General features: G+C 33.3%; 2 protein-coding genes and 1 long non-coding RNA gene across 6 annotated transcripts; 1 reads left to right on the top strand and 2 right to left on the bottom strand.

Moving 5' to 3' along the window:
- Positions 1–28182: 28182 nt before the first annotated feature.
- LOC127723373 (uncharacterized) lies at positions 28183–37837 on the bottom strand. The gene is made up of 2 exons (XM_052229952.1): positions 37545–37837; positions 28183–29786 (listed from the first exon to the last, which is right to left on the bottom strand). The coding sequence occupies exon 2, from the start codon at positions 29738–29740 to the stop codon at positions 28754–28756; it is 987 nt and encodes a 328-aa protein (XP_052085912.1). The 5' UTR covers positions 29741–29786; positions 37545–37837; the 3' UTR covers positions 28183–28753.
- A 21230-nt stretch (positions 37838–59067) lies between these two features.
- LOC127723364 (uncharacterized) lies at positions 59068–62771 on the bottom strand. 2 transcript variants are annotated; one of them, XM_052229946.1, is made up of 3 exons: positions 62716–62771; positions 61570–61994; positions 59068–59402 (listed from the first exon to the last, which is right to left on the bottom strand). In XM_052229946.1, the coding sequence occupies exons 2-3, from the start codon at positions 61988–61990 to the stop codon at positions 59161–59163; spliced, it is 663 nt and encodes a 220-aa protein (XP_052085906.1). In that variant the 5' UTR covers positions 61991–61994; positions 62716–62771; the 3' UTR covers positions 59068–59160. The 2 variants fall into 2 exon arrangements, with proteins under 2 accessions (XP_052085906.1, XP_052085905.1); XM_052229945.1 differs by lacking the exon at positions 62716–62771 and having other exon boundaries at positions 61570–62177.
- Positions 62772–70761: 7990 nt separating this feature from the next.
- Positions 70762–140868, top strand: LOC127723331 (uncharacterized). 3 transcript variants are annotated; one of them, XR_007992006.1, is made up of 3 exons: positions 70762–70889; positions 97834–97930; positions 137202–140868. It is a non-coding gene; the product is annotated as an uncharacterized LOC127723331 (long non-coding RNA). The 3 variants fall into 3 exon arrangements; XR_007992003.1 differs by lacking the exon at positions 70762–70889 and adding an exon at positions 90572–90732; XR_007992005.1 differs by lacking the exons at positions 70762–70889; positions 97834–97930 and adding exons at positions 125825–125912; positions 127648–127825.
- Positions 140869–144179: the final 3311 nt, after the last annotated feature.

Genomic DNA, 144179 nt, shown 5'->3' with positions numbered 1-144179 from the left:
GGTCCCAACTTTCATTTGCACCTAGTGTGGAAAAAAGTTTTGCCGTAGATATTTTTTTTATCAAGTTTTGAAGTTAGGGTGGGGTAGGGTGTCGGACCCTAACTTTGGACCAATTTTTAAAAAATCCGTGCTATACCCCACCTGGATTTTTCAGTCAAGCATGTCTAAGGGTCCCAACTTTCATTTGCACCTAGTTTGGAAAAAAGTATTGACGTAGGAAATTTTTTTATCAGGTTTTGAAATTAGGGTGGGGTAGGGTGTCGGACCCCAACTTTGGACCAATTTTTTAAAAATCCGTGATATACCCCACCTGGATTTTTTAGGCAAGCATGTTTAAGGTTCCCAACTTTCATTTGCACCTAGTGTGGATAAAAGTATTGCCGTAGGAAATTTTTTATTAACTTTTAAAGTTAGGGTGGGGTAGGGGGTCGGACCCCAACTTTGGACCAATTTTGAAAAAAATCCGTGCTATACCCCACCTGGATTTTTTTAGTCAAGCATGCCTTAGGGTCCCAACTTTTATTTGCACCTAGTGTGGAAAAAAAGTATTGCCGTAGGAAATTTTTTATTAACTTTTAAAGTTAGGATGGGGTAGGGGGTCGGACCCCAACTTTGGACCAATTTAAAAAAAATCCGTGCTATACCCCGCCTGGAATTTTTTAGTCAAGCATGCCTAAGGGTCCCAACTTTCATTTGCACCTAGTGTGAAAAAAGTATTGCCGTAGAAAACTTTTAATTAACTTTTAAAGTTAGGGTGGAGTAGGGGGTCGGACCCCAACTTTGGACCAATTTTTAAAAAATATCGTGCTATACCCCACCTGGATTTTTTAGTCAAGCATGCCTAAGGGTCCCAACTTTCATTTGCACCTAGTGTGGAAAAAAGTATTGCCGTAGGAAATTTTTTATTAACTTTTAAAGTTAGGGTGGGGTAGGGGGTCGGATTCCAACTTTGGACTAATTTTCCAAAAAATCCGTGCTATACCCCACCTGGAATTTTTAGTCAAGCATGCCTAAGGGTCCAAACTTTCATTCGCACCTAGTGTGGAAAAAAGTATTGCCGTAGGAAATTTTTTATTAACTTTTAAAGTTAGGGTGGGGTAGGGGTCGGACCCCAACTTTGAACCAATTTTAAAAAAATACGTGCTATACCCCACCTGGATTTTTTAGTCAAGCATGCCTAAGGGTCCCAACTTTCATTTGCACCTAGTGTGGAAAAACGTATTGCCGTAGGAAATTTTTTATTAACTTTTAAAGTTAGAGTTGGGTAGGGGGTCGGACCCCAACTTTGGACCAATTTTAAAAAATCCGTGCTATACCCCACCTGGATTTTTTAGTCAAGCATGCCTAAGGGTCCCAACTTTCATTTGCACCTAGTGTGGAAAAAAGTTTTGCCGTAAGAAATTTTTTTATCAAGTTTTGAAGTTAGGGTGGGGTAGGGTGTCGGACCCCAACTTTGGACCAATTTTTAAAAAAAAAATCCGTGCTATACCCCACCTGGATTTTTTAGTCAAGCATGCCTAAGGGTTCCAACTTTCTTTTGCACCTAGTGTGGAAAAAAGTATTGCCGTAGGAAATTTTTTTTATTAACTTTTAAAGTTAGGGTGGGGTAGGGGGTCGGACCCCAACTTTGGACCAATTTTTAAAAAAATCCGTGCTATACCCCACCTGTTTTTTTTTAGTCAAGCATGCCTAAGGGTCCCAACTTTCATTTGCACCTAGTGTGGAAAAAAGTATTGCCGTAGGAAATTTTTTATTAACTCTTAAAGTTAGGGTGAGGTAGGGGGTCGGACCCCAACTTTGGACCAATTTTTAAGAAAATCCGTGCTATACCCCACCTGGATATTTTAGTGAAACATGCCTAAAGGTCCCAACTTTCATTTGCACCTAGTGTGGAAAAAAGTATTGCCGTAGGAAATTTTTTATAAACTTTTAAAGTTAGGGTGGGATAGGAGATCGGACCCCAACTTTTGACTTATTTGCAAAAAAATCCGTGCTATACCCCACCTGGATTTTTTAGTCAAGCATGCCTAAGGGTCCCAACATTCTTTTGCACCTGGTGTGGAAAAAATTATTGCCGTAGGAAACTTTTTTTTTAACTTTTAAAGTTAGGGTGGGGTAGGGGGTCGGACCCCAACTTTGGACCAATTTAAAAAAAAAAATCCGTGATATACCCCACCTGGATTTTTTAGTCAAGCATGCCTAAGGGTCCCAACTTTCATTTGCACCTAGTGTGGAAAAAAGTATTGCCGTAGGAAATTTTTAATTAACTTTTGAAGGTTAGGGTGGGGTAGGGGGTCGGACCCCAACTTTGGACTAATTTTCAAAAAAATCCGTGCTATACCCCACCTGGATTTTTTAGTCAAGCATGCCTAAGGGTCCCAACTTTCATTTGCATCTAGTGTGGATAAAAGTATTGCCGTAGGAAATTTTTTTATTAACTTTTAAAGTTAGGGTGGGGTAGGGGGTCGGACCCCAACTTTGGACCAATTTTTAAAAAAAATCGTGCTATACCCCACCTGGATTTTTTAGTCAAGCATGCCTAAGGGTCCCAACTTTCATTTGCACCTAGTGTGGAAAAAAGAATTGCCGTAGGAAACTTTTTATTAACTTTTAAAGTAAGGGTGGGGTAGGGGGTCGGACCGCAACTTTGGAATAATTTGCAAAAAAATCCGTGCTATACCCCACCTGGATTTTTTAGTCAAGCATGCCTAAGGGTCCCAACTTTCATTTGCACCTAGTGTGGAAAAAAGAATTGCCGTAGGAAACTTTTTATTAACTTTTAAAGTAAGGGTGGGGTAGGGGGTCGGACCGCAACTTTGGAATAATTTGCAAAAAAAAAAATCCGTGCTATACCCCACCTGGATTTTTTAGTCAAGCATGCCTAAGGGTCCCAACTTTCATTTGCACCTAGTGTGGAAAAAAGTATTGCCGTAGGAAACTTTTTATTAACTTTTAAAGTAAGGGTGGGGTAGGGGGTCGGACCCCAACTTTTGACTTATTTGCAAAAAAATCCGTGCTATACCCCACCTGGATTTTTTAGTCAAGCATGCCTAAGGGTCCCAACATTCTTTTGCACCTGGTGTGGAAAAAATTATTGCCGTAGGAAACTTTTTTTTTAACTTTTAAAGTTAGGGTGGGGTAGGGGGTCGGACCCCAACTTTGGACCAATTTTAAAAAAAAAATCCGTGATATACCCCACCTGGATTTTTTAGTCAAGCATGCCTAAGGGTCCCAACTTTCATTTGCACCTAGTGTGGAAAAAAGTATTGCCGTAGGAAATTTTTTTATTAACTTTTAAAGTTAGGGTGGGGTAGGGGGTCGGACCCCAACTTTGGACCAATTTTAAAAAAAAATCGTGCTATACCCCACCTGGATTTTTTAGTCAAGCATGCCTAAGGGTCCCAACTTTCATTTGCACCTAGTGTGGAAAAAAGAATTGCCGTAGGAAACTTTTTATTAACTTTTAAAGTAAGGGTGGGGTAGGGGGTCGGACCTCAACTTTGGAATAATTTGCAAAAAAATCCGTGCTATACCCCACCTGGATTTTTTAGTCAAGCATGCTTAAGGGTCCCAACTTTCATTTGCACCTAGTGTGGAAAAAAGTAATGCCGTAGGAAACTTTTTATTAACTTTTAAAGTAAGGGTGGGGTAGGGGGTCGGACCGCAACTTTGGAATAATTTGCAAAAAAATCCGTGCTATACCCCACCTGAATTTTTTAGTCAAGCATGCCTAAGGGTCCCAACTTTCATTTGCACCTAGTGTGGAAAAAAGAATTGCCGTAGGAAACTTTTTATTAACTTTTAAAGTTAGGGTGGGGTAGGGGGTCGGACCCCAGCTTTGGACCAATTTTTTAAAAAATCCGTGCTATACCCCACCTGGATTTTTAGTCAAGCATGCCTAAGGGTCCCAACTTTCATTTGCACCTAATGTGGAAAAAAGTATTGCCGTAGGAAATTTTTTATTAACTTTTAAAGTTAGGGTGGGGTAGGGGGTCGGACCCTAACTTTGGACCAATTTTAAAAAAAAAATCCGTGATATACCCCACCTGGATTTTTTATTCAAGCATGCCTAAGGGTCCCAACTTTCATTTGCACCTAGTGTGGAAAAAAGTATTGCCGTAGGAAATTTTTAATTCACTTTTAAAGGTTAGGGTGGGGTAGGGGGTCGGACCCCAACTTTGGACTAATTTTCAAAAAAATCCGTGCTATACCCCACCTGGATTTTTTAGTCAAGCATGCCTAAGGGTCCCAACTTTCATTTGCATCTAGTGTGGATAAAAGTTTTGCCGTAGGAAATTTTTTATTAACTTTTAAAGTTAGGGTGGGGTAGGGGGTCGGACCCCAACTTTGGACCAATTTAAAAAAAAAAATCGTGCTATACCCCACCTGGATTTTTTAGTCAAGCATGCTTAAGGGTCCCAACTTTCATTTGCACCTAGTGTGGAAAAAAGTAATGCCGTAGGAAATTTTTTATTAACTTTTAAAGTAAGGGTGGGGTAGGGGGTCGGACCGCAACTTTGGAATAATTTGCAAAAAAATCCGTGCTATACCCCACCTGGATTTTTTAGTCAAGCATGCCTAAGGGTCCCAACTTTCATTTGCACCTAGTGTGGAAAAAAGAATTGCCGTAGGAAACTTTTTATTAACTTTTAAAGTAAGGGTGGGGTAGGGGGTCGGACCGCAACTTTGGAATAATTTGCAAAAAAATCCGTGCTATACCCCACCTGGATTTTTTAGTCAAGCATGCCTAAGGGTCCCAACTTTCATTTGCACCTAGTGTGGAAAAAAGAATTGCCGTAGGAAACTTTTTATTAACTTTTAAAGTAAGGGTGGGGTAGGGGGTCGGACCGCAACTTTGGAATAATTTGCAAAAAAATCGTGCTATACCCCACCTGGATTTCTTAGTCAAGCATGCCTAAGGGTCCCAACTTTCATTTGCACCTAGTGTGGAAAAACGTATTGCCGTAGGAAATTTTTAATTAACTTTTAAAGGTTAGGGTGGGGTAGGGGGTCGGACCCCAACTTTGGACTAATTTTCAAAAAAAAATCGTGCTATACCCCACCTGGATTTTTTAGTCAAGCATGCCTAAGGGTCCCAACTTTCATTTGCACCTAGTGTGGAAAAAAGAATTGCCGTAGGAAACTTGTTATTAACTTTTAAAGTAAGGGTGGGGTAGGGGGTCGGACCGCAACTTTGGAATAATTTGCAAAAAAATCCGTGCTATACCCCACCTGGATTTTTTAGTCAAGCATGCCTAAGGGTCCCAACTTTCATTTGCACCTAGTGTGGAAAAAAGAATTGCCGTAGGAAACTTTTTATTAACTTTTAAAGTAAGGGTGGGGTAGGGGGTCGGACCGCAACTTTGAAATAATTTGCAAAAAAATCGTGCTATACCCCACCTGGATTTTTTAGTCAAGCATGCTTAAGGGTCCCAACTTTCATTTGCACCTAGTGTGGAAAAAAGTAATGCCGTAGGAAATTTTTTATTAACTTTTAAAGTAAGGGTGGGGTAGGGGGTCGGACCGCAACTTTGGAATAATTTGCAAAAAAATCCGTGCTATACCCCACCTGGATTTTTTAGTCAAGCATGCCTAAGGGTCCCAACTTTCATTTGCACCTAGTGTGGAAAAAAGAATTGCCGTAGGAAACTTTTTATTAACTTTTAAAGTAAGGGTGGGGTAGGGGGTCGGACCGCAACTTTGGAATAATTTGCAAAAAAATCCGTGCTATACCCCACCTGGATTTTTTAGTCAAGCATGCCTAAGGGTCCCAACTTTCATTTGCACCTAGTGTGGAAAAAAGAATTGCCGTAGGAAACTTTTTATTAACTTTTAAAGTAAGGGTGGGGTAGGGGGTCGGACCGCAACTTTGGAATAATTTGCAAAAAAATCGTGCTATACCCCACCTGGATTTTTTAGTCAAGCATGCTTAAGGGTCCCAACTTTCATTTGCTCCTAGTGTGGAAAAAAGTAATGCCGTAGGAAATTTTTTATTAACTTTTAAAGTTAGGATGGGGTAGGGGGTCGGACCCCAACTTTGGACCAATTTTAAAACAATCCGTGCTTTACCCCACCTGGATTTTTTAATCAAGCATGCCTAAGGGTCCCAACTTTCATTTGCACCTAGTGTGGAAAAAAGTATTGCCGTAGGAAATTTTTATTAACTTTTAAAGTTAGGGTGGGGTAGGGGGTCGGACCCCAACTTTGGACCAATTTTTAAAAAAATCCGTGCTATACATAACCTGGATTTTTTAGTCAAGCATGTCTAAGGGTCCCAACTTTCATTTGCACCTGGGGTGGAAAAAAGTATTGCCGTAGGAAATTTTTTATTAACTTTTAAAGTTAGGGTGGGGTAGGGGGTCGGACCCCAGCTTTGGACCAATTTTTTAAAAAATCCGTGCTATACCCCACCTGGATTTTTAGTCAAGCATGCCTAAGGGTCCCAACTTTCATTTGCACCTAATGTGGAAAAAAGTATTGCCGTAGGAAATTTTTTATTAACTTTTAAAGTTAGGGTGGGGTAGGGGGTCGGACCCTAACTTTGGACCAATTTTAAAAAAAAAATCCGTGATATACCCCACCTGGATTTTTTATTCAAGCATGCCTAAGGGTCCCAACTTTCATTTGCACCTAGTGTGGAAAAAAGTATTGCCGTAGGAAATTTTTAATTCACTTTTAAAGGTTAGGGTGGGGTAGGGGGTCGGACCCCAACTTTGGACTAATTTTCAAAAAAATCCGTGCTATACCCCACCTGGATTTTTTAGTCAAGCATGCCTAAGGATCCCAACTTTCATTTGCATCTAGTGTGGATAAAAGTATTGCCGTAGGAAATTTTTTATTAACTTTTAAAGTTAGGGTGGGGTAGGGGGTCGGACCCCAACTTTGGACCAATTTAAAAAAAAAAATCGTGCTATACCCCACCTGGATTTTTTAGTCAAGCATGCCTAAGGGTCATAACTTTCATTTGCACCTAGTGTGGAAAAAAGAATTGCCGTAGGAAACTTGTTATTAACTTTTAAAGTAAGGGTGGGGTAGGGGGTCGGACCGCAACTTTGGAATAATTTGCAAAAAAATCCGTGCTATACCCCACCTGGATTTTTCATACAAGCATGCTTAAGGGTCCCAACTTTCATTTGCACCTAGTGTGGAAAAAAGTATTGCCGTAGGAAATTTTTTATTAACTTTTAAAGTTAGGATGGGGTAGGGGGTCGGACCCCAACTTTGGACCAATTTTAAAACAATCCGTGCTTTACCCCACCTGGATTTTTTAGTCAAGCATGCCTAAGGGTCCCAACTTTCATTTGCACCTAGTGTGGAAAAAAGTATTGCCGTAGGAAATTTTTATTAACTTTTAAAGTTAGGGTGGGGAAGGGGGTCGGACCCCAACTTTGGACCAATTTTTAAAAAAATCCGTGCTATACATAACCTGGATTTTTTAGTCAAGCATGTCTAAGGGTCCCAACTTTCAATTGCACCTGGGTAGGAAAAAAGTATTGCCGTAGGAAACTTTTTATTAACTTTTAAAGTTAGGGTGGGGTAGGGGGTCGGACCCCAACTTTGGACCAATTTTTAAAAAAATCCGTGCTATACCCCACCTGGTTTTTTTAGTCAAGCATGCCTAAGGGTCCCAACTTTCATTTGCACCTAATGTGGAAAAAAGTATTGCCGTAGGAAATTTTTTATTAACTTTTAAAGTTAGGGTGGGGTAGGGGGTCGGACCCCAACTTTGGACCAATTTTAAAAAAAAATCCGTGCTATACCCCACCTGGATTTTTTAGTCAAGCATGCCTAAGGGTCCCAACTTTCATTTGCACCTAGTGTGGAAAAAAGTATTGCCGTTGGAAACTTTTTATTAACTTTTAAAGTTAGGGTGGGGTAGGGGGTCGGACCCCAACTTTGGACCAATTTTTAAAAAAAATCGTGCTATACCCCACCTGGATTTTTTAGTCAAGCATGCCTGAGGGTCCCAACTTTCATTTGCACTAAGTGTTGAAAAAAGTATTGCCGTAGGAAACTTTTTATTAACTTTTAAAGTTAGGGTGGGGTAGGGGGTCGGACCCCAATTTTGGACTAATTTTCAAAAAAATCCGTGCTATACCCCACCTGGATTTTTTAGTCAAGCATGCCTAAGGGTCCCAACTTTTATTTGCACCTAGTGTGGAAAAAAGTATTGCCGTAGGAAACTTTTTATTAACTTTTAAAATTAAGGTGGGGTAGGGGGTCGGACCACAACTTTGGACCAATTTTTAAAAAAATCCGTGCTATACCCCACCTGGATTTTTTAGTCAAGCATGCCTAAGGGTCCTAACTTTCATTTGCACCTAGTGTGGAAAAAAGTATTGCCGTAGGAAATTTTTTATTAACTTTTAAAGTTAGGGTGGGGTAGGGGGTCGGACCCCAACTTTGGACCAATTTTTAAAATAATCCGTGCTATACCCCACCTGGATTTTTTAGTCAAGCATGCCTAATGGTCCCAACTTTCATTTGTACCTAGTGTGGAAAAAAGTATTGCCGTAGGAAATTTTTTATTATTTTTAAAGTTAGGGTGGGGAAGGGGGTCGGACCCCAACTTTGGACCAATTTTAAAAAAAAATCCGTGCTATACCCCACCTGGATCTTTTAGTCAAGCATGCCTAAGGGTCCCAACTTTCATTTGCTCCTAGTGTGGAAAAAAGAATTGCCGTAGGAAACTTTTTATTAACTTTTAAAGTAAGGGTGGGGTAGGGGGTCGGACCCCAACTTTTGACTTATTTGCAAAAAAATCCGTGCTATACCCCACCTGGATTTTTTAGTCAAGCATGTCTAAGGGTCCCAACTTTCATTTGCACCTAATGTGGAAAAAAGTATTGCCGTAGGAAATTTTTTATTAACTTTTAAAGTTAGGGTGGGGTAGGGGGTCGGACCCCAACTTTGGACCAATTTTAAAAAAAAATCCGTGCTATACCCCACCTGGATTTTTTAGTCAAGCATGCCTAAGGGTCCCAACTTTCATTTGCACCTAGTGTGGAAAAAAGTATTGCCGTTGGAAACTTTTTATTAACTTTTAAAGTTAGGGTGGGGTAGGGGGTCGGACCCCAACTTTGGACCAATTTTTAAAAAAAATCGTGCTATACCCCACCTGGATTTTTTAGTCAAGCATGCCTGAGGGTCCCAACTTTCATTTGCACTAAGTGTTGAAAAAAGTATTGCCGTAGGAAACTTTTTATTAACTTTTAAAGTTAGGGTGGGGTAGGGGGTCGGACCCCAATTTTGGACTAATTTTCAAAAAAATCCGTGCTATACCCCACCTGGATTTTTTAGTCAAGCATGCCTAAGGGTCCCAACTTTTATTTGCACCTAGTGTGGAAAAAAGTATTGCCGTAGGAAACTTTTTATTAACTTTTAAAATTAAGGTGGGGTAGGGGGTCGGACCACAACTTTGGACCAATTTTTAAAAAAATCCGTGCTATACCCCACCTGGATTTTTTAGTCAAGCATGCCTAAGGGTCCTAACTTTCATTTGCACCTAGTGTGGAAAAAAGTATTGCCGTAGGAAATTTTTTATTAACTTTTAAAGTTAGGGTGGGGTAGGGGGTCGGACCCCAACTTTGGACCAATTTTTAAAATAATCCGTGCTATACCCCACCTGGATTTTTTAGTCAAGCATGCCTAATGGTCCCAACTTTCATTTGTACCTAGTGTGGAAAAAAGTATTGCCGTAGGAAATTTTTTATTATTTTTAAAGTTAGGGTGGGGAAGGGGGTCGGACCCCAACTTTGGACCAATTTTAAAAAAAAATCCGTGCTATACCCCACCTGGATCTTTTAGTCAAGCATGCCTAAGGGTCCCAACTTTCATTTGCACCTAGTGTGGAAAAAAGTATTGCCGTAGGAAATTTTTTATTACCTTTTAAAGTTAGGGTGGGGTAGGGGGTCGGACCCCAACTTTGGACCAATTTGTAAATAAAATCCGTGCTATATCCTTACTGGATTTTTTAGTCAAGCATGCCTAAGGGTTCTAACTTTCATTTGCACCTAGTGTGGAAAAAAGTTTTGCCGTAGGACATTTTTTATTAACTTTTAAAGTTAGGGTGGGGTAGGGGGTCGGACCCCAGCTTTGGACCAATTTTTAAAAAAATCCGTGCTATACCCCACCTGGATTTTTAGTCAAGCATGCCTAAGGGTCCCAACTTTCATTTGCACCTAGTGTGGAAAAAAGTATTGCCGTAGGAAATTTTTTATTAACTTTTAAAGTTAGGGTGGGGTAGGGGTTCGGACCCCAACTTTGGACCAATTTTTTTTTAAAAATCCGTGCTATACCCCACCTGGATTTTTTAGTCAAGCATTGCTAAGGGTTCTAACTTTCATTTGCACCTAGTGTGGAAAAAAGTTTTGCCGTAGGAAATTTTTTATTAACTTTTAAAGTTAGGGTGGGGTAGGGGGTCGGACCCCAACTTTGGACCAATTTTTTTTTAAAAATCCGTGCTATACCCCACCTGGATGTTTTAGTCAAGCATGCCTAAGGGTTCTAACTTTCATTTGCACCTAGTGTGGAAAAAATTTTTGCCGTAGGAAATTTTTTATTAACTTTTAAAGTTAGGGTGGGGTAGGGGGTCGGACCCCAGCTTTGGACCAATTTTTAAAAAAATCCGTGCTATACCCCACCTGGATTTTTAGTCAAGCATGCCGAAGGGTCCCAACTTTCATTTGCACCTAGTGTGGAAAAAAGTATTGCCGTAGGAAATTTTTTATTAACTTTTAAAGTTAGGGTGGGGTAGGGGGTCGGACCCCAACTTTGGACCATTTTTTTTTAAAAATCCGTGCTATACCCCACCTGGATTTTTTAGTAAAGCATGCTTAAGGGTCCCAACTTTCATTTGCACCTAGTGTGGAAAAAAGTATTGCCGTAGGAAATTTTTTACTAACTTTTAAAGTTAGGGTGGGGTAGGGGGTCGGACCCCAACTTTGAACCTATTAAAAAAAATCAAAAAAAAAAAAGAGATACTACACCCTGGATGTTTTTTCTCAAGCAGACCTTAGTTCCCCAACTTTCGTTTGTACCTAGTATGGGAAAAAGGACTTTGATGAGGTTAACCACTTTTTTGTCATCGTCGGTTTTACGTGATCGCTCAGATTTAGTCGTATGTTTCAATTGAACAATCACCCTGTCGAGAACATGCTTTCAACAAGCTCATAAATCATCTTTTCATTTTGATATAGTTTATGAACATATTTTAAAGGTGTAACACGACGGGTGTCACATGTGGAGCAGGATTTGCTTACCCTTTAAAAATATCCTTTTGGCATCTTTCGCCGCTCTTTTAATCACAAAGTGAGCAGACCCTAACCTATCAAAGAGAATACTGTAATAAAAAAAGATGACTGCGAATGTAACGGGGCCGGATCAAGGAACCTACCAAGATTTTAAAAACCATATGAGATAAATGAAAGTTCCAATCATAGTGTACGGAAAGTGTTTAGAGAAACTTTCCCTTGATCTGGATGAATTCCAACTTAGGACTTGCTATATCAAACGAATTACAGTAAACACGACTACCCAGTAAACATGAATACGCGACTACCTAGCCAGCCTCAATGATAAATGTGTATTGCGTTACTTGCAGTAGAAGGGTTTTTCATATAATACTGTACTGCGGTAAAACTCGGATTGCATAATATAAGCTGGAAAAATTAGACACACACTTTAATTTGCTAAGACCACATGTATGAGATTTACACGAAGAATGGTCACCAAATTTTAATGGCCTTTACTTTGTCGAAAACTACATACCTTGGCTGAGGTTTGGATAAATGTACCATCTTTTGTGTTCGATGGATTAATTTTTTCGCAAAGAATATATATCACGCAACAGACTGCCTTGATTAATCAATGGTGTTCCCAGAAAGTAAAAAGTAATTGCTTGTGACATCATGTTTCCTGTTAAGGAAATCGATGTAGATATGATAGCAAAAGAAGGGTTACCTAATGATTATCCACTGGCTCCACAATCTTTGTAGATGAACGGAGTCAAATCAAGAACCAGTAGCTAATCTTCTTAACAAAACAACATATGTGGTGCATCATGTGCACTTAAAGAGATATCTGGCCACGGGGTTGAAACTTAGGAATCTACATAAAGTTATCATGTTCAACCAAAGCCCACGGTTGAAACCTTACATTGACAAGAAAACGAAACTCCGAGCCGAACATATGGCAACATTTAAAAAAGAATTCAATAGGATGATGAAAGTGTTTGCAAAAGCATTGAAAATATCCGGAACCGTGTTGGTATCCGTAACAACACGAAAGCTTTAAAACTAGCAATCATCCCCTAAATTCAAGAAACGGACTATATTTAATGATTTATTGGCTGTAATCCACAGGACACGAACCAAGCTGGTATTTGACAAACCAATCTACCTACGTTTGGAGATTTTGGACCTGCTAAAAACACTGATGACTGATTATGAATAAGACTACCTAAAAACCAAATACGGAACGCGAGCCACGATCTGCTTCACACACACTACTAAGTCTCGTTTGCAATATTCAGACCACAGACATTTACAAATACATATATAAACATGTGCTCAGTGGTACGAGATCTCCAATTACCCGACTGACCATAAATCCAAAGTTTAGACTAAGGTCAACAAGAAAGTTCTTGGAATCTTTAACGAGCCGGCTGGCCAATCTAAGATATTCTCCAAGTTGCCCATTGTACCAGAGATAAAAGTAGGTATTGCCTCTAAAATGGCCAATAGCACTTATGCACTTGACCCGTACGAACTTGTCACATTAGTGTGAGGGGTACATGTACCTGGTGTGTCACATACTAGTAGTCCAATAACTATTGCCAATTGTCCAAACTTAGATATTCTCCTTGTTGGCCATAGTACCAAAGGTAGAGGGAGACATTACCTCTAAATGAACTTTAGTACTTATACTACTAGACCCGTTGCTTATTCTCCTTTGATATATCATTGGATTTTTGATATTTATCTTTCTGGTACAGCGCTCAAAAATCTTATTCAAGTTTATTCACAAAGATCTTGGCCACTGCATTGTACAATGTGTATAACAAAGTAGTTCTCTAGTTAACACCCTGTCGTCATAGCACTTAATGATATAGCAAATTCCGGGCGGTGTGTGCTTCTGGTAGGGTTTGATGTCTGGTTTGCAGTCATTTATTCGGCACCAGTGACTCATGATTTCTGCGGCTGAGATCTCTTTCTGTTCATTGATTTATTTTACAAAGTCTTTGGCTTGATTTCTCTTCGATCCCTCACATTTTTTTTGACTTGACGTCTTCAGTGTAGTGGCGATGAAGACATATAAAATATTCAGCCGTTCAAGTCAACCATTTAATAACATCTTATTTTGACTTCCGCCCAAGACGACGTACCGGTGTCGACGTCGACAAACGTAAGTACAATTAAATAGGAACGTAGTTCGCGCTATTTTCGCGACATTATCCGAGCACGCAAATAATAAAGACAATTATATAAAAAAAAAAAAAAAATCCAGTTACCAATTTATGACTTTAAATCAAATAATTCTCAAAACATGTCCATGGTTACGGCAGAAAATGAAATTAACTTTAAACTGTCAATATTAGATTTCACTGAAATTAACTTTTAACTTTCACAAATTATTGTCCGTGTATCCACTTGTGAATTCTTTCATTCGCTCGTATTGATGCTTCTGTCAATCTGATGTTCGGCAATGGTGATGGGTCAGTTTCTCTGTGTTGTTTCCCGCTGACTTTTCGGGAAGTTAAACGTTTGTGTAGAACCTTCTTCGCGTACTGGCGAATGCATGGATCCCAATATGTTTGCCTTATCTGAGTTACTGTAGCTAGTACTCCAGAATGTTTCAATGTTACATGTACATCCAGTACAACCAATGGAGTAAATGGGGGATCTATAGGTAATAAATAAGGGAATCTAGCAGTCTCTGTCAGTGGTTCGTTGTGAATCCTCCCACCGCAACGAAGAGTTCCATTTAAATCAAAAAATGATCTTAAATGTTTCACGAGTGACAATCTTTTGCTGGTCTATGACTTCACGTTGTTGAAGTTCACTAGTATCAAGCAGCTGGTCGATTTTTCTCTGTGATTTTGGAATTTTACAGTTGTCTACAAATCTCAGAATAAAGGCGGTCAATCGGATCGTTTTGTATAAGGTGTTGTACCGAGTAATGTTCATAATAATATCAATTCCTGTTTCCTTTAGACTGTTCCTTTCTTCTGTTGCTGTGTTGTCCTTGTTGTCGTGTTCTACGAAGGATGATTATACGGTACTACTTGTGAGTTCCATGTCGGCCATTTTTTCTCATCTGTTAGCCATTCGGGTCCGTTAAACAAGAGTGTGTTCTATAAAAACTGTTCCGCAGTCAGTCCTCGAGTCAGTACGCCTCTGGATTCTCGTTAGTTGGACAATATCTCAATTCATCCTGTGCAGTCAATTTTTTTATCTCATCAATTCTTTTCTGAACGAATCGTTTTAACTGTCTCAGCGTATTCAACCAGTGTAGAACAATTTGGCTGTCTGACCAAAATATCACTTTGTTGCTAGGTAGGGTAGTCCTGATGTGGTTAGCGAGGCGATAAGTGCTTCCATTAGTTCTAGTTGTGGAAGAGTCAACTTCTTTAGTGGTGCTACACGATTATTCGCCATTACTACTGCTAAGCTTATTTCATTACCAATATATGCTACTGCTCCATATGCGCCCATACTTGCATCGACGAAAACATGTAGTTCATTGTTGTCCATGTTGACTGACGAGCTTCTGAAATAGTGTCTCAGTTCTTCAGTTGTTGTGATCTTTAAATATTTAGCAAGTTTTATCCATAGTTCCGACGGTAGAGGTATGTCCCAGTCCATTTTCTGTCTCCATAAATCTTGCATTAGTAGTTTGGCTCACACAGTAATAGGACTTAACGGATTGTAAATCCCTAAAGACTGCCTAAGAATCTCCCGCTTTGTGATATTCCCGATTTCCTGGTTCAATTTTACTTCCGGACTAGTTTGTCTGTTGTATCCCAACGTAGTCCAAGTATTTTCGTTTTGGTGTCTTTGTCCAGTATATTTTCAGCTTGTGCAAGTTTCCGGGAGATGGTTACTACTTGATGTCCATGAGCGAAGATTAAACCCAGCTTCTGACATTAACGATCTTGCTTCACGGAAGTATGTAAGAGCTTTCACCTCATTTTCAAGGCTTGACAAAATGTTATCAACATACAAATCCATCTTCATGGTGAACGCAGTTTCCGTTTTGTATTCATCTAAGTGCTTCAGTAATGCTGCATCTAAGATAAATGGAGAGCATTTGGTGCCAAACAATACAGATTTAAACCTGTAAGTAGTCAGCTGGCTAGTTTGATTATTCAGATCCATATAAAGCGTGTTATATCTCTGTCACTGTTGTCTAGGCCAACATATAGAAAGGCGTTCTCAATATCTGTGCTCACACCAATTTTGTTGAGTCGAAATCTCATCAGAATTTTTGTTAGATCATTAAGTACTGTAGGTATACGCATTAAACAGTCGTTCAAGCCGGCATGGTTTTGCGATTGTTTGCAGCTTCAATCGTATACTATTCTAATGGGTGTGGTAGCTGATTCCTTTCTTACAGCATGGTGTGGAATGTAATGAGTTTTGACTGGAATTGTGTCTTAATTTACCTTTGCAATGAATCCTCTTTTCTCCTGCTCTCTTATAATATCCTCATATCTGTGTAGTAACTCTAGTTCCCGACAAAGTCTTCTGATTGGGCTCTCTGTTCCCGATTTAGCGATATAAAAGTTTGATGGCAAGCAAAAGGTGTTCATGTTTCCATGGCAATTTGGCCTGGTACTGTTCGTTTTCAAATCATTTAAGTCTGTTTTCAATTCTTTTTTCCTCCATATGATGACTTGATGATGTTCAAAAGGACGGGATAAATTGATGAAGTCCTGTTATCGCTAACTGGTCCTTACAATAAAAAGCCAATTTTGGAGCTAACTGCTGTAAGTCAATCACCTCGTATCACCTTATCCTATACTATCTTACAGTAAAAGTCTGCTCCTATCAGCAACGAAATTTCAAACTGTTCATGTGAAGTCAGTGGATACGCAAATTTAAGACTTCTCAAATACGGCAGATTTCTCACGTTACGTGTCATGTTGGTCTACACAGGAATGTATATGGTTGGAACAAGCAGTGCGTGAATTGGTATATTCTCTCCACAATCGGTCTATATATCAGTGGTTGCAGATTCAAGTTGACGTACATTGTTACTCACATCTCCAAATGCAGCAAGTTGAACTGTTTCCTTTCCTGTGGCGTTAACATTCACTTTTCTGGCTAAACTCTCAGTTATGAAGTAACGATGAGCACCCTCGTGAAATAAAGTGTTTGTTTCTGCGTAATTGTGTTCAAAATGTACTGGTGCTATTGCGGTTTTCAACAATACATTCGCGTGTAGTTTAACTTTAGATGACGTGTGCATTACAACTGGTCCGGCTTTCCCTCAGTTTTGACCTTCCGTCTTTACTGACTGTGACTTTTGTCCAGCTACAAATCGACCTTCACACAGGATTGTATGCTTCTTGTTGCATTTTCGGCATTTATTCTGTGAATTACATTCTTTGGCGAGAAGCGATCCAAGACAATTAAAACATAGCTTTTTACGTTTTACTACGGCAACTCTGGCGCTGGGGTCTTTTACCTTTATACAATCATTAGAATCATTAGAATGGTGTGTTCCGTCACAAAATATACAAACATGTGTCTCCTTTGGTATTTTGTCTGTTTATGGGCATAATGAGATTGTTGTCTCGACTTCGCTCCAGCAAAACAAGTACTTAGTAACTGTCATGCTATTAACTCTGTAATCTGTAGTCTGGCCTACTTCTAGAATGCTGATTTCTTTCACAATCGATTTGCGTAATTCAATCAAAGAAATATTGTTGCTGCCATGTTCTCGTGCGATATTTTTGCGAATTTCAGGTGTATAGTTTTCCATGTACAGGGCTCTTTTCATCTCTTGTGCCTGGCCTTTTGATTCTAGCACCCGAACATACGCTTCAAGATTGTCCCCATATTTTGTCAGGCTTTGTGAACTGTTGCTAGAAATCGGTATTTCCATTAACGCTATCATGTAGGTTTGCATTATCTTATGGGCTGTCCAAAACTCTCTTTGAGTAAATTGATGGCTGTGGTGTAATTTGCATTTTTCAGTGCGAAACCTTCAATTGTTTGGGCGACGTGACCATGGAGTTGGGCCTTCTGGTAACTAAATGTCTGTATCTCGGTCAAATTACTGTTGTAATGGATAGTTGATTCATACGAATCCTAAAAGGTTTGCCATTGTAAAATGTCCCCATCAAAGTGCGGTAAATCTAGTTTTGATAATCTGTGGTTTTGACTGCTATTTGATACCGAAGAAAAGCCTTGGTTGTAAAAATTACTTGTAGACTGCAAGTCACGATGGGTATTTAGAATGGAGCGGAAATCATCAAAATGTGTTTGTTGTTCATTTATTTCATTTTCATTGCTGTGTATGACATTGTCATTTGTAAGCGATGAATTCGTCTGGTAAGTTGTCATAAAACTGTTTGCATAAGATCTAAAGACGTTGATGCGACTCTTACATTTTGAGACAGGGAATCAGTGTGTGACAGTTTTTTTTCGAATTTTCCGAAGCTTGGACTCTTGAGTAAACATATACTCATCAGACTCTTGTATTTCTTCCGCTACATCCTCCTCCGACGTTGAATCCAGTATCTTTTCATTTTATTCCACGATAGTCCTCTGTTTCTGTTTAATGGCATCCGCTATCAGTTTCACTTCGTCTTTGTCTAAGTCCGATTTCTTTTCAATGTCCTCGAATTTCTTTAGTTACCGTGTCACTTGTCCTCTGTGTCCTGCCCGTACTGCTTTTAACTTTGAATCCATTATTTCCAACAGTCACGGCACCAAAATGCATTGCGATAGGAGACATGTAAAATATACAGTCGTTCAAGTTTACCATTTGATAACATCTTATTTCGACTTCTGCCCAAGCCGACGTCATTGACGTACCGACACCGACAAACGAAAGTACAATAAAAGAGAAACGTAGTTTGCGTTGTTTTCATGACACTCAGGAAAGCAGTCAAATTCTGCGTACACTACGAAATAATAGAACCTTCACTGATCTCATGTGGTTTTTAAAATCTTGATTCGGCATCTTTACATTCACAGTTATCTTGTTATTATCTTACTCGTTTTGCTGGGATATGGCCACTTTGGAGGTGATTAAAAGAGAGGCGAAATATACCAAAGAGACATTTAAACTCACAAGTCGAAAACAAACTGTCTATGCCATGACAAAAAACAAAGCACGACGAAAAAATAAACAAGTACACAAAGCAATGTGTCAATCCGTCTTTCTCAATCGTCAACAAGTCCACATTCAGTTCTCTTTTCGCAGTGTCCGATATCACCAGTGGGTAGATCCTTTTCTTTTCTAAACCATTCAAGTTGATGAATATATTTGGATTGTTTTTCTCAAACTTGGTAATGTTCTAGAGATTCACTGGGAAATCAATCCTTTCAGCGTTAACTCATCTCCCATCGCTGGTACTTGTTCACCCGGCCGTGACTTTTAAGGTCTACCATTCGTGGTGTATTGATGCCAAAACATTGCTCGTCCTGGTTCTTCACATCCATGATCGCTTTATTGTCTGCCAGCCAATTATGTAAGACCTAGTATTGAGATCCGGCAATGGATCTATATCAATTTTTATACTAATCACCTTTTTCAGTGCCTCATCACTTTTATCCTATGTCCAAATTTCTCTCCAAATCTATTATACATCGTTTTCAACATATCTTCAAAGTTGGTCGCCTTTGTGAATACTTTTCCAGCGATGCATAATTACTAAGCTTCTTCTTCTTCCTTCTTATCACCAACCATCTTTTCAATCATACAATGTAAAATCACATAATCCATCTAGACTGTGAGTTTAATTGTTCTTGAGGCAAATAACCCATCCAAGGTTTTTTCCTAGGGTTTCCTACTTCTCTTACGATTGTTCCTTGCTTCTACTGGTTTCTCCAAAAAACTTTTTAACAAAGCCATCTTTTTCATTCCACTAACACCCTTCATTCACTGTTTCCGGGTCCACCTTTAAAGTTCCCTGTATGTCTTTTCCTTGCCTTTCCTTTTGTCCGTTTTGTTTGAATCAGTTCAATTATATGAGCTTTTTCTAATCTTTTAATTTTTTCAAGCAGTTGATTCCTTGCAATAACTGTTTTACTATTTTAGCATCCAACATCCTTCTTTTTGTTAATGCCATTTCGTTATTGTATATCTTTTTATCATCCTTCTAAACAACTGTTTTCATCATTTCTTTTTTTATTTAATATTTTTTTTATACCTACCCCGATACTAGTTACTTATCTACAAGGAGGAAAAATAAGCCTATTATGATTTAGGGTTTATTTGCAAACCGTTACTTTTAACATAGGTTCCCACCAATTCATTTTCTTTTTTTCTAGTCTAGTGGAAGCCCAGACTGTATTAATTTTCAGTTCTTCTATTCCTAAGAATTAAAAATTTTACTCTGTCAGAATTTTATATCCAATATGTAACTTCTGTGATTTTAAATATCACATTTTCTGGGTTTTGTTTCTCCATTTTATAGCTTAATGATTCGTTTTCATTCAGATCATCTTTGTGAATACAATCTCCCTCACTTTCCATTTTATTTTTTAATGCCATGTCTTTATTGTATTTCTCATTTTTATCATTCTCATGCCAGGTCAATTGTTCTTTCGAACTAGACTATTATTTGTAATGGTTAAGGGTTAATGTTTCGGGTTTATATTTTAAAACCCAGTGCTATGATTTTGTGCAGCCACACTGTCAATTATATAGTACTGGTCTAATGTTTTCTGGAACAAAATACCCAGGGGGAAAAACCCTCGATAGATCTCACCACAGATCCAATATCGAGGTCTGATAATACTTACCTGCTTCCTATGGTCTAAATCTAATTCGAAAAAGATCCAAACTGCAGTACTTTTATCCTGACTATAGCATATGACAGATAGACTATAAGGTTTTACCGACCAAAAGGCCAAGATGTGTTTACTAACAGAAGATCCACATCATAGGCTACAAATCGGGGTCTGAGATTACTGACCCCTTACCATCACTTAATTAAAAAGATTCTTACGACAATATTTTGATCCGCACATGATGCAAATTAAAGATGTCAGACCACCAATTCAAAATTCCGATCTATTCAACCAATTTTCCATTTTCACAGCTTTCGAAATATTCTACCTTAAGATTATCTTCATGGAAACCAGTTATATCTTGAATTTTACACGTATCACATTTCTACATGCTAATTTTCAACCCATGTTCAGCTCATCCAGCAGCGCCTGCATACGGAGTATATATCTCCAAGTTGATACAATATTCAAGGGCTTGTATTCCCTGTCATGATTTCCTTGATAGAGGGTTGCTGCTCACAAGGAAACTTCTAAACCAAGAGTTCCAAGTGGTGAAGTTGAAGTCATCCCTTCGTAAATTTTACGGACGACATCACGTGTTGGTTGACCGTTATGGGATATCCGACTCACAGATGATAACCGATAATGGATATGTTCCGATTGTCGTAACTACAACCCCGTCCTCCCTTTCCCCGAATATGACCTACCGAATTAGACTTATTACTGGGTACCCACATGAGCAACACGACGGATGCCACATATGGAGCAGTATCTGCTTACCCTTCCGGAGCTCCTGAGATCACCCCCAGTTTTTGGTGGGGTTCGTGTTGGTTAGTCTTTAGTTTTCTATGTTGTGTTTTGTGTACTGTTGTTTTCTGTTTGTCTTTTTCTTTTTTAGCCATGGCGTTGTCAGTTTATTTTGACTTATGAGTTTGAATGTCCCTTTCGCCTCTCTTTAGTCTTGTAGTAAAATACCAACGTTCCGAAGGTAACTACTACTGTCAATAACCCTTGGTTTTCTGGAAATCTTGAATAAGTATACTAGTACTATGGAGCGCATTAATCCTCATTTTTTAATGCAAACTTAAGGACATGTAAATTTTGGCTCAACATATATTTTTCTTCTATCAACAGTTTCATTTCTGCAGATTTTTTGGTCAGTTTAAGTAAACAATGACATCAAAAGCACTATTTTTAGGCAAGAAATAGGCTACTTTTACGTTCTAGATTGGAGTGAGTGAATTTTAGGTCTGACACCTAAAGGCAATGACTTCAAGTTTCCTAGACAAAAATGTCCCGATATGAGGACTCATGCAAGGACTACCTTATATGTTGAATATGGGGGTCTGATATAACAGACCCCTAAGCTTCTCTAAATCTAACTCCATACGTCAATGCTTTTATCCACACTAGTAACAAAATCAAACCAGTGACCTACGGTTTCTTGAGTCAAATTGCACATTTTGACACAACTCTTGGAAGGTCTACAACACATTTCTATTATCGAGTTCTGACGTTACTGACCTCTGTCGGTTGATATGAATGATCACTGATAACTATGGTCATAATCATAAATTAACAAAACTTTAAACTTTTATGAAAAAGGATTTTCTACCTCAGGAATAGGCTACTTTATAAATTAGCTGTATTTGCAAAACCTTTCGGAATTGTTTGGTCCTAAATGCTCTTCAACTTTGTACTTTAATTTACCATTTTAAACTTTTTGATTTTGAGCGTCACTAACGAGTCTTTTGTAGACGAAACACGGGTCTGGCGTACAAAAGAACATGCGCTAAAAAGATGATTGTAAATAAAAGCAAAAGAACAACAAAAAAGAATATTAATTTGAAAATTTCAACTTTTTGTATTTTAGTCATCTTAATTCTATTTAATGTTTATCTATTTATCTATAAATACTAGTTTACTCCACATTAAAAATGTTTATATACAGCGCATAATGGAGATAATACTTTTAATTTGAAAATAAATTTTAAAGTACAATTTTTATAAATTATAATAATGTAGGGGTTATTGCAACTTATTGAAAATTATGCGGTAACTTGCCGACCTCTTCTCATTTTCATATGGGTCGGAGTTCCTTCCTACACTTGTCAAAAACAAGAAGACCAAAGAAGCCAGACCATGTAATTTTACATTCAGATATATTGATTATGTTATTTCCATTAAAAATCCAAACTTTTCTGATTGGGTTTCATTTATATATCCTCCAGAACTAGAAATTAAAGAAACAGCAGACACGGATTCCTCCGCCTCATTTGTACGCTTATACATGTACCTCGCATTTAACATACGCGGTCATCTCAGTACCAGAATCTATGACACACGAGACGATTTTAATTTTGAAATAATCAATTTCCCCAACCTTATTAGCAATTTACCAACTACACCTGCATATGGAACTTTTCCCTAACTCATTTGGTATTCAATAGCTTGCAGCTGCAAGTCGGCCTTTATACAATGTCACCAGTGTCTGAGCAGAAAGATGATGAACTAGGGTTATGTCAAAGAACGTCTCGTCTTTTTTCTATAAAAAGTTCATCGGAAGATACCAAGACCTTGTTGATAAATATTCAGTAACAACATCACGAATAATACATGATATAAAATGAGAAGATGTGGTATATGTCAATGAGACAACTCTCCACAAGAGACCAAATGACACAGAAATTAACAACTATAGGTCACCGTACGGCCATCAACAATGAGCAAAGCCCATACCGCATAGTCGGCTATATAAGGCCCCGAAATGACAAATGTAAAACAGTTCAAACGAGAAAACTAACGGCCTAATTCATGTACAAAATAATTAACGAAAAACAAATATGTTACACAGCAACATGGTCTTGAAGTATAGATTTTAGGTACTGACGTTGTTTATCATCTTAATAACGTGTTAAAGTGTTGGTTTTTTTATTTTTCTTTGTAAATTATTACCTTTACTGTTTAGTCCAGTTTTGGTAGTACCCATTCGGCGCGGCTTGGTACTTAAACATCCAATCATTGTGTTATTGTGCTATGGTGAATATACTCAAAAATACAATGTTTGTATTCTTGTCTCTCCCATTTGCTTATGTGCTTTGTCTGTATGCTATGTTGTATTTCTTTGTTGACATATTTGTTTGGTTTTTTTATAGTGATTAAGATTATAACACAATGTTGACTGCTGTACCCTTATTTTTGACATTTTTACCTATTATGTCTGTTTGTTTAGTTCACACATTGCTGAAAATATAATGGAATTTTATGCGACTGTCATACAAGTGAGAGGGTTAGCTAACTTTAAAACCAGGTTTAATCCACCATTTTCTACATAAGGAAATGACTGTACCAAGTCAGGAATATGACAGTTGTTTGCCATTCGTTTGATGTGTTTGAGCTTTTGATTTTGCCATTTGATAAGGGACTTTTCGTTTTGAATTTTCCTTGGAGTTCGGTAGTTTTGTTATTTTACTTTTTAGTTGTTTTAATCATTGTCGTTTGCTTGACACATGTCTCATTGACATTATATCAAATCAATATATGTGTAATGTATGGAACGCCACAGCTGTCTTATGTGGAACTCTGATATTACTTTATGTTGTTTTATTATTACTTGATGATATTTAGTCTTTACTTACTATGGTTTTGACATTACGTAATGATGTATTGATATAACTCAATATGGAATAGTCATTACTTAATGATATTTCGATATTACAAGATATGGTTTCGTATTGACTTGATATAGTTTTGTCATTACTCAATATGGTTTTGTCATTACTCGATGTGGTTTCACCATTATTTAATTGGTTGTGTCATTAGTCAATGTGGTTTTAACATTACTTGATGTGAATGTGACTTAACGTTATGTAGTTGTTTAATTACATGATGTGGTTTTGTTATTTTGTAATGATGATTTGCCTATTCTTTATATGGTTTAAAAATTACGTAATGATGTTTCAAAATTTGACGATTTTACAATACATGATGTGTTTGTTTCATTATTTGATGTGGCCATGTCATTCTTTGATGTGGTTATCCCATTACTTAATGAGGTAAAATCACGTAACCAATTCGGAAAAAAAATATGTTCTATTTTTAAACAGATTTCAATATATCATTTGTTTAATGTGCTTTGGATGGGTATCGCTATCCATTGAGTTTAAGTTTAAATTAAAGTTCGAGTGGTTGTTCAGAGTTATTTGGTATGAAAAGGGTATGGCAGACAATAATAAGAAAAACAGTATTAAAAGGTTTACAGTATTTCGGACATAATTGGGATATCCCCAAACCACTTGGTCTTGTTGTTTTTATCCTAAGTTCTCAAACGGAAGCAGTATTTTTGTAATAAATTTGTAAAATATTCCACGGAACCCTGTGTCTTGCCTTATATTGCTGCTGTAAGTGTAAAAGCGTCATGTCGATCGGCTGTACATTTATCTATACATTTATCGGTAAAAAAAAAATAAAAAAAAAATGTTTTTCTGTAGATGCTTTTTTTCTTGAAATTGAGGAATAACTCCTATACAAGTTTTAAAACACTTCATGGAGGTTTACAAATTTATCATGTCAAAACAGTTTAATTCGGTTTTATTTAACTAAAACAAAACTGTATGGTTTTCAACAATAAGCAAAACATATACCCTATAGTAAGCTATAAAAGGTCCCGAAATGAAAAATGTAAAAAACTAGAAACCTAACGATCTATAGATAGATAGATAGATAGATAGATAGATACTTTATTCTCTAAAAACTAATTACAAGTTTACAGAGAAACATACAATATAAATAAAGATACAATAGTTGAGGTAAACAGATACAGTATGATATTTTAAAAGTACAAAATTATGATGGCATACATGTTTAGTAACATGTATAATGAAAGGTTAAACTCAAAAGAAATTAAAAAATAATGGATATAGAGACACCGACGCCACTATGGACGACGAAATATAGGTTTGTTGTGTCTCACTGCCGCTACATTGATGCCGCAGGCACGACACAAATCAAAAGACTTGAACTTCATTGTTAAATGAAACACTTCAAATCAACTCACATTAAAGTTACAGGAAAACGGGGGGAAGGGGGCTCGGACTTAGCGACAAAGCATAAATTAGGGCCGTAACTACATTGAGGCAAATGAGGCAATGCCTCATGTTGGAACTTTAAAAAAAATAAGTTGAAACAAAAGCTTGTCTTCATATCAAATTGTTTTAATGCATGAAGCAAGTTCTGTTCACCCTCTGAAGTCGCCCCCTGTTTTTTCGGGATCCATGTCACATGATGTTTTTCATTTATTTAAGCTGTTTATTCCCGTAACATTTGTATGTTGTGGACGTTCATTCTCTGCTTTGCGTAGATTTAAGACTAGGGAAAGATCTATGATGACGGGTGGACGGTTCTGTGGTATGGCAATGTTGCATGTCCACCGATGTCCAAATATTGTTCGAGAGATTGTTTTTGGAGAAGACACGATGCTACCGGACATAGAAAAATTGGTCGTTTTTTTCATGAAAAATTAAAACGTTATATCAAAGAATACCAAACTAACTCTTTTTCTGTAAATAAAACAAAAAAGCTGAAATGGGTTAAATTAAGTGAGACATGAATCTCCCGGAATCAAATCATTTAAAAAGAAAAATAATGTATTGCCAAATGACCTTTTACATTGAAGGGCTAAACTTGCATTAAATCGTGTTCAGGCCCTGAAATAGAAAATAAAGGGATATGGAGTAAATGTGCATGGGACAAAATCGCACACAATTCATAGAATAAATACAAATTATCAATGAACAGGGTTTGTGTTCCTGTTCTTCATCTTGACAATCGCTGGGGGGTCTTCAACAATGAACGAATCATTCATACCCTACACCAAGGTCAAGACGGCCCCTAGCGTCTTCTTTTAAAGCGGTACTTAAAGTATTGTACTGTGAATAAATGTCAAAGTCACAAAAACATTACACCAAAGTCTAAACACAATACAAGACCAGAACATAGATCCGACATTAATCAGCCGGTATAAAATGTAGCAATGGGATCTTAATACAGTTTTCCTGAGTGTACCCTTTTATCCGAGTTAGGAACTACATCAAGTTGTAATTGAAATGAATTCACATAGTTAAATCAATGATAATCAGCCCCCTCTAAACTTGATTAAAAAAAAACATAATGGACAGATATATGTGAATTACGATTTTATCCTACATATCGGTCTTTTGATGTTGTCCCTAAAAACTAAGTCTTACAATGAATCTATATACTTTACTTTGAGACTAGAATATTGTCGAAAAAATGATTAAAACAAAACTTGCGTTTCAGATTAAGGAAGGGTCCGGGAAACGCTCAGAATACACGATTTTGCGTCATTTTTTTCCAGAGCCATGAGCGGCTCCCAGACCCCTCGCCGAAATTTTTTTCGCCTCGCTCTGCGAATATATTTTGCCTCATTTTAAAAAGGGGCTAGTTACGGCCCTGATAAATACTATAAAATAAGAATTCTCCGAATTTTTTTTAGCGAACTTATATGAATATCAATCTTTTATTTGTAATCAATTGAATTCCCTGATCTACCTCGCACTAATTGAAAAATAAACTTTTTGGAATATCTGTTTCACATGTGACGACGGACATGTTCCAGTGGTGGTAACCGTAATACCGTCATCTTTTCCTTGAATGTGAACTACCAAATAAAACCAAATTACTGGGTTTATACTTTCTCGAATAACACGACGGGTGCCTTTCTGGAGCATCCGAGATCACCCCGATGGATTTATATTACCCAGTCATACCGATCTATTGAGTCAGCCAAATGAAACTGTTTTGTATGCCACCACAACTGAAAGTTGGGAGGCATATTGTTTTACCCCTGTCCGTCCGTCCGTCCGTCTGACCGTCCCATTATGGATATATAGTTATTCCGCATAACTCCTCTTACAGTTTGAATCCTAGGAAGTTTTCTCTTTACTGTCTGTTTGTACATATATTGAAGGTGTGCATGTGGTCAGGGTTTAATGTTTATAAATATTTGCTCTTTTGGGAGATAGTTGAACTTTTTTTGTAATTTTTTGGGAAATTTACTTGCATAAGAAGAGCGTTTCCAGATAACTCCTCCTACAGTTTGAATGCTAGGAAGTTTTCACTCTGCTGGCTTTTTGTACAATTATTGAAGGTGTGCATGTGGTCAGGGTTTTTATTTTTATTATCTTTTGCTCTTTTGGGAGATAATTGAACTTTTTTTGTCATTTTTGGGGTATAAGCGGTTAATTTAAATGAGTTGAGTGCGGGGCATCACTTTGTCTAGTTTACATTTTTTTCTCGTTGTGTGCTGTTACACAACTGTAACAGTCCGATTTAAGGTTATGATTTAGCGTTCACATACATGTTAAACTCCGCCACGTGCACTTTCTTTATGTACCTGCCCCAAGTCAGGAGCATGAAGTTCAATTGTTCTCGTTGTATAAATGTGTGTCATTTTTTTTGTAGATTGTTTAAATATAAAGAAGACCGTTTGTTTTGTCGTTTGAATTTTTTCACATGGTTCATGGTGGCCTTTTGTAGCTGACTATACGGTGTGTTGAAGACTGTACGGTTGCCTATAAATGATTTCTTACACCCACTGCATTTAAACTCTGATGGATAGTTGTCTCATTGTCAATCACACTACATCTAACTTTATTTCAACTTCTATGTAGCATTGTTTATCTTTTGTACGCATACTCAGGAGCCAGCCCTCTTTTCGGAAGCCCGAGCAAACGTCCTTGTTCCGCGATATAAAATTTAATTACGAACTCATATAAGAAAGCTCGAATTTCAACTCAAAATCTTAATTAATCTGAATGATACTTAAATTCGAATCTTACTCAAACTCAAAAAGTGACTCAAATTTAATGTTGTAACTATATAACTCTACCTTTAAATGTGACTCAAACTCGAAGTCCAACTCGAAACTCAATGCTAACTAAAACTTATAATGATTCTAATAATGATTTGAATTCGAAATCGAAGACTAACTTAAAGTATAACTCAAACAGTAACCCGAACTTTAATTTGAACTCAAATTCGATTGATGGCCACACTAATCCAAGGCTCATACAACATGGAAATCTTTCTAAAAATAGAACAGGTTTTTCCGAATTGGTCACGTGATTTTACCTCATCAAGTAATGGGATAACCACATCAAAGAATGGCAGGACCACATCAAATGACAAAACTATATCAAATCAATACGAAACCATATCGTTTAATATCGAAATATCATTAAGTAATGACTCTTCCATATTGAGTTATATCAAAACATCATTACGTAATGTCAAAACCATATTAAGTAAAGACTAAATATCATCAAGTAATAATAAAACAACATAAAGTAATATCAGAATTCCACATAAGACAGCTGTGGCGTTCCATAGTAATGTGCTCTCTCTTTTTGCCAGTTGATTCGGGTTTCTTTGTATATACCCCTTTTTCTTTGCCCTGTTGCAATGTTTCTCTGAAATTTATTTGCTTATTTTGCGATCAAGACATGCTCTGCAGTACATACCTTTATTGCAAAATAAAACACGAAACATATTGATCATAGCTGATCCCAAACACTCATACATCATACACGTGAATAAAGCGGTTATGGGTAAGCATTCTCCGTTTGAGTTAATTAACAGAGTGTTCATATGCCTGATATATAATCATTAAGAAAAATGTCATCGCCTGTCAAAATAATGAATGTTATTTTCCAGTAAGAAAAGAAATTGTGAACTAATTTTATTAATTAAAACTCCTATCAGTTGCTTTAACGATCACATTTGCTCCCATCAGGTTTTGTTTCATGGGCTCGGCACCATGTATTCAAGTTGATGAACACAACATCCAACGCCAATCCGTCAGCGACATCATTTGTGTTAGAAAGTTGTGAATGTTCAATATATCCACCAACTTCTTGGAAAAAATAACGTAACTTTGCCAAATTGTACATCGATTTTTCTAAAATTATTTTTTTTCCATCCCAAACTCTGTATTCTATGGTCCATACATCAACAATTAAGGTCTTTAGTTGAATATCTTTTTTCATATTTTCCAAGACTTCCATCTCTGCACCCTCCACGTCTAATGAAAAATAATTTATCCGAAATTGTTTAATCGATTTTAAAATTTCGCTTATATGGAAACATGGTACAAATATTACCTGAGACATATCAACTGTGTTGACCCTCTCCTTTGGAATGAATGTATAACTTGATCCTTCGGCACCTTTTTTAAGAAAGAACTTACTTTCTAATGATGATAAGCACGAACATAAACGCCATATGTTACGTCCTAATTTGTCAATTGCATCACAGTTATCTGGGTCTGCTTCAATAAGCAATCCTGTCCAGTTGTGTCGTCTTTCTAGCCACAATGTATTTGACCATGTTTTTCCATCGAATCCACCAATTTCTATAAAATATCCATTTTGTATTTTAAGGAGCTTATAAACAGTTACATCTTGTTTTGCCTGGGAATATCGGATATCTGTATCTGATATGATATTAGCAGGGCACGGTTTTTTCAAAAACATGGAAATGGTTTTCGTCTTTTTTAAGTCTTGTTTTCCAATGTTTCCTCCAATATGTATCGTTGCATTTTTTCTGTGTTCGCCAGATATATCATGACTATTTGATATGGTATGAACTGTTTTAAAAACTATTTCTGTTATCGCAGGTACAATAGCAAGTCCAACTACGATAATAAGAATCAATGTTAATAAAATTGTTTTGTTTTTACGGTATAATCCCATCATGATATAAATTCTCAAACTTTTGCTGGAATTGAACGAATTTCAGTGTCTGCAAAATACAAAGAAAATGTGTTTATGACATTGATAGTGTTAACAATTTTTAATACAGAAATTACATGGAATAGATTGAGCAAAACAAGATATACTATAAAAAAATCATACCCATAGCTGACGATATAAAGGCAATTACATCTAAAACCAAACTAACAAAATGATGATTAATTGAGTGTTTATTGCTTTAAGCCGCATCAGCACAAAAAAGGTTATTTTGAGACGGAGCTATTTCACATGTCTTAACAACAAAGTGTAAAAAATCAGACACAAAGTCTTTCGATTTACTAAAACTTCAGTTTAAACTAAATTTACTTTTTGACAAATGACACGGCTTGTTCAAAATACAATCTGCTTTTTCGTACATATCTCAATTGATACGTCAAGATTGTAGATGTTCACACTAAACGGACTTCATAAGCAGGGACATTTTCCTTTCACAAAAGCTGCCCAAACAGACTTATCGGGCATGAAATCGACACTATATAAGTTTAACAGTAACCACCACGAATTGGTTGACCTATACATGTACTATACGTATGTGTCTCAACTTACTACCGACATTTTTTTTTATCGCAGTCTTAGATCTAAAGATACCAGAATATACTTCCAATCCGAACTTTTGTCAAGTATCATTTGAATTAATGTGGTTTTGTATTGTGGTTGATGCATTCATAACAGGAGATGCTTACAATGTCGACCCAACTGATATCGCTCCTTTAAAATTCCATTCGTTTCCATTTATTACTTTGAATTGTTTTCTTAATCGATTTATAAGATTGGCCAAACGGTTAACATATGATTCTTAATAATATAATTGTTTCTCTAGGTTAACTTTTATTTTCGCAAAAACTAAATACAATTAAGTGTTTTGCAGTTTTTCGTCTTATTTATATAAGATCCTATGAAAATTATGTAACAGCTGTATGTATTTGCAAATGTTCAGGTTGAGATTGAAAGTTTGTATTTCCTTTTAAACTCTCACATCTTCGGAGGCTTTGATATTGTATATGCACAATGGAAGAGTGCAGGCATACATATATGGTACTTATTTAGTATTACTTAGTTTGATTAACGTCTTGCCTGACGTGTTTGCAAGATACATTAAAGCAGTCATGATCATTCCTCACTGTATTTTATTAATCATGTTAACATTTGTTGAATTAGTTGGAGGTCTTTAAAGTAACAAATTATTGCTGATATTTCTGTTCAAGCACCATTTGATGCGGCCCATGATTTGAAATGGGAACTTTTTTTTAAACGGTGTGGCTTGTATGGTGCATATTTACACCCCTTTCATATTCCTACAGATAGTTTTTTTGGGTCAATCAACATAGTGATAACCGACAAACGATTGAAAAGTATAAACGTAAATTGTTTAAGACTTATTTCTTTACGCTCTTTCTTGTACAAACATCAATATTGTTTTTTCTATATTCTTCAATGAATGCTACGTTATTGATTTGTTTCAGTGTTTAAAACTGAACAAACACAAGCACCCTTGTCCTCCGACAGTTGTCTCGTCAGTTTGTTTTTTATTTTACTTATCTATTTTATTGTTCTAATGCTTTCTTTGCTGATTAAAATAAAGCTATTCTGATATTATTGCACACAAATGCATTGCACTGGACAATAGTTTTACCGACTTATTCGAAACTTGATTTAGCAGAAGGCGTTTATTTCTTTTTTACCAGAAAATAAATGAACGATAAAGAGATTAAATGCACGTAAGTGTTGAGTTCAAAATTGCGCTTTCAATATAAAAAAAAAAATGTTACCACAGAGTTTGCATCTGAATAGAAATAAGCAGATTGTTTTCTTTTCAACTAAATACCATGAGTAAAATTGAAGCTTCGCCACACTTCAAAGCTTGTCTGTCTGATAGTACAGTGGATTGCATACCAGTAAAGTTTTATCATGTCTTTATAGTGATACATCATCGCAACAGCGAAACAAAATCAATAATTTATACAGTGTATGCGTCCGAAGCGCTTTTCTTAATTTTTCTTTCCTTCAGCCGGAACGCTCAAAGCCAAATATTTGTTAAGCAAGGGGTGTATAAGTACTGGACAACGTGAAGAACTTGTTGATCAAGAGGTATCTTAAAAGCATAGCCAAATCCATCTGAGGTCAACTTTGAATGAGGAAGGTAAAACATAAATAAAAAGTACGTCCCGATCTACATACTTTTCAATTAGACGAACTCTAAATAGAAATCATAATTTCTTTGAAAAGTAAATATTGTTTTATCTTTGAAAAATTGATATTGGTAATTTTATGAACAAAAATAAATATGTTGAAAGTTTCTTTCAAAAAAAAACAAATTTCCAATGATTTAAGAAAACATATTTTATGGATTTTCTTTGTAGATTAATTTTTCCTGCAAATACGGAAATTGAAAGTAATAGTCAGAACAACACACATAAATATCGGTGGATCTATCGAACATTTTTTTTCAAAATTGTCTAATAATGTCAGACTTGGATAATCTTGATAGTTCTTTAATGTAGTTAAAAATACGATATCAGCAATGAGTCGTATTTTTTCATCACTGTATCTTCCAGCCACATCTCATTTTGGTCCGAATCTGTAAAAAATTGTTTCATTCTTTTTTGCAATAACATTGGCAAATAATTTGTAATCAAAATTGTAGAGGAAACAAGGACGCCAGTTTGGCAAAAGCCTTCTGTTTTTTTTTCTTTCTTTGGAATAAGAGTTAGTAAACCGCGTCTTTTGTCTGTTGCAAGGGTTCCGGTTTCGATTGAGTATTCATAATTTCTATAGCATATTTGTTTATGTCAATCCATAACAGCATATAGAATTCAGCAGTTAGCATGTCTGTACCAGGGCTTTTGTTATTGTTTATTGTTTTCAAAAAATTAACGCACTCAGATTATGTTATATCTGCATCGCACACATTTGTTGTCAGGTTCTGTTAGCTTAGGAATAAAAACCAAATTAAAAAAGTTAGAATCCGCGAATGTATATCATTATCTTCTTTTGACGAATATAGTTTTCATAGAAACTTCTCTCTTCGTCAAGTTTTTTTTTCTTGTGACGTAATTTCCATGTGGCTTTCAACTAATTTGTTTACATATTTATTTTAATACTTGAGCTTTCCTAATGACAAGACATATATCACATTCCAAATGTGTATTGATATCGTTATCTTAATATGTACGCGAGAAAATTTTTTGAATTATTTGTCTTTTTTGTTCGATTTTTTAAACTTGACACTCTTTCCCGTAATTTCATGTTTTTGGGTTTGGAATATTAGTATTTGAAGGTTGCACCTCTTAGTTAACTTTTCATAATATCCCATTTCAATTATTTATTTCTTATCTTTGTATTATTGTATAGATTTGGCATTATCTATCTTGCAACAATAAAACAACGTTGCCGTAGTTTGGGTTGGTCATTGAAAAGCCTGTTAGTATGCAACTCTTTGCTCTACAGAAACGACATAAAATAAATACATGCACGTAGCTGATAGTTTGAGTTTGAGTGGATAGCTCATTCATACTATCCTAAAGGGATTGAAATCTATAATAACCCCTTCAAAACTTGGACAGTTTAACTTTGGTATTTTGTGGTACTAACTAGTTGAGATAATCGACCAAGGTAAACTTGGAAAAGAAAGGAAACAGACTAAACTGTTATGTTATAAACGACAGGCGAAAGATACCAAAGGGTCATTCGAACACATAAGTCGAAAATAAACGGACAACGCAATGAAAAAAAAAAATAAAGAACAAACAACAGTATAGACACACACTTCATAGAAAGACTGAACATGCATAAACGGGTTCGTGAATGAACAGATTCTGATATATCAGGATTGGTGATATAGAATGATGCTGCAGTTAGATTTTACTCCGTCATCGGAATTTCTACCTTTTTACTTTGGTCATACCTGGTGCCGATGGCTCCTGAGATGCGATTCGAACTCAAATTGTTTTTACAGTGTTGTTTTTCTTATCCCTTGTATTTATATTTACTTAATTTTCACTTTATGGGGGAAGTGTGTTTACTATATACAGTATGTACTTTCAACGACAAAACACTTTTTTTGTTGACGTCATTGTTACAGATGGGTGCAGTCCTAACCTGTACTGCAAATTAACTTGCTTAACAGTCATTTTGACTGGTCAAAAGTAACCTGCGACAGTATTTAGGACTGCTCTGACCAGTCCAAGGACCACAACCAAGTTAACTTGAGAAGAGGACTTGGTCCTACAATTTTTCATTGATGTAACCCTTCTAGATATCATTTATAATCGGTATGATGAATCTGCCGAAATTGACGTGATATTTCATAACTATACAACACCTTATATATCCGGACACTATACAATTTTCGTTTGAACATTTCGTCAAAAACAGAATCGTATATTCTAGGCAAACAAGGTGAATTACGATGAAAATACCATGTTATGCATACAATTATTTTTAGGAAGAGACTGCAAAAAATGGGAAACGAAGAAACGTGAACAATGATGTTTATATCCCATCATATAAAAATATTTGTTCAATGCGTTGGATAACCTTTCTATCCACCATCCAATTAAAAATCTTTCGTTTCTTTTATGATAGCTGCATGTATAAATGTCGATCAAAAAGCGTGAAATTTCAAAGCCATTATGTTTATAATATGTATAAAGAATCACTAACGAGTATATTAATTTGCTGTACTGGGAAAAAAGAACAATACGATTATTGTTTACATAACAAAAGTTCAGGTCTAATATGAAAAGTCTTAAACACGTCAATCTGTCATAAGCCACTTGTGTCATTAGCAGACCAGTCCTTAGGTATGGTCAGTAACAGACTTGTCCACAGGTCTGGTCTGGGGTGGACCTGTCCACAGGTCTGGTGTGGGCATACCTGTCCTCAGGACTGGTCAAAAGCAGACCTGTCCGCAGGTTTGGTCTGAAGCAGATTTGTCAATAGGTCTGCAGCAGTCCCAAAAAACAGACCTAGGTCTGGTCTACCACCGATGAAGATAACTAACTTGTCTGCTTAAAATTTCTTAAGACAACTTGGAAAGCATTCACAACGTCTGCTTCAAGTTAAATTTTGTACAGGTTAGGACTGCACCCATCTGTAGATTAATTAGTATGTTTATTTAAATTTTTTAGTCAGTTGTTTCGTATGTATGTGATGTATGTCTACCCAGTTTTGGCGGATTGATCCCGATTATTGTCACATTGACCTATTATGTCTGTTTGGGTTGCTCATTCAATTTTGTCAATATAACTGAACTGTACACACATGTCATACATGAGAGGTTTAACTAGCTATAAAACCAGGTTTAATCCACCTTTTCTTCGGAAAATGCCTGTACCAAGTCAGGAATATGGCAGTTATCTTTCACTTGTTCCGTTGATTGATATCGTTTGATTTTGTTAGTTTTTATTGGCTCTCCCTTAATGAATTTGCCCTTGAGATCGGTATTTTTTTAAAATGAGATGGCAATATTAAACTGTTGGCCCACAAGTAAAATTGAAAGTAATCGCATTTTTGCAAACTATTACATGCATGGTCTGTTTGTGTGTATTGAATGTATTTATTTAACAAGTTTGTCGGTTCAGCGAAAACGTTAGTAATTAAAGTAGATTATGACTGTGGATTGTGAGTATTGAATAGGTTTAATACTATATCATACATGTATATTGTTGTCTAAATCAAACATGTCCTCGTCTGTTTGCTAAATTTCATTCACCAGCTCATCATTCAGGTTTTTCAAAATGTCCCTTTTCTGCAACACAATACTTTTAATTCCTGTGATTTCCTGAATGTATCGATCGCAACTACACAATGTATGTCTTGTTCCGTCGACATTACGCCATAAGTCTTGTAATTTTATTTTGTGTTTGGAACGATTTTTTTTTCAATTTTCAGGTTGGTCAAGGGATCACAGATACAATAAAATACATTTATTTTCGATTTGTGCAAAATAACTTTCACTGGTAATGATAAATGCAAAGTAAAACTAAGCATTTCGTATTTAGCTTAGTAATGAATTCGAATAAATTTCTTAGGCTACATAAGATCACGCAAAACGATAAGAATAGCTCCTAATGTTGCAGCATATTTAAAGTGTTAAGGTTTGAGCATTTCCGATGATGATCATTCCAGAAACGCGCTCCAGACCTATGGAATGTATGAAGTGTTCATGTCATTTACTAGCACAGAGTCGATACAGTTGCTGATGGATTGTTAGTCCCCGAGGGTATTATCAGCTCAGTAGTTAGTGCTTCGGTAACTTTTACTAATTTCAAATATCCCTTTCATAAAGAAAGACACTATTAATAAATTAAGGTTTCATCTCCCATAGGCAAAGTTAACCTGAGTAGAATTTGGCTTTTATGTGTAGATGCTTGTCGGTCATATAGCTCATAATCCTGCAACATATTGACGAATACATGGAATTCAACTGTATAGGTCTGAGCAATCCTATTGGAGGTTAATCCTGATAAACGCTCCAACTTTCAAACATTCATGAACTGTTTATTTCATCTATGAACGCAAATATAAACGACACAGTTTATTAAAGCTCATAGTCGAATTTATAAACGTCTCAATTGGCCACTGGCCGCGATATAGCTTTTTACGATAATGCAGCGTAACACTATCATCAACAATCTATATAGATAGATTGGCCAAAAACGCATCTACATACACAATAATGTGGTTTAGGTAAACAGTTCCTATCACTGGACAAACATGTATAACATTCACCGTTTTCATTCTCAATTTTATAAAGTAAAACAACAAAAATACCGAACTCCAAAAAAAAAAAAAAAAAATAAAACGGAGAGTCCCTTATCAAAAGGCAAAATCAAAAACTTAAACAAAAATATTCTATCAATCCTACGTTATTAGAAAAAAAAAAAAATGCAATATCCTTAGCAGCAATCCATTGAAAGAACCAATTGATTTAAATTTCAGATTTTATTTTATATCAATATTGAATTAATATGTCGCCGATGTATGATGGCGTCACACCGATTTCGGGAGTATCACTTGTAAAGTTCACAAAGTGTGACGCTAGGTGTTGCTTTAACAACGAGAATGTCAATGTCACGGTAACAATTTTTTTTCATATGTTCGTGAATCTTGCATCCTGATTCAAAATACTACTAATTTCGTCATAGTGTTTGTGACCACTGATACAAAATTGTGGGTAAAAGAATTAACAACAATTGTTTCTTTAAGTGTCTTATATCAGAAATAAAATATAAATGAAGTATTGACACTTCGCTATCAATGCTGACACTATATTACGTTCCTAGAAGAATGTATGCCATACAATATCAAATGACAACTCGGACGCACTTGATTTATAAAGTGTGAAATGCCATTGCGTTAGTAAATGTTCAAACAGTTACCAAAAAAAACCCAAAAAGACTGGACTTGGTTAAAAATGATAAAACTATGTTAATCAAATAACTCATTTTGTATGATACGCAACAAATATGTGTTAAACAGTGACGGCCAATACATGGTATTATTTTATATTCAAAGATTATTCAGGATATTTATCTGTGTATGCATTACACAATATGGAAATGTAAAAATTCCTTAATAAATGATTGTATGTGCTTGTTGAAATAATCATCTTTACTACTACAATTCTAGCCGTTTATTTGCTCGTAAATTTAGAAAGGAACAAAGAAACAAGCTCTAAATACTCATTAAAAACATTTGTGATAAAAATAAAAAGTAAGGAATAATGAGACATCTGAATACTTACAAGGATGTTACAAATATAATAATTGCTGCTTGTGTCAAAGTCACAAATAATTGTCGTCTACTTCTTCGTCTTGATAATAATGTTCTGATGATAAGCTCGAATTTCTAACTCGCTTCCATGTTATTATGTTATTCTATCAAATATAGATATTTAAATAACTGAGCAAATAAATTACTGCAAATATACTAGACATGTAACATTCGTTTGTAACGATGTTCAATTATTTCGGTGTTGCAAATCTTAATCGCAAATCGTGTCAAATGGTTGATCAAGGTTGATCATGTAACAATACAATAAATATGTCATTTTTATTTCTAAACAGTGTTGTATTTGTTTCAATAGTTTTAAGACAGATGTTTCACGACTGAGTAATTTTCTATGATAATTTTTAAAGTCTTTTAAGGTGGTACATACCATTACAGGAAGATAACTCTGTAAAAATCAGCTGAACGTTTTAATCACGTTTTCATGTTAAGAAAATATTAAGCTTCTCAAGGATCAACATTAGTGTTTGTCAAACTACTACATATCCAAAGACAATTTTCCAATAAAGTGTGTGGTTCAAGCTTTTGGAAATTTTTATATTTTTGTCAAAGGGTCAAAGTAAAATTTTGTCAAAATTTTATGAAAATTAAACGAGCCAAATTAGTTTTAGTCAAGGTGTTTGGTACCACCTTAAACTAACTGAAATTCTATCATCATTGCCGATTTCAGTAAACACATGTATTTGATACAGACTGTACCATGTCTCTGGAATTCTTAATCAAGTGTATGCATGCGATAACATTACTTTCTTATGAATATCGAATGAGAGATCATCATCTGTATACACAGCATGACATTGAAGGATAATGCTAGCTTCTTTGGCCGCCACTCCTGATCCAGATATTTTTTTGTGTCTAGGGATTCAATATCATTATTGGCAACTTTTACCTACAGAACATTGTTGATCCTGTGTTGCGGCCAAGGGTTTCCTCAAGCTTTTAAAAGGTTCGAAAAATGCTCAAAATTATTGTTTTTTTTTGGCAATATACCCTAAATGTGCCGACTTTGAAACTATCATGTACTTTAATGAAGAGATTTGTTTAACCTAGAAGTACGGCTTTTGGAATAGATCAATTTCAGAACCAAATTCTGGCCATTTTGAAATTTTATGAAAAAGTTGAAATTCAAGGCCATATTTTCAAGAGGTAGCATGGCACATTAGTCAAATGCAGCATTTAAATGTTGTTTGCTACACAATTATTAAATTTTAGCATCCAGTAACAATATCCTTGAATATGCATTACATATTGATAGACGTGTCTTATTGTTAACACTTGAGACGAGAAACGTTCCTAAAAGACAGAGAAAACAAATACATATTGTCTATATGCCTTTCTCGGCAATCAATATTATGTCTGTGTGCCCAGTGTGTGACTGTATCTCGTTGAATATTCCTAATAAAATCAAAGTTCTTGATATCTAGTTTTATATTCACTTAACCCACACTAGGTCTACATTGCGTATCGACTGCATGTGGTCAAAACCTGATTTAAACTACATGATAACATTGATTTTTATCAATTGTAACGTAATATAGTTTAGTTTAAGTGTTGAATACACTAATACTACACCGAGTTAAGCTCAATGTGAACACAGCCTTAGTCTTGTCTTATTTACACTACATTCTAGTTTTTGTAAGTATTTTATACAGGTACCTTAAGGTAGCTGGTATGTCTTAATGTTTAACTATTGATTTTTCTTCAACTTCTGTCAAATGTGAATGTGCTTTCAAATGTCAATATAACAATTGGGGTCACGGAGCTTTTTTTCGTTAAAATACATAGAGATGTACGAATCCACAGTTATTGTATATGGGTTATATATAAACACTTTTTTGTTCTTATTGGATGATCATCAAACGATATATTTGTTTTAAAATGCCACAACAGAGTTGCTTTTCATAAATACGTCCAAAATATCAAATAAGAATAAGGGGTCACGTGCCTTAATTTTTGAAAATTCATGAAACATGAAATTGCCCTATCAAATTCAACGACCCTTAATTTTTTGGTAGTTTAATCTTTAAGTTTTAAGATTCAGATGCTTCTATTGTATATTGATTATACTTGTTAAAATTTTCTTCAACCAAAAAGTATTTTTGAACATGTCCAGAAAGGATGCTCTGACAAAGACAACCGATCTACCTTAAATAGACCATATCCCATTTACAGATAAACATGTCTTTGGATATAAGTTATAAAAAACTATATTGGAACAATTTGAAAGGTGATTCAAATAGCAATTGATAGCATCTAACGTAATGGTTACATCTACAATTTATGATGTAGGTATTTCTAACTTAAATGCTGATTATTGGTTTTATTTGATACCGTCTTTATAACGGAGATACGTAAGTGGTATTTTGAGCTTGACCTGCATACAGATTTGTTTTATCGTCGCTAGGTAAGCTCAATTTGCAACAAAGCCTAAGTTTTACGTAGGCAAAGCTTTAAATCTATAATGGATTTCTTCAGTTGCAACGGCAAATCATTACAAATCTAATTATAAGAGCAACAGTTCTATTATTTATCAACATGATCATGATAAAAACTTTTTTTCAAATATAATTTAAGGGGAAATTGATATCTCCAAAAATAATTATATATACCTTATTTTTTTTAACGAAACATTATTGCATTATCAAAGCCCTTGATATACAACACTGAATACACAGAATGAAGTTTGTTGTCAGTTGTGGTGTATGTCTGTGATGTATGTTTTGGCTGTTGGACCCCATCAATTAATCTATTGTGTATGTTTGGATTGCTCACCCAATTTTGTCAATATAACGGAACTATAAGCAACTGTCATATATGTAGGAGGTTTAGCTAGCTATAAAACCACACCCCGTTTCTTCGGACAATGCCTGTACCACGTCAAAATATGGCAGTTACTTTTTCTCTCACTTGTTCTGTTGAAAGACAGCGTTTGATTTTGTCAGTTTTTATGGACTTCCCATTTTTGAATTTGCATTGGAATTTAGTATGTTGATATACATTTTCTAATAATTCAGCTAGAAGAACACACACATGAATAAAGATTCCGTATACATGTACAAATGTTTAAATTGAATTGTTTTGTGAAAATCATAACTTCTTCAAATTTAATTGTATTTGGATTAACAATAAACTTGTTATCAATATACTTGTTTCTCTCTATAGTCATATATTTTCACTTCATTACATAATAAAATTCATCTCATGGATCTTTTTAGCCGTTGTTCGCATATTCTTCAATCAATCTGAATTTTTTTCTTTTACCACTTTCAATTTGTAATTTATGGTTAATTAGTCTATATTGCCAGAGAACGTAAATATCCCGGGGTTCCAAAACATCTTTTAAAATACTCGTTGAAGCCAAAATCCTCCTTTAACAGGCGGTAATTTAATGTTCGAGTTCGTTGGAATATCTGAATACTATGTTTGTTTAAACTGATCTTGTAGATATTTTCTAACTGTAGTTTTAACTAAATGTCATTAACACAATTTTGCGTACATAAGATAAACCAACTTTATTAAGACTAGATTCTATACATTTCATCCAATCAAAATTAACATTAGTTTCATGAGATTTACTAAACATTAATTTATATGTGATTGCTGATAATTTACTGGGTTTGCGCAAGTTTAACTTTTGGCATGGACGAAATCTAAGCTACCATGATAAAGTCCTAGTTCTCCTTATATTACACTATTTGGGGTTGATGATTTGAGATGGAGAAGAAATTCTAAGTGAACTCTTTCTAGTATTTCATTATTTCCACATCCCAAAATTTCACAGCCGTACAATAAAATAGGTTTAACCAATTTATCAAATAAACCTACCTCATGAAGTCTCCCTTTTTTATAACTTCGTACATGGCTATCGTAAATATTTCTGCTATATGTTTCTTGTTTGCTTTAAATAGGCAATTTGTAGAAGAAAAACAAAACAAACGCCAAGGTAATTAAACTCATTAACAATCTCTATGTCAGAGTTGCCGAAATTATTTTAAGATTTACAGGTTGTCTAACACTACAAACAAATCATGATTTTTGGCTTGTCTACATTGATTCTCAGTTTCTAAGCATTACAATATAAAAAAATATTCTAGAAGTAATTGAAGTTCTGGGGCTGATTCAGCCACTAGCACAATATCGTCTGCGTAGAGAATTGCAAACATTTTAACATAGGTATATAGATCGTCTTGTAGGGCATCTGATTTAGTGTTCAAACCTATGAAATTCCCTTTATTAAAGAAATCTTCAAATCGTTCTAAAAAGTGAGAAAAAAAGAAAGAAAGAAAAGGGGATAAATTCTCCCATTGACGTTATCCAATGTTGCTTGGAAAATGATCTGTTTTCTCACCATTTTCTGAAGAGCATGATGTTATATCACCATACATGTTATGAAACATCTTCTGCATATAACCATTGATATTTTTTACTAGCATTATATGCCATTGATTTCATACAGTTCATTGTCGATATAGAGTTGGTCGCGTACAAGTGTCATATTTCTTCTATTGTACTAAGCTTCTTGCATAATTGGATACAGCTTTTTCTTTCGGAAACTGCTGTTTGATACCATATCTATTATTCCGTAATGTGAAGGCGTTGTCTTACACATACTATAAATCGTATTGATATAGGAATCGTACGCCGATGGGTCTAAAACCACGTTCAAACCAGTAGACGTATTAAATTTAATTTTGTATTCAATACCTAGTTCATTATATAGAAAATCGTTGAGAAATTCTTCGTTGTTTTCGTCTCTAACCTCATAAAGTCCAGTAAAGATAAGATTGTTTTTCATAGAGCGACACTGTAAGTCAATACTCGTTCATTAAGATTTCCAAGTTCACTTTGACAGTTACATTCAGTCAAAGTTCTGCCTTGGGAATTTATTTCAGAAATACCTTTTGAAACCTTATTTATACTATTTCTTACTTAATCCATTTCATTGGTATTATTGTCATTGAGACTTTTCTTTATATTAGTTTGAGAGTTAAGGGTATCAAATAAATTCCCTACTCCTTGAATGTTGTTTTCAAGTTCGGATATTATGCTTTGATAGTGTTGTATACCTTTCTCAGTAGTAATACTTCGACTTGTCAGAGATGTAATGAAATTCGTTATTCTACCAAATTTTCCAATGCCTTTTTCTCCTGACTGTAGTCTTTTGGCAAAGCTTGACACTAAGTTTAGAAAGGTGTTGAAAAGTGGGGTATTGTTTGAACAATAGAAGAACAATCAAATCATTGTCATATAACTGTTTTCTTCTTATCATCATAAAGTATATTTAATACTGATCCTTATAGTATATCGGTTGTCTTCATTCCTTTAATATATTCTACATTTTGGATGATTTTAGGCAATACCAATTAAAAGTATTTGATTGAATGACGGTTGATAATACCCAGAGGTAAACAGTTCACACACACAATGTTAGGACTAATAGACTGTTGCAGTTTTGAAATAAACCATAATGTATAATTAAATTTATTATAAAAACATATTTGGACATAAGGAAAACACGTTATGTTACAGAAACGTCACTGTCGTCTTTAAATGAAAAACTGATTTGTATTTATTTCAAAATGACGCCATAATAATTCTTAATTATCCGAGATAAGCACACTGTGTGAATGCCTGAGGATATTTTTATTTTCTAGTGGCATATCATTCACTAAGTTCTACTATATTTTTAATCAATTACAATACAAATCATATGCCAACTGCAGTTTAGTATTAGAGACAATACAAAGGTAACAAAGAAACAGGCCGGTAACAACCGTTGCCGGTTAGTTTTTCTGCACGAGTAATCAGCTCAAGGTCCGAAGAGATAGCCGAGGACCTTGACCTGACTACAAGTGCAGACAAATTATACGGCAGGTTGTTTCCGGCCTGTTTCTTTGTTACCTTTGTCTTGTATCTGACTTGTACGACTCAAGAAAGAAGTAGTAAATTTTGAATTAAGAAGAGGTATCAAAACTAAATATTTTAGAAACTTTTTCTATAGCTCTGCTGGGGGCAAAGTCATACAACACAAAACACACGCAGCATGTACAAGTTATAGGATATAAAATGAGTGTGTGTAATAAGATGATTCAGCATATTGTACCGCCAAAATTTTGTGCTTTGAAAAAAGCTGCATATCGTGGACAGAAATACGTCACCATCGTGGTATGGTGGTATGTGACATATGGCGGGTAGTTGAGTTTTTCTAGGAGAAACAAAATGTGAAAAATATTGTAAAAATATGCCTCCAACATGTATAAAACTGACTAATACTAGTGATATAAGTATACAAAATGAATCTGGAAACAAATAAACAAAAAAGCCGTCAAAAAAGAATAGTTAACAGAAGAATAATAACGGCTCTCAGTGACAACAAAGGTGAAATTACAGGTGACAATATAAGTGTAAACACACCATTCAAAACACCTTCTGAACAATCACGTTATGATGGCGAAAAAGCAAATGTAAATATGAGCCAGTCAAATCTAACACAAGATGCAAGCTTTTTTTTATATACACATTCCAGGTCTGAATCGTATGTTCCTGATACAAAACCAACAGTTATGCTCAATCTTGAACCCCGGAATGAACCCACAACCCATACAGAATATATCACCCTTTACCCAAAATACAACTTTACAAAAGCGCCCAGTTTGGATCAATAAACTATTTCAGAGAATAGACAAAATGGATACAAAACTAAATAAACTTGACCAAATTGACTCGTTTATTTCTTCTTTGAAAGCAAAACTTGTAAGATTAGAAGAAGGTGCAAAATCGTTAGATGGTCGCTTGGATCAAGTAGAGAGAAGAACCCAGTTGATAAGCAACGCTCACGCTACGCAAAATAAAAAAAAAATCTCATTTAAAAACAGAGCTAGATCAAATATCAAAACCGTTAAAAAGTAATTACTCTAATGTACCAAAAGTTGATCAAAATATTATATCAGCTCTCAATGATATGAAAAAGGATCGACAAACTACAGAACAAGTTGATTGAAGTTCAAATGAAATCAATGTGCAACAATCTTATAATATATTACATTCCGAATTTTACAGATAAAAACTGGTCTGAAACAATCAACGCGTTTTGTCATGAAAATTTTTAAATCGGAAATCAGTTAGACTATATATTACAGATGCATACTGTTTGGGCAAAAAGGGTGAACAGATTAAATCTATTCTCGTTAAATTTGCGTCGTTTGATAGTCGAGATCTGGTGAAAAAGAGTGCTCAAAATTCGAATTTCGGAATTTCGGAACTGTTGCCAGTAGAGATCCATTAACGCAAAAAAAAAACGAAAAAAAAAAAATAAAACTACCGACACTAAAGCGACTACGTGATGAAATTGTTCAAGCATATTTTCTGAGGGATAACATTTACGTCGGAGGGATCGTCCAGCGAACAATTTGAAAACTTGAAATGTTTGTGCTGGAATGTTCATGGACTCAACTCGATCTATAATGACAATGACTTTTTGAATTTGTAAACAGCTATGATTATATATAGGAAGATGTGGTATGAGTGCCAATGAGACAACTCTCCATCCATGTAACAATTTATAAAAGTAAACCATTATAGGTCAAGGTACGGCCTTCAACACGGAACCTTGGCTCACACCGAACAGCAAGCTATAAAGGGCCCCAAAAATTAATAATGTAAAACCATTCAAACGGGAAAACCAACGGTCTAATCTATAAAAAAACGAGAAACGAGAAACACCTATGAACTACATAAACAGACGACAACTACTGTACATCATATTCCTGACTTAGGACAGGTGCAAACATTTGCAGCGGGATTAAACGTTTTAATAGTACCAAACCTTCTCCCTTTTCTGAAACAATAGTATAACATCACAACATAGAAAGACACACTATAAAATATCATTTGGAAGGCTTAACTCAATCAAAAAACGCAAATTAACACACAATGAACGAATAAATTTGATCTGTGATACCTGAATGCAAATACATAGTTAATAAAAATTATAAGGGATAAATAATTAAGGTCAAACGTAAATAAACAGTTTTAAACAAAGTTAAAGTATGATACCACTGTGAAATTTATACAATTTTTAGAAAATCATCACTTTTGAAAAAACCTGCGTCATATCATACACAGGTAAATGAAAATAATTTTGGTGTTAAGTATACTTCTTCTTCTGTCTGTATAAAATATTCCGTTTAGGAATACCAAGAAATTTCTTTATATCAATAAAACTAATCTAACACTTGGTACATATGGGGTGAATATCAACAATAAAACTAGTGCTAGATAAAACTTCCTGTACAGGTGCAAGATTGGTATTTAAGGAGAAATGAATTAATTATGATGTTCATAGTACGAAGAAGTGAAAATTTGTAGTAATTCCAAATAATCAAAGCTGGTATATAGACAAGATCCATGTTAACATCAAATAACAAAAAAGCATTACAAATAGTATCAACAGGTCAAATTAACAAGAAAGTACGATTTGAGAGTACTCGCAGTTACTGACAGCTAGTTAAAAGCCAAAACAATTAATAATAAAAAATCATACATCAGAGACTAAAATCAACTAAAACACATCCCAGGGATTTAGTATTTTAACGTCATGTACAGTCAAAGAAGACATGACTTGTGCAATGCCAAAAATAAATGTATCAACAGGTAGTAGGATAGTTAGGAGTGACTTCTTTATAGATAAAAATGAACGTGTGTGTGTCTCTATACATCCCGTTTGAAAAGAAAATACAAATTTAGTTATGTTTCAATTTACTAATGACAAAATCAATATTAGTGCCAATGTAAACTATATTCACATATCTAATTACAACATTGGTACGATAACCCTTACTAATAAGTTTGTTTAAAGGTTCGATGAGTTTATACGGATCACATAGTGATTTCCGCGCTTTATGTACAATATTACCGAAAAATTTAGGATGTGAAATACCATTTTAATACGTTTTCTACAGGTACAGCCAAATTTACTAATCAAATCTTTGTATCTATGAAAGAATTTAGTAAAAGTTTTAAGTAATTTATGGTAACGAAATCCCTGACTTAATAATTTACCAGTGATGCATTGATTACGTTCGTTAAAATCTATGACATCACTACACACACGGGCATACCGAACGAGTTGCGATATATAAACACCGTATGATGGAGCCAAAGGCATATCGCCGTCTAAAAAAAGGAAAATTAACAATAGGGAATGAAAAATCGTCTCTTTTGTCATAAATTTTAGTATGGAGTTTCCCATTAGAAATTGAAATGTCTAAATCTAGAAAAGGACAACTGCTGCTGTTTATGTTAGATTTAGTTAAAGTAAGTTCTTTTAGGTAAATTTCGGTACTATATTTAGAGAACTCTGGATTAATTAACGAAAAAATATCATCCAGATGAAGGTAAGTATTGTTGAATGTATCAACCAAATGTAACAATGATGTGTCTTTACTGAGTTTGGTCATAAACTGAGATTCATAGCAATACAGGAATAAATCTGCTATTAAAGGGGCGCAGTTAGTGCCCATAGATATGATGTTCTTTTTATTTGTGAAACTTGGTTAAATGAAAATAACATAGAAGAAATAGATGGTTAAGTACATACATCTTGCATTAATCGTAGCACTTATATAGGTACAAGAAATGAAGGTGGTATTGCCCTTTATTGTAGAAATTTTTTAAGTAGTGGTCTCTCGGTAGAAAATAAAAACACTATGGTATTGTCCTTATCAAATTGAATACACAATTTTTCAGCATTCCCGATGATATATATATATATGTATTTAGACTCCTCTAACAAGAAATTTGTTTTGCATGTACACGTATAAAAATTGCGGTTTTTATCCAACGCAATCAAAGGTTTGAACGTTGTTTTCAATTTAGACTTGTTTATATTTTTTCGTTTGGGCTTGTATTATATTTGCCTTCGGGTTTATATGATCCGTTCATCCTATTTTGACTCCTCAAAATTCAAGAGTCTATCCTAAATTGAGGTAAATTGTATGGCTTTCCATATACTGTTTCGATTCCTAAAATCACTGAAGAGACATTAATTGTCGAAATCCGGATATGGTGTACAAAAGCCTTTGCACCTTTTGTTTGCGGTATACCATCTTTTCCGCAAGTTCATTGTTTTCTGTTTAGTTTTAAATTTATAATTAAGATCCATTTATTACATCGGTGATCCTTTTTTTTTGACAATCGCCAATGGCAGTCAGCAGGCTTTAAGAACATCCGTTGTTCGACCTGTTAGTCAAATGCGTCATTATATGGCCTTCCAAATACCGTTTCGATCCCTAACATCACAGAAGAGACATTAGTTGTCGAAATCCAGATATGGTGTATAAAATTTTTGCACCTTATGTTAATGGTAAATCATCTTTTCCACAAGTTTATTGTTTTCTGTTTGGTATCAAATTAATATTAAGATCCATTTTGTACTGGTGATCAATTTATTTGGCAATCGCCAATGGCAGTTAGCAGGGTTTAAGAACATCCGATGTTTTTCCTTAATTCCACACGAAAAATCTAAGTGTTATCAGATTTGTGACAACGATGCTCATAAATTATTGAATACGTTGTTCTTGAATATAATGAGAGGGGATCAGTATTTGTAAATTGGGATCTGAGTAGTCGAATAGGTGAACTTGGTGATGTTTTGTTTGATGATAATTTAGATAAATATTTCGAGAGCGTTGAGCACGTCGAAAACCCCAATATTCCTGATAAACTTTCCATGAACAAATCTGTGAATTCATTTGTCCGTAAGCTTATACAACTTTGCTCTAATAATGGACTGACTGTCTCTAATCGTAGACTTGGAGACGATTTAGATGGAAAGTGTACTTTTTGTACAAGTATAGGGGGAAGCGTGAACGATTACGTACTAATACTATAAACGTATTTTTAACTTGAATCTGCTACAACTACATGAATATCAGGCCTACGAATAGAATACGATGCACAGTATAAAATGATGTTATTTTAAAATATTTCGAAAGAATGTGTGGCAAAAATCCACCCAATCTTTGTAATGACTTGAAAAATAATGACCATTTTGAAAATATAGGTATAACTGTTTTAGACTCTGAAATTACTGAAGATGAACTTGTGAAATCGATAACAAAATTAAAATAGGGCAAAAGTGCAAGAAAAGACAAAATTATCAGCGAAATGTTTTCTGCAAATCCAATATTGTTTGCTCCAATTGTAAAGAAACTATTCAAATATACTTTTGAAATTGAAATTTTTCCAGATACCTGGGCAAATGGTATTGTTGTTGCTGTCTCTAAGAGTGGAGATTTGACAGACCCAAATAACTATCGACCTATCGTTTAACTTTATTTTCCGCTATATAGATGATGTTCTCTCACTAAATAATTCAAAATTTGGTGACTATGTTAAATGCATCTATCCAATCGAACTTGACATAAAGGATACAACAAATACAGTTAAGTCTGCCTCATATAATGACTTACATCTAGAAATTGACAATGAGGGTCGGTTAAAAACAATACTTTACGACATAAGAGATGATTATAATGACTTACATCTAGAAATTGACAATGAGGGTCGGTTAAAAAACAATACTTTACGACATAAGAGATGATTTCAGCTTCCCAATTGTGAACTTTCCATTTCTATGTAGCAACAGTTCAGCAGCGCCTGCATACGTAGTATATATCTCCCAGTTGATACAATAATCCAGGGCTTGTATTTCCTATCATGATTTCCTTGATAGAGGGATGCTGTCACAAGGAAGCTATTAAACAAAGAGTTCCATGTGGTGAAGTTGAAATCATCCCTTCGTAAGTTTTACAGACGCCATCACGAGGTTGACCGTTATTGCACATAGAAGTTAACACTGATAGAAGTAAAGTAGTAATGTTCAGAAATGGATGGCAACCTGTAAAAAATTGTTTCGTATATAATAACTAAGCACTTCAAATCGTAAATTTGTACGTTTACCTTGGATTGTTGCTACACTTTACTGGGAAATTCTAACACACACAAACGACTGTCACAACAAGGACCAAGAGCTATCTCATCACTATTAAACTGTCTGAATAATATCTACATATCAAAAGTGTCTTCTTTACGACAGTATGGTTGGATCGGTGCGGAACAATTCTTCAGAAATATTGGGTTTTCACCGCGCCAACGACGTAGAGATCATTTAGAACCCTTTTTGTAGGTTTGTTTTAAAATTAGGTAAAAGAGCTCCTATTAGTTTTCTTTGTGGCGTGTTTTGTCATTTACCTATATAAAACTAATGAGATGAAATATGATTGCAAATGAGACAACTATCCACCAAAGTTCAAATAAAGGTGATGTAACCAACTATAGGAAACCGTAGGGCCTTCAACAATGAAACAAACCCATACCATATAGTCGGCTATAAAAGGCCCCGACATGAAAAATAGGAAACATTTCAATTGAGAAAACTAACTATGTTTGTTTTCAGAAAACAGTGAATATCAAAATATTGGTTACGTATTGTTATATATAAACTAGCTTTTGTATATGATGTATATGAAATTTTATATGACGATGCAAGTCAAGGTAAAATGAATTTAGCATCTAATGTGCGTGATTTGTTATTTAGCCTTGGAATGAACTATATTTGGATTGACCAGAATAGTATTGATATATCGTTTGATGTTATAAAGACACATATCAAAAACAAATATCTGCATAAATGGTCAGCAGATGTATATGATTGTGAGAAATTAAGTGTATATAGAAATGTAAGATTAAATTTCGTCTTCAGAATTATGTAAGCTACATTAATAATGTTACCTTTTGTTCAAAACTACGAAGTGGTAATTTGAAACTAAATGTTTAAGTTGGTAGTATCTATGATATACCAAGAGAACTGCGTTTATGTGTATGGAACAGCATGTAATGTGTTGAGAACGAATTTCATTTTGTATTGGTATGTCCAGAATATAAAACAATCAGAAATATTTTTTGGCACGTTATTATTGTTCATGGCCGAATACTTTTAATTATCTTATTTGTTGAAAGCTACTTCCAGATCACTTACAACTAAGCTCAATGCATGGAAAGTTAGATCGGACATTATTGGTTAGGTTTATTATTATTGTTTTGTTCTCTGCTATTAGGGTTTTGTCATATTGTGTATATATAATGTATTGTCATAGCATGTCATGTCTGCTCTTGCAAATACATATTCATTCATTCATTTAATTGACGATATTCAGTACCCCGAAATTAGAAAATGTTGTGCCTGGTAAAGCCCTGTGTCTTGTGCTTTAATTCGATAGTTGATAAGAAAAAACAATTTCCACGAGTTTGTATCATACTATCCTCAATTCATTGGGAACTCGGACTGGGAGCCGCGCCTGATCCGCTATAATCATTTTCGCTATTATATCTATTTGACTTGAGTACTGTTTTACGCTTGTTTTTTTTTTCAACATTAACAAATTCTTTATTGCACTAGTATTTAGTTGTTAACAACTGCCCTATATAGTACCACCATTATATATAGGTTTATCCCTGTGTGTTAATCGTCAAATAAACCAGGGGATTGACTTGACGAAATTATATATTCATCATTGTACGGTTTGTTATTTACAGTGATTTATTTATAAACCCTACAACACGTGTGACTTTCCGATGGATTTAAAATTTTGTCTTTCATATTCTATCAAGGTAAGTTTCAATCATAATTAGTGTGCCACTATGATTAAGATGACTTAATATATAATGTTCTTCTGTGTGTATATATATATCTATTTGAAATATCTTCAATCTTTGATATTATTATAAATTATGTCCAATGAAACGAAAGTGGATATTTCAACATGTTTGATTTCTTCAAAATTGAAAATAAGAAGATATATTGATAATTTAGAAAACCGCTTTCTGTCCTTTGCTAATTTCATTTGGACAATATTACAAACATCGTGACCCATTGTCAATATGCACGAAATCAGTGATTTTTATTGCGTAAAGGGAGAAAACTCTTTTTATACATTACATGTTAATTTCTACTTGTTTTGTACATCTACCATCATGACTATATTCACATACAAAACAATTTACGCATACACTCTACCATGCAATGCATAAGTTAACATGTATATATATCTATATACACAAATGTTAGCTAATACACTTATACCATATAATTATATGGTTCTATTCTATAATTGTCAAAGTGATAATAATATTACATAAATCTATAACATCAAAAAACAAACATAAATGTACCTTAAATCTAGTTACGAAGCACTTAAAAAATTTTTGCAACACTGCAAAGAATATTAAGTTTATCCCGCCATTTACACTCCATTTCGAAAATTTCTTAAATTTTGATTTGAAAATGCAAAAAGTATTGACAGGTTTTGATCTTTGTTCAGAAATGTAGTATGCCTTATAAATTCGTATGTGATTATTGTGAATAAGTAATTTACTTCATAGTATTCTTTTCCTGTTGAATTGTATATCCCCATGCTAAATTTGATAAGCTTAGAATATGAATTCCTATTTTATTTTTAATTTTTCCTAAAATATCTTTTATTTTTTTCACAAAATACCTTTAATGTTTTACATCTTAGAAACATGTGTTTGTAATCTTCTGTAATATTACATGTATGGCAGTTTGAGCTTGTACTTATTTTCCATTGCTTCAATAAGACTTTACAAGGTAAGATATAGTGCACAAGTTTCCATCTGAATATTTTTAGTGTATTATCTTTCAGAAAAAATTAGTGAATTTTAAAATGCTTTCTGTTTTATTATTTTAGTTACCAATTTTTAATAGACGATTCCATTATAAGAATCCTAGTGGTGTCTCTTTACCCTGCACTTAAATAAATTTATAAATATTTTTTGTTTCCATATTATTTGATAAAAGTTCCGGACGACTATTTATTTTGATGTTCAGCTTGGTTAAAACTTCAGTTTTAACTGAATTCTCATGCTCAGTCATTGTTTTCCATTTCATTGGAATAGCATTTGTAAGTTTTAGCATTTCAGCAATCCAATTAGTTACCAATTTTTAATTTTTTTTTAGTTTTTCATGTACTACCTTTTCTGATATTTTCCCATTGGTATCTAGTATGTCATTTATATGAATTTTTTTACTATCAATCCAATTTTTAAAAACAAGGGCTTTTACCCTTATCTTTTATATAGTTATTCCCAGGTGTTGCAGTTTTCTCTTTTGCATATTTTATCCATGTTTTGATTATTTCTAAGTAGGAGTCTGGTATTTTGTACTTATTTATGTTAGATACTGAATTCAGATTATATGTTCATATTAGAAATTAGAAAAATTTTTTCCAAAGTTATCAAAGAAGAATCTTGGTATAACTTTCCATTTAGAGGTTTCGGGAGATTTTCATCTTTTAACCCATCCTATTTGAATTGCTTCAATTTATTTTACAATGTCTGTCATATTTAGACCACCTTGTAACATTGGGGTACATAATACAGTTCTTTACACTTTTCCAGTTCGATTGTTCCAAATGAAATCAAAAATAATTTTATTAAATTGCGTTAAATGATCCTTATCTTTATTGGATACTGTTGCTAAATATGTCAAGTTTGGGATAGTGATATAGGCGAGTGACCATTTTCAAAAAGACGCTTAGTTAACGACTTTAATGCACCCACCTAACATACGGCTATATTATATATCATTCGAAAACTTATTACCTGTACTTTCATTTTTGCCCGGTCGAAAATAATTCGTACGGTGCAATTTTCGTTAAATCAAGGTCAACGGTCTAAACTGAGCATTCCAAATGTTTGCTATATTTACATAAAATGCCATTTTCAGGTACTTGTATGGCATTTTAGTCCCTAAAATTGATCTAAACCTTATAAAACAAATTACCATGATTTCAAATCAAGTGCAAACTTAAATGTTGATTGCACTATATTAACAAAAAACTGCATTTCTTGAAAAAACTTCCAAAAATGATAAAATTGCAATAACATCTAAATGTTTTCTGAAATTTGAATATTTATATGTCAAAAATAGAATAGATTTATTGTTTATGGACCGAGAAAATTTTTTCATCATTTTAAGCTGCAATTAATATGATGTAGGTCCAGATGCAGCCTTCTAATTAAGCTTTTGTAGTTGCCCCAAAAAACACAATCTGCAAATGGGGATCATTTAGCTTTTTTTTTTGCTAGATAATATTGCAGATAATGATCAACCATATTTAAAAAAATGTTATGGAAGAACTTTAAGGAACAAAAGAAGTATATTTGGTAAAAAATTAGTTTCCCGATGTGGAAAGACATGTTACGAAGATTATGCTCGTTCAATATTCGAAAGAAAACTGTCTGTACCATGCGCTTTTCCGGCGAATTCCTTTTAATGTTAACCCGTTATAATATACTGTGTTAGTTGTTTTATCAAATATGACTGAAAATTAATAATTCAGATTAATTAAGATTGAATAACCTTCATGAACAACTGTAATCACCATACTGGTTTATGTATTGTTCGCACAATTAGGTATAGTGTTTTAAAAAGATCTGTTTGTCTGTCTTACTTTTTCGCCATGGTCATGCTGTCATCTGTTTTTCTTCGACCATGGTTTGAGACTGCCTCCATATTATTTTATCACTTCTTTTAATCAGAGAAAAGAAAACCATAAATTTCAGAGCTGAGCGAAAAAAGACAACAGAACTTAAAACTCAGATATTGATGCAAAAAATAAGTTAGTAAAACAACATAATTTACTGAACTCCAAGTGAAATTTCAAAACAGAAAGTCTCTTATCACATATCAAAACCAAAAGCCGAAACACATCAAACGATTGGAAAACAGTTGTGATAGACTTCGTAGTTCTCTCTCCATCTCTATCTATCTTTATATGATATAGCGGAAATGTAGGAATCATCTTGTCCTTACATCTTTTTTTCTTTTGTTCTTTCCATTCGCATATCCATATGTTAGTCTCAACATTGTAATGAGCAATATTCCTTCGAAATTGCTTGGCAGAATTATGGAAGCTCAAAGTGCACATATGGAGGTTATACGTGAAGGGATTTGTTTGATAATAAACGTATTCAAATAGCGCTAAAAACAGTAATCGCTTTAAATTTACCAGAACATACCTGATTTCAAGCTATCTCATTAAGTTAACCCTAATCTTATTTAAATTTAGTTCTCTGATTTCGTCATTCTCATGCGATATATGAGCAGGCGAGTCGTGATTGATCTTAATTTTAGTCAGATTGTTTTAACCCATGTTTTTAACACTTAAACATAACATTTTGTACGGTTTTTTTCATGTCAACTTATATCACTTATTATTGTTGTGAGATCTTCGCACCATTAGAAACTTGAACCGAAAAATATGAAAATAAATTGAGAAAAATTGCAAAAGTCGCTGTCAGATCAATAACAGAGGGCTCAGTGCACAATAAATACCCACGAACATAATTTAAAATCAGATGACATACAACCAATTAAAAAAACTGGATAAATTCAACCACAATTTTTTCATTTCTCACAATTGTATAGATATTTTAGAATAAAATAACTTCATTTTAACCATATGTATTCTTAATATACATGTACTATCTTTAATATGCCAATGATCAACCAATGCTTAATAGATGATCTACTAAAATAGTAGATCGTGCTCTTTTTTTTAAATGCCTAAAATGAAAATATGATGTGGCAAATCTACATTGAAATTTTAATGCAAAATCATGGCCAATTAAATTTGAAATAAAACTGGTTCAAATGCATTTATATATTTGTTTCTATTAAGAAACTTTACTTGTAACATTTAGCTGAAGTAAACATCAATATAAACACTGCTGTGTTTGGTTAGAGGTTGCCTACTTTTACAAAAGGTGATCAATGCTGATTGGTATATTTGTGTTGTGACACCTACACAGTAACTTCGTCCTTGATACTAATAGCTATAACTAATGTATTGTTGATGGGGATTGCCAGTTTTCCTTCCGAAGGTCGGTGGTTCCTTGGGCATTTCATTGGCCTAAACCATTTAAAACTGATCGCCGCAAAATACTTTAGAAGCCAAAAGTGCTAAACCGAAAATTGCGTCAAACACCAACAATCAATCAATCATCTTTATATTAAAATGTATTTATATGTAAACTATACAGGGAGTAAATTTGATAAATGGAAATGTATGTATTGTTATTGCGAATTGCTAGATTTCCCAATTCAAAAATTAATGTAAGTAAATATAATTGCGAGGGTCTCAATTTATTTACAAGAAATTACGTAGTTGGATAGGATTAAATATATTGGCCAGGCATGAAGAACATTTCAGTGGCTAGCTTATAATAGTTTTCACTTCCTCATTCAAGGCAAGATGCAGTATAACCAACCAAGAAAACATACAAATATTGAAATATTGAATTATCAAAGTTTCGCTCCCAAACTTTTCCCTAAATGCACGAATTTTCTGTGTATTCTATCCTTTAACATTTTTGCACTTTTAAAATTTGTGTTTTTCAACATATTAATATCGACTACACACAAATTGTTTTAACAAAGAACAGCTAAAAAAGCTATTTTCTTGCAGATGGCGGTATTTTGGGCAACTGCATGGTTGTTTTGATTGGCTGTTTAATTAACAAGAAGCGTAATTGCAGTAATTTAATGATGTCAAAAACATCCTTAGCACTAAATAAAATGTGTTATTTGGTTTTAAATCCGACATTAATATTTCAAAGTGCTTTTGATAAGTTACTATTAACATCTGTTCTAACAGATTTCCATATGTCCATACAAAATATCATTATTCAGAAGACAGAATATGCAAAAAAATGCTGACTTCTTGTAAAATTAGAAGTTGTCCGTCTTGACCTTTCGTTGTGATTTGACAGAAACTGCACCATACGAATTTTTGACGACCGGGCAAAAAAGGTAGTGCAGATGATGTGCTTTCGAATGGTATATGATTTAGCCGTATGTTAGGTGGGTGCATTAAAAATAAAATTTTATGGTTAATGTCACTCGTCTAATAGTTTTACCAATATTTTTTTCTGATTTTTGGAACTTTTTATCAAAATGCAACTTTTGAAACTCTTTTTTGTTCAAACCAAAATATATTTTTTAGAAATAAGGTTGTGCTTATTGTGATATTTTGAGACTAAGTGATTTTCCATGAATTTTTTTATTTCAAACCCTTTAATATTAGAATTTTGTCTGATTTTACAGGCCAATATTTTTACAGCTATTACAAAAATTAGAGCGCTGCAAGGACATTCTTGTCGGATTCCTCTAAAAATAAATATGGGTTCTGATATCGAACCATTATGTGTAACGGAGTATTTAACATCATTGTAGATAGTTTTAATCCATTTCAAAATTGATTTTTGAAAGCCAAATTTTTGTAATTCTGAGTGCATAAATTCCCATTCAAGTGTATCAAACGCTTTTGAGAAGTCTAAAAATAACAAGGCTCCTTCTATTTTGAATGATTCAGCATAGTCTATGATATCCTGAATTTGTCTTACATTATATCCAATATAGCGATTTGCAATATAACCATTTCGGTCAGCACTGATGATTTTTGGTAGAATATTTTTAATTCTTTGTGCAAGGGTATCTGCAATCAGTTTTGTGAATAAGGGAGATAATCCCCAGTTTTTGTGTTTCAGTTAGTTCCCCTTGTTCATAATATTTATTAAATGTGTATACTGCAAATTCTTTGAGCTCACCCCAAAAGGTTTGATAAAATTCAACACTGAGACCATCTGACCCTGATGAACTTTTTAATTTCATCTTATATAAGGCTTTTGTGCATTCTTTCATGCGTATTTCTCCCTCTAAAGTAGAACTTTCTTTTTTTGTCAGCTAATGTTCCTAGACACAGATAACAACGAGAAAACCTTGTATAAATGACCTAGATCAAAGAGTCTGAGCTATGTTTGCTGTTAATAAAACACAAGTTGAGTAAAATGTCATTTATTCAGAAATTAATTTAAAATGCAGCTTACATCTTAACAATTATAATAGTACTGCATAAATGACAATGACTTTAATAAGCAAAGGTGGGGTTGAAAAAGTGCCACACCCTAACATAATAAACATCATAAAAATGACAAAAAATAAAAGTGAGTTGAAAAAATTAACTCACCAACATATATATATACAAAGAATATAAACAATACAATGAATATTGTCCTGAATTGATGTTAAAAGAAAAATAAATGTCCTATATAATAACGCTTAAAAGGGAGGGAAATGGGAGGGTTTTCAGATAAAATTCAAAAACGATCTTTTCTCTCTCCCAAAACAAAGGCGAATGACCGCATGTCCGAGCACATGTAGAAATTTGATATTAATTACCGATCTCAAGAACTGACCAATCAGATAATGTTATTAGATGATCATGCATTGAACATGCAGTCCTTGACCTCATGTTGATATACTTAAACAAAGAAATGCCTTCTTACCCACATGGCATTAATAAAATCAATATTATCGGAAATTCCAGCCAAAAAGTCTTTTATTTACAATAAATGTTATTTTGTCAGCTAATGCTCTACAAAAATATTAACACAGATTATAAACAAAACAAAAAATAATATATACTAAATATAATGAAACTTGTAAATGAAAGGTAAAGCAAGCCATGTTGACCTCTATCAACCAAATAAATACCATTACATATATAGTAAATGACTGATGGCAAAAACTTAAATTTGCAGAGCAAACCATGTTGACCTCTACAAAAGTAAATAATTCTAACATGTATAAAACAGTCTTGTTAATCCTTACAAAAAATGAATCACAATAAGGTAAAGCAAGCCATGTTGACCTCTACCAAAGCACTTAGTAAGCGACTGTGATTATATTAAATCTAAGTGTGAAAATTATCAAGTCGAATATAATGTTGAAAAGCGTTTGACTTCCATCTACCCATGTTTTGGATCAAGGCTAAAGGCACACCTCTGGCAGCTGCAGATGTCGCAGCTCCAATTCTGAAACTGTGACCTTTATAAAAATTTGTGTCTAAACCTACGAAATTAAGCAAACTTTTTAATGAAGAATTGAAATAAAAACCTGAAACAGGTTTTCCACATTTAAATCGAAATAAAGGGCTAAGTGGACGATTATGTAACCTTAGGTATTCCTCAATAGCTTTAACAGGACATAGATAATTTTCAGGACGTCTAGCTATTGATAATGTCTTACTTTGCAGATTACTATGTTTGTAGAACTTCATAGTAATTGTCATATTGCTCACATGACCATTTACTCTTTCAAACTTTATATCTTCCCTTTGAATTACTCTATAGAATTCAGACTCAGCTTTAACTGCAATTTCTCCAATACGTAAGAAACAAAAATAAGCTGTAGACATCATAGCCTTTAACAAAACTTGATTATAAATGCCAACTATTACTTTTGGTAAAGCCTTAACTAATTTTACAAGAATATCACAGGTTATTGGCAGCCGTGTATCAACAGAATGTCTCAACTGTTTTGTACCTTTTATCATTTTTTTAATAAAAAATGTGTCTGTTGGATCCTGTAAGAACTTAATTTTATGTATAAAACTGATGGCTGATATGTATGACGCAATTGTAGATGGTTGCTAATTTTGAATAAACAAATGTGAAATAAAATGAGCAACCATGACATGAGTAGATGGAAGTACAATAACTCCTGGAAAAAATTTCTGACAAAAATTTGAATACACACTTAGCATTCTATTATATGATGACACAGTAGCATCAGATAATGATGCACTAACAAGCTTATCAGTCATAGATGCAAAAATTGAGGTGGAATGGCCACAGGAGTTGGACTTAACCAAGGAGCAATCTGATGAGCTTCCTGAAATGAAAAACGAGACAACAAGTCACAAATAACGTTTGTTTTTCCAGGAATATGTTTGGCTCTAAAATAGATATTGTACTTTAATGCAGCTATCACTAATCTTCGAATCAATTTCATAATATTCTTTTCCCGAGATGATATTTTATTTATAATTTCAGCAACAGCTGAATTATCTGTTAAAAACAGTATTTTATGATTTGCCAATAGAGGGCACCATATATCAATAGCTAACACAATCGGGAAAAGTTCTCTCACTGTAATGTGTAAATCGACTAACTCCGGTGGCCATTCACCTGAAAACCATTTGCTGCCAAAAACTGCAGCAAAACCACCATATGTACCTGCAGCATCAGAAAAAAGTTTTAAAAAATCTGATGAAACCCATTCTTTAAATAAAAAACAAGATTTACCATGATTGTAATTTTCAATAAAATTGTACCATAACTTCAGATTTAATCTTGCATCAGAATTAAGATTGATTCTATAATGAGGAGATGTATGGCATATAGTCAGGTCAAAAAGCCTACGTAAAAAGGCTATTCCAGGTATGATAACTCCGCATGCAAAATTTAAAAGACCCAATAAGGATTGCAATTCTCTAAGTGAGATACTGCGTTTACGTTTGTATTTACTCAATAATTGCAAATTTTTTTTCAATTTTTTCCATAGGTAAACGAGCTACCATCTGAGTAGAATCAATTTCAATACCGTAGATACTAATGCAAGTAGTAGGGAGTTGTGTTTTGTCTGATTTGATGGGTACCCCCAATTTATCGGCAAGACAAAGAAAAGTTTGTAATGCACTATAGCATTCATTTGAGCCAGCTTTTCCGACAAAGAAAAATCATCTAACAGGTGTGATACCCCATATATTTGAAATTTAGCATTTAAAATCCAGTGGAGGGCTGTAGAAAAAGACTCAAACAGCTGACACGAGGACGAAGCCCCCATGGGGAGGGAGACATCATAATAAAATTGTTTGTCCCAATGAAAACCTAATAGATGATGATCTTTTTTATCAATTGGAATTAAGCGAAATGCATGCTCAATATCTGTTTTGGACATTAGACAATTTGATCCATAAGATTGGACTAAATCTATAACTGTTTCAATGTTTTGGTATTGTACAGCCGAAAATTCTGGGGAAATACCAGAGTTTACAGAGTCACCCTTAGGATACGACAAATCATGTATTAATCGATAAGAATTGGGTTCCTTTTTTGGAACTAAACCCAAAGGGGAGCATACAAAGAGAGGGAAAGGGGGCTTTGTAAAAGGACCCTTAACTTTACCTGCTTCAATCTCTTCATTCAGTTTTGATTGCACAACATGATAATTTTCCCTTGCACTTTTATGATTTGGAGGAAAAATCTCTTTATTTAGGGATGTAGAAAAACAAGAATTAATTGAAAATCCAAAAGAAAAACCATGAATCAATTTATCTTTCAACTGTGTTTCATAACCTGCTAAAAAGTGTTTTAAATTTTCAACCTTTATTGGTGTTGGAATTTTGACAAAGTTTGCTTGTTTTCCTTTTTGCTCTGGACATGTAAGGGTACAGTGTTTCTTGCTGCAGTGTACACATTGGTGTTTAAGTTTACAAAACTTTGATGTGCATTCCCCTGATTTACAGAAGGCCCAGCAATAGCCATTTGGGAATTGATGCTGATGCTGGGCCCTCCTATGAAAAGAATTTGGGCCTGAGTTTGAGGTTTTGGCAAATGATTTCTTATTTTGACCTGAAAATTCAGATTGTCTGTCATATAAAGCTGCAGATCTCCAAAGTTCATCATTTATTTCATCCCATCGTAACCCTAAAATTTTCCTTATCTTCCTAAATTTCTCGTCATATAATTTAGCGGCTTGGAAACCCAAGAACTTGCATAATGACCGTACATTAAAACCATATTTTATCAATGCTTTAGCAGACCTCAAATTCTTTTCAAGATATATAGACATAAATATATCAAAAGCATTTGTCCATTGGTGAAAGGACAAAAGCTCTTTGTTAGGTTTCCTATTTGAAATCGTAATATTTAAATTTTCAAATAATGTTGATTCATTACATGTATCATCAATATTAGAAGGTAACAATAGAGCAAAATTTACATAACTAACATTTCACATGCATATGGATTTTCTTCATTTGAGTTTAGCAGCTCACCATCAGAAGGAGTGTTGATATTAGGATCTGAGGAAACTGGTGGTTGAAAGACAGCTAACATTGGTCCCTGGGAGTCAGTAGTTGACGAATTTTCTGGTTGTATAGATGATGACGACAATATACCAGTTAAGTCATTAATTGGAACTGCTGTATTGTCTTTGACAAGTTGAACGCCAGAACTTTGAAACTTCAGGAACAAAGCATCAGCAATGTCATTTGCGGTTGGAACAGACGACTGTTTAGCATTTGTTTCACGAACTGACAGATTTTCAGGAGCTGTTTGTCTGGCCTTGCGTCTCCGCACTGGTGGCCTGTATATTGGTGGTAACTCCTGACTTTGTTCCTCCACTAAATCGTGAACATCCTCTACCAGGTTTTGTGGAGCAGCCTTTCTTCTTGTTCTGCTTTTCTGCTTTGGCATTTTGCTATAAATACATAAAACAAAAAATAAAAATAGAAATCCTGTATTATCACAGAATTTAAAGAATGATACTATATAAGTAAAATTTTTAAACCAAAATGCTTGTCCGGCAAATTAAACATAGTTGATATGATGATATATCAAGCAAAATATACTCATGTTTAAAATTAAGTTTGATTATGATATGCTAATTAATACTCCAACCAATATGTATAAAGTACTTCAATTGTACCAAAATCGATCCCTATTGTGACACAACCATTATAGGGAAAGACGTGATTTATTCTCTGATTAAATAAACTAATAATACACTAATATAATAGTATATAAACCATGATTATGAATAAATAATCAATAAGTAAATATAAACAGAGACATTTTATATTATATAACTCTGATATAAATGATGTAACCAACCATAATAAAATATAAATAAGACATTTTTCATGTCACCAGTGTCACAACCATGTGCATATAAGCACAACCACTCAGAGATATTTTAAATTATAAAATCGTTAAGGTGATGGAGTAATAATATGCAAATAATTCATAGATAACTAAATAATTGTATTGTATGCTTCTTCTTCTTCGTATGTCCTTCCAATTAGGAACAATAAGTAATAACAATCATACACGGTAGTTTGCAACGCAAGTTTGCTCGACATTACATGTACGTGAAAGGCTACCAACAGCAGCACGAACACTTCTAGCGTATATTTCCATACCTTCATCATTAAGATGAACTTTATCTTTTAATAATAAATCTGGGGTGTTCTTCCACCACCCCCTATGATGCCAGAAAGTCGCATTATCTCTTTGTTTTAGTAAATGACTAAGTTCTTTGTTTACAATGTAAACCTTGTTGTTATAATAGGTTTCCGGTCTTTCGGAATACCTCGGGAGAAGTTGACCAATAACCACGTGGTTAACATGATAGCAATTAATTATGTAATCGGCAAAAACGCTGATATCTCTTGCTAATTTTACGGGCTCATTTTCAGACGATAAATCGTTGCCTTCAACCTGAAGAAAAACCGAATGTGGCGTATATTCTTCAATTATATGCATATAATGTTGCTTTTGAACACATTTATTACCGGGGCGAAGAGTCCCTCCCCCAAACCAAAATATTCCACCTGGATATCGGTTCCGTCTAAACCTAAATTTAACCAACCTCGATCACAGTTTTCATGAGTAAATGTTTCTAAATGACGAATCAAAGAATTACCAAAAATTAAGGCACGCCGGACCATGGTTCAAAAGCAACTAATCTATTATAAAAATTAATAAATTAAAAATTAAGCTATCAAAAATATATTGAATAATAGTTAAGGTTCGCTTTTACCTTATAATCTGTGGATTCTTCGATGACTGCCTTTCTTCAGTATTTTTGTCAGCTTTTCAGATAAAATTCAAAAACGATCTTTTCTCTCTCCCAAAACAAAGGCGAATGACCGCATGTCCGAGCACATGTAGAAATTTGATATTAATTACCGATCTCAAGAACTGACCAATCAGATAATGTAATTAGATGATCATGCATTGAACATGCAGTCCTTCACCTCATGTTGATATACTTAAACAAAGAACCCAGACAACATTGGTACGTTGGCACAATGTTGGCCCAACGTACCTACATGCATTGGCCCAACGTTGTTTTTAAACGTTGGCCCAATGTATAAGTGCAAAGTGGCCCTACGTTGGCCCAACGTGACGGCTAAACGTTGGCACAACGTTGTAAGGTTTTATATAATACATTGGCCCAACGTTGGTTCAATGATGGAATAACACTTGCTGATGTTGAACAAACGTTGGGCCAACGTAGTTATAAAAACTGTTAACAAACTTTTCCCTTAGAGTGCAATAATTCTTGGTTATTACATCAGTTCAAAATGGCGAAAGTATTACTTTTTTAAAATGTTGCACTTATTGCGTTTTACAGATCCACTATACCATGTTGTGTCTGACATACTACCCGAAAATTTTGTATTTTGCCACTTCTCTCCATCTTCCTGAACATGTATGAAATATTTGCCAATGAACGTTTCAGTAACCAACAACCAATCAATCTCTCTCCAGGAATTGTACTTCTGAATTTTACCCATATTTGAATGATTCAATCAACATATCCATGTTACCTATTTTTAGCTCACCTGACCAAAAGGGCCTAGTGAGCTTTTCTCATCACTTGGCGTCCGTCGTCCGTCGTCGTCCGTCGTCGTCGTCGTCCGTCGTCGTTAACTTTTACAAAAATCTTCTCCTCTGAAACTACTTGGCCAAATTAAACCAAACTTAGCCACAATCATCATTGGGGTATCTAGTTTAAAAAATGTGTCCGGTGACCCGACCAACCAAACAAGATGGCCGCCATGGCTAAAAATAGAACATAGGGGTAAAATGTAGATTTTGGCTTATATCTCTGAAACCAAAGCATTTAGAGCAAATCTGACATGGGTAAAATTGTTAATCAGGTCAAGATCTATCTGCCCTGAAATTTTCAGATGAATCAGACAACCCGTTGTTGGGTTGCTGTCCTTGAATTGGTTATTTTAAGGAAATTTTGCCGTTTTTGGTTATTATCTTGCATATTATTATAGATAGAGATAAACTGTAAACAGCAATAATGTCCAGCAAAGTAAGATCTACAAATAAGTCAATATGACCAAAATGGTCAGTTGACCCCTTAAGGAGTTATTGCCCTTTATAGTCAATTTTTAACCATTTTTCGTAAATTTTTGTAATCTTTTACAAAAATCTTCTCCTCTGAAACTACTAAGACAAATTTAACCAAACTAGTCCACAATCATCATTAGGGTATCTTGTTTAAAAAATGTGTCCAATGACCCCGCCAACCAACCAAGATGGCCACCATGATCTATCTGCCCTGAAATTTTCAGACCAATCAGGCAACACGTTATTGGGTTGCTGCCCCTGAATTGGAAATTTTAAGAAAATTTTGCAGCTTTTGGTTATTATCTTGAATATTATTATAGATAGAGATAAACTGTAAACAGCTATAATGTACAGCAAAGTAAGATCTACAAATAAGTCAACATGACCAAAATTGTCAATTGACCCTTTAAGGAGTTATTGCCCTTTATAGTCAATTTTTTACAATTTTCATAAATTTTGTAAGTTTTTGTAAATTTTTACAAAATATTTTCCACTGTAACTACTGGGCCAAGTTCATTATAGATAGAGATAATTGTAAGCAGCAAGAATGTTCAGTAAAGTTAGATCTACAAACACATAACCATCACCAAAACACAATTTTGTCATGAATCCATCTGTGTCCTTTGCTTAATATGCACATAGACCAAGGTGAGCGACACAGGCTCTTTAGAGCCTCTAGTTCTTAAATAATGTAAATACAAAGGTATGATTAAACATAATTTATTATTAGCTAGACAACCAGCAAAGTTTGAAAATAAACTTGTTTGTATCTATATGTTGCTAAATCAGATCTAGAATGATAATTCATTTAATATCCCATTTGTATAATATCATTACAGTTTATGTTGCAATATCCAAGCTCTGTATGCAGGCATTGATAATTCATTTTAAACAGTAATTTTTCTAGTTTTGTATTCCAACATGGTTTTTATTCACAAGAGTATTCCTTTTGTTTTCTGCTACACTTTGTTTTGTCACTATTTCTGGCTCCGTCTTATGTTAAATCTCTTCATAAAAGTTATTTCACTGCCCCTGTAATAAAGTAATGAATAAATGAGTACTACTCAATGTATGTATATTTAGAATATATTAAATTCTCCTAAAAAAATAAACAAAGAAGAAAAAAAAAATACATTGTTTCCGGTGTTCTGGCATATTACAATAGTTAGAAATAAATGGGGAATGTGTCTATGGGACACAGATGATGCCCCCCGCTTGCATATAATGTTATAAAGGGATATAACTAAAGAACTGTAAAAGTGACAATACCCAGATTTGTACTTGATCTGAGTTTTGTGGTAATAAGCATTGTGTATACGTTTCATAAAATTTGGTTGAGGCAAACTAAAGTAAGAGAACGGAAACGAAAAATTCTGCAATTTTTCCATTTGTAGAGGGGCATAACTCTAGAACAGCAAAAATGACGCCACCAAAATTCGAACTTATCTGTGTTTAGTGGTAATTAGCATTGTGTATAAGTTTCATACATGTGGTTGAGGCAAACTAAAGTTAAAGAACGGAAACGAAAAATTCAGCAATTTGTCCATTTATAAAGGGGCATAACTCTAGAACGATAAAAGTGACGCCACCACAATTCAAACTTGATATTTTGGCTCTCAATAATGACGACTTAAGTATGTATACTAAAGAAATTTATCCTGTTGAACTTACTTTAAATAAAGCTAATACTAACAATGACCACTGCCCTTTCCTCGATCGTGATATCTATATCATTAACGGAAAGCTTAATACTAAAATATATGATAAAAGAGATGATTTTTCATTTCCTATTGTAAATTATCCATTTTTAGATGGTGACGTTCCCTTATCACCATCTTACGGTGTTTATATATCTCAACTTGTTCGATTTGCTCGTGTATGTAACAATGTTTTAGATTTTAACGAGAGAAATTTATGTATTACTGAAAAATTATTACACCAGGGTTTTCGATATCACAAACTAGTCAAAACATTTACTAAATTTTATCATCGGTATAAGGACATCATTCGTAAATATAGCTCAACATGCAGACTTCCTTTACGTTCAGGTATTTCACATCCAATTTTTTATGGAAATATTCTTTATAAAGCACAAAAATGTCAGTATTCACCTCTGAAGCTAACAAAACCTTTAAATAGACTTATTAAGAAGGGATAGAATCATGTGCAAAACAGTGTAGCCGAGACCATTGATTGGCGCGCTAAAATATCCCATTGACTGGGCCAGATTAGGTGAACGTTCGTCTGTAACGCCCACAACTCACGACGTACTTATTATAAACATTTAAACTGTGGGGTTGCCAAAGGGTCTCAGTATATATACGAACTACAGTGCACAGTATATTATATACATATTTTATTTGCGATCATAAAATGTACGAAGTCGTCCATTACTATGTAAATTGGTTCAATTAAAAAAAAAGCTGAATATGTTTCTGTTGCCAAGGGTTTTTCACAAATATAGTAGTTAGCAGAAAAGATCACCAAACTATACATTTTACCTATTCAAAAACGTAAATGCAAATTTCACAAGGCTTGATCCAAATAGCCTTTTTACTGTCTAATAACTTGCAAGTACGAAAAAGACAGGAAAGAAGTATATTTTGTCTATATGTTTTGTGTTTGCACACTTTTTAAAGTTGATCATGCATTAGTTCTAAAATAAAATTTTGACCAGATAAAAGTTAAAAGATGACATAATTGGACAACCGCAATTGTTAAATCGCTTTGACGTCCGAAAAAAAGATAATAATCAACACATCCATTGTAACTTTTAAAGCCAGTTAAATCCTTTTTTGCTGAAAGAACGTCCGATATCATAAAAATTCATTATCAAAACATAACAAAAACACAAGTAAAGAACGTTTAGGTATTCAACATAAATCAAAACACAAAGGTTATTCCTGATTAGTTTTTCGAATTATTTTATTTAGGCGTTGAGACCCTTTGGTGACCCCACAGTTTAAATGTCTATAATAAATACGTCGTGAGTTGTGGGCGTTACAGACGAACGTTCACCTAATCTGACCCAGTCAATGGGATATTTTAGCGCGCCAATCAATGGTCTCGTCTACACTGTTTTGCACATGATTCTATAGTTACGATACTGTTGTCAGGTCATTAAAGATTGCATATTTTGGCGTTAATATTGATTCACTTATAGGGTCTTTGCATCGGAACTAAACACATTTATTTAAAACCAGTTGTTGGCATGACACGGGTTATGTTCTTCTCATATATGTTATGATGGTATGATACTAAACCCCTAACGAGAAGGATTGTGCCTGATATTCATATCATGAAGACATAATCTTTCAATCAGTTTAATTGAAGTCTGGAGCTGGCATGTCAGTTAACTGCTAGTAGTCTGTTATTTATGTATTATTGTCATTTTGTTTATTTTCTTTGGTTACGTCTTCTGACATCAGACTCGGACTTCTCTTGAACTGAATTTTAATGTGCGTATTGTTATGCGTTTACTTTTCTACATTGGCTATAGGTATAGGGGGAGGGTTGAGATCTCATAAACATGTTTAACCCCGCCGCATTTTTGCGCCTGTCCCAAGTCAGGAGCCTCTAGCCTTTGTTAGTCTTGTATTATTTTTAATTTTAGTTTCTTGTGTACAATTTGGAGTTTAGTATGGCGTTCATTATCACTGAACTAGTATATATATTTGTTTAGGGGCCAGCTGAAGGACGCCTCCGGATGAGGGAATTTCTCGCTGCATTGAAGACCTGTTGGTGACCTTCTGCTGTTGTCTGTTCTATGGTCGGGTTGTTGTCTCTTTGACACATTCCCCATTTCCATTCTCAATTTTATTGATCTGTGTTTTATGATAATAGGCATTGTGTATAAGTTTCATAACATTTGGTGGCGGACAAGGGTAAAACTTAATGCCCCCTCCGCTACGGCGGGGGCATAAAAATTCTCTTTATTAAAATATTTTCCCTAGCCTATACAAGTCAAGGCAAAAGTCATATTTCATGCTTTACCAAAACGGCTAGACTTCACCTCGCTAGCTAGGTTAAGCAGGACAATTGAGTGTAGAAATGGATACAGGAAACTATTCAAATATCGGTTTTGTTTTGCAAAAGTTTTGCTGAGGACAAAAAACTAAATTCAGTCAAGTCTGTATATTTATATATAAATTACAACATTCTTGCAATGAATTTAATAAGATTAAGAAATAAATAGTAATACTCTATTTGATATCCAAAACACTGTTACACATGCAAGTGTGTATATGATCAGGTTTCACAACTATATCGTATATAAAATTGAGAATGGAAAATGTTTGCATGCGATTTAGAAATAATAAAACTAACTAATTCATTTATCTTTCTATGAAGTACAAAAATGTAGAAATCATTCTACCACATTTCTGAAACATTACGGAACAAGGTACATCTAAAGACAGATTTTTCAATTAATAATGGTAATAAATGTAATCGAAATAGATTTCAGAAATAAAATATTAAAATATTGGTAATTTACAATTTGTTTGATGATACTAATGTTCAGTGGCAAATATTTCATGATTATTTAGGATTGAACAAAATCTAGAAAATATTTCGCCCAAAACGTATAAACTTCACGATCAACATTAAAGAATGAAAGAAATTATATGTTTTAATTTTGAACAACATCCCACTGATTAAAAAAAAAAACATATTGTATTTGTCAATTCATAATCGTATATATATCAGAATTTTTAAAGTTACAACTTACATGTTACTTTCTTTCTCTTTGAACCTCAGATGATATAATTTTTTCTTTTCTTTTCTTCATTTCACTGCTTTTTTTTTCAAATATACACAACAAGAAATAACCACAAAATTGACCATCCTATTACATTCAGATTTCCTATAAACTCAATTACCATAGCAACTATCTTTGAAATTTGTTTAACATATGGTCAACCTTATCAGAATGTGCTTGATTAACAGACTGGCTGTATCAAATATCACTTTGTATATAATTGCTAAATTATTATGTTTCACAATGTTTAATGAAAAAAGTTATAATAAATAATAATGGCAATAAATTTAAACTTTTAATCAGGCAATCTATGTTTACGATATACATTTTTTTATTACAGTAATGATATTCCAGAATAAATTTTACCTGGCTTATATATAGAGTATAATGATATAGGATCAACGTTGGCCCAGCATTTGCCCAACATAGAGTTGTAAATGTAATTTCAGTTGATGAACACTTTTGGTATAACATTAACTTTTCATAAAGCATGCAGCAATCGCAATTATCCGCCTCCCAAGAAAAATAAAGTGTAAAATATTTCATAATCAATTTTTATTTACGAAATTTGATATCGGCCCTATGTTGCTACTAACATAATGCCAAAGTTGGCCCGATTATTCATAACCAACATGAGACAATAACATGGATTTACAACAGCAGGCCAACGTTAGGCCAATGTTGTGCAGCCAACACCAATGTGCGACAAAACGGACCGACAATTTGCCAACGTTGGGCCAATGTTGTGCAGCCAACATCAACGGTCGACCAACAGACCGACAATTTGCCAACGTTGGGCCAATGTTGTGCAGCCAACACCAACGGTCGACCATCGGACCGACAATTTGCCAACGTTGGCCCAGTGTTAGTCTGTTGACTGGGAAATGCCTTCTTACACACATGGCATTAATAAAATCAATATTATCGGAAATTCCAGCCAAAAAGTCTTTTATTTACAATAAATGTTTGATAGCTTGTGGTCTATTTCAATATCTGCAATGTATTCTTTGATTTGTTTTTTATTTGGACTAGAGCTTTTGTAAATATCTTGATAGTATTCTTGTTCAATTTGTAAAATTGAATCTGTATCAGTATATATTACGCCGTTTTTATCTGTCAATGCTGTAATAGTCTTTTTTGATTGTCTTGATTTTTCTAAACCTAAGAAGAATTTAGTGTTTTTTCCCTTCCTCTATCCATTTTTTTCTAGATCTTACTTGGGCACCATTTGTTTTATTGACACAAAGTATTTCTAAATTCTTTTCTACATTGTCAATTTCATTTCTTAATATACTCATATAGTTTTTATCTATAGTCTCATTATTAATAAGATTATTAAGTTTGCTTAATTTTGTTTCTAAATTTATTATTATGTCTTTATTTTTCTTTGATTTTCTTTTACAGAAACCTATGGTATGTTCTCGTGTCTCAGTTTTAAATAAGTCCCATAGTACTGATGGATCCTTGGTATGTATTTTACTTTTACATGTTTTGATTAATTTGTTTATCTTTGTTTTACGCTTGTTAAAGAAAAGGTTAGGTTAGTGGTTTCCCATTTATCTCAACGAACATCGAATCATTGTGGCTGGTGTTTTGGTCTCATCTAGTATTCAACAGCTGCAGTAGCATTTTGTATGGACAATCATTACTACCGACCTGAAACAGTGAAATAATAATCCTTCGCGAAATATATTTGTTCAATTAGCAAGCCATCATCACTTTCATGAGTATATATGAACTGTGAAGTATATGTGTACTGTCAGCGAAAATATTTGTCAATTGTCGACTTCAATTATTGGAGGATCTTACGTTAGATACAATAAAAGAATTTTAAGTTTTCGTGACAAAATATCTCTTTATAGTCTAAATGGACTTTGGTAGGACAATACATGACATTCTTGTAGTTTATACCATGTATTTGAAAACCTTATGTCGGTGAGATAATAACCATCGATATTGTCAAGTTGTAAATATAAACGGTGATGTAGATATTTATCAGCAAACGTTTCTAAATTGTAGTTTTTCATGCGATCCATGCGACGTGTGTGTTTTTGTCTCTTCAATGACTTCACTCGATGCAAGATCTTCACATTCATTACAATATAAAAGCGAAACGAAAGATACAATATAAGTATCACTGATCCAATTGGTTGAATGAATAATAGAGCTTCCCCTCCTTCTTGCAAATATGAAATAAACAAACAAATGTAAACTATGTGCACAAATATCTGGAATCATTTAACATACTAAACCTTACTCTGTAAGATTAAAATACACAAGTCCAATCATACTTTCAATCAATCAAACCAGATACCATAAATATCTATAAAATCCGATGCATAAACATGTATCGTGATTGACATCTATATTAACTCATTATTTTAGACCGATGGTAAGGGTCGTTCGAAAATTAATATTTTAACAGATTCCACAGTTGGGACGGCCGCATTTTTTGACAGATGAAGATATATCATCTTTGAATAACTCTTAAATAGTGAGCAACCTTTTTTAAAGATTTTGACTGCCTTTATCTTTTAATAATTTTCTGTGTGGGAAGGGCTCTTTTCATTCTTTGATCTTTCATTAGTGTAGGTATATTTCGATAAATTATTTTGTAAGCTTCTGTATTTCTCTGGTTATATGTTGATAAGTATGGTAATATGGTACTCAGTACTATTGACCGTGTTTTGTTGTTTTGCATTTATATGCCTTTTGCACGCTCTATTCAATTACCAGTTGAGGTTTAGGGATAATGTCTCTTCAATAGTATTTATTTTAATTCTTGAAGTCTTTTATTTCTTATTTCAACATAAGAGACAATTGCACAAATTCTTCTATCTAAGTTGAATGGTATGTTTGTCATTGTGTGTTTTTGATGACTAGAATTAACAGTAAGGACTGTTCCTTAGCGATTAGCATACATTGGAGAAGATTTCGTTCACATGGCTGTACCAAATATCTGTCTGTCCATTGAAATATAAATAATCATTTTGAAGAGTACAGTGTATACCTCCAATATAAATGTCTTCTCTATGCAATATAGTACTTCGGAAAGAAGTTGTTCAAGCCAAACCTCAATTGAACTTGTACAGAATATATATGTCCAGATGCAATTGCGTTTTATAAACAGTAAGAGGAAGAACCCCGTGAATTAATTATTTTTCCTAAATAAGAAAGAAACTATCTAATACAATTGTGTGTGTAGTCCGATGATTTTGTGATATTACAATTTTGGCTTTGGCGATTCAAACATTTTACTATAACAACGACCAAACAAAAAGTAAAAATAATGTATTTTTTCACAATTTGGATTAAAGGATTTTAAAGTTTAAATTTGTATTTCATTTCCGAAATTTCTCCTTTTGGAATGATAATTATTTTCTGAATATTATTTTTAAACATTAAAAAAAAACATAACTTGTAATTTGATAATTTACCATACAATAATCAAGGGGTTTGTAATACATCTTTTTGTGTCACCCATGTAGGAATTTTATTTAGAAAACCTGTCACTCATGACATGCTTATTTACCGATCCAGTAAACATGGTTTGTGATCAACGAAACAGAACAAGGTACATTTTAATATGTGAAAACAGGTGAAATTAAGGATGACCAAACCTGCATGATAACAATTTTAGTTTTCAACGGTCAATTTGATTACTGATTACAACGAATACCCACCTTTATTTGAACTTTCTCTCTGTTTTACATTTATTGAATGATATTTTGTTTTTCATATTGTTGGGTAACGAAAACTAAAATTATATTCATCTATGACATTCACTCTAAAATGTGTATATTTTGTAAAGATTTTCTTAGATTTTAATTTTCATTTATTATTTTGTGTTGGTTACCATGGACGCGATGCTTTTTGTTTAATGTAAATAATTGATAAACAATTAAAGAAATAATTTTATATAATCTGTTCAAATATGTAAAAGTTAAGAAACATCAAATTTTGATTTTGTGACAGTTTTTTTCTAAGGTGGTAGAGTTATTTGATAGTCCGGAACGTTTTCATATGGTCTACGTAGTAACTTTTAACTGTTATAATCTCTAAGTGGAGAAGACTTTCACCCTCTTCTTCCGTTTCCGCCCTGACTACCTGACTCCCGCTTTCCGTCCCCTCATTCCAATGTTCCCATGTCCACCCCTCCAAGAAGAAAGGCCAGTCTTTGGTCTGGATAAGAAACGGGCATGAGAAAAATCTATATATTATTGGTGAATTATTAAGTCAGGGATTTAGTTACCACAAAATACTTAAAACTTTTACTAAATTCTTCAATAGATACAAAGATTTGGTTTGCAAGTTTGGCTGTACATGTAGAAAACCAATTTCAAACGGAATAGCGCATCCTAAATTTTACGGTGATGTTGTTTACCGAGCCCGGAAATTTAGATACGATCCAGGTAAAAAGAGGCAAAAGTAGTATACCACTGTTCTATAGTCATAAATCAATCAAGCGAAAACAAATTCGGGTCACAAATCAAATCCGAGGGAAACACATCACCTATAATTGGAAAACAACGGAACAACATAAACACTGAACTGCAACAAAAAGAAACGCCAACACACATAGAAACGGACTATTTGATAACAACTGCCATATTCCTGACTTGGTACAGGACATTATAAGAAAAATGGTGGATTGAACATGGTTTTATGGCTAGCCAAACCTCCCGCTTATATGGCAATGTTAAAAAACGGCTAAAATGACAACATTACGTAACAGGAATACAGTACAAATTAACGCAAGAACACTCAGGACAGAGAAACACATACATAAATAATATAATGGTACATTATAACATGTAAACCACAGAATAACAACAGTTACTTCCCATCAATCCACGATAGCACACCAGGACACCACAAACGAATTATAAACTGTACGTCACACAAATGTATCAACGCCACAAAAAGTGACGTATTTTTTGTGACGTTTATATCATCACAGGTAAATTTCCAAACATAGAATAGATTTGTTTTATTGTAGACACGTACAAGAGCATAAGATAGAGTTTGTAATTTTGTTAATTTATGTATTTTCTTACCAAGACAAGAATATTAAAATGGAATTGTGTTATTAATGGTGTTATTATTTGTATTTTCTAACCATGTCGGTGTTTCTTTTAAATCAAAACTGTGTATAAACAAAAAAATTCTGTGCATATAGTTGCTTTAATCTAAAAATCTTATAAACGAAATAGCTGATTCATTATCTTTTACATACATAGAGAAAATGAAAATGAAATAACTGCAAAATCATGTAAGACCAAACAGTAAACACACTTGAAAAAAAAAACAACATAAAACAAAAACACTGTAGACGAACCACGAGTAACTCGACTATACTGTCAAATAAGACATATGTGAAATTCACACTCGGCAAAACAGTCATATTCGGGAATAGGTCACGTTCGGTACTTAGCAGACCAGACATGGATGGTAAACCACAATCTAAGACGTGGTAAAGATGTCGTTAGTTAGTTTAGACACAGACTCATCGTATAGATCAACCAATTCGTTATGGTGTCCATAAAATTTATAGAGTGTCATTTTGTAATCTTTCCTCCTCATATCTCTGTTGGAGCAGTTTCTGCTTAAGGAGCACACTCCTGTATATGAAGTCCGTATAGTGTGAACATGCACGAGCATAACGTATCAACTGAAATCTGTAAACACCATACGATGGGGCAGAGGGTATGTTACTGCTGAGAAATGGGAACTTGATAATTGTGAAGTTGAACTCATTCCGTTTGTCATAGATTTTAGTGTGAAGTCGTCCATCTGTGTCAATATTGAGGAAAAGATCAAGGTATGAAGCAGTCCTTCTAGTATCAGTAGTATCCTTAATTTCAGGTTCACTAGGATATATAAGATGTAATACTGACTGAAATATGGGTTATTCAGTAAACTTATCAATCCTTAAAATAAACTTATTCTAAAAGGTTACCGATTCAACACTGTAGATCTTTGAATATTGTTTTTATTGGTATAAATATTGATTTTGTTATCAATCAATTATATTAAATATTATTGTTATACACATATGCATTTTCACGGTACTACAATATGTCGATACATATATTTTGACATTGCACAAGTAGTACGGTAAGAAGTAAGGTAAATTTAAAAATCTAATTAAGATTTGATTAAGGCATGTCGTAGAGTGCCAAAGTGGTGCACAATTTTTAGACATTTTGGACAATTTCTCGTTGGTCCCTCATGATGACAGAGACAAATTTCTATAGAATCATGCTGTGGAAATGTTGCACAAATTCATCTTGCTATTTTAAGCCTGATTGCCAGAGATAAGTGATGTTTACCCCTGCTTCCAACATGTATGCCTTTACATGTACAAACAATTCCTTGTAACAAGTCAGAGGACATTGGATTCAAAATATACTGGAACAATGGAGCTATTCCCAATTACCATATTCCAAAGGTGATATAGGTGGTGGTTTGGCTATATAAGCATTCATCCAGACGTACACTTAGTTCGCTGTCTGAATGATGCCTTTTAAGGAATTGGTCTCACTAAGAAAGCATCATTAGCTTGACTTCACTCTTGAGTTTATTGAGATCACCGTGTACTGATTGAGCATTACTACTGGGGTCATATAGATCCGCAATGAATTGACCTTCCACTGCAACAGATGTGCCAACATTAGAACCAGCTAGATAGACACACTTTTATACATGTATGGGTTTTGTTTCGACGCCTTATAACTGTCTTTTTCGCCAATTCCGAAGAAGGCATTCTGCAAGAGCGTGAGCAGCTGGTAGTATGCCAGACATCACTGATCAAATAGCTATGCTTATGTCGTGAACAGGTTAAAATCGTCATATGTCATTGTTTGAAAAAACGCATCTAGTTTGAAACCACAATTCATCATGTTTGACATCTGAGTAAAATACCTTATGCAAAGAAGTAAAACATAAGTGTCTGATGATTTTATTACAATGCGACTCCTGAAATTACTTTTTACCATCTAATCATTAGCAAACAGAGACGACAGAATAATTCTTATATCTGCATCCTCCTGTGTGTACTGAAAAATTGATTACAGTCACTATCAGATCCGGCAGAAAATTGTTTCATAGTCTCTAGATTTTGAAAAGATCCCCCTAAGTAGTTTTCGTCATGGTCTTGCAAATCAAAATCATTGAAGTGCGGGAGTGTATATTGACTTTCAAATCTTATCAAACCCTGTTTATTTTCGTGTGCACAAAAACAATTCTTCAATCTCTAATTGATCTGCCTTCAATGAACCAAAGAACTTTGGATCTACTGCCATTCGAAATAGACCTCCTTATTCTTTCTGCTAATTTTAGAGAATGTTCCACAGTATGCCGATCAAACACGTCCACGATACATCCGAAGTTTTCAAAACAAGCCATTAGAGTTTAAGTCGTCCTTGGTCAAATCTCCATAACTGTTGTACCTTTTCACATTAATACTTTGTATCATACCGATTACCATCTCTGATCACGGGTGTACTGGTTTTTAATGTAGGAGTATCATACACTCAGCTAAAGGTATACATTTCCGTACAGTATCACATGAGAGTGCATTGTAATCATTCTCCATATGAAACTAATTGTCACCTAGTAACCCGGCAAAAATATTTATCAGATAGGTAGGAATGAATAAATTGTAAAGCTGTAGGAACATTGAATTCTGACGGAGATGGATTGTAATAACTTGAAATTTCGAACGATCGTCCACTGCTTTTTACATTTTTATCTGCATCATGAAGTTGTCTGTGTCTAAACTAACTAACGATATTTCTACCACGTCTTAGATTGTGGTTTACCATCTATGTCTGGTCTGCTAAGTACCGAACGTGACCTATTCCCGAATATGACTGTTTTGCCGAGTGTGAATTTGCATTGCTTTACGACGTGTCTCGGTATTTATACATCCAGCATTCATGTATTTAGTTATGATGTTTCTGTGTAAGTCTGGTTGGATATTGTATTATGTCTTATTTGTTTGTAGTTTGAATTCTGTATGTTCGGTACATTTGACATATGTCTTATTTGACAGTATAGTCGAGTTACTCGTGGTTCGTCTACAGTGTTTTTGTTTTATGTTGTTTTTTTCAAGTGTGTTTACTGTTTGGTTTTTTCATGATTTTGCCTTAAATTACAATTATTTCAGTTTTATTTTCTCTATGTATGTAAAATTTAAGATAATTAATCAGCTATTTCGTTTATAAGATTTTTAGCTTAAAGCAACTATATGCACATGATTTTTTTGTTTATACACAGTTTTGATTTAGAAGAAACGCCGACATGGTTAGAAAATACAAATAATAAAACCATTAAAAAACAATTCCGTTTCTATATTCTTGTCATGGTTAGAAAATACATAAAATAACATAATTACAAACTCTATCTTATGCTCTTGTACGTGTCTACAATAAAACAAATCTATTCTATGTTTAGAAATTTACCTGTGATGATATAAACGTCACAAAATATACGTCATTTTTTGTGGCGTTGATACATTGGTGTGACGCACAGTTTATAATTCGTTTGTAGTGTCCTCGTGTGCTATCGTGGATTCATGGGAGGTGTCCGTTGATATTCTGTGGTTTACATGTTATAATGTACTATTATATTATTTATTAATGTGTTTCTCTGTCCTGAGTGTTCTTGCGTTAATTTGTACTGTATTCCTGTCACTTAATGTTGTCACTTTAGCCGTTTTTTAACATTGCCATATAAGCGGGAGGTTTGGCTAGCCATAAAACTATGTTCAATCCACCATTTTTCTTATAATGTCCTGTACCAAGTCAGGAATATGGCAGTTGTTATCAAATAGTCTGTTTCTATGTATGTTGGCGTTTGTTTTTGTTGCAGTTCAGTGTTTCTGTTGTTCCGTTGTTTTTCTTCTTAAATGTGATGTATTTCACTGGGATTTGATTTGTGACCCGGATCTGTTTTCGCTTGATTGATCGATGACTATAGAACAGCGGTATACTACTTTTGCCTCTTTTTACCTGGATCGTATCTAAATTTCCGGGCTCGGTAAACAACATCATCGTATAATTTAGGATGCGCTATTCCGTTTGAAAAAGGTTTTCTACATGTACTGCCAAACTTGCAAACCAAATCTTTGTATCTAATGAAGAATTTAGCAAAGGTTTTAAGTATTTTGTGGTAACTAAATCCCTGACTTAATAATTTACCAATAATATATAGATTTTTCTCATGCCCGTTTCTTATCCAGACCAAAGACTGCCCTTTCTTATTGGAAGGGGTGGACATGGGAACATTGGAATGAGGGGGCGGAAAGCGGGAGTCAGGTGGTCAGGGAAGTGGGACTTTGAGTGTAGGGAAGTCGGAAAATAGAAACCCCAGTCCACCCCTTCCTATGGCCTTTTTAGCTTTTTGTGTGTCGTCTGCTTGAAATCTACTAAAGTTACACGGGATTGTTTTACCATAAGTTAAGAGCAGCCATAAAAAGTAGACATTATACATATTTACCTTTGAGAGTATCATTTCAACCTTTTCTCGTTCAATCAGCTCGTCCCATTTTTATGAGCTGTACAATCGGGAATCCAAAATAGTTTATTTTACGAACCGACAGGGGCGTTTTGACCCCATTTTCAAACCTTCACGTAAACGAGCTCTTGCGACCGAGGTCGGTAATCGGATGACGGTGCGGAGTGATACCGACACGTTTGTGAAACACTCGTTAACTTGGAGGGTAAAATTATTCTACGACCAGTCACAAAACAACAGGCTATCGTTTCTCAAAGGTTCGTAAATCGTGCACCTGTGAGAAAGGATAGCCTGATCTTGGTGGTGTTTTCAAAGGAGATATGGGATTTGCTATGCATTTGTTTTTGTGGTTCTGTTCCTGCTTTTCATTTGTTCACCTCAATCTTAACCTTCATAACCGTTTGAGGATTATCATTTGAAGGTACTATCATCTTTGCATATGTTTCTGGGTAATTGACTACCATGTTTCTATAAGTCGTTCTCCTCAGGAGACGATACACAAATTACAAAAAGTGCTTGATATCGAACTGAAGCTAGATGCTTCGTCAGATACCTCCTTGTTCCAATTGTCCAGGCAAATAGGACATACCATAACATTTTGAAATATACTAATATTATTGAGATGTATTAAAAAAAATTGAGCTGTCCTTCTTACACGTTTCTGGTCAAATCGGACATGGGAGATAACAATTTTTGACTCAAAAGAAGTTAAAAGGAAGACAACTCATTGTCATAATAAGTCAAAATTTAAAAGTGAAATTTCATAAGATGCTCTCATTTTCCTGTGTGGTTTCAATCATTCATTTTCGAATAACTTCATGTCGGTTGAAATACTGATATTTTAAACTATGGGAAATTTTTTTTTAAATGCTTTATATCGTTGTCTCATACGCAGAAAATATGTTCATTACATGTTTTTGATTTATAACCTTTTTGGCCCCATTCGTGTATTCTTACTAGTAGTGTAACAGAATAAACCTTTGTGTTTAATATATTGATGTTATTATCAAATGAAAATTTAATGTTTTCCCTGTTACTGCGTTGTTTTTGTTTTTTCTGTCGAAAAATATATATTAAAAAAGTTATTTTCTTTTTTCTTGCGAAAATACTACTACGCGATGTTTGAAGTTATTAAACTTTATTTCTATTTTAAGTGCAGCGTTTGATATTTGTTGAAGCGTTGATATTTGCATATCTTTACATCGAAAGTAGGCTTTCCCGTCCTCCTGACATTTTTAGATAATAACAAACATATATAATAATTGTATACCAAGACAATTTCATGTTTCAGTTCAGTTAGCCCTTTTCTAGTTACACAGTGTGACTGTTCTCGTATGTTTGAAATAGTTTTGCTGATGTATTAACTCATTAAAGATGTTTCAAATCTTAAAAGGCCATCTTGAATCTGAGACAAATTTGCTCCTACAGCCTTCTAACTCGAATCAGTATCAACTAAGAATGGTGAAGGACTACAGCCCTTGGATGGTGTAAACTTCCCAAAAAAACGTGTATGGTGTAATGGTGTACGGCATATGGTGCAATGGTAGAAGCTGTATGGTGCTATGGTGTATGGTGTAAGGGGATGGTGCGATCGGGAATGGTGTGAATGAATGTTGTACGACATTTAAAACTATGCAAAATATTGATAAGAACTGGTTTTTAATTTTATACATTAATTTACAATATTGTGATCAAAATTCGTTTTTTAAAATAAATAAATAATTTTGTAGTCGCACGCTTTCTTTGAAATTAAATTGCATTATGGTGTAATGTGTAAGGTGTATGGTGTAATGGCACAGGGTGTATGGTGTAATGGTGTATAGTGAATGGTGTAATGGTGTAGGGTGTTAGTGGGAAGTTTACATCATCCAAGGACTGTAGGTATGATAAGGCCACTTTTTGGCAGTTGAATTCGAAACTCAAATATTATTATAAATCTACCAAATAACATACTGTAAATGTTCATAAAACAGACATCAGACATGTCAGAACATCAGTGTCTATTTTTGTAAATCTTGTCTTACATATTTGCATTTAGCTGTACATTTATTTACACCAAAACTGTTAAGACGACTTCGTACAGGAGTTATTTCCCTTAAATATAAAAACAAGGAGGTATGGTATGATTGTATGATGATATGAAGTGGATGTATGCAATTGTAATCAACCGTACGGCCTGTATACACACAGGAGGATGCAGATATAAGAATTATTCTGTCGTCTCTGTTTGCTAATGAACAGATGGTAAAAAGTAATTCCAGGAGTCGCATTGTAATAAAATCATCAGACACTTATGTTTTATTTCTTTGCAGAAGGTATTTTACTCAGATGTTAAACATCATGAATTATGGTTTCAAACTGGATGCGTTTTTTCAAACAATGACGATGTTAACCTGTTCACGACATAAGCAAAGCTATTTGATCAGTGATGTCTGGCATATTACCAGCTGCTCACGCTCTTACAGAATGCTTTCTTCGGAATTGGCGAAAAAGACAGTTATAAGGCATCGAAACAAAACCCATACATGTATCAAAGTTTGTTCATTTAGCTGGTTCTAATGTTAGCACATCTGTTGCAGTGGAAAGTCAATTCATTGCGGATCTATACGACCGCAGTAGTAATGCTCAATCAGTACATGGTTATCTCAATAAACTCAAGAGTGAAGTCGGCTCTTCTTAATGATGCTTTCTTAGTGAGATAAACTCCTTAAGAGGCATCATTCAGACAGCACATTCTTCGAGTTTTACTCTAAGTGTACGTCTGGATGAATGCTTATATAGCCAAACCACCACCTAGATCACCTTTGGAATATGGTAATTGGGAATAGCTCCATAGTTCCAGTATATTTTGAATCCAATGTCCTCTGACTTCTTACAAGGCATTGTATGTACATGTAAGGGCAAAACCATTTGTAGCTAATCATGTGTACATGTATGCTACGAACAGAATTTATCGTGCACAAGTATGCATTTGTTGTTGTCAGGGCAGTGGTGATTGTAGAAACCAGCTTACTCATCAGATTGTTATAGAAGATTTCTACGGGGTTGGTGCCCTTTCAAACCAACTGAAGAATTTTTGCATCGAAAATTTTGGAATAATTGCATACAATGACATACACATATTTTTTTTCTTAGTATTCCGTCACCTTTTCAAATGGACTTGCATATTGATGTCCAGTGTTAGTGTAATTTATACCTAGATATCTCTGTAAATCGTGTTTGTTTGTAATTCACATACATATCGGGATTTAAAATCGGTATTAGTCAAGTCTACCATATATTCAATCGTTTGTTTTGTTTTATAAAAAGGGGGATACAAGTTTTCAATATGCTATTGCTCTTGTACTGATTGACATATTTACATAAAAAAAACCTGCATATACTGTCGTATTTATGCTGACATTTATGCATCAAGACTATTTTTTATAGTTCCAACATTCTTTTGAGTTTAAATGATCAAACATGAATTTCATCATTTTTTTTATTGAGTCATGGACCGGGTGTTTACTTTACAGCACTTGTATTTCCTTTGTTCTTAATGGCATGTTAACAAAACTTTCCCAAAAATATTTTTATATGTTGTTATATTATTGCATAGCTAGTTATTAAATATGAATATTTTTTTGTCGATAGTTTCCGTAGATAAAGATATTTTTTCATACATGTTGGAAGCGGGGGTATACATCACTTATCTCTGGCAATCAGGCATAAAAATAGCTAGTTGAATTTGTGCAACATTCCCACAGCATGATTCTATAGAAATTTTTCCTCAGTCATCATCAGGGACCACCTAGAAATTGCCCAAAATATCTAAACATTGTGCACCACTTTGGCACTCTACGACATGTCTTAATCAAAGGGTATTATGTTTATCTTCAAAATAAGACCAAAATTAGCCGTAAGGTATTTTGGTCCATTAGGTTTTTAAATTTACCTTACTGCTAACCGTACTACTTGTTCAATGTCAAAATATATGTATCGACAGATTGTAGTACTGTGAAAATGCATATGTGTATAACAATAATATTAAGTATAATTAACTGATAACAAAATCAATGTTTATACCAATAAAAACAATATTCAAAGATCTACAGTGTTGAATCGGTAACCTTTTATTATAAGTTTATTTAAAGGATTGATAAGTTTACTGAATAACCCATATTTCTGAATTCAAAAGAAATTTGGCACTATAAAGATTAGTCTTAATGCATAAATGTCAGCATAAACACGACAGTAAATGCAGTTTGATTTTCTGTAAATATGTCAATCAGTACAAGAGCAATAGCATATTGAAAACTTGTATCCCCCTTTTTATAAAACAAAACAAACAATCGAATATATGGTAGACTTGACTAAAACCGATTTTAAAGCCCGATATGTATGTGAATTACAAACAAACACGATTTACAGAGATATCTACGTATAAATTACACTAACACTGTACATCAATTTGCAAGTCCATTTGAAAAGGTGACGGAATACTAAGAAAAAAAATATGTGTATGTCATTGTATGTAATGATTCCAAAATTTTCGATGCAAAAATTATTCAGTTGGTTTGAAAGGGCACCATACCCGTAGAAATCTTCTATGACAATCTGATGAGTAAGCTGGTTTCTACAATCACCACTGCCCTGAAAACAACAAATGCATACTTGTGCACGATAAATTCTGTTCGTAGCATACACATGATTAGCTACAAATGGTTTTGCCTTTACATGTACATACAATGCCTTGTAATTCCAAAGGTGATCTAGGTGGTGGTTTGGCTATATAAGCATTCATCCAGACGTACACTTAGAGTGAAACTCGAAGAATGTGCTGTCTGAATGATGCTTCTTAAGGAATTGGTCTCTCTAAGAAAGCATCCTTAGGAAGCGCCGACTTTACTCTTATAATAATAATAAATTCTTTATTAAACGAAGGTAACTCATTTAAAATACAATTGTTAATCTCACACGAGGCCTTCACACATAAAAGTGAACATTTAATACATATAACAATCAATGCATATAACACATTAACCAATAGAGATGTACACAATTACAAATCTATATACTCAAGCATGAAAACAGACTGTAGAACTAGCATGGCAAGAATGTTCTAAAAAAAAAAAGTTTTGTGAAAAAAAAGATTAGCACATTTCACCTTAAAGCTTTTTATATGACTTGAATCCTTTATATCAATTGGCAAACTATTCCAAATAATTAGACCAGAATATTGAAAAGTCTTTTTGAAGTATTCAGACTTTCGCCTTGGTAAATGAAGATGTCACGATGTTGTTGACCTAAGAGAATAACTATATAGATCACTGCACGTAGTAAATTTACTAGTAAGATAATCTGGCGCTAGTCCATTCAAATATTTAAACATTTAAATGGCTTGAAAATATTTTATCCGTGTAAAAATGGTCAGCCAATCAAGTTCTTTAAACATTGATATTGATGCATAATCAAAAGGTTTATTCAAAATCTTGCTGTGCGCTTTTGCAGCTTATGAACGCGCTCAATGTTGCAGTTTGCGGTAAAACCCCATATGGTGCAACAATAATCAATTATTGGTAATATATAACTGTTGTAAAAAAAAATAAGACCTTTGCGAGACAAGTATCGTTTTAATCTATTTAGCAGGTATAATTTGCTTGAAAAAATCTCACATACTTTATCTATCTGAATTGAATTGACCATGATAGATTTTTTTCAATATGGATACCAAGAAGTTGTTCTACTTCCACATTGTCAAATGAAGTCTGATTTTGCGATAATACACACAAGACATCATTACAATTCTCAAGTTTTCTCTCAGATCCCATAAGCATACATTTGGACTTCTTGTTATTTATTATCATATTGTTTTCAGCACACCATTCAATTACGTTTTCAAAGTCTTTATTTAAACAAGAGTTTAAGTTTGAAATAGATTTGGACGATGTATGCTAAGTTGTGTCATCAGCATATAATTCAGACTCTGTGTGTTTTAATGTAAACGGGAGATCATTTATATAGATTAAGAATAATAAAAGTCCTAATATGAAACCTTGTGGGACCCCGACTGTTATATTATTGTATCATGATTCAGTTGTTTCTTGAGTTTATTGCGATCACCATGTACTGATTGAACATTACTACTGGGGTCATATAGATCCGCAATGAATTGACTTTCAACTGCAACAGATGTGCCAACATTAGAACCAGCTAGATGGAAAACTTTGATACATGTATGGGTTTTGTTTCGACGCCTTATAACTGTCTTTTTAGCCAATTCCGAAGAAAGCATCCTGTAAGAGCGTGAGCTGCTGGTAGTTTGCCAGACATCACTGATCAAATAGCTTTGCTTATGTCGTGAACAGGTTAAAATCGTCATATGTCATTGTTTGAAAAAACGCATCCAGTTTGAAACCACAATTCATCATGTTGGACATCTGAGTAAAAGACCTTATGCAAAGAAGTAAAACATAAGTGTTTGATGATTTTATCACAATGCGACTCCTGAAATTACTTTTTACCATCTGTTCATTAGCAAACAGAGACGACAGAATAATTCTTATATCTGCATCTTCCTGTGTGTACTGAAAAAACTGATTACAGTATTTTTCAGATCCGGCACAAAATTGTTTCATAGTCTCTAGATTTTGAAAAGATCCTCCTAAGTATTTTTCGTCATGGTCTTGCAAATCAAAATCATTGTAGTGCGGGAGTGTATATTCACTTTCAAATCTTATCAACCCCTGTTTATTTTCGTGTGCACAAAAACAATTCTTCAATCTCTAATTGATCTGCCTTCAATGAACCGAAGAACCTTTGATCTACCGCCATTCAAAATAGACCTCCTTATTCTTTCTGCTTATTTTATAGAATGTTCCACAGTATACCGATCAAACACGTCCACGATACATCCGAAGTTTTCAAAACAATCCATTAGGGTGTTTAAGTCGTCCTTGGTCCAATCTCCATAACTGTTGTACCTTTACACATTAATACTTTGTACAATACCGATTACCATCTCTGATCAATGGTGTACTGGTTTTTAATGTAGGAGTATCACACACTCAGCTAAAGGTATACATATCCGTACAGTATCACATGATACATTGTAATAATTCTCCATATGAAACTATTTGTCACCTATTATCCCGGCAAAAATATTTACCAGAGAGGTAGGAATAAATTGTAAAGCTGTAGGAATATTGAATTCTAACGGAGATGGATAGTAATAATTTGAAATTTTGAACGATCGTCAACTGCATTTTACATTTTTTCTGCATCATGGAGGGTCTGGAAGAAAGAAATGTATCTAGCAAATTATACGACAATACAAATGCTTTTTTTCACAAACAGATCATCGTGTAGATTTTTTGTTAGTTTTGAGAAAGCATCATCATGCTGCTACTGAATTTAAGCATAACAAGCAAGTTTAATTTTTCATGTCAGGTAGTAGTTAACATTGCATTCTGAAGTTTTCAGCGCCTTGTCCTTGCATTAATCTATAGAAAGTAATCTTACTACCGGATAGTCGGACTGGGAGATTACGTCATTTAAAACATAGTCGGCACGCTCAAATGACTCGACATGCCTTAATTGATTAACACGTTGTATGACTGTTGTCTGCAGTATAAACATTTGGCCCAGTCTAATGCATGGTAATGTCACGGGGCGTGTTTTAACGCAAGTTGATTTATCATCACAGGCTGTTGAGCATTGATTTTTCCCTAACTCAAATGCATCAAAATTTATTCTTCTTTTACATGTATAGTCTTCATAACACGACCTATAATACTTTACCAGTTCTTATCGAATGGAGTCAGGACTGTCCATCATTTTCCGGATTTATTCGGATGTGTTCCAATGTGGTTTAAAATTAGTCTTTTCGAAAAACTTTATAAGAATAAAAACACCTCACAATCGATTAAATCTTAACAACTTTACTAAGTCAAACATATAGACACAAGCATTCTACAAATCTATATTCTTATTTACAAAGAAATAAGTAAATGCACATATAATTCATTGCGAAAAACACAGCAAATCATAAGTTAGGGGAATGAAGGAAAAGGGAGCCCAACTTGACTTATTCAGGTAAAAATTGGATAGTAAAACTGCTTTATGATGAGTATTATAAAAAGGCTTGTAAAAGTTGATTTGTATGTTCTGTCAAACTTTGATATATTAAAACCTATCAAGTATTGGTTGTTCCGCTATTTTTTGTCAAAATTGACTACGGGTGATGTATGCAATAAATTTGATATACTTTGACAGACGGTAAGATTGAAAAAAATGTCACATGCAATTGAAACTCTTCCAATTTACTCCATATATATTTTCATATGATATTTAATTTTGATATTAAGTGAAAGCTGATACATTACTTTTTTATTCTATAGCAAACATTAGCTGATATCTTCATTCAGGAATTAATTATAAGCTTTCCCGTGCTTGATAATGAAAAAAAAAAAAAATTGGAAAATCACGCTTTACTGAGATTTTACAAAAAACTGAACCGTGGGAAAACTCAACGACAGGGTTAAAATGATAGTATACTGTATACTTTATCATCATGTTGATTTTCAGCCGTGAGGTAGGTCATTCCATAAAAATAAGCGACTTTTTCTTGATTTGTCACTCCACTAAAGGTCATGTTTTTCTCTGAATGTTAATGACGTCTTTACACTAAATTCATTGGATGTTGGATGTTTACTGATTGATATTTTAGTCTTAGATACATGATTTTTTGTATTAGTTGTTATTGGATTTAAACTAGCTGTCAGTAATTGCGAGTACTCTGAGATCGGTACGTTGTGTCTTTGTTGTTGTTAGGGATGTGTAAATATCCTGCCACGTCCGGTCTGTGTTTTCTGCTTTGTATCGATCGGATGAGTTAAGCCCTTTTCAACTGATATTTATAGTTTGTTCTTATGTTGTGCTGTAACGCTACTGTCTCAGGTTAGGGGGGGTTTAGCGCTCACAAAAATATGCAACCCCGCAACACTCTGTATATGCATGTCCCAAGTCAAGAGCCTGAAGTTCAATGGTTGTCATAGTTTCATGTCTGTATTATTAGGTTTTCGTAAATTATTCTGTTATAAATAAGGCCATTAATTGTCTATATTTTTTTCATTTTAGTGGCCTTTTATAGCCGAATATAATTGCTTACATCCACTTCATTTAACTTTAGTGGATAGTTTTCTCATTGGCAATCATACCACATATCCTTATTTTTCTACTGGTTTTACGAAACTACAGAACATATTCAAACTTTAATCATTCTAATATGTTATATTTGGGAAAAACCCAATCATTTGCCAATCTCTAACCAATATTGACACAGAAAATATGCTGCATGGGATATTACAACGGAAACGTTAATCAATAGGGAGACAACAATTTTATATTCAGGACGGTGGGCAGAAGTTTGTTTTTTTTTTTTTTTGCGGTTTCATCTATTGCCATGAAAGCTTTTTTTCCCGTTGCTTTGCTGTACGAACATTTATATTCACCTTTGTACACACACCTGCATTTTGTGATGCAGATAATTCATGTTCATCTTCTTTCGGGCAATATTTTCTCCGGTCCTTCCAGGCTGTGATGTTCATTTTCAAAATCCTCATGTAACACGCAATCCCCTTCCCTATTCTCTCTAACCCCAGAAAATCAAATGGTTGTCACCTAAGATGGTGATGATCCTCATAATACGGTATTCTTGCAAAGCAGGGATCAATGCAAATATTCATGAAAATGTCAATATTTTCACCTGTAATATGAAACTTCATATTAAAATTGAAAATATGTCAAGAAATATATTTCATAAGGCCATTTACTTTTATCGAGATTTTATTATAGTCATGATGTTTTGAAAGAAAATGTTGCATTTTTCATCATAATCCTGGAAGTAAAACATAAAAAAATTAAATCAAAGTAAATTGGTTTAAATGTCTATAAATAGGGAAAATACCCATTAATAATTATCTCCCAAACCTCATCAAGTACCATTCATTCTTCCTTTAAAGCAGGAAAGCAGTCTAACGTGGATTAGGGGAAGCAGAGGGTCCGCCCTCTTTTTTTTAGAGCTACATATATAATTAATGCATAGACTCTTTACATGTCACTCTTTTAAACATTGCTTTGTTTAAGGCCCCCTTTTTTCAAAATCCTGGATCCACATCTGACTGGAATTTAATACTAAATAAAATCGAATACGACTCTTCCTATCAAAAAAGCAAAAAAGAAAAAACAGCTTCAACTGTGTTTACTACTAACAAAAATGATTAATATAATGTAAGATTCAAATTCTTTTTTGTCTTCAGTCTTGATCACATGAGCATGTCAAATATAAGCTGTAGATCTATGGTCTGCATATATTAACAAAGGACCATGAAAATAATGTCATTATTCAACAGCTAGTCAAATATACTTTACTTTCAAAAATGGAGTCTCATGTCTACATCACATGATCTCATATTGCTCACCTGACACCCACTGTACTGACACCACATTAAAATAATTATGACGAATTCAAATTAAGTCATAAGATATTGTGACAAAACAAAACGTTTCAATGCCAAACAAAAAATATGTTAAGGGTTTTAACCATTATAATCGCACAATACTGTCATGACTGTTGGATTGGATCTCTCTGTTTTGGTTGGAAATTTAGAAAAAAATAGTGCTTTATCAAAATTGTCTATCAAAGTGTTCTGATAAAAACATGTTGATAGATTACATATGTAAGGCCTGTAAAGGACACCCTAAAGTATAAGTCATGAACAAGTTAAATATAAGAAACAGGTTGAATTTCAATGAAAATTATTCTTTAAGTTAATACACAATGTTTATATTTTAAGAACATATTGATAATTTTTTATCGAAATTGGTTTAAACAACACTGAAACTACAAACAGTTCTAACCGGTATATCAGATCATCGATTTTACAGAAATTACAACATTTAATTGAAATTCGTTGACTTGCATAGAATATGAACACACTTCCCTTTTTATGACCTGTATGCTGTATTTTATTTTAAAGTATGTTTTGACTTAACTTCAATTTGCAAGAGTAGTTGCGATTTGTATAAAGTTTTTTTTAATTTTTAATTCAAAATTCCATCCTCTGTTGTTTGATTACGACATGAGGTTTGAGCTTTTCTTAAAACAAATTATGTTTTAAAATGTCTTTGTGTATATGTTCATGTCTTGCGATGAAAATCTATTAAATGATTAATCCATTTCTCCAATCAATGGCAATCTTACAATCTGAATGAAATACAGATCATGTGTCAACGCTCCGTTATACTTTCTGTTTTATTGACCTTTTGGAATCTTCTGATTTTTTCTCTTTCGTAATGATACACACCTTCAAAAATGTGCAGGGTGAAACTCAATTCACTGATGTAATACTTTACTTTACTTTACGGATTGTTGTCAGATTATTTTCGTCAAAGCGTGCATTTAGAATCTATTTTAATCAGATTTTGCAGTGTAATTGAGTTCTCGGTCGTGCGAGTTGATTATGGTAAATTTAATCCCAGGGGCAGCTATTCTTATACTTTGTCATATAAGACATATAGGGGGACCTCATTTGTTACAAACTATAGCTGCTTACACAATTATGGTGACAAGTACTTTGCGAAATCGAACTCACCATAGCATGACAACATTTATTATTGTAATGGTAAGAAATCGATAGTTAATTGAGTAACATTTGTACATTTTTGTTTGTTTGCTGCTAACTCGACAATGTACGAATTATCTGCATCTTCTCTGTCTACTTAATTACTATAAAAGACTGTTCTTCAGCTGGTAAGTTACCATACGTTTTTTTCTTAGTATCGACGGTATACTATAAAACGTCAGTAATCCATCTTTGTTTTAAATCATATTGGAATTACTATGCACATAAAGTGTGTATACATAATGGCGTTGTATGGAACGCCATCATTGCTTTATCAGAGGAAACTAACATGACATGATGCAAATGTTGCTTACATCATGTCAAAACACTATTACATGATATGAAAACTTCATTACATGATGTGAATTCTTCATTACATGATCTGGTTACTACTTTACATGATGTGAAAACTTCATTCCGTGATGTGGTTACTTCCTTACATGATGTGAACATGTCATAACATGATTAGAAATTTTCGTTTAGTGAAGTGATGATAAAAAGTCATTATGTCGTATTTCTATAACATTGGGCAAAAGATATACATGTTTATATCAAATGGGTATTACGTGGTAAGAAACACATATCACGTTATGTGAACACTTCATTATGTCAAAACATATTTATAAGAACACGGGACCTCTCGGGTGTTATTACGCATGCGTTTATAGAGAGAAAAGGCATAAAATTATCCGAATGAACAAGTAGGCTCGGCGGGTGTAAATCAAATTCTTGAAAGAACAGGGAAGACCGCCTTGGGGAGCACATTCCGACCACAGGGACTCGGTAAGCAGATTAACATTTTGTTTATCAATGGTTTTCAATTGTTTTCGTATTTCCTGTCTTTTTGTATTTTATTCATAAACGTATTTAAAGTTGGCATAACTATTTCTTTGATTTCTAGTAATGTTCAATTTACTATCCGTATCCGTATATTGAAAAATCCTTAAGGGATCTAAGTCGCCATTTCGAATAGCCTATCCTTCCTTAAATGAAAAATAATTAAAAATGTTTCTTTGTGACTATTTTTCCTACAAAGGAACTCATGTCTTTCCTAAATGATAATGTAGTGATTCTCCGTTCAACTACACCCTTACTCAGCTATCGTTTCCTTATGGAAAAAAACCCGGCGAATGCAACGTAACAAGAAACCAGAAACTTTACACAAAAAATTACAACAAAAGGATGATTTTTTTCCCTATTGTTAATTTTCCTTTTTGGACGATGGTGTTCCTTTTGCACAGTCAATGGTGTTTAAATATCTAACTCATTCGCTATGCCCGTGTCTGTAGATACATTTAGGATTTCAATGAGCGTAATTTATGTTTTACTTGTAAATTATAAAGTCAGGGATTTCGATACCACAATTTACTTAAAACTTTTATTCAATTCTTCCATAGATACAAAGAATTGGCTTGCAAGTTTGAAAACTTATTTCAAACGGAATAGCTCATCCTTAATTTAACGGTGATGTTGTTTACGGAGCCCGATGAATTCAGATACGATCCGGGTAAACTTTTCAATTCTTTAAATAAACTTATTCTAAAAGATTCCCAATTCAACGCTGTAATTATATCTTTGAATAATTTTTTTTATTGGTAGAAGTATTGATAATGTTATCAGTAAATTAAAACCTACTAAAAATTATTGTTATATACATATACACTTTCACGGTACTACAATCTGTCGATACCTATATTTTGGCATTCGACAAGGTCATGTTTTTCTCTGACTGTTAATGACGACTTTACACTAAATCCACTGGATGTTGGATGTGTACTGATTGATATTTCAGTCAGTGATATACATGATTTTTTTTATTAGTTGTTATTGGCTTTGAACTAGCTGTCGGTAACTGCGAGTACTTTCAGGTCTGTACATTGTGTCTTTTTTGTTGTTAGAGATGTATAAATACCCTGCCACGTCCGGTCTGTGATTGTGTTAGATGTTTTTTTCTGCTTTGTATCGATCGGATGAGTTAAGCCCTTATCAACTGATTTTTATAGTTTGTTCTTATGTTGTGCTGTAACACCACTGTCCAAGGTTAGGGGAGGGTTGAGTGTTCACAAACAGGTTTAACCACGTCACATTCGTTATGTGCCTGTTCCAAGTCAGGAGCCTGTAATTCAGTGGGTGTTGTTGGTTTATGTCTGTTATATTTGTTTTTCGTATTTTTTTGGTTATAAATTAAGCCGTTAGTTTTCTGAATTGAATTGTTTTATAATTTTCATGTCAAGGCCTTTTATAGCCGACTATACGGTTGGTTTTTTTTTTTTCATTGTTGAAGGCCGTACGATTGCCTATAATTGCTTACATACCCTTCATTGGAACTTTGGTGGATAGTTGTCTCATTGGCAATCATACCACATCTCCTAATTTTTATATAAATGGCAAACGTGTCGTTTTTTAATAACAAAGACGAAATGGGAGATCTATCCGTCATTCGAGTTTCCCGGTTGATACGTTTATTACAACGATAATCCCTCATACAAATCGAAAGCAAATTTTCTTTATTAGCCGCGGAATAAAAGTCTATAAAAAATCAAGAGCAAACGAATAAAACCTAGATACATTTCCTAAAATCGAGTAATTACTGAAAAATATTGACGTGGTCGATGATTTATCAGTTACAGATCCAGGATGTTGAAAGAAAAGGGGGAGGGAGCCTGGCAAGCCAACGTTTAAAGTGATACTTAAAAAGATATGCATGTATCATCTATCAATCTCCTCTGTTAACTACTTAAAAGATATGCATTTATCATCTATCAATCTCCTCTGTTAACTATATAAATTGAAAAAAGAAGATGTGGTATGAGTGCCAATGAGACAACTATCCATCCAAGTCAAAATGTGCAAAACGTAAACAATTATAGGTCAAAGTACGGCCTTCAACACGGAGCCTTGGCTCACACCGAACAGCAAGCTATAAAGGGTCCCAAAATGACTAGTGTAAAACAAATAAAACAGGAAAACCAACGGTCTAATCTATATAAAAAACAAGAAACGAGAAACACTTATGAACCACACCAACAAACGTCAACCACTGAACAACAGGCTCCAGACTTAGGACAGGTGCATAATAATGCAGCGGGTATAAAAGTTTTAACAGGCGCCAACCTTCACCCTAACTTGAAACAGTGGTGTAACATTACAACATATAAAGACACACAATCAAATATCAATTGAAATGGCTTAACTCGATGAAAAAGACATATTCACAAAAACAAGTATATATACACTGAACGAATACGTTTGATCTATGACCCAACATAAATATAAAAGATGTATCAATGTCAAAAAGACAACTTTAACCTAGGACAAAATGGTGTTAAATAAAGTAACGTACACAGGTTAATTTAAATATAATAATTTTGTTGTTAGGAGTACCGAAACATTTTTTACAAAATAAGTTTGTTGTTCATAGTACGAGTACAGACGTGATAATTTATCGTCATACTAAATACTTAGTGGTACATATTAAAAATTGTAAGACGAAATATAACACAAAATAAGTAAACATTGAATAACAGAAATGTATTACAAATTGTGTCAACAGGTCAAATTAACACGAAAGTACGATTTGAGAGTACTCGCAGTTAATGACAGCTAGTTAAAAGCCAAAAACAATTAATAATAAAAATTCATGCATCAGAGACTAAACTCAATTAAAACACATCCCAGACATGGATTTAGTGTTTAACGCCATGGACAGTCAAAGAAGACATGACTTGTGCAATGCCAAAATAAAAGTAACGACAGGCAGTAGGATAGTTAGTATTTAACCTTATAATAAATATGTATGATTATTACACCAGGGTTTTCGATATCACAAACTAGTCAAAACATTTACTAAATTTTATCATCGGTATAAGGACATTATTCGTAAATATAGCTCAACGTGCAGACTTCTTATACGTTCAGGTATTTCACATCCAATTTTTTATGGAAATATTCTTTATAAAGCACAAAAATGTCAGTATTCACCTCTGAAACTAACAAAACCTTTAAATAGACTTATTAAGAAGGGATATAGTTACGATACTGTTGTCAGGTCATTAAAGATTGCATATTTTGGCGTTAATATTGATTCACTTATAGGGTCTTTGCATCGGCATTAAACACATTTATTTAAAAACCAGTTGTTGGCATGACACGGGTTATGTTCTTCTCATATATGTTATGATGGTATGATACTAGACCCCTAACGGGAAGGATTGTGCCTGATATTCATATGATGAAGACATAATCTTTCAATCAGTTTAATTGAAGTCTGGAGCTGGCATGTCAGTTAACTGCTAGTAGTCTGTTGTTATTTATGTATTATTGTCATTTTGTTTATTTTCTTTGGTTACATCTTCTGACATCAGACTCGGACTTCTCTTGAACTGAATTTTAATGTGCGTATTGTTATGCGTTTACTTTTCTACATTGGCTAGAGGTATAGGGGAGGGTTGAGATCTCATAAACATGTTTAACCCCGCCGCATTTTTGCGCCTGTCCCAAGTCAGGAGCCTCTAGCCTTTGTTAGTCTTGTATTATTTTTAATTTTAGTTTCTTGTGTACAATTTGGAGTTTAGTATGGCGTTCATTATCACTGAACTAGTATATATATTTGTTTAGGGGCCAGCTGAAGGACGCCTCCGGGTGCGGGAATTTCTCGCTGCATTGAAGACCTGTTGGTGGCCTTCTGCTGTTGTCTGTTCTGTGGTCGGGTTGTTGTCTCTTTGACACATTCCCCATTTCCATTCTCAATTTTATGATGTTATATATTAGATAAAATAATTTCTAAATAGAAAATAAACGTGGATGTGTATATATACATCCCAAAAATACATTCGAAAAGAATACAAATTTAGTTATGTTTTAATTTGTTGATGACAAAATCGATGTTAATGCCAATGAAAACAATATTCAAAGATCTTATTACAACATTAATAAAATAACCTTTGCTAATAAGTTTGTTTAAAGGTTCAATAAGTTTACACGGATTACATAGTGTTTCCGCGCTTTTAGTACAATATTACCGTAAAATTTAGGATGTGAAATACCGTTTTTAATAAGTTTTCTACAGGTACAGCCAAATTTACTAATCAAATATTTGTATCTACGAAAGACTTTCGTAAATGTATTAAGTAATTTATGGTAACGAAATCTCTGACTTAATAATTACCAGTGATACATTGATTACGTTCGTTAAAATCTATGACATCACTACACACACGGGCATAACGAACGAGTTGGTATATATAAACACCGTATGATGGAGCCAAAGGAACATCACCGTCTTAAAAAGGAAAATTAACAATACGGAATGAAAACTTTTCTCTTTTGTTGTAAATTTTTGTATGGGTTTCCCTTTAGAAATTGAAAATGTCTAAATCTAGAAAAGGACACTTACTGCTGTTTATGTTGGATTTATTTAAAGTAAGTTCCTTTGGGTAAATTTCGGTAGTAAATTAAGAGAACTCTGGATTATTTAATGAAAAATATCATCAAGATAACGGTAGGTATTGTTGAATGTGTCAACCAAATGTTATAATGACGTGTTTTACTGATTGTGGCCATAAACTGTGATTCATAGCAATATAAGAATACATCTGCTATCAAAGGGGCGCAATTAGTGCCATAGGAATACCTTCTACCTGTCGGTACACTTTATCGCCAAAACGTACCTATATGTTGTCTAGGAGAAAATTTAAAGCTTCAATCATATCTTCACATTTTCGGTAAGTGTATATTTCATACTTTCCTTTTTCGTTACAGAAAAAGGCTTTAAACGAATTACAGCAAGTAAATTTGCAATGAAATTGTTCAAAAGACCATTCCTTGATGTAATGATAACATGTAATGATAACTGCATACATGAACGATGTCTTACCAGAAAGTCACATTTCGTCATGAAAAACACTGAAAGTTTGAAAACAATCATTTAATATTTTTAGTAGGGGAGGGGTGGGGGAATAATTTGACATTGCAACTATACATAGTCCAAATAATTATGACGTCTTGAAAGGATATGTATATTCATTTGCTCTGACGCCTTTAAACATTTGTTCAAGAAAAAATATTTGTTTAGGAAAGACGTTACTCAGTTGTTATTGGAAGAATTTACTCAACAATGGTAAGGAAAGAATTGACTCAATATTCCCTGAAAAAAAATTTAAACTCAATTGTTAAAGAAAAACATCATTACTTTGTTCAGCAAAAAATTAAAATAGACTTTCAATACGTCATTGTTTGGACTAAACTACAAAATGATTGTTTGAAGAAATATTATGCAAAATAAATTGAAAACATTGTTAACAACATTTTAATTGCTAACCGTGTCCCAATGGTCGGAATGTGCTCCCCAAGGCGGTCTTCCCTATTCTTTACACGCGCCATGCCTACATTTTCTTCCGGATACTCTATGCCTTTTCTATCTATAAATGCATATGTAATAACGTCCGATTGGTTCCGTATTGACCTAATGAAGTGTTCACATAGCGTCATATGTGTTTCTTACCTGTAATACCCATTTGACATTAAAATGCATGTCTGTTTGCCCAATGTTATAGAAATACGACATAATGACTTTTAACATCACGTAAAGAAAGTTTCGCATCATGTAATGCAACTTTCACATCATGTACATGTACAGAAGTAACCACATCACGTAACGAAGAATTCACATCATGTAAAGAAGTAACCACATCTCGTGATGAATTTTTCACATCATGAAAAGGAGGAACCACATCACGTAAATAAGAATTCACATCATGTTATGAAGTATTTATATCATATAATAGTGTTTTGGCATGATGTTAGGAACATTTGCATCATGTCATAGTAGTTCCTTCTTATAAGACAGTGATGGCGTTCCATAGTGTTGCATTTGTTTCTATTGTATCTCATTTTGTTTGTAAAAACAGACGATGGTTCACCAACAAATTTTGTATACAGACAATAAAATAAAAAAGTAAACAGAATGGATGTTGCTTTGACGCTTAGTAAAGACAAGACGCTTTATTGAACGAAAAATGAATAATAATCAATAATGAACTTCTGCTTTATAATTGTATCTGTGTGTTGTATCCCCGGAAAAAAATATATTTTGTCATCTCTCAAAATAATTAATAGTATAACATGGATTTAAAGTGATTCAAAGCGAAGGAAAGACAGAATTAATTTTTCACACGATATCAATCATGTGTTCATGTGTATCATTTATCATTATGCATTTTATTTTGCAGCTCCAGACAAAATTATCAAACAAAGCTTTCCATTGCAAATAACGCGATATGACACCAAAAATGTGAATGTTGGTTAAAGTATCGAATGTAAGAAACTGTGAGTATATAGGTCGACAAGATATATTGTATAACGTCTTAATATATTGGTTGAATAATTTATATGCTATTCAGTTTATAAAAAAAAACTGTTAAGGTTCGCTAGTAATTATCTGAAATTTAATAGACAAGACATTGATGTTTTAAAATACAAAATTATGTTATAGATAATGCATATTTTAAGGTTTATGTTGTTGTTTTTTTTTCTCTCCTTATAATATGTAATGACATTTCTATCGCGGAAAACAGACTGTTTTTTCAACAATGTTAATTGAATCGAATGAAATATTCAGAACGAATTTCTTTTGAATAGCAACACATTTTTTTTTACAGATAATCAGGATATAATTCTATACCCTCACCCCCTCCCACCGACCCCATTGTGAGGTACGTGGATGTCATTCAATAGAATATAAGAATATTTTATTAGTTGATCATTTGATATATTAAAAGGTATACATAAATGTAAAAAAGTTAAGAACTGACACGAAGAGAGCACGAATTCTTGATACATGTACATGTAACACGAAAACGAATATCAACACATGTACATGTAGGTGACAGTATAATTTCCTTTTCAGAGTGAATCAATAAGATTTACAAAATCTTACACACGAATATGTTAAATCTGGCTTTTTTTTTTTTTTTTTAAGTTTTACATTAAAATTCATCCCACATATATATGATAGAATCATGTGCAAAACAGTGTAGCCGAGACCATTGATTGGCGCGCTAAAATATCCCATTGACTGGGTCAGATTAGGTGAACGTTCGTCTGTAACGCCCACAACTCACGACGTATTTATTATAAACATTTAAACTGTAGGGTTGCAAAAGGGTCTCAGTATATATACGAACTACAGTGCACAGTATATTATATACATATTTTATTTGCGATCATAAAATGTACGAAGTCGTCCATTACTATGTAAATTGGGTCGATTAAAAAAAAAGCTGAATATGTTTCTGTTGCCAAGGGTTTTTCACAAGTAAAGTAGTTAGCAGAAAAGATCATCAAACTATACATTGTATACTGAACTGCGGCCAAGCTTAGCGAAAGGTCGTGCAACATAATCAGTCAAACAAACTTTATTAGATTAACTCGTTAAGGAACGATCGTTTTCATTGGTCAATTCAAACCTTCGACCTCACACCTGGGAAAATAGAAAACGCGTACTATAAAGCTGAATGGACTGATCAGTATTCACGTAGCCGGTCAAGGTCGTTAAAAACTTCCATCGTCGTATTCACGTACATGATTGTGTTCTTTATTATCCCATGGCAATTCTAGCTTTTATACATGTGCATGTAAAATTTTAAACTTTAATCTTAACAGTCACGTCGAAATATTTAATTCAACTGTCTCCTCTCAATTGGTTCTGGATTAAGGGAGCTACCATTTTATTTTGATTGGGGGTGGGGGATTTGGATGAAACATTTTGTCCTGCATTTTTTTTTAGTTGTTATCTCTGTCCTGTCTTTCTATTTTTCAGTCTGTTAGGTCCTGACTATATTTATTAGTTTATCCTGATTTTTTTACATAAATCGTCATCCTACCTTTTTTTTTGTCAAGTTGCTCACCCTGCCTTATCTTTTATTCAATGTACTTGATGAATTAACGTTGTACTTGAAATGAAACCGTACTTAACTACAAAAATAACCAAATTACATACTAAAGATATTGCTCGATTTTTATAGTAAATGGGTTTGTGTTATAAACTGTCATGTTCATTATTCATATTTTTTCAAAAGTTTTAGGATAGTGTGGTTTTTTTTCTGATTTAGTTTACTTGATTTTGAAAAAAAAATCCCGAAATTCTAATTAAATTCAGAACATGTAACCAGCCATGCTTTGTTTAGAGAAAAAATGGAGATGGCAAACCATGGCACAGTGGAAGGAAATATACTTTATAAACTCCAGCGATATACTTTCTTAATTTATAATTTACTGTTTTGCTATCCTCGGTTGAAAATTATATATTGTAAATATTTAAATAGTTGCATAGAAAACAATCAGTTTTAAACAGTGTGGTTATTCACTAAATGTATTGATAAAAGGTGACTCCATTTTTGTACATACTTTTACAATAGTCATCCTTAATTTCTTAATATTTCGTTTATAAGTTTATCATACATGTTTGATTTTGTATTTCATTTTAATACGCACGCATGCCACACGTTACTTTGGCGGATAGTTCAACAATGTTATGCAAAGCTCTATTCTTACGGTATGAAATTTAAGGATAAATTTTCAACCAATTAAAATCGAAAACAGTACATCTATATAGTTCCTTATAAACTACGACATTTCTCACAAGTATTTATTTATTTTTTAGTTCCACACATGCAAAAATAAAATCTTCGCCGATGAAACATTTCAAACCTTTTTACACCAACATGCCTTCACTGAATTCATTTGAATTTCGTGGTTACCATGATAGTTCATTGCATAGTACATCTATATTCACGTGCACACATGATACGATCTTTCGGGGACAATTTGCTCGTTTATGACACGTCATTTCTGAATGACCAAACGCTTAGCTACTTTATAGCATGAAAACAATAAAAGAGGAATGTGCAACCCATCATAAATTTGAAATGGATCAGTATTATGAGATCCTTGTTATAAGTAACTACGACATTGTCAGGATAATAACCTAGCGTCAATATGAAAGAAATTAAAGTGGTTCATACATTCATCCGTATAAAAGCGGCACATGTATTTTATTTTATCCTTATATTTCGGTACAAGTGCTGCATGCATAAAGAATATTACTTAACACAAATTATTAGTATAATATTTCGATCCCACTATTTGAAATTCACAAAATACTTATTTAATTATTTCGACCAAAAATCATTGTTTTTTAAGTTCGTAGTAACGTAGTACATTCCATTGTCGGTCACCTGTGTCAATTCACGTGCACACTACAATTGTTGTTGTATTTAAATCTTTCGGCCAATGAAATGAGACGTTACAAGTTGTTTGTTTGTGATACGCCAGAATGTTATCAATGAATTATCAATCGCTAAACTTGACTGTACCTATTCAAAAACGTAAATACAAATTTCACCAAGCTTTGATCCAAATAGCCTTTTTACTGTCTAATAACTTGCAAGTACGAAAAAGACAGGAAAGAAGTATATTTTGTCTATATGTTTTGTGTTTGCACACTTTTCAAAGTTGATTATGCATTCGTTCTAAAATAAAATTTTGACCAGATAAAAGTTAAAAGATGACATAATTGGACAACCGCAATTGTTAAATCGCTTTGACGTCCGAAAAAAAGATAATAATCAACACATCCATTGTAACTTTTAAAGCCAGTTTAATCCTTTTTTGCTGAAAGAACGTCCGATATCATAAAAATTCATTATCAAAACATAACAAAAACACAAGTAAAGAACGTTTAAGTATTCAATATAAATCAAAACACAAAGGTTATTCCTGATTAGTTTTTCGAATTATTTTATCTAGGCGTTGAAACCCTTTGGTGACCCCACAGTTTAAATGTCTATATTAAATACGTCGTGAGTTGTGGGCGTTACAGACGAACGTTCACCTAATCTGACCCAGTCAGTGGGATATTTTAGCGCGCCAATCAATGGTCTCGGCTACACTGTTTTGCACATGATTCTAATGTCTCTGTATTGAAGCGATAAATTAGTAAAAACTTCACATTTTTTGTTTCTGAAATTAAATTGCGGACAATGACGACTTTTTTTTACACCTATCATAGTATAGATTGAACTTTAAAAAATAAATTCCCAAATCGGCAACTATCAGACGAATATAATTTTGAAGTAATGTATAGTTTGCATTTCTATCAAGGAAAATAATGACCTCACACAGGTCATTATTTTATGCCTTGGAGCATATTTCATTGAAACATGGTATCGTCCGGGTTGATTCTTCGAAAGAATGACCTATCGTTCTGAAAGAAAATAACCCCATATATGTATATAATGTATATTGCACTGAATCCAATACAATTGATAATATGTGTCACTACTACAAATGCACGGCGTAAAGGCAAATATAGTTTAAAAGGTTTCGTTTAGTCTTATCATCATTCAGATTAGAACACACTTGTTAAGACATATTTGGTAATTGGAATTTTAAAAACAGACTGACTTATCATGTCTTCTGCAATTTTTTTTCGAATCGTTCTGAAGGGATTTCATGAGAATGTTTCCGGATTATTGTTAGCTGCTTTTTATGGATCTTTTCATTCTTTTGAAGTCACTAAGTGTGTGCGATCCTTTTTTAGCAAGTTATGTAAATATCAGACTTGTATTTCGTGATGAAATACATGAAAAATATGACTAACGACCGCTAGTCAGATACTGTAATCTGATGCAAATGTGATATTGTAATCTAATGAGTTTTAATGTATGAATGAGAAGCAATTTTTCTGACCTGTAAAAAGAAAACAAAAATGATCACACACACACACACACACACACACACAAACACGTCGAAAATAAACAGATAAGACTATGGCCACTTTATAGGCAACAATTGTGTATCTATATTCAAATCTCACAAATTCATTAAAAGACACGGCACCAATTAGGGTGAACAAACAAAAACGGAAGAAACCACATGGACTTGAAACTCGAAACTCGAAACACAAGACTGATTAAGTAATTTTGACATAAAAATGTTCGATGCAAAAAGTCACACGGACCGTTGCATGGAAATGTGACATTCGACCATATTGATCAGGCAAACAAAAACGGATATTTCAGATCAGAATAAATAGCTTATGCATCTTTTATTAATCCAAGTAAGTTATCTAACCCTAACAGATAACATTATTTAATTGTTCAAAACGAAAATTGAAATCAATGGCATGCTTTTAGGCCTTAATACAAAAACAAAGACTTATAACGGTGAAAACATTATAGAAATATTGATCAACATCTATGACACCCTTTATTATATTTTAGCTCTCAGCTAAATAGTTAATATCTTATCATCTGTCATTTCGTTGGTGTTATGCATGCTGATAGTGTCAACAGAGGAAAGGTACAATCGTTTGGACATTGCAGATCCGTTGAATGTTTAAATTGAATACGAAAGCGAAGCGCATTAAAACCAATAAAAAAGCATGTTATTACTAAATCAATTCGAAATTGCGATTGATTGAATTTTAGAATTGATTCCTATGGTCATGGCATGGCGGGAGACCTCAATCTCATTCAAAACCGTTTAGCAAAAGGACCAAAATACCTCTATCGAAAATAATTTGAAAGCAGTGTCGCCAAGTCATTAAAGACGCTCCTTCATCCTAGTGTAAACATTGATGTAAGATCGAAAAATCTGATGAAAAAACTCTTGAACTATATTTTGATAAATGTATGACTAATTTGGATATTCAAATTTTAAATTGTTTAATAATTTAGAAATTAGAAAATGGTACATAATATACCCAATATCTAGAATAAAAAAACAAACTTCGACCAAACGATTAACGCTTCTAAAATTCAAATTAACCACTAAAATGAAACACGTACGGACAAATGAACGGTAAAAGGAAGATAAATGCACGGTGAATGATGCACTCACGATGAGTGTTGAGCGTTTCACAGGGGATTAACGCATAATGCGTGATGAGCATACCGAAAACGATGGAAAGCAATATACATGCACAATGATTTGTCATACAATTCCCAAATATTTCTTCCACACGACTATCCAAGTTTTTCAAAATCAAATATTTTGTTGTTTGATCAAAAACATTATTCTCGAAAAAAAAAAAAGACCATGGCATACTTTAAAGACTTTTTAACCCAATTGTTCAACAACAATATTGTCAGTACTGTTGTAACTGTTTATTTAAATTGTTACACTTTAAAACCAAACACTTTTTTTTCTTTTAAAATCCTTTCTACAGTAGGGGCTCATTCCATCTTTAGTAGTGCTAACTGTACTCTTAGCTCCAAAAATTTGCTTGTATTTATCACATCATTGTGTCCTTCCATTCAGATAAGGAAGCAAACATACTCAACTTAAAAAGATACATGAAGATTTTGATATGATAGGCAAAGAAGTCAAGCTGTGATCACAGACCACCTGGCATCAAAGATTAAACTGACAACAGTTAAGCATGGTCTATTAAACTCAGAAAATATGAAGGCATTTCTTTATTCAGAAAGATTTAATCATATCATCATAAAACAATCCCTGAAACAGAAATTGTGTTGCTTACAATGTACTGCAGTAAATAATTCTGATTTATTTTTTAGATCCCCGCCCCTATTGTAACATCAATTTGTTTCTAACCCCCAGTATAAGTATGAACCCTATTTGTCCCCCCATAATCCCCCTTCCCAGAGTGGTTGATAATGACTGTTCTTTAATAAACATTATTCATATTGGTATTATTCTTATAGGTGTTTTTATATAAATTTGATTTTGAATAAACTGTGACAGCATATTCACCTGAAGAAAAGTGATATTCGCCAAACTTGAACGTCACATGCTTTTAAATGTATAATCAATAATTGTCAACACGATTTTATAACATCCTATTCGTGTATTACCATTTTATATTTGTATCGTTGCGCATATCTTAAGATTTTTATATTGTTTTCCTTATTTGCACAGTATTGCCTACTCTAGACTTGTTCTGTGCATGTTAAATTAGCTGGTAGGGCTTTTTCATATACGTCTATATGCGACATCGCAGATAATACTTTTTAAAAAATTACATTATAACTTTAGGACTTTAAGTTTAATATTCTTGATGGTATAATGCCGTATTGTGAATTTTCCAGAACATAAAAATACCCAAAGAAAATGTACGAAAATTTTGTATATAAGAATAAGTCCTAGATGACCATTTTAATTAATATTATTTTAGCATTTTTTTATTATACATTGTACTTGATAATTTTGACATCTATGTCTTTGATCTGAACAAGAAATTGTTTTATCTAAAAATTACCGTTGCCTGTTGTAGTGTATTATTATTTATGAAGTAATAATTTAGTTTTGGATGTAAACGTCTTCTGATTGGCTGAAAGTGTTTTGTCTATCAGCTCATAGACATAATTTTGTCGTGTGACCGTGACGTCACCAACGTTTTTTTCAAAATTTACTCCTTAAAAACGAAATTTAAAAATGAATTATAAGGAATGACTGTAATATTTTTTCTGTCTTTTCGAAATAACCTTAAAAATGTGGTGCACACTTTTAATAACCCACTACGTGGGTTATTCAGTGTGCACCACATTTTAAAGGTTATTTCTTCATACTGTAGACAGAAAAAATATTACAGTCATTCCTTAATTATTTCATGCTAAACAATGTTAATTTCAGTATTTGATAAAAACAAAAAAATCAAATAACTATTGATTTTACTATAATGGTTTAGTTAGCATTCAATTTTCTGTCATGCTGTAATTAGTTTTATCAATCAGTACGTGTTATCGCTGCGGTCAAGCGTAACAGGGTGTGGAGTAGAATTCAGACATACAGTATGATATTGGCGTTTTAATTGGATCAGACAAACAATTGGGGTAAATTAATGACTGCAGAGAGCATATATGTGTAGTCTTTGAAGAATGTGCACTGCGAATAAAACGAATTAGCAAAAAGAGACATTTTTAATACGAATTATTTTTCTCAAATACCAGGACTGGGTTGCACAAACGTCTATTAAGTTAATAGACTATTAACTTCTAATAGACTATTAAATATCTAATTGACTATTAGTTTATAGAGTGAATTAATAGCGTTGCACGAATCACTTTTAAGGCTTCTATTAACTAATAGACTATTAAGTGGCTATGTAATAGTTATACACCGAGGGATAGGTGTGTCTGGATAAGAAACCCCGTTGGCCGGAGGCCGGAGGGGTTTCTTATCCAGACACGCCGTATCCCGAGGTGTATAACTATTTTACACCCCATTCTAAACCCTATATTTGTTAACATTGATTATCAAATGAAAAAAAAAAACGATAGCATATTTATTGACAATATCAAACCATGATTTATTAAAATATTTGTTTTATTACATGAAACCCCACTAGTAACCTTTCTTTTGGTTATCTTCGTTCAAACTTTGACAAGTGAGTATATTTTACAAATGTCAAGTTGCATATTCCCGTTAAATCCATGTGCTAATATGGATCAGCAGGTCAAGGTTGAGTGTTTCGTGTATTCTTATTACAAACAAAAAATACATCATACTCCTGGTATACAGTTGTCAATATGGACGTGTATAAGACGGACGACATTTTGTGGCAAGCGTTGAATTTGGTATAAGAGACTTAAGACAAAGACAATAGTATAACCCAAAGTACTTACCTGTATCAGTTTAATAAAGGTAATCATAACTGTATTTTATATCTTACGATTTTATCAAAAACGAAAGCCCCCCCCCCCTCCCCCTCTTCTCGAGAATAAACAAACATTCATATTCGAACATACTAAGGGATAGGTGTGTCTGCAATAAAAACCCGACTTCCAGACACGCTCGACATACAATATTTAATGTAGAGGAACTCTTTTTTTTGGGGCAATCAGAATCTGATTGCGGGGGTTCCCAACTCAAGAGAAAAGGGAGGTGGGGTCCAACCATTCAAATGCATTGATCGTTTAAATAAAAGTCGGGTCCAACCCGCGGAACCTGCAACTCCGGATCGGCCTCTTGCAAACGGGGGGGGGGGGGGGGGGGGGGTCCGGGGGTTAAAATCCCAATTTTTTTTTAAAGATCAATGCTTTAGAATAGAGACATAAGACTGGGATAAAAAATCAAAGAGCTGAAAGCTCTGAGGAAAAATGACGTCACTGTCTCTAATATTGTGATATTTTTTATGCAAGTCTTGATTTTCACATACCGTAATAAGTTTAACATTGCAACATGTCTCGTAAGCATATAATTGATATTCGTATATGTGTCTGTTTTTTCAATTATTAATTAAACCTTGATGCGAAGTATATATGTGTTATTATGTTACAATTAGCCCTGTATTACCATAGGTTAACTGATGGAGAATGTATGTCGTGAAGTTGTCACATATTTAGACGTAAAAAAACGCCTAAAAAGTGTACACAACAACGCCAATAACAAAAAAAGGAACTATAAATGTAATTATTTATAAATATTTCGGATAACAGATATCCTTCATCAGTAAATATGATTGTGATGTTGAATGAATCATATATCAGTCTACTTAGATTAAACTATACCAATCTTGAAATTTATACAATAAAAATGTCAAACCGAACATCAGGTAAGACGCTTGCACAATTCTAAATATGTGTTAAACACGACATAGATTATATGACTAATTACAACAGAGAGTTCAAATATATGCTTTAAATAAAAATAATAATGTGCGATATGTACTAGCACAATTCTAAAGCTTTAACGGTGACGACAGTTATGATGTTACAAGAACGATTGCGTCAATAAGAATTCCAAATAAACAGCACTGAACGATCTAAATTTGTAAATATTTAAAATTTGACAACGGTAGAGTAGTTGCAACAGAGTCTGCCTATTTAAACATCGCAAACAAACGGCCTATAAAAATATAATTATAAATTTTGACTAAGGTTAACTAGTTGAACGTGGCTTGGTACTTTTACATCCCTCAAAAAATTAAGCAATTTAAATTGGTATATTCAACAGATTTATTTTAGAGATGAGTAAGGTAAAGAAATAGAAACAGAGACTGTAATAAAAAGTAATATAACCCAAATGTGAAGCACTGCATGGAGTCAAACTACATCTTTTCATTTATCCCATTTGGGGCCAAAGTTGTTAATTTTCTTATCCAAAATCTTTCCCGAGTGAGTCTATCCTCCCTAGACCAAGCAGAGTTGTGGTCAATGATTGTAATGGTCAGTCGATTGACATCTGCCTTAGTGTGGCCAGGGGATCTCAAATGTCGACTGAGAGGGAGGTCTGGCTTGCATTAGTAGTCGCCAACAGTTCTGAATCGCCAACATACTGTTTACCACATTTACACTGTAGGAGATACACAACATTTGTAGTCTTGCAATTAACATTGCAAAATATGGTGTATTCTGTACCAGTGGAGTGACTGTTAAAAATCTGGGTAACCAGTATTTGTTTGCAAGTCAGACATCGTTTGTTTCCGCAACCCTTGCAAGAGCCCACAGAAGAAGAGCCTGCTAGAGAGGATAAATCAGCTCTCGTATATTTATTTATATATATATACGTCTAAATATGTGACAACTTCACGACATATATATTAAATTTAATATATATACAAGTCTAAATTGAGAACAACGTTCAAACCTATGATTGCGTTGGATAAAAACCGCAATTTTTATACGTGTGCATGCAAAACAAATTTCTTGGTAGAGGGGTCTAAATACAGCACAAACAACATTTTTTAAAAGACCAAAAATGTGAAAAAGTATATTTTAACAAAACGCATTTGACATATAATTCGTATAAATAACAGCCCAACAATGTTATATCTGTAAATTTGCGGAAGCAAATTTTTGTTCTTCCCTGGCCGGGATTCGAACTCATGCTAATGAGATATCGTGGCACCAAATCGCCTTGCACTATGACCGACGCGCTATACCACTCGACCACCAAGGCTGGACTAAAATCAAGGTTTCTGTGGCCGGGTGTTACGTTTCCTCGTCATTTTTATATCTAGCGTCGTAACACAGTACATGATATATAAGGCATGAAGATGGAATATTACAGATCAGCTGAATTATCTATCGTAGAGGGTCTTACAAATTAATGTAGGATGCAGTCACAGAAATAATTATATTATACGTCTTAACCAGTGACAACTCTACGACAGATTGTAACCATCGGATCACCAGTGATGGTGATACAAGACTGAAAACAAATTCTGTATATATAAATCGTCTGAATAACAGCCCAACAATGTTAGATCTGTAAATTTGCGGAAGCACATTTTTGTTCTTCCCTGGCCGGGATTCGACCTCATGCTACTGAGATATCGTGTCACTAAATAGCCTTGCACTATGCCCGACGCGCTAGACCACCCGACCACCTTGGCTCGACAAAAATCAAGCTTTCGGTAGCCGGGTGTTACCTTTCCTCGTCAGTTTTTATCTAGCGTCGTAAAACAGTACATGATATATAATAAGGCATGAAGATTGAATATTACATATCAGATATATATATATATATTATATACACGTCTAAACATGTGACAACTTAACGACAGAAATTTTCCATTTGGATAACACGTTGTTATACAGGGCTAACACCACAATATATATATTTCAATTTACCCTCACTATGAAATCAAGAAGATAGAAAATTTCTAATGTCCAAAAAAAAAAAAAAAAAAAAAAAAAAAAAACTTTTTTAACTATAAGGGCAAAACTATCCAAAGGGAATGATTCACAGTAGAGCTAACAGTTCACCTTTATTATGTCGAACAAGTTTGAAAGTCAAACGTAACTTTTATATTTGATGGATGTATTCTGTATGTTTCTGTGTTAATCACCATAATCAACGCTGAAATGGAACTGAATTGGAATGATTTGAAAAACCAAAGGTATAAATCTACACGAACAGGTAAAAGTTTTCTTCATTTCTTTGGTGATTTAGTTTCAGAACATGCAGTTTGACTATTATCCTTCAGAATTTCAAATAAAATACTGCACTATGCAGCAAGCCAATACTATTCAGTTCTATTTTGAAAATGACTTGCATTTTCAGGAAGATAACATGTTTATGCGATACGCAGTATGCGGATTACTAGACCAAATTGCTGAACGGGATATGTATCTTGATACATACACAAAAAACGTCAATGCATTATTTGTATTCATCAAAATAGATATAATACCCGATAAAAGGAACACAATCTTTTGGATAAAAAGAAGTTTTGTTTTGTCTTTTGAGACAAAATTTAGTTAATTTAAGAGACAAATCTCCGCTATGGAAAAAAATAATTCGTACAGGACAACAATATCATACGGAACAAAAAATGTCACCAAGAACAAAAAAAAAAATCATCAATTTTTAAAGAATAATATAGGGTTATTGAAATCATTAAGTAAATAATTATTTTGGGAATAATCTCTTAGACATACCTTCAAAAATGGTGTGCCGGATTTGCAATCATGAAAAGTGAAAATTAAATGTGTTAAATGTTTATTTTAATGAAAAAAGAATTATAACCTTAAAGTTATATTATCTATCAGAAAATAAATCACTGTTATAAACCCGTTGGTTCAATTTTAAGTAACAAAAAACTCGGTATCTATGTTTAAAACGTTCTTAAAGGATTCTTGATATCTTTGCCTAATCTTATATTTGTTCATTAACAAGTTGCATTCAAACACATCTCATGTCTTTGTATTTTTTACAAACGTATTTGGTTTAAAATAAATGAAAATAAGGATCAGAAGATGAAAATATTATGTAAGAGAAATGCATATCTGTGGTAAAATCGCCACAGTTAATTAAAGTATGACATCGCACTTCTAAATCCGCAATCCAGATTTATTGCTTAAAGACCTGCTTACCTTGTATATTGTATATTCTTGATGGAATACCCTCATTAACATATGACCATCATGAAATAAGACAAATATGACGTGCAACTACAGGACATCTATTATGAAATTTATCAAGACGAGAATATCTAAGTTGCATATCAAGTTGCCAAATAAGCTAGGAACTTTCTAGCATAGTTCAGCATTGGAGAAATGACTAAAGTTGAACGTTATCAACAAGATCAAGATTAATAAGTTCGTACAAGGAATAACAGATCGTACAATAATAAGTATCCTTTCAATTATAGGCTTATGTAAAGTTAATAGCACAAAATGAGAACAGGAAGTTTGATATTTGCTATTAAATATATAATGTAACTAAAAAAAAATATTTAAAAAACAGAATACACATGATAGTTTTTTTTATAAAAAAATAATATACATGTAAATAAAAAAACTAATACCTCGTTATTCAAAAGATGTTTGTTTTCTAATGGGTACATGTACGTAATGGTCATAAAATACTGATAGTTAATAAAAAAATACAAAATCAATTAAAGGCTGGATGTATATCACCGATTTAAAATTAATACACGTTATATGCATTTTACACGATTAAGGATGAATACACAATGAGCGCATTTTCCACGATTTAGAATGAATGAACATCTTCTTATCTTTAAATTTAAGAGTTGACAAGCTGTTTGTGTTTGTACCGGCAGACAAAGCAGCCAACAATGTGGTGGTGGTATGACGTAAATTGTACACGGCTGTTTCTTTGGATGAAATCATAAATTCTTCTTCATTCATGTCCGTGCTCTCCATTGGCAATCAAAGAGTAAACAATCATATCATTACCATAATCTTAGCTTGAGTCCTCCTCTGAACATTGTAAGGTCACTGTAATATTTGTTCCTCGAACTAACAAAAAAAACCTATCGTTTCATTTCGACCATTCCTTAGTGCTCTGCAACTTATCCTCCTAATACTAAGGATTTTCTTATCCCAGGCATATAACCATAGCCGTATTTGGCACAACTTTTTGGAACTTTTGGTCCTCAATGCTCCTTGACTTTGAACTTATTTTTGGCTTTCGAGATTTTTTGGTCTAAGCGTCACTGATGGGTCTTGTGTGGTCGAAGCGCGCGTCTGGCGTATTGAATTATAGGCCTGGTACCTTTTGATAGCTATTATTCGTGTGTGTCTCTGTCCTGTATGTTCTCCCATTTATTTGTATTGTAGTCCTGTCATGTAATCTAGTCATTTTAATGTTATATTTAACATTGCCATAAAAGCGGGAGGTTTGGCTAGCCACAAAACCAAGTTCAACCCACCATTTTTTCTTAAAATGTCCTGTACCAAGTCAGGAAAATGGCCATTGTTATATTATAGTTCGTTTCTGTGTGTTGCATTTTAGTGTTGAGTTTCTGTTGTGTCGTTGTTCTCCTGTTATATTTGATGTATTTCCCTCAGTTTTAGTTTGTAACCCGGATTTTTTTTTTTTTTTTTCAATCGATTTATGAATTTCGAATAGCGGTATACTACTGTTGCCTTTATTTAGCTTGTTTTCTCTAACTACTATAAAGAACTTAATAAAATTGAAAATGGAAATGGGGAATGTGTCAAAGAGACAACAATCCGACCGTAGAGAGCCGAAGGCCACCAATGGGTCTTCAACACAGCGAGAAAATCTCGCACCCGGAGGCGGGCTTCAGCTGTCCCCTAAACAATTTTTTTTTTTGTAAAAAAGCGTATGCAAATAATAAAATTTACTATTTTTGGACGGTAAACAAATCTTTGAATGTTTTAGATAAATTTCACGCTTTTAATTGTTCTTTTGATTCGACTTAAAGTCTGACTTTTTTACTCCTTACACTACTCTTCCACACGAGATTATTAAACAATTTTTGTGATCTATTTAGTTAAATGGTTGTGTGAAAAATCTGAGTGGAAAAGTATCGCTGGAACTAATACAGAGTCCTATTATGTAAGGCAAAAGGTAAATATACTGAGTATACTTACTTGAAGTGGAAATATTGAGTGTACGGCAAAAATAAAACCAATGCCAAAATTTGTCTTTATTATGAAAATCAGTAGCCTTGGTAATTCAAAATATATTGTATTACATAAATCTTTTTTTCATTAGCACAACTTGCCAATACTGTTTTGTTTTATTGAAAATCCTGTCAATGATAGCAACACCGTTATTGGAATTCGAAAGTCTTGCTTCTTCAAGATATTAAACACAAAAATTAGCAATACAAGTTTATATCTAGTAAATTTTGTTGACATTACACAACGAATAATACTATACACATATTAGTTCTTATGGATGTTGTATAGGAATAACTATGACGGGAACAGATTAAATAGGGAGGTATTGTATATTTGACTTAGTTATAATGAAGGATATACAAGTTACCGAAATCAATGGCATAAACTAATTTGCTGTTTAGGAAATGTTTGGGAAGTTATCGTTTCTTTGTTTATCTTTTCCATTACAACCGTTCTGACATAATATGAGCGCTACATGTATCATAAAGAGTGGATGATGCAAAACAAAGACGTCATTGGCTCTGTAGTCACAAGGTGTAACAGTTTCTACTTTTAAACCGTGTAGCTTCTTTTCATCTACCAAGAGATGTTGCAAGTTGAGTTGAAGAGAAGCTAACATTATTCTCTAACTTCACATTCAACTATCACAACCTCATAGTACATGTTGCCAAACTGTGTGTTGCATTTTAGTGTTGTGTTTCTGTTGTGTCGTTGTTCTTCTCTTATATTTGATGCGTTTCCCTCAGTTTTAGTTTGTAACCAGGATTTGTTTTATTCTATCGATTTATGAATTTCGAATAGCGGTATACTACTGTTGCCTTTATTGACTTTGTCGAATTCATTTATCTCATCAAACTTGAAAAACAGAAAGGCTGTCTACTATTCTAGTGCACGTAATATTATCCCAGGCTTTAATTTACTCATGTTTTTTTAGTTGTAGTGGTTGTAGACATTTATTTGCTATCAAATAGTAATAAACTCACAAAACAAATGGTTATAAAGTTCAGTACAAGTAACTCTTGTGCACACCACTTTAAGATAACTCAGAATGCAGAAAAACCTTCGAAATATAACATGAATATAACAGAAAACGATTGCACACATATATCTACATAGTCGAAAAAAATGTTAGGTTGCACCTGTGCTTTACTGTATTTTTAGAAAATTCGACCGTGATCCTAATATACATCTATAAATCTTATCAAGTGGGATTGACTAACGATATAAGGAATATAAGGGGAAATGCATAAAAAAAAATACAAACAATACTGTTTTCTAACATCGGGAACATTTACTCATGTCGAGTTTAAATGAACATCAATAATCAAATATGAAGGTGTATCAAATGTATACCTAAACAATTTCTACCAAGATAAAGATATGAGCACCAATATAAAAGGTTAACTTACTCTAGTTGTGGGTTAAACGCCAAGAAGAAAAAAAAAACAACGTGTTAATTTTTGACTATAATCGAGGAATTGAAGTGAGTGGGGAGTGAAATGATCAGAAAAGGACGACATAGCTAATTCGTCACATAGACCAAAATAGTACACTCTCCTCTGATTTCATAAGGAAATTACCACATTTTGAAAATTAGAAAATAATATCATGTGACAAATAAACATGTGTTTCCCTAACACTAATGGTATACTAATTGTTTGTGCATAAAATGTTATTGAATACAACACACTGTCACTTTTTGAGTCCATCAGCTCCAAGGAACGTAATTAATTAAGTGATTGGTCTGGAATATTTCATGCTCATTCCGAAGTGAAAGTTGATGTTAACAGTATTTGTACTTTACAAATTGAGATACGTAATATCTGCGTTAATGTGAACCTCTCGTTTTACACTGCTTGCGAATGAAGGTCCATTGTATTATATAATGTTGCCTTGTATTTCTTCATTTTTTAATTTTTTATTTTGAATCTACACAAACATCACTTGGAGGGACAGATACACAATTTGTGAAAATCATTGTAAAATCATCTGCAACTCCCTGTTTGTAATTCCTCCCTAATAAACTGTTATGTCTTCGTTTGCTTATTACCTTTTAGCATATATCTTCTCATTCCTAATCAAACCTATTCAATGTTGACATCTTGGTTATTATAACTTCACATTTGCATGGTCATAATTCTTTGATGCTAAGTATATACATTTTACATAGTATATTCATGTGTTATTGGTACAAACATACTTTTAAGACACTTTAAACGTAATTCTGAGAAAAAAACACAATGTAATTAATTAAACTGATCAAATGTTTTTACATAGCTGTAGCGTTATTTGCCTGTTCTTGACGTAGCCGAATTGTTTTCATTATAATAATTATTGTTTCTCCTTTTTTCATGCATATATTACGAATTTAATATACCTTGATTTTTCATACAAGGATGAAGAATAGACCCCAATATCAACAGACCATCATGCCCTATTATAATGTACAGGCACTCCACTTGCAAGTCTATGTATAAACGAAAGACCCACATTATGATGTACAGCGTAAAGCATTATACACGACTGAAAACGGTAGTTCACAATCTAATCGTTATATAGCCACTGATGGCGAATACGGAAAAATGGTCATCTCTCGCGTATCAATCATAAACAAATCCCACACTGTTGTTTAGCGAAAGAGGTTTTATCAGAATCTGACATGTACACCTATTTGAGATTTGTTTACAAACATTCTGAATGTCACATATCCCGAGGTATTTGTTAATAGCCCAGGTATACACACATATACATAATTTCTTTACTACAAAAGACGTCCCTCATTAAATTAAAAATGAAATAAATATTGTTTGATACCTCTGCTGGTGGACTATCAGTCCCCTAGGGTATCAACAGCTCGCTAGTCAGTAATTCGGCACTGACCAGATTTATAACAAACCTTTCTAAACTTGTCCGTTTATAAATTTTGAAATTATAAAGAAACTAAGGTTTCTACTCCCTCAGGCAAAGTTGACCTTAGATGGATTTGGCTATGTTTTATGTGTTTTTTTGTAATTTAGCTCTTCAACTGTTTCGGTTCTTATACATTTTCGGCTTTCAAATATTCGGCTTTGAGCGTTCCCGGTGAAGGATAATTCAGAAAAGCGCGTTGGACGCATGAAACTATTTAACATATTGTTTTCATTTTTTTCTATTGTTAACAGTTTGTTAAAATATATACTGACGGATCTGAAGATCCGAAAAACGGAAAAGGCAGTTTTGCTTATGTAGTACCATCAATGAATACTAATAGAGGTTAAAGATTAAACTACAAAAAGAATGTCGCAATCTTCATATGTGAACTTACTGCTTTATTAAAGCCCTTAGTTGAGTACAATATAATAAACCAACAAATGTCATATTTTGACTTTTCTAAACAAAGTCTGGGGGTAAATGTACTGCTACAAAGGATATTTATTAGGTATACGCAGTAATGAATTGGCTGATGCACAAGCTAAAAAAGGTTCAGAAATAGAAAATATCTATATTAAAAGTCCTTAATATTACAAAGACGGCAATAAAACGGTAATAAAATCTTTTCTAAAATGTATGTGGTGAACAAGTAAGCCTAAAATAAACATGGGCGACATTTGTGTGATATCAAATCTATAAAAAAACTCTTTAGGTTTTTAATCTAAAATGATTTGAGTAAGGGAGATTATACTTTTTTAACCTCTGAAATGGATTTGCATAATTGAATAAACAAATATATACAATTGGGATAAAAGAATAAAACATTGGTGATCTCTGTTCATTTATAGATACATTTCACCATATTTTGCGTGAATGTCCAAAATATTCTGACAACAGAAAAATTATGATACAGCAATTACACAGAAATGTAGTTGCGTATCTCTCAAAATTAAACCTGTTTTTAGACAGTATAGAATGTAACCAGCCTTTTATTGATTTCGAATACTTTACACAAACTTTGAGCCATATTTAGATTAACCCCATAATATATATATGTTTGCATCTATTTAAGAAAAAAATCCAACAGATCATATATATATAAGAGTGGTTATATTCAACCAGGTCACTCTAAAAAAACAAAAATGAAATGTAACGATAATAATTAAATAATCATAAATTGTATATACCTATCGAAATGTACAAACAATCCTAGCCACCTCGAACTTAGATAGTTTTTAGATTTTACTATAATTTGACTGGCCATATCTATATTACATTGTTTCAGTACACACACTATGCCAGGTCCCACAGCAAATAACAATACTAAACTTTTGTTATTGTAGAAAAACAAACACGTGTAACACCAGCACATCCATACTCACATTAAGCACGTGTTTAAACACCCAATTACTCAGTCAAAAAAAAAACGCACGTGCGTTTAGACATGTAAAACAACAACACTACGTGAAAGAACTATGTTTTAAAAATCACCATTTAGTTATAACCTAATGACACGTGTACGCATAACTATCATGAATATCAAATATATATGGAAATTGCTTACCATTGGACTTTACATAAACATCATTCAGCAAATTAAAAGGTCTTAAGAACTAAATTTAAGTTTTACATTCATTTAGGAAAAAGGATTATCATTTTTTTCAATCATCGAACCATTTGATAACAATATTTCCTGCAGATCTTCAATCATATTTACATAAGATATATACATGCATATTAGCGGTGTCAACCAGTGGTCGCCCCTGGACTAGGTAGTCATGATATACGGGGTATGAAATTATGTTAAGTTTTTAACCAGTCTATCTAAAATGCTGTCATGTTGGACAGATGGTCTATGACAAAGCAAAGTGCATCGATTGTTTCCACTGAACAATATGATGTAATCCTTGTAAAGAGTAATTTAAAATTAAAATGTCCCTATTAATAGGCTTGTATGAAGTTAATATTTGTTTTTCTATTTCATTACTTCTTTGTTTCTTATTGTATTTAAAAAAAATGGATTATTTTGAGGGGTATATCATGAAACAGTTTTTTCACTTCCGGACTAAGATAGGGGCATGTTTGCTGCCTGACTGATCCCAAGACAGGAAACATGTCCATGTTTGGGTCCGGAATGCAATTAACCTACACTGCCATAGTTTTTATTTACCATGAGATAGTGCGTATACACGATTCTCGTGGGACCACTGGCTGGGGCAACTAATATGACTTATATTTTGATACAACTATCCCGCTGTAAAATATAAGTTCACTCATATATTTGTGTTCACCTTAGATGCATGCTCTTTAAGTAAACAGACATATTTACCAAGCAATAAAAAGGTTAACATTTTTTTCTCACGTAGAAAGCATATAAATGTAGAATCAATTGAACAAACATCATTCATAAAGACAATGTATTCCCAAATTAAGTTATCAGGGCGCAATTATCAGTTGGAAAGCCGTCAATCAAAGCCTATAACCTTAACCATAACCCGGCGTTTGCCGTTCTGCACATCAAATATAGTTAAGCTATTTCTCATAGTATCTGAGAAATGGACTTAAATACTAAGACTCAACACGGACCAATGAACCATTAAAATGGGGTTATGGTCAGATGTATCCTGCCTGCTGGACATCTAAACTTTAAAATCATTTTATACACCAAATATAATCTACCTATTGCTTAAAGTGTCTGAGACATTGACTTGACCTCGATAACCTTACCTTTATGAATGATCCATCTAATGAGGTCAACGTCAAGTGAACCCTATCAGGTCATGGCATTATGCAATATTATATTACTTGCAGACCAGACTGGCTGTCGTAACAGGTGGCTATACTTACGAATCAGTTACATCACTTACAGTATTCTATAAACATGTGTCAACTATATAAAATATATGAAATAAATCTTATTGCATGGTAATTATTGTGTCTCTTTGTCGCCACTTCACACGTTTTATAAGCATTTGCACTATTATGATGATCTTTTTAATACGTTTAAATAATTATTCTAATTTTACATTAAAGGCTTTTATTATATACACAAATACATTATCAAACAATCGGGTAAAATATTGTATCATTTTCAAAATACCTGTTTTCTAACAGGTTAGTGCATTTTGCGTTTAAATATATTGTCCTCTTTTGTAACTGAACAGTACTGACACCGAAATGTAACTAAACTGCATTTAGCCAAGCAAGACTTAATATGTTTGCAGTTATGATATTTTAGAATTTATAAAATAAATATTAATCAATTATTCCATGAAAGTTTCAAATTAAATTCATAGTTTTACAAAATGTATGACTTAGTTATAGTTTCAGTACACACACTATGCCAGGTCCCCATGCAAATAACAATACTTAACTTTTGTTATTGTAGAAAAACAAACACGTGTAACACCAGCACATCCATTTCCTCGGAATTCAGTATTTTTGTAATTTTACTTTTTATCCATACTCACATTAAACACGTGTTTAAACACCCAATTACTCAGTAAAAAAAAAAACGCACGTGCGTTTAGACATGTAAAACAACAACACTACGTAAAAGAACTATGTTTTTAAAAATCATCATTTAGTTATAACTTAATGACACGTGTATGCATAACTATCATGAATAATATCAAACCAGAATTTCGACAAAAACATTAATTACAGGAATGAATTAAGTAAAGAGCTTAACATATTTTTGAATAATACATGCAATATCAAATTATGTATCATCATACGTATATTATTGAGGATTTATTTTCTGCCCCCGTGAAAAAAGCATCAAAATTGTCATTAATTAGTTATATTTATTAAACGATTTGTTTTTATTGTAATATGTCCTACTGTATCAAAGTTAATCAATAGCTACATAAAAACATTATAATTATAAATACGATATATCTACAGCGGAACTTTTCAACCGGAATATAGAAATTGCTTACCATTGGACTTTACATAACATTATTCAGCAAATTAAAAGGTCCTAAGAACTAAATTTAAGTTTTACATTCATTTAGGAAAAAGGATTATCATTTTTTTCAATAATCGAACCATTTGATAATAATATCTCCTGCAGATCTTCAATCATATTTACATAATATATATATACATGCATATTAGCGGTGTCAACCAGTGGTCGCCCCTGGACTAGGTAGTCATGATATACGGGGTATGAAATTATGTTAAGTTTTTAACCAGTCTATCTAAAATGCTGTCATGTTGGACAGATGGTCTATGACAAAGCAAAGTGCATCGATTGTTTCCACTGAACAATAGGATGTAATCCTTGTAAAGAGTAATTTAAAATTAAAATGTCCCTATTAATAGGCTTGTATGAAGTTAATATTTGTTTTTCTATTTCATTACTTCTTTGTTTCTTATTGTATTTAAAAAAAATGGATTATTTTGAGGGGTATATCATGAAACAGTTTTTTCACTTCCGGACTAAGATAGGGGCATGTTTGCTGCCTGACTGATCCCAAGACAGGAAACATGTCCATGTTTGGGTCCGGAATGCAATTAACCTACACTGCCATAGTTTTTATTTACCATGAGATAGTGCGTATACACGATTCTCGCGGGACCACTGGCTGGGGCAACTAATATGACTTATATTTTGATACAACTATCCCGCTGTAAAATATAAGTTCACTCATATTTTTGTGTTCACCTTAGATGCATGCTCTTTAAGTAAACAGACATATTTACCAAGCAATACAAAGGTTAACATTTTTTTCTCACGTAGAAAGCATATAAATGTAGAATCAATTGCACAAACATTATTCATAAAGACAATGTATTCCCAAATTAAGTTATCAGGGCGCAATTATCAGTTGGAAAGCCGTCAATCAAAGCCTATAACCTTAACCATAACCCGGCGTTTGCCGTTCTACACATCAAATATAGTTAAGCTATTTCTCATAGTATCTGAGAAATGAACTTAAATACTAAGACTTAACACGGACCAATGAACCATTAAAATGGGGTTATGGTCAGATGTATCATGCCTGCTGGACATGTAAACTTTAAAATCATTTTATACACCAAATATAATCTACCTATTGCTTAAAGTGTCTGAGACATTGACTTGACCTCGATAACCTTACCTTTATGAATGATCCATCTAATGAGGTCAACGTCAAGTGAACCCTATCAGGTCATGGCATTATGCAATAGTATGTTACTTGCAGACCAGAATGTCTGTCGTAACAGGTGGCTATACTTACGAATCAGTTACATCACTTACTGTATTCTATAAACATGTGTCAACTATATAAAATATATGAAATAAATCTTATTGCATGGTAATTAGTGTGTCTCTTTGTCGCCACTTCACACGTTTTATAAGCATTTGCACTATTATGATGATCTTTTTAATACGTTTAAATAATTATTCTAATTTTACATTAAAGGCTTTTATTATATACACAAATACATTATCAAACAATCGGGTAAAATATTGTATCATTTTCAAAATACCTGTTTTCTAACAGGTTAGTGCATTTTGCGTTTAGATATATATTGTCCTCTTTTGTAACTGAACAGTACTGACACCGAAATGTAACTAAACTGCATTTAGCCAAGCAAGACTTAATATGTTTGCAGTTATAATATTTTAGAATTTATAAAATAATTATTATTCAATTATTCCATGAAAGTTTCAAATTAAAAGTCATATTTTTACAAAATAAAATTAAGAATGGAAATGGGGAATGTGTCAAAGAGACAACAACCCGACCATAGAACAGACAACAGCAGAAGGTCACCAACAGGTCTTCAATGCAGCGAGATGTATGACTTAGTTATAGTTTCAGTACACACACTATGCCAGGTCCCAATGCAAATAACAATACTTAAATTTTGTTATTGTAGAAAAACAAACACGTGTAACACCAGCACATCCATTTCCTCGGAGTTCAGTATTTTTGTAATTTTACTTTTTATCCATACTCACATTAAACACGTGTTTAAACACCCAATTACTCAGTAAAAAAAACGCACGTGTTTTGTGCGTTTAGACATGTAAAACAACAACACTACGTAAAAGAACTATGTTTTAAAAAATCATCATTTAGTTATAACTTAATGACACGTGTATGCATAACTATCATGAATAATATCAAACCAGAATTTCGACAAAAACATAAATTACAGGAATGAATTAAGAAAAGAGCTTAACATATTTTTGAATAATACATGCAATATCAAATTATGTATCATCATACGTATATTATTGAGGATTTATTTTCTGCCCCCGTGAAAAAAGCATCAAAATTGTCATTAATTAGTTATATTTATTAAACGATTTGTTTTTCATGTAATATGTCCTACTGTATCAAAGTTAATCAATAGCTACATAAAAACATTATAATTATAAATACGATATATCTACATCGGAACTTTTCAACCGGAATATAGAAATTTCTTACCATTGGACTTTACATAACATTATTCAGCAAATTAAAAGGTCCTAAGAACTAAATTTAAGTTTTACATTCATTTAGGAAAAAGGATTATCATTTTTTTCAATAATCGAACCATTTGATAATAATATCTCCTGCAGATCTTCAATCATATTTACATAATATATATACATGCATATTAGCGGTGTCAACCAGTGGTCGCCCCTGGACTAGGTAGTCATGATATACGGGGTATGAAATTATGTTAAGTTTTTAACCAGTCTATCTAAAATGCTGTCATGTTGGACAGATGGTCTATGACAAAGCAAAGTGCATCGATTGTTTCCACTGAACAATAGGATGTAATCCTTGTAAAGAGTAATTTAAAATTAAAATGTCCTTATTAATAGGCTTGTATGAAGTTAATATTTGTTTTTCTATTTCATTACTTCTTTGTTTCTTGTTGTATTTCCAAAATTGGGTAATTTTGAGGGGTATATCATGAAACAGTTTTTTTTTTCACTTCCGGACTAAGACAGGGACATGTTTGCTGCCTGACTGATCCCAAGACAGGAAACATGTCCATGTTTGGTTTCGGAGTGCAATTAACCTACACTGCCATAGTTTTTATTTACCATGAGATAGTGCGTATACACGATTCTCACGTGACCACTGGCTGGGGCAACTAATCTATACTATTAAAAGGAAGACCACATTTTGTGTGTCGCTTCTCTTCCTTCCACAATAAATTAATCATCAAGCCTCTGTGTCCTATAGGTATCATGCATAGTTCCATTTGACATCCTCGCTTATGATTATTCCGTTTAGGTTATTTTGGGAGGAAAACGAAATTAAAGGCGTCCGGATATATATTGTTTCCGTCATTGGACGGACTTTTAAGTCATAGACAAGACTTCCGTTTAGGATTGTTTAGAATTACACATAATTTTGGTAAATTTACAAACAACCCTTAATTCCTAGCTTGATTACATACAATGTTTTGGGTACCTGAGCTACAGGAACAGGTATCAAACATTCCTTTGGTCCCTGGAAGCAATAAAAATCCGATTTCCTGGGTCCCCTGGAATCGGTATATAATCATGCTTTATTTAAGAAATAATTCATGCAAGCCATATATTTGTTGAAAATTTTCACATGGCCTGGGTCGTTATATTGGAATTTCATCCCGAGCGTAAGCAAGGGATAAAATGAACGAATATAACGACCCAGGCCATTTGAAAATGAAACAAATCTATATAATGCATGAATTATTTTAATTCTAATATGGTAAAGTTTCCCATTAAAAATGTTGACGCCATTTCAGTAAAATATGGCGTTTTTGTGCACAAATCCCATTGCGACATCGTCGATTTATTGTGGTTGTGGTTTATCGAGTATTTTATCATGGCTCTATTCATATGACGTAATAAGCATCCCATATTAGAACTAATTTGCTTTTTCAAAAGTCAACACCTTATTAAGTCTGAAGCCATTTCCAGATTTCAGTAAAATATGACGGTTTTGTGCACAAATCACATTGTTTATTGAGTATTTTGTTATCATGATTATGGCTCTATTCATAATTCCAATCTTATTTGCAAATATCACATAATAATCCGATTTTATTAGTTGAATCCATTTCGAGTAACCGAAATTGAAAAAGTTAACATATCGATTATTCTGTCCTCTGCACAACGAAACAAAAAGCATGATGACAAAGCAACTTGCCTCCTAAAAATTGTGCGTTCATGTTACTACAAATAGTTGACCTTTGCGTTGACATTCTTTACATTTACATCCAATATTTTGAACTGGTGAAAAATTCAAATGTTATATTGACACCAGTTCATGTTTAAGATACTTTTGATACCTTTCTTGAAATTCTCCAGTCATCAAATCTTTTACAAACATTCACCCTACAACAGTTTACATACTTTCAACCACGCTCTAAATGCCCGCGATTTCGCGGGTGTGTTCTATTATGACTTATATTTTAATACAAATATCCCGCTGTAAAATATAAGTTCACTCATATATTTGTTTTCACCTTAGTCGCATGCTCTTTAAGTAGAAAGACATATTTACCAAGCATTAAAAAGTTTTACACATTTTTCTCACGTAGAAAGCATTTAAATGTAGAATCACCTGCACAAACATTATTCATAAAGACAATGTCTTCCCAAATTAAGTTTGGAGGGCGCAATTATCAGTTGGTAAATACTAAGACTTAACACGGATCAATGAACGATGAAAATGGGGTTATGGTCAGATGTATCCTTCCTGCTGGGCATGTAAACCTTAAAATCATTTCATACACCAAATATAATCTACATATTGCCTAAAGTATCTGAGACATTGACTTGACCTCTATAACCTTACCTTTATGAATGATCCATCTAATGAGGTCAACGTCTGATGAACCCTATCAGGTCAGGGTATTATGCAATATAGTATAACTTGCATACCAGACTGTCTGTCGTAACATGTGGCTATACTTACCAATCAGTTACATCACTTACTTTATTCTTTAAGTGTAAACATGTGTCAACTATATACAATATATTAAATAAATCTGATTGCATGGTAATTATTGTGTCTCTTTGTCGCCACCTCAAACGTTTTATAAGCATTTGCACTATTATGATGATCTGTTAATACGTTTAAATAATTAATCTCATTTTACATTAAAGGCTTTAATTATACACACAAATGCATTATAAAACAATCGGGTAAAATATTGTATAATTTTCAAAATAACTGTTTTCTAACAGGTTAGTGCGTTTTGCGTTTATATATATTGTCCTTTTTGTAACTGAACAGTACTGACACTGAAATGTAACTATACTGCACTTATCGAAGCAAGACTTAATATTGTATTTAGAATATTGAATCTAGTGTATATTATGAATAGATCTGATGTTTGGTTTGCAGTTATAATATTTTAGAATTTTTAAAATAAATATTAATCAATTATTCCATGAAAGTTTCAAATTAAATGCCATATTTTTAAAACATGTATGACTTTTAGTTGTCGTTGTTATCTTTATAATTCACAAGTTCTATCTCATTCTGCACGTTATCTATTAAACTCGAAACAGGTAATAGTTACGAAAACAGATAAATAACAATGATACAGTTTCCTATTACCACTGTTTACTATAAAATTAAAACAAGAAAACTTTTTTCGTGCAGTTTCCAATTGTACCAATAAACAGGTCAGACTAACTTCAGACACAATTATGCATGACAATTCCAATAAAGTAAATAAGAGGCAACATGAGTGTACAGATGAATGTTCAAATTGCATTATTCCATTTAGAACGTGTTCACATCAAGAGAATATCAAAACTTGGGAGAATCGTACAAACTCCAAAAGGAGCGAGGCCGTTTGGGTCAAATAGTAAAGAGTCTTTTCTTGTCATGCATTCTCGCTCTGCCATACACATGAAAATCAGCATTCAACAAAACGTCACTATAGGGAATAGGACACAATCTGTATATTTACAGACTAGTAAAACGGATGAAAATAATAGACCAAAAAATAATAACTACATGTAAAAGTAAGCATGGAACATAAGATAACAACACAGTGTCAAATTAAGGTACATGTACTTGTAATCATATGGTAATGCAAATTTGGCATAATTTGATTGCTTTTTGGTTTAACTGCTTTTAAGTATCAAAGAAAAGTGGACTTCAGAGAGTTGTGCCAGTGGCAATCATACCCCTTCGTCTTATTTATATATCCACACTTGCATATAAGTATGAATACTTTTGAATCATTTTAGTGATTAGACATGCTTATTGTATATTTATATGTGACTAGGTAAATATGGCCTGTTGCGTTGTTATTAATTATATCATGAAACAAGTTATGTTTACAGGTTTGTGTATCTTTCTTAATTTTGACATTCAAAACCATTCCTTATATATTGTTAAATATACTTTATTCTGATAATTATATAGCTATGGTATACACTGAAATATAGACAATATAACGATACAAATGTACATTTGTTATAGTAACATAAAATTACAGAACATTAGCAAGAGCATGCCAAACATTATAGAAAAAAAAATGTACACTAGTCTGAAAGGAATGGAATTCGCAATACTTTTGAATAATATCATGTAAGTAAGTATTGTTTCTCCAATTTTAATTTTATATTTCTCGGCCCAAATTTGTAGGGATGTGTGCTAAGATCGTTCATCATTTAAAAGATTTTGTTCGCAACGGTTGTCCAGATAGGAATTAGAATCCAATGCTTTTACTTTCCGCATGACCAACACTATCAACAGTAAATTGATGTAAACGTTCTGTAATAACTAAACAATCATCATCTAGCAACATCTTATATTGCGTTTCATCATCCAATTGATCGGAATATTGCTTGTTTATACTAGACTAAAGTATGTATCTGTGAAACCAAGCCGGAGAATATCGGCATATTCTTCCTTAAGAAAAATTTGTCTAGATTTCCTAAAACACACAGCGATTTTATACGCTGATTTTGTTTGCTCTTTAAGTGATCCAAATGGCAATCATCTGACCACAATTGCTAACAAACGACATGACAATAAAAACCATATCAAAACTATCACATGCCGCACTGCCATACAACTTTATATAATGATTAGTAACATTGTTCAATTGATTGTTCAGAAAAAGCAAGAAAATGTGAGATCATAATCGAATTTGACCAATGCAGAACTAAGATCAAACAAACCACACGTTGATTACATACAAAACAATCAACAGGTCAGGAAAAAGGATAAATCGGGTACGAATTAGAAAAATATATTCATATTATGGGAAAGTTGCACAATGAACAACGGACTATACATATTTTGTACTGATGGGTTAGTAATGTAGTAAATTGGAATGTATTTGTTATTTTGTTGTGTAGTCAAACTATATCTGATAAACAGAAAATGCATTTCTTCTCCGATCATGGTTTGACAGTGTCGACAAAAATGTCTATGTCAAGAAATATTAGCAAATCTACCGATTTCATTTGTAAACGTATAGACTATCATATATGTCTGTAAAACCAAGCTGGGGAATATCGCCATATTTCTTATTACAGAAATCAGCGAATCATTAAAAAAAAATCTAGATATCCAAAGACCAACAGTGTTTTTTATGTGAATTTTTGTTTTCCTTTTCACGCGATCCAAATAGCGATCTTCTGGCTAAAATTGCCACCAAATGACTTGCCAATAAAACCTATATCAAAAACATCTTTTGATTCACTGCTACAAAGCTTTATATAATGTTTAGTGAAATTTTTCAATGGATTTTCTGCAGTCCGACCAATTGTCTCGATTTCGTAAGCATTTGATTAAATTCTTTAATGAGTATGTAAACTGAATGAGTTAAAGCTTTTCTCCGGTTGAACATCGTCTCAACCTCAACAAATAAAGAAGTATGCAAAATATACATTGTCATTTGTTTAAACTGAAAAAAAATGTATATGTCATTTCATGATAATTCATAAAAATACGATTTCCTTTCTCTCAATTTTTGCTTTGAAACTAAAAATCTTTATTTAAAAAACTCTCGATCGCATGAAATGGGCAACTGGAGTTCATGACTATATAAAATGGAGATACACAACAACAGCATAACATAAGAATCTTATACCGACAAACATACGAATAATACAGATTATGAATAGTAACTGTACTGTTTGAATAAAAAGTAGTGACGATATACATTGATATACATGTGTACATGGTTAAAGGTCATATAAATTCCTTTATACCATTAAAGTATGTTATATATACAAATATAATTCGTCTCAAATTTAGCCCAGCAATGTTAAATCTTCAAATTTGCCTTAGCAAATTGTTTTTCTTCCCTTAGCGGGATTCGAACCCTTTCCTCTGTGACATCGTGGCAACACCACCTTCACCGTGTCCAGCGCCTAAGACCACTCGACCACCTAGGCTACATTACAATATAGCTTTCGGAGGTCAATGTAATGCCTTTCCTCGTCGGCTTTATCTAGGGTTGTAACACAGTATATGATGTATAGTGGCAAGTAGGTGGTGTATCTTTCAGATCAGCTTTTTTTGTCTGTCGTAAAGGAGGCTAAGTTAATTACCATGCCGCCACATCAAATTCTAATTTTATTATACACGTCAAAACATGTGACAACTTTATGACTGACATCGGATCACACGTGATGATACACGGCTAACACCATAATATACATATAATTCGTCTCCAATTTAGCCCAACAATGTTAGATCTTAAAATTTGCATGAGCAAATTTTTCTCCTTCCCTAAGCGGGATTCGAACCCTTGCTTCTGTGACATCGTGACAGCACCGCCTGCACCGTGTCCATGTCCTCAAACGAACAGTGTTGTTTACGTAGATTTGTATTTTGTTCTTTAAGTGATTCAATTGGCCCACAAATAAAGTGACAATAAAAAAAATTTCAAACTATCACATGCTTAACTGCTATAAAATTGTATACATGTATAATGTTTAGTAACATTGTTTAGACCAGATGTCTCAATATGGTGAACAATCCGGTCCAACATCTTTGCAACAAAAACATTACAAAAAGTATGCAAAATATAAACACCCTTTCTTTAAATCCGAGAAAAGATTTATATGATATTTCATGACAATTATCTAAAATAGGATTTATTCCTTTCGGAAGTTTAATCGAAACTTTATTTGAAAAACTCACAATCACATTAAATGTCTAACAGGAGTTCCTGACTATATATAATATAGATAGATAATAACAGTATAAAATCAGAGTCTTTTACCGACAAACATAAGAATAATACAAATTATGAATAGTTACTATACGGTTTGAATAAACAGAAGTGACGATATACATCAAATTGTAAACAAGCATATCACTGCCACTACCCAGCTTAAAGCCTCTTCCGAACATTTGAAAGTCCCTACTATGTACTGGTTACCTAAATTGCACAAAAAAACATTTAAATTCCGTTTCATCTCCGCATCTAGTAAGTGTTCTACTACTAATCTATCAGTGCTTCTTACTACCTCCCTTACTACTATCAAAGAACTTGTTATTAACTTTTGTAATAAAGCTTATGAAAATAATGGTATTAATTATTTTTGGAGTGTTAAAAATTCTTTAGAGGTTATAGATAAAATACATGCTTTTGATGGTCCTTTTAATTCTGTTGACAGTTTCTACTCTCTATACTACACTTCCACACAATCTTATCAAGAAAAAGTTTCATATTTAATTAAATGGTCTTTTGAAAAATCTCATTACAAATTTATTTGCTGTAACTCGTTTAAAGCCTTTTTCTGTAACGAAAAAGGAAAGTATGCTAGATACACTTACTGGAAATGTGAAGACATGATTGAAGCTTTAAATTTTCTCCTGTACAACATATATGTACGTTTCGGCGATAGAGTGTATCGACAAGTAGTAGGTATTCCTATGGGCACTAAGTGCGCCCCTTTAATAGCAGATTTATTCCTGTATTGCTATGAATATGTTTATGACCAAACTCAGTAAAGACACGTCATTGTTACATTTGATTGATACATTCAACAATACCTTCCGTTATCTAGATGATCTGTTTTCGTTAAATAATCCAGAGTTCTCTAAATATACTACCGAAATTTAACCAATACAACTTACTTTAACTAAATCTAACATAAACAGCAGTAGTTGTCCTCTTCTGGATTTGGACATTTCAATCTCTAAAGGAAAACTCCATACGAAAATTTCCGACAAAAGAGACGATTTTTCATTCCCTATTGTTAATTTTCCTTTTTTAGACGGCGATGTTCCTTTGGCTCCATCATACGGTGTTTATATATCCCAACTCGTTCGTTATGCCCGTGTGTGTAGTGATGTCAATAGATTTTAACGAACGTAATCAATGCATCTCTGGTAAATTATTAAATCAAGGATTTCGTTACCATAAATTACGTAAAACTTTTGCTAAGTTCTTTCATAGATACAAAGATTTGATTAGTAAATTTGGCTGTACTTGTAGAAAACTGATTAAAAACGGTATTTCACATCCTAAATTTTACGGTAATATTGTACTTAAAGCGCGGAAATCACTATGTGATCCGTGTAAACTCATCGAAACTTTAAACAAACTTATTAGTAAAGGTTATCTTACCAATGTTGTAATTAGATCTTTGAATATAGTTTACATTGGCACTAATATCGATTTTGTCATCAGCAAATTAAAACATAACTAAATTTGTATTTTTTTTTCAAGCGGGATGTATAAAGACACACCCACGTTCGTTTAGATCTATAAAGAGGATAAACTCCTAACTATCCTACTGTCTGTCGATACATTTATTTTTGGCATTGCACTAGTCATGTCTTCTTTGACTGTCCATGACGTTAAAATACTAAATCCCTGGGATGTGTTTTAGTTGATTTTAGTCTCTGATGCATGATTTTTTTCATTATTAATTGTTTTGGCTTTTAACTAGCTGTGAGTAACTGCGAGTACTCTCAAATCGTACTTTCTTGTTTATTTGACCTGTTGATAATAATTGTATTGCTTTTTTGTTATTTAATGTTATTCAGGGTTATATCTGGTCTATATATCAGCTTTGATAAGTATAACTATAAATTTTCACTTCGTACTATGAACATCAAAATAATTTGTTTTGTAAAAATATTTCCTTTCTTTATTGGTACTGTACACGTACACCTAACAACAAAATTATTTTCATTCACCTGTGTTTAAAGTTATTGCAAATGGCTAATATTTTTGTTCGAGCATATTGTTTTTCTTTAATTGTTTAACATTTCTTACCGATATAACATGTTACTTTTATTATTCTTCCCTTAGTTTATTTATTTTGTATTTACATTGTGTCATAGGTCAAATTTATTTGTTCAGTGTATGTTCAATGGTGGTAATATGTCCTTTGATTGAGTTAAGCTATTTCAGTTGATATTTTATAGTGTGTCTTTCTATGTTGTGATATTACATTATTGTTTCAGAAAAAGGGTGAAGGATTGGTACCATTAAAACGTTTAAACCCACTGCATTTGTTTGCACCTGTCTTAAGTCAGGAATCTGATGTTCAGTAGCTGTCATTTGTTGATGTGGTTCATAAGTGTTTCTCGTTTCTCGTTTTTTATATAGATTAGACCGTTGGTTTTCCCGTTTGAATGGTTTTACACTAGTAATTTTTTGGGGCCCTTTATAGCTTACTGTTCGGTGTGAGCCAAGGCTCCGTGTTGAAGACCGTACTGTGACCTATAATGGTTTACTTTTATAAATCTTGACTTGGATGGAGAGTTGTTTCATTGGCACTCATACCACATCTTCTTATATCTATGTACACAATAAAGGGTTTAATTAACCAGTTACTTAAAACACATCATAAATTGTATATGTACACTGGTCATTAATGCAGGTCTAATACAGAATAACCGGTTAATACAGAATTTTTACGAGTCGTACTACAGGATTTTAATAACCGCGTTTTTCTTAAAAAAAGGTCTCAGAAAATGGATGTGTGTATTACGTGAAATATTAGATTGCAACAAGCTTGATATTAAAGTTGTTGTTATTTTTCATATTTTATGAATTTTTTCTTTGAGTATATATAATTATGACCTGTAGAAAGAATGAATATTCAGAAATGTCAACCGTTAAAAATCATTTCTCTGTGGGCGCAGTCCGAAGAGAAAGAAATTTGCAAGGTTTTCAATCTTGGATATGTACCACTTCGAAGGTCCCAAATTTGTTTAAATATACCAAACTAACAGTAGAAGGGCTTTTCGCGAACCTTTAGTAAAACCTCTTGCATATGTTTTACCGTATTAACGAATTGTCAAAACACTCACTTTAAAGAATTATTTTCTGTCCTACATGCCTCATATGTACACCAAAGGAAGACTCTTTCTGTAAAATATTGATTACACTGAAAATGGCCGTTTGTGAAAGCTATCCCGGCACCAGATAGATTGCAACCACTTGTTTTTTTTCGTTACTTCACCGACTTCTAATCTGGTAGTTGCTCTTTTGTTTACAAACATCAGTTACGTCATTTTAATTAGAGACAAATCTTAAAAATCGAGTTGCTCAAATGGTTTTTACAGGCGAATAAAAGAGTAATTCATGGCACATTATTAATTGCATGGGCTATCGACATCCCTGGTGTTTTCATATCAATCCTGTATTATGTCCTCGTACAGTCGTATTAGGTTTCAATTAACTGTATTGGCTCCGGCTACGCCTTGAGCCAATACTGTTAACCTCGACCCAATACAACTGCCCTTAGACATAATACAGGATTAATATGAAACACTCATTTAATTACACTGTTATATACATTTTGTTATACTATTAAAGTATGTTGATATTTAAATATATATAGTATGGTAATGTTGCACAATCTTTTGTACTGATGGGTTAGTAGGGAAGTAACTTGAAATGTATTTTATCTCCAAACATATTCTGACAGCGTCTACAAAATTGTTTATGTCTGGATATATTAACAAATCAACCGGTTTCAATAGGATACCTAAACACTATTGCATTTATCCGTGAAATGAAGCTGGAGAATATCGCCATATTCTTTATTCAGAAAATCAACTAACGGTTGAAAACTTTCTAGATATACCAAAATAAACTGCATTTTGTACGTGTAATGTTGTCTTGCTCTTTAAGTGATTCAATGTTCTGTATATTTTCTGTTCCCAAACCAGTTATATAGATTTCGTGAACAAAATTGCTTAAATTATTAAATGGATATGTAAACTGAATAAAATGAAACTTTTCGAACATCTTCGCAGCCTCAACGACATCAGAAGTATCCAAAATAAATACTGGCATTTATTAAAAAAATGTATATGTCATTTCGTCATGATTGATAAAAATACGATTTACTCCTTTCTCAATTTTGACTTTGAAACTTTGAAACTCTCAGTGGCATTAGATGCGCAACAGGAGTACATGACTATACAGAACAGTGATGCACAACAACAGTGTAACATGTGAATCAAATAAAGACATACGTTAGAATAATGCAAAATATGAACTGTACTGTTTAAACAAAAAGATAGTGACGATATACATGTACAAAATAAAGGAGTATATACATTCCTTTATAACATAAAAGTAAGTTGATAGTTATATACCAATATATATATATATCTTTGAACGTTGTTTTCAATTTAGATTTGTTTATATTTTTTCGTTTGGGCTTCTATTATATGTGCCTTCAGGGTTTATATAATCCATTCATCCTATTTCGACTCTTCAAAATTCAAGAGTCTATCCTAAATTGAGGTAAGTTATATGGCCTTCCAAATACCGTTTCGATTCCTAACATCACTGAAGAGACATTACTTGTCGAAATCTGGATATGGTGTACCAATGTTTGCACCTCATGTTTGCGGTATACCATCTTTTCCGCAAGTTTATTGTTTTCTGTTTGGTATTGAATTAATAATTAAGATCAATTGTGTAACATCTGGTGATCCGTTTATTTGGCAATCGCAATGGCAGTCAGCAGGGTTTAAGAACATCTGTTGTTCGACCTGCTAGTCAAATGCGTTTTGTTAAAATATACTTTTTCACTTTTTTTGTCTTTTGGAAAATGTTGTTTGCGCTGTATTTAGACCCCTCTACCAAGAAATTTGTTTTGCATGCACACGTATAAAAATTGCGGTTTTTATTCAACGCAATCATAGGTTTGAACGTTGTTTTCAATTTAGATTTGTTGATATATATATATATATAATTCGTCTTAACAACAGCCCAATAATGTTAGATCTGTAAATTTGCGGAAGAAAATATTTTGTTCTTCCCTGGCCGGGATTTGAACTCAAACTCAGACTCAAGCGAATATATATATATATGTGTGTGTATTAAAGGAATGCTGCACACTAACAACAACCAATACATCTAATGTACTGAGGGTTAGTAGTGTATTAAATTGGAATGTGTTTTTTTAAATTTGTTGCGAAGTAAACTATTTCTGTTTGGTTAAATACAAATAGAAAATGCATTTTATCTTTAATCGTATTTTGACAGTGCTGATAAAAATGTTTATTTCTGGAAATATCAGCCGATGCATGAAACTTAAAACTATCTTACGTGTCGGTAATACCAAGCTGGAGAATACTGCCATATTTTTCATTTCAAAAATCAACGACCTGGTGAAAATTTTCTAAATATCTTAAAACGAACAGCGTTTTAAACGTAGATTTATGTTGTGCTCCTTTTGTTATCCAAACCGCGATTCTCAAATTTGCCCACAAATGAAATGACGATAAAATGTATATCAATACTATAATATGCTTGACTGCTACAAAACTTAATACAATGTTTAGTAACATTGTTCAATGCATTTTCTGTCGTCGAACAATTTTCTCAATATCGTAAACAACATCGATTAAATATTTTAATGGGTATTCAAACGGAATAAAGTCAAACTTTTCTCCAGTCAAATTTTTGTTTTAATGTCTGGTAGATTGTATAAGGATGGAAAAGTAAAGGTCAAATCCGGAACAAAAAATACGTAAATACAAATTAAAATGATTTGCAATTATATATGTTTATATTATAGTATATTTGTATTTGTAATTAGCTAACAATTATAAAGTAAAACTTATCTTTAAAACATCCTGTTCTTAAAGATATTAATATATCAGGGTACCTTGTTTGTGAAAGGTGTAGCAATAAGGTTATTGTAACAGCTTTAGACCAATAAATCAATTATCATAGTAAAAAAAAAAAAAAAAAAAAAAAGTAAATTTTTGTTTCAACATTAGAAATACAAGATGTATGCAAAACAATGCAAAATATACACAACCATTTTTCAAATTTGAAAAAAAAAAATATAAATATATGACATTTCATAATAATTATTCAAAATACGATTTACTTCTTTTGCCTTGATGCCTTGAAATTTACAAAAAGTAAAATAACAAAAATACCGAACTCCAAGGAAAATTCAAAACAAAAAGTACCTAATCGAATGACAAAATAAAAAGCTCAAACACATCAAACGAATGGAAAACAAATGTCATATTCCTGACTTGGTACAGGCATTTCCTTATGAAGAAGATGGTGGACTAAATCTGATTTTATAGCTAGCTAAACCTCTCACTTGTATGACAGTCATATATAATTACATTATAATGACAACAATGTGTGAGTAAGACAAACAGACATAATAGGTAAAAATGTCAAAATTGGGGGTACATCAGTCATCATTGTGTTATAATCTTAATCATAATAAAAAAAAAAATCAAAGAAAAACAAAATGGCACCAAAAAACTCTATAGAAAAATTACATAAGCAAAAATGAAAGACGAAACTACAAAAATGACCATAGCACAATAACACAATGGCCAAAAGTATATACCAAAAATGGACTAACCAGTAAAGGTTAAAAATATACAAAGAAAAATAAAAAAAACACACTATAACACGTAAGTAAGATGATAAACAACGTCAGTACCTATAATCTATACTTCAAGACCATCATGTATTATTTGTAAAGTAAATACGGAATAATTATTAACAAGTTCTTGGTATCTTCCGATGACTTTTTATAAAAAAAGACGAGACGTTCTTTGACATAACAAGGGTTCATCAAATTTCTGCTGAGTCACTGGTGACGTGTTATAAAGTCTGGGTCGCAGCTGTAAGCTCATGAATACCGAATGAGTTGGGAAATATATATAACCCATATGCAGGTGAAGTTGGTATATTGCTGCTTATGTGGAGAAATTTATAATTTCAAAATTAAAATCGTCTCGTTTGTCATATATTTTGGTATTAACATGACCACTAATGTCAAATTCGAGGTATAAGTCTGGGAACGAAGAGGGAAGTCGTTTCTGTTCTTTCTCTAATCTCTAGATCATTAGGATATATTAATGGAACCCAACAAGAAAAGTTTGGATTGCTAATGGAAAAACATCATCAATATATCCGAATGTGAAATTAAATGATATGGTTTCTTTGATTTTCTTCAGACTCATATGAAAATAAAAAGAGGTAGGCTAGGAGAAGCAAACTTTAAGTACAAAAATCGCAGTCGCACTAAATGCACAACATGAGTACTGGCTGTATAAAATATAGATACACATTTCCACTATATAGATATATATTAAAATAATACAGAATATGAATAATACAGTATAACCTGTGACAAACTCTGATAAATGTTCACCATCTACAATGTCCAACATCAAGTAATCCTTCTGCAAAAAAAACAAAACAAACTATACTTAAAATCATTACTGAAATGTCAAGCAAATTAAACACAACATGGTAAATAAAAAAAAATGATATATGCATACTAATGTATGTTATGCTTGTCAAAACATGAAATAGTGTCCAAAACGTATTTATTTTTGCTCTAGGGAATAAATCAAAACTGACTGCAGATACCAATTTTGATAGTTAATCAGTATAACATTAATCTATATAAAGCATAATAATTGAATAAATACAAATGCCAAATGTACACAAAAAGTGATGAATCAAATTATTACTACCAGTTATAAATCAAAACCGAACAAAATTATTTTAGGCAAGGCAGTAAATTCTTATTTTCAACGGTTCTACAGCCCATTTATACTTATATGTGCTAAAAATGACATTCATAGACAAAAATTAACCATGTCTGGAAATATGATTTCTTCTGTTTAAGGGGGGGGGGGGGAGGGGGGTTATAATAGAAAGCATTGTCGGCCACAGTGAATTTTGGAGGGAGTTTGAGTCCATCTGTCTCCTAACGTGGAATGAAATAATTTTCAGGGAATAGACCAATGGATATTGTATAACATATCTAAAATCCAATGTTGGCAAAAAATGCAAGATATTGAATTTTACATCAACCTTTCCTATATTTTGATATATTTCTGAATTATCTAAATTCGTATATAACCCGGTAATTCTATGCTATAAATTAACATAAGACCTGAATTGCATAAAATATCTTGCATGACATATTTAACATACATATTGTCATTATTGTTATGTTTAATTGCCAAGCAAATCCTTTAAATAGGGAAAACACATTCGGAGGAGTTTTATGAGTTAACTTCCCTTATTTACACTCTCTATTATGGAAATAGAAAATTACCATAAGTTGTCTCTCATGCAGACTTCTCATATTTACTAGAATTTTTCTGGAAAATCAATAAATTAGGACACACTAACAAAACCTATTTCACAGTGAAATAAAAACACAAATGTATATTTGAGTGGATTGCAGTGTCTGGAAAGAAGTCAAAGAGAACCTTTAAAGTTTATAATTACTTATTTTCATATCACACCAGATTTTTGTTTTAGATTTATGCTAGATTGCTTCATTTAAACATATGCCAGCAACATTAACACTATGTTGGCACTTATCGCAGAGGAAGTAAACTGAAGTGTTGCTACTCAAAATATACAACTTTTAACAGGGCAACAGTAGACAGATGTGCCTCTCAGAGAGTCTGCAAGGAATACTGGTTGGCGTCACAAGGTTATCAACAAAAAACAGGTCAAAAGTAAAATAGCAAAAATACCGAACTTTAAGGAAAGTCCTTCATCAACATGATCAAATGGCAAAATCAAAAGCTCAACACATCAAACGAATGGAAAACAACTGTCATATTCCTGACTTGGTATAGTCATTTCCTCATGTAGAAAATGGTGGATTAAACGTGATTGTATAGCTAGCTAACCTCTCACTTGTATGACAGTCGAATAGAATTCCATTATATTGACAACAATGTGTGAGCAAAACAAATAGACATAATAGGTAAAAATGTCAAAAATTGGGTTACAGCAGTCAACATTGTGTTATAATCTTAATCACTATAAAAACAAATAACAATTTCAACAATGAAAACTAAATGGCATCAAGACACTATACGGACAAAGTACGTAAGCAAAAATGAAAGACAAGAATACACAAAATTACCATAGCAAAATAAAACAATGGCGGGATGTATAAATCACTAGCCACGCCAAAAATGGACTAAACAGTAAAGTTTAAAAATATACAAAGACAAAAAAAAACCACACTATAACACGGAAAAATATCCCCTTTCCATACACATACACATATATTGAATAATGAAGGACTATTTGATTTTTGGGGAAAGCGAGAGGATTGAGCTTGGAAAATTTTAGCAAATATCAAATATAAGTGTTTTCCGGATTAAATTATTTATTTTTGCCATAGGCTGATTTAAATCAATTATGTTTACACAAGCTAGCATCTGAAGCAAACACTTTTTTCCTTACCTTCTGCAACAAACTATGTACTTCAAATTATTGTAATTATTGTAAAAAATTCCTTTCAAATATTATCCAAGCACCCCCACCCCCCTCTTCCAGAATATTTAACAGTCATCCCCCAGGAAAAAGGACTAACAAAATTAGCACAACATTGTAAATTTTATTTTGCTATTTTTGGGGGAGTATAGACTTTAACTGGGTGTTTTTCGGAGGAGGGGGTCTAAATCTTGTATTTACATAGGTTTTCTATTACAAATCTTTCAATTTTAGCAGATATAAGGTATGTTTGTTTGGTCTATTTGGGAAAGTTATTTTTGATGGGTGTGTCGTTAGTTTTTTTTTAGAGGCCGACATTCATTTTCTCTGTCAGAAGAGTCGTCCTACAATATATTTAGATTTAAATTTACCACAGAATGATTGAGAAAAAGCAATTGGGTACTGTATAACGTACATGTTTTTCACTCTTTTCTGGGATGTTTCCTATATCTTGACCATGTTTTAGAATAAACCCTTTTCAATTTTGTGAAAAGTATTCTTGTTCAAACTATTTTTAAAATTAAAACATGCATTTTATTTGCATTTGAATCTGTATTTGGATCATGTGAAAAAAACTGCATAGAGTGTTTTAGTAATCAAATTACAAAACAAAAACACCTTAGAATATCATAGTTTGTAATTTATCAATGTCCTCATCAGACTGCAGTTTAATGATGCAAAGATTGTACAGTAAACAACAATTTGTTATTTGGAAATATTCAAGTTTATTCTTTTGGTAAGCACATTCTCTTATATTATTCTTGCATCTCTTATTCTTGAATATATATATATTTGTTTTGAACATTTTCTTTTTTTGTTTCAATTTCTTTTTTTTTATTTTTATTTTTGCAAATATTTTACTACATACTTCATGTGTATGCAGCATCCGGGACAAGCATCACAATTATCTGTAAAAAATAATATTATTATACAATGTATAAAATCGGTTTGACACTGGCTTGTTGTATCTTGTGTAAGATATTTTAGGCGTCTGTCTATATTAAGATTTACAATATTATGATGTTTTTTTTATTCCAGTTTCAACATATAGTTTTTCTGCGTTTCTTCTACTTTGTTCAAAATTTTTAGTTACATCAACTGCTCAAGGGAGAAAACGTATAGGTTTTATACCTGTCAATGAAAATACGCATATTTTTGGTTGATCAAATGCTTTATAACTTTTATCTTTGTTTTTTTTTTCAGGTTCAGGTTAGAACTGTGACATTCAATAGATCAAATTAAGTATAGCCGCACATTTATGAATATGATATGAGTTAAGTAATATCTGTATATTTTGAAGTATGATCACATCAAATTGTAACAAATTAGCATTGGTCGCGTGGAAACCTTCTCAATACCAATAAACATGTCAATATGTACTATTATAGATTCGTTAAACAAAAATATCAAATCTTGAGCAGATCCATCATTCATGTTTCCTACCAATGCCCCTCCCCCTGTCGATCCTTTTTGGAATGTTTGCCAAATTTTCCAATCCATAAAAACATATGGGAAAAAAACAACACTTAAAAGAACAAATTGATAATTTGCACAGACTCACAGAAAGTCGTAATTGAGAGACAGTGGCAGGTAAACAGATTCCAAAAAGAGGTTTTCAGGTTCAAAATTTGATATTTGTGTATATTTCAGAAGAAATCACATGCCTTGAAAAGCAGATATTTAAAATGCGAATTTTCTTAGTTACACACAAGAAGACTGTGGAGTCTTACACTTAAAGTTTATTTTTGATGACCAATAAAAATCCTTGTTACAAATGAATTGCATAGGAATGATCAAAACAAACTCCATAAAAAACAAAAATGACGGATCAAATTCTCGGTACGCTTGTCACTCTCTACTAGTAGTAACCTGTGCATTGTTCGAAAAAAGCAATGTCAGAAAAAAATAAAGTCCGTTTTGAGGAATGGGACCTTTTACAACAATATGTATCTAGTCAATCTTGAGAAAAAAAAATCATATTGGGCTACATGCTCTGAAATGAAAGTTGTCATGAATTACAACATTATTCCATATATTATGATAATTTTGTTATGTTATGTAGGTACAAATACCATTAATTGAGAAGAGAAAACTCAGATGGAGGATATAATGTAACAGCAGAAACTGAAGATTTTCCCAGCACAAAATAAATTGCAGACACTGATGATAAATCAGATGACGATCCATTATGATGAGCACAAAGGTTCTGCTAAAACCAGTTTGAACAACTTATTTCACTATTACAGAAGGATGGGCTCTTAAGATTTCTATTAACCATTGAAGCACTTCAATAGCTAGGTTAAGAAATGTTTACATTATATATACATGGAATGCAATGCTACAGAAAAAGACCAAATGTTGATCAAACATGTAACATTTTGAAACTATTAATGAACGATGATGGAAGAAAAAAAATGAATTACGATAAATCGGTAACCACATCTTAAGTTAGGGTTTTATTTGTCATCTTTGTTAAACTTGGATCTAAAGATCCAGCAAAGTTACAACTGAGAATTTGAATGCAGTTGATCATGAACATTTGCAAAAAGTAAAATCACAAAAATACTGAACTCCGAGGAAAATTCAAAAAGGAAAGTCCCCAATCAAATGGCAAAATCAAAAGTTCAAACACATCAAACGAATGGATAACAACTGTCATATTCCTGACTTGGTACAAGGCAGAAATGAAAACTGTTGATATTCATGCTGTTTTCTTCGACTTGGCGGTGTATATTATTATACAGTTATCAAGGAGATTTGAATTTTACATTTTTTTATTGTTTCAGACACAGACCAGTATAACTAACGAATAGCTTTGATATATGTATTTTTGATTTAAATAAAATGAAAATCATTGAAAAAATGTTGTTTAATGTACATACAAAATCAGAAAATTATAATCTACTTGAAGGAAAAAAGTGCTTTGGGGGGGGGGGGGGGGGGGGGAGGGGGGAAGTGTGCATATTGAAAATGTTGAAAGTGTCAACTCTGACTTAAAGATGAAGAACAGCAACAAAATATCTGTTCATTTGCTGGTATTTCATCATGTATTAATTGTCAAACACCTTGGCAGATGTCGTTTCATGAATCTATGCGAACAATTCACCAATTTAGATATAGTGATAGGTGAGTTGATAATGTACTTCCACTTGTCTTATTCATTTTGAAAGATTCATAAAAGTATCAATAATATGAATAAGCCTTAGACCCTAAGCATTCTTCCTTTAACAAATAATAACACAGGCCAGAAAGGCCAGCTTTACCTTGAACATTGTTGATCCTTTTGTTCAATTACGTATTATAACTCTGCTTGTGAAAAAGGGGAATATATAATTTTCATGAGGTCTGTCTGTCTTTCTGTCCATCTATTTGTTTTTAAAATATCTGCAATCCTTAAGATTGCATTTCTGTAAATATTGACAATGCAATTTCCCATAGGAACTCCCTTTACGGCTAAAACTGCACCACTTTTACTATGAGGTCAAAATATAGGGCTGTGCGGCATATTTTCAACGTTTATACGCCCCGAACTTCTAAGATTTTAAACTAACACTCAATTTCTTAACTACCCTACCTTAACAGTAGGATTACCACAGATTTCAATATAAACAATATGCATATGTATATTTACTGGTAACATTCTCAAGTTATGTATCTATGAGATGAAACATAGAGATCATAACTGGGATCCAGTTTGTAAACAAAATTAATTATCCATGAATATTCTATATCTCCCCAAAAGAGGCGTGGTTTGAGAAACAGCTGTATTTACAAAGTGCAACCTATACAAACATTTATTCAAATAGAAAACTCTTAAATTATAGCATTTACAAGTTAAATTATTTGTTTAATGACCCAGGGGGTAGGCAATTTTCTCTGTTTTTTGCCCCTCGGGCCTCAAATTTCCTCAATTATTTTGCTGTTTCTAGCAATATGAAATATTTGGTACATATTCAGGATAGAGCACACTAATGTATATTTGTTGAGATATTTATGTATTTCTAGCTTGATTTTGTTATGCCGCGGTGACAAAAAAGCAGATTTAGGTGTTACGGCTTACTTTTGGGTTATCGACAGGAAAAAAACACCCCACCAATAATATTCAGGAAGGATCTATGAGTTGCAATGACTGCGAAGAGTAAATATAAGCACTTCTCAACAATTCATCTTACAAATATGCATACATTATGAATTTATTTTGCATTCATAGTTAAGTCCCAGGATTTTCTCAATCTTCATGAAATATTTATAAAACTTCATATTTGAGTTAATTTCATTAAAATCTGTGAGATAAACCAAATTTGGATAAATTCTGTGTGTTCTCTTTTTTTCACCCAATATAGGTTGCATTTCTATAAATATTGACCATGCAATTTCCCATGGGAACTCCTTTTACGGCTAAAACTGTACCACTTCTACTATGAAGTTTTGAAAAAAAATCATATCCTAGAATGGAAAGTTCATATGCACTACTACTTTTTCAAAGGTCAAAATATAGGGCTGTGCGGCATATTTTCAACGTTTATATGCTCCGAACTTCAAGAGTTTAAACTACCACTAAGTTTCTTAACTACCCCTACCTTAACAGTAGGATTACCACAGATTTCAATATAAACAATATGCATATGTATATTTACTGGTAACATTCCCAAGTTATGTCTCTATGAGATGAAACATAGAGATCATAACTGGGATCCAGTTTGTAAACAAAATAAATTATCTATGAATATTCTATATCTCCCCAAAAGAGGCGTGGTATTTACAAAGTGCAACCTTAAGCAATATGTTGAGGTTGATCATCACTATATATTTCCTTAGACATGTTAGATAGAATTTTTTGATGCTTTGCCAAATTTTACAAAAATATAAAAGTATAGGTTGCCGTGTTATTATTCAAGCTATAAGTCTTGGAAAATTACACAATTTTGCATAGGTTATTCATAAAAAAAAACATTTGTTTGTGATTAAAACGGAATCTATCCGATAGAATTTTGAAATATAATATGAGAAGATATATTTCATAATATGCTTTCAGAAAATAAAAATAAAAATGGGGTCACAGAACTTGTTTTCTTCCTACAAGTAAAAAATAAAATGTCATTAACAATTTCTTTTTTTTTTCTTTAAGAGCTATCTCCCCTTCTGTGGTTAATTTAAAAAATTGAATTTAACAAAATATGTGGTATTTTTTTTAAAACAGTCTATATAATGCAATACATCACTTATATTCTTTTTTCTAAATAAATAGAAATACACCTTACTTCCCAATCTGTCTCAAATTTTGCAGATTGACGCTAGGAACTAGACTGATTATGTACTGCTATTTTAAAATCCGAAATGGGTGTTTAAATGTTAATCTACCGTAACTCATCTTGAAGTACTGAATTTAAATCTAACTTATGATTTGTCTTGAGAGGCTATTGAAATTGTACACCATATATTTGTTTTATCCATTGAGAGGACATGGGGAACCTTTGTACCAAACAGGAGAAAATCATTTGTGGTGTAGTGTATTAAGAACATTTACCTGATGTTCGCAATTCCTCCTCCGCCACTAAATGGTTTAATGTGAAAGTTATATAAGATACTTATTTAATATTGAAGTTGTGCATCATGTAATATTTTGTCTACATGGTGGGTTCAGAGGGTGAGCATTGACGGCGCCCAATAGGAAAAATACCTTTTTTATATAGGATAACGCCTACTAAATCACAATTCCTTCCAAACTGTTATATTGACATTGAGTACTATAATAGAAATGCAAAAGATATAGGGTAATCACCAATGACACAAACGGTAAACACAAATAAAGCAAGGGAACAGCGCTTTTACTGTTGTTATTCATCTGAAAGTCACAGCCAGGCCTTTTAACAAGGAGCATTTGATCATTTGTCGAAATTGGATTTTCTATATTTTGTAGATACATGATCATGGTTTAAGAAAAAAGTAAATTAAATTCAAATATTTTTTTCTTTAGAAAATATACAATTTTGAGAATTTGAAATTGCACCATTATGACAGTTTCGAAAAACGTGGGATATTTAGATCAAAATAAGTAAATATAGGGAAATTAATTTAATCTCAGATATTAATGTATTTTCAAGGTTAAAATAATATAG

The sequence above is a fragment of the Mytilus californianus genome, unplaced genomic scaffold (genome assembly GCF_021869535.1).
Source record: "Mytilus californianus isolate M0D057914Y unplaced genomic scaffold, xbMytCali1.0.p SCAF_1, whole genome shotgun sequence".
In the NCBI taxonomy this organism is placed as follows: Eukaryota; Metazoa; Mollusca; class Bivalvia; order Mytilida; family Mytilidae; genus Mytilus; species Mytilus californianus.
This window is presented reverse-complemented; position numbering and strand designations above follow the sequence as displayed.

Excerpts from the sequence above, each read along its gene's own strand:
- LOC127723373 (XM_052229952.1), bottom strand. The coding sequence starts at position 29,740 with ATGATGGGATTATACCGTAAAAACAAAACAATTTTATTAACATTGATT.
- LOC127723364 (XM_052229946.1), bottom strand. The coding sequence starts at position 61,990 with ATGCCAAAGCAGAAAAGCAGAACAAGAAGAAAGGCTGCTCCACAAAAC. Across the intron at positions 59,403-61,569 it reads TATCAACACTCCTTCTGATG|GAAGCTCATCAGATTGCTCC; the intron begins GTGAGCTGCTAA and ends TTTTCATTTCAG.